At 43.4% G+C, this 138,922-nt stretch overlaps 2 protein-coding genes across 3 annotated transcripts; one reads left to right on the top strand and one right to left on the bottom strand.

Moving 5' to 3' along the window:
* Positions 1-448: 448 nt before the first annotated feature.
* On the top strand, positions 449-55,583 carry slc25a26 (solute carrier family 25 member 26). 2 transcript variants are annotated; one of them, XM_035152803.2, is made up of 10 exons: positions 449-603; positions 2,311-2,467; positions 3,402-3,520; positions 11,278-11,382; positions 12,238-12,285; positions 37,053-37,097; positions 40,639-40,708; positions 44,000-44,064; positions 46,817-46,890; positions 54,504-55,583. In XM_035152803.2, the coding sequence occupies exons 1-10, from the start codon at positions 571-573 to the stop codon at positions 54,598-54,600; spliced, it is 813 nt and encodes a 270-aa protein (XP_035008694.1). In that variant the 5' UTR covers positions 449-570; the 3' UTR covers positions 54,601-55,583. The 2 variants fall into 2 exon arrangements, with proteins under 2 accessions (XP_035008694.1, XP_035008695.1); XM_035152804.2 differs by lacking the exon at positions 37,053-37,097.
* Positions 55,584-56,656: 1,073 nt separating this feature from the next.
* On the bottom strand, positions 56,657-94,129 carry lrig1 (leucine-rich repeats and immunoglobulin-like domains 1). Its single transcript, XM_035152802.2, has 18 exons — positions 93,091-94,129; positions 82,375-82,446; positions 81,520-81,594; positions 74,923-75,060; positions 74,392-74,535; positions 73,027-73,170; positions 72,312-72,455; positions 70,415-70,558; positions 67,635-67,715; positions 65,262-65,333; positions 64,696-64,767; positions 64,287-64,450; positions 63,634-63,987; positions 62,535-62,816; positions 60,592-61,026; positions 59,997-60,131; positions 59,469-59,747; positions 56,657-58,747 (listed from the first exon to the last, which is right to left on the bottom strand). Exons 1-18 carry the CDS (start codon positions 93,291-93,293, stop codon positions 58,545-58,547), a joined length of 3,141 nt encoding a protein of 1,046 aa, XP_035008693.2. The 5' UTR covers positions 93,294-94,129; the 3' UTR covers positions 56,657-58,544.
* Between the last annotated feature and the right edge of the window lie 44,793 nt (positions 94,130-138,922).

The raw sequence follows: 138,922 nt of genomic DNA on the forward strand, positions 1-138,922 counted from the left end.
GTACTTTGTGTTGAAAAGTGCTCTTTAAGTAGTTATTATCATTATTATTATTAACATTCTGATATTCTACCAGTTTGACCAATTATTATTATTTGTAATATTATAATAATAATATATATATATATATATATATATATAATTATAATATTATATTAATAATATTAATGCTAACTGACTTCGTATTCTTTGTGTGTGGTGTGCACTCATACCCTCAACTCCTGCAGAGAGCCATTGGGAGCTAAGATCTTTTCTTTCTCTTTCAATATCTAATAGGATCTTATTTATTATTTTTTATGAAAATTACTTGTTTTGTTATTGGTATTTAAATTGAATTTTGTAATCCCCGGCACAGATAGTTTTGGTTTTGTGTATGATGTCAATGAAATATTGAGAAACAAAAATCCCCCCAAGGAGCTCAAAGTCACGTGAACAGCGTGCGTCATGACGTCAGGCGGACGCGTCGGGAAAGATGGCAGCGTCCTTGAGAGGCATGTTTATGCAGAAGCGGTGTTCAACATGCTGAGCAGCTGGAGATGTGAGGAGCTGAGCTGCTGACAGCGACACACGAACATGGAGAGGCAAGAGTTCGTCGCCTCGCTGGTGGTGAGGCGCTCATATTATACACAGTGTTAGTGTAGGTGTCCATGTTGCTAACAGCTAACTGCTATTGTAACCGGAAGTTATTCATTTAAGCTGCTTATCATTAACCAGTGTGTAAAAAACAGTGTCAGACAGAAACAATGACTGTGGCCATATGTTCTGTCGTTTGTGAAAACCCGCTCACACACAGTGCAGGTCATTGGAGCGGAAGACAACCTGAAGACAAACGATGAGAGTTTAATGACACTGACTATGGACCGTTGATTTGATTTCCACACAGATATTTCACCTCACTCCTGTTCATGGTCACCCCCACTGTCAGTATGTCAAGTCTCAGAAGATGTTACTGTAGAATGTCTGAGAAAATCAAAGGCAAAGTTTTCTACTTTTTCATTATGACACTCATAACGTGCTTATAGTAAATATTATTTAAAAGTGGTCCTTGAGAGGTGACACAGGTTTTTCGCCTCATTCTTCTTCATGGTGACCCCCACTGTCTGCATGACAAGTTCCTAAAACTTATACTGTAGAATTTCTAAGAAAATTAAAGGTAAAGGTAAAGTTGGCTACTTTTTCATTATGGCACTCATAACTTGCTCATATTCATATAGTTTTGAATCATTGAGAGGTGACACAGATATTTCCCCTCACTCCTTTTCATGGTGATCCCCACTGTCTGCTTGTTGAGTTTCAGAATATTTTGCTGTAGAATTAAAGGTAAAGTTGGCAACTTTTTCATTATGGTACTCATAACTTGCTCATATTAAATACTATTTTGAATAAACCCTGGAGAGGTGATGCAGATTTTTCACCATTTCACTATTTCTATACAGACATTTTTGTCTCAGGCTGTTGGAGGCGGCAACGCCCCGTATTGACCTGCAGGCACTGCTCCTAACGATGCACAATGTTGCCTCATTTCTATTGGATGTGTAATTTGTTAACGTTTTATTTAAAGGTTCAGTGTGTAGAATTTAGTGACATCTAGTGGTGAAGTTTTATGTTGCAGCTGAGTACCCCTCACCTCACCCTCCCCTTCTGAACATGGAAGAGAACCTGTGGTAACCTTCAGTTGTCGTAAAAACTCAAAAGGGTATAATTTGTCCAGTCTGGGCTACTGTAAATAACATGGCGGCCTCCATAGGGAGGACCCGCTTCCTATGTAAATATAGAGTGTTTGTTTGCGGCTATATTCTGATATGAAATATTTAATTTTACAGACTAAACAATGCAGAAAAGTTGTGCATTTGTGTTTTATATTGTATATAAAAAAACGTGTTTTATTAGTTTTCCATATTTAGTTGTTTGTGTGTTTTTCTTTCTTTTTTACTTATTGTTATTGGAATGAAACCCCTGATAAAACTGTAAGCATATCAATTAATTTCTTTGTCATAAGGGTTTGATAATGAAATCTTAGGAATAATAACAACATAATTTATTTCTTAATATATATTTATCGGCCAATATATCTGTATCCCACATTTTTTCTTACTCCTTCAGTACCTGCATCAGCTCCAAAAATCCATTTTGGTCAGGCTCTGCTTTTTACTATATCAACGATGATATGACAGTGTTGTTTATTGCTTTTTGTGCTGCCACCAAACAAACCACTGAATGCAGATTTAAATACACGATCTGAATACTTGTTCCGTCACTGGTGGAGTGTGCAGTGCAGCTCTGTGTCTGACATAGTGATTGAAATGTCCTCAGGCTGGAGGCTGTGCAGGGATGTGTGTGGATCTGACCCTCTTCCCTCTGGACACCATTAAGACCAGACTGCAGAGTCAGCAAGGTTTCTATAAGGCAGGGGGCTTCAGGGGCATCTACGCAGGGGTCCCATCTGCTGCGGTCGGCTCCTTCCCCAATGGTAAGACAATCACTGATAGCCGGAAATGTGTTCTGATGTGAAGGACGTTCTCCCAGAGGTGGAGACTGAACAACAAAGACTCTTCTTTGTGTGGGATCAGATTGAGGCTCAACCTCTGTGTTGATCGCAAAATGCAGAGTAACTGTTTGAGTTTGGTGTCAAGAGCTTGTTTTAGCTGTGACACATTCATTTACTTGGTTTACTCATCAGGCCTCAAGTCACAGCACAGTGATAATGACACAGTGATAATGACACAGTGCAACTCTGCAGACTTGTTTGTGTCGTTGCTCAGATAAGTGTAATAATCCACTTAAAAATGTGTTTTATTTCTTTGAGGTTGGATGCAAATACATAGTCAGTTTCAAACCATTATAGCAACTATAAATAAACCTTTTTCATCCATACGATTGCATTATGCACCATTAACACAGTAATTCCAAGCAGATCTCTGAATGAAGGAAATTCTAAATTTAATGAACGACATTGGATTCAGACAATTCTATTTAGTGTAGGGTACAAATACAAGCAGTGGTATTTGATTATCAATAGCTCATGTAATCAAAAAGTCGCACAAATCTGTTGATTATTATGGATCTGTATAAATAATCCTAAACTCAATTGTAAGCATAGTATCAAAGAAAAAATGGAAAAAGATGAGATGTTGGAATCCCATAATATGTGTATATATACATATGCTTATACTATATATGTGTATATGGAAATAGTTTGTTGTAGTTTGCAAATTAAAGTTTGAACTTTTTCCATATAGACACACTTTCTTAGCTTTACACACACACACACACACACACACACACACACACACACACACACACATACCTCAGTGTCTCCCCTGTCAGTGGTAGTGAGGGATATTAATTGCTGTATGGTGGATGACTAATGGGCCTTAAATGGCTGTGGTTCTGCTTGGTTTCAGCTGCTGCTTTCTTTGTCACCTACGAAGGCACAAAGTCCCTGCTCAGCGCTGGCGGAGCACTAGCAGCGCCACACATGGCACCTGTCACTCACATGCTGGCCGCCTCCCTTGGTGAAGTAGTAAGTCTGTCTGTCCATCACTGTCCCAACTTTTGTCTCCTCTTGTGGATTTGTACTCTTGTTTCACTGTACAATTTTAAATCATGTTAATATAAGTCTTGTTGTTTCTTTCCCACTACTCCCAAACGAACACCACGCCTTTCAGATTTCACAGACCACTATATAAGGGTGGGCAGCAGGGGAAGGGTGGGGGCGGGGGTATGTGGTTTTGGCTGTAGGCCCCAGAGTCCAGCTGGGTGAGTTAAGGGGGCTTCCTCTGGACAGTCCTAGCATTTCCCCTCCACCAGCTGGGTAAATAAGATCTCATTACTGCATACTGACTCATGCACTTTCCCAGCTCAGGCCCCCTGACTCTGCCAATTCAGACCGGGGAATTTGGACTTGAAAGCAACGAGGAGCAATTTCCTCAGTCCGTCCCCTCCCGATCACTCGCAGGGAACCGCAGTGAGTCTGAGCCATATGGGGTCCATGGGTAGTCTCAATGGCATGAAGTGGGGGGTGGCGTTGAGGGATTGGGTATATGGAAAGAGCGATGCCCCCCTAGTATACCAACACAGCTTCCTGTAAAATGCTAGCTTGTCAGTATTCATGGCTTTTGGATGGATGTAATTTAGCCAAGTTTTGCATGTTTATGAAATGGGATTATTCCACTCATACCCAGCCCTAGTATTTTCACTAGGGCCGGGTGCCAATCTGGTTCCTTCAAGTACCGTCCAGACTGAATCACAATGCAGATTTCGGTGCCTCATTTCGGTGCCCGAGCTCAGTACTGAAATAGTTGCCCTGCTCACAGGCAACATTAACATCACCCCACATGTCTAGTTGACATTACACTTGACTCTGGTGGCAAAACACTCTCTACATGGCTCTGACAGCTCGTGGCGTTAGCCTACACTTAGCTGTTAGCTAGCTCACACTTGTCGACCTGACAAAAAATGTCCCTAAAGCTAAACAATCAAAAGTGTGGCTGTATTTCACGTGAAAGGATTCCGACACTGGGACGTGCAGCAAATGTTTGAAAATGGTTCCGTGTAAAGGGAGGAACACGACAAACTTAATGAAGCACCTGGCAACACAGGACACATTTGAAAGCCGAGGGATGTTTCACTGCTTGTGCCAAGCACATCAGCCAACAGTGTGGGCGTCGCTGACCCCGGTGGTGGGGAGACAATTCTTGAGGAGTTTGGAGTATTCCACTGTACTGAGCGCTGAAACTGTTGTTTAGTGTTAAATTAGTGTGGTTGGATGAGGTTTTATTTGGTATGTGATTATTATGTGCACTTGTGTATATTTGTATTGTTAAATTTAGCAAACTTTAAACCGTTTACAGTTTAATTTTATTATTGATTTTCATTTTGGGCTTTCTTTAAATAAAAAAATGTAAGTTCTGGCATCGTTTAGGCAACAGAACCATTCTAAAATTATCTATTTAGATCCAGTATCAGAAAAAACAAACAATACCAAACCATGTTTTTCCTTGGACTTAAGTTGATCTTGGTGTGTCACAGTGTTGAAGAGGAAACCATGTTACTCTCAGATCAGCACAAATAATAAGCATAACACTTAGTTTATGTCCGGTACTTGTCACAAACAATATGCCAATTATTGCAGATACTGTATAAGTTTAACACAGATTGGCACAATTTTCAACTTTTTGTTTGTGGCCCAGCACTGATGAGAATGAAAGGTGAGGCTGAGGTTGCAGCTACGTTTAACCCCTGTTCCTCCTGTTCTGGATTTGAGCACATCAAATGCACAAATCCTCGGAGATGAGCTGAGCAGAGCAGGGGAGGGACCCCTCAGCATCCAGGCAACTGGATACGTCTTGTTCAAAGAGCGTAATCTCAGGGCTTAGCCATGAAAGGTTTACCCCAGTGCTGCCCCGAGTCTACGCAAGGCCTATATGTCTGCTCTCTGATGCAACTGCTGCCACATATGGTTCTGCATCTCCTTACTCATCGTTAATGAATTTTAATTAAAAATGATTGCACTTAGGGTCTAACAGGTGATGGCAGCCAGACTAGCTGGGGTGCAATAGATCTGTTATGTCTGGTGCTGCGGCAATCTGTCGATTAATCAATTAGCTGATAAGAGAAATGGAAGGTAATCAGTTGACTGATTGTTTTGGTTGTTTATCAAGTAAAATGGCAGGAGTTGTCAGGTTCTCGCCTCTTAGGTGTGGAAATTTGTGGCTTTTAAAAAACGTTATACCTTTTGGTTTCAGTAATTGTTTATTAGTTCAGTCTTGGTAAGCCTTATCAAAATCCTGGAAAACCTTTCAATGTTATGATGAAAATAAATGATAAAAACTAATTTGAATACACTACAGCATGTTTCTTCTGTTTTTGCTGGTGTGATTAGCAGGCAGATAAATATTTTTAACACTGGATCATTTCTTCTAAAAAAACGTTTTCCTTTGCGTTTGGGCCTCTCGTCCATAAGCAAACATTTTAAAGATTTATCCAAATGCCTTCCAAACAGATTTTCAAAAACTACTAATTATTATTATTAGGTTCTGTGTATCAGCGATTAAATATAAGACGGAGTGTTTCCATCACAGGAAACGATGGTGTCACAGCTCACTTTGCACATGCCCACTGTTTCTTTGTGTAATGAACTTGCACCAGAATCAACAACACAGTCATTTTTGTGTATTCTTCTGAACGGAGATAGTTTGTAAAATGAAGGGGTGTGATCAGATATATTTCTTTAAATGGAAGGGAAAAATCTGTCAAAAATAATCCATAGTCGTGTGGACAAGGTGTGAATCAAATAAATCTGGATGAATGTTCATCAATATATTATCGTAGAAAATGTTCTCTCCTCTCTGTCCTACCTCAGTTAGAATCTGAATTATTCAGCACAAATCACATTGATGCCAACATTAATGTAGACTCTTAACAGATTTTCATTAGCATTATGTTTCATCTTCCACTTTGCGTAATTGTTCTATTCTGCCAATGTTAGACAGCGCCACATGTTTCCAGTGTGTTTCTCTCTGGCTCTTCCTCCTGCTTGTCTTGCGCTAGGTGGGAGCAGCTGGTAGCTGGCAGCTTTTGACACACAGGAACTTAAAGAAGAAGAAGAAGCAACTTTTTATTCGGGTCTGAATTCACCAGTCAACCCCTTCATCAGCCCATGCTCCTTTCCCCAGGGGTCTATTTAGTTGTGTTTAACCAACTGTTTCCACTCAGCAACATTCACAGCAGAAGCTTTATGGGAGTTATTGCTTTGCTAATCCCATCCACAAGCCTCTCTGGAAGATGTGCTCGAGTTGGCACTAACTTACTAGATGGAGACTTCATTCAAAGCCTATAATGATTGTACCACAGGGAGTTGTAGCTCCAGATGAAGCCATACGCTCTGTGTTGGAGTTTGGTGCAGCCTGTAACCAAACATTTGTCCTGCGAAAACTGGCCTTTTGTGAGATAAAACAAACTTCCTGTTGCCCATATAAAACAAAGACTGTTGATAAAGATGGGCGATGCATCTCCACTTACTCCCACAATCCAGAAAGAAAGCCAAAACATCCCAAATATGAAAGCTGCCATCTTGTGCCGATGTTGTCATCTGGAGCCAGAGTCTATGCAGTAGTGATCGAGGGGAATCGAGCCACAGCAGCGAGGTCCTGCCGATATAAGCGCCTGACCACACTGAGCCATTCTCAACTGTCAAATGACATATAACCTAATTTTAAAAGAATCAGATAATTAATTTACAACCAAACTAACCAGAAACAAATGAGCACTTGAACATACAGTACATCAGCGTGATAAGAACAACCTACAATGACAGAAACCATGATGATCTATATGCAGCCAGCCAAGAGGGGGGGCGATCAAGACGCTCATGTTTGTTGAGCTGTCACCCCGTCCATCTTTATATATAGAGTTAATGATATAAGATGTGACCCTGGTAACAACTGCATCACAGGAGAACACAAATTAATAATAATGAAAATGATGATGATAATAACAATAATTTATTTCTATAGCACTAATCCAAACAAGGTTACAATGTGCTTAACAAAATACATGGTGATAAAACCACAGAGAACAAAATAGACAAATAAAATAAGAAGGATAATATAAAAGAAAATGATTAAAACAAACCACATCCATTAAACCAGTTAGAAAAAGGACATTTAAATGCTATCCCATTAAAAATAATTTAAACAATGATTTAAAAACTGGTAAAGTGCTGGTAAGTCAGGCTCAGGCTGATAACAGTTACTCTCAGACTCAGGTTTTACAGAATTATTGAGCTGCACTTGAGTAGATAATGTAGAAATTTGCTTAAGCTTTTGGGTGGCTCTCACAGGTCACTTTTATATGAACCTACCTAACTCCTGGTGTAACTTGTACCCAAAGGCAGGACACAGAGGAGGAAAGTCAAAAGTTGCAAAGAGAAACAACAAGAGGGTCAAGACAATGAGAGAAATCCTCTCCCTGGTGTTTGTGCGACTGCGGTGGCGCGATGCTCCCATAAAGAATGTGTAAGCTGATGGCGTCTGTCAGGCTCTAGCAGGCTGTTATCCAGCCATTAAATCAGATTTATCTTCATTCCCATTCGCTCGACGTCTGCCCTGAAAGCTCATTTGTCAAGGCACCCCCTCTCACCACCACCACCGCCACACGTCTGTGGGAGGATGTACTGGAAAATACAGTGTGACATGACAAGATAGGGGGACAGAGAGAAGGAGGAAGCATGTGGGGGGAGGTTTTTTTTGCGGGGGGGGGGGACTGGCAGCCACTTAACTTGGCACCGAGAAATAATCCATGCATCGCCTTTGAGCAGCGCCACGCTCTGTGATTTATTGGCTGTTGTTTCAAAGTTGGAGACACTCGGCGTCCTCATCTCTTCCCCTTTTCTTCATGACCTTTTTTTTCTTCCCTCTCCTCCTTGCTTTTCTCTTTGCCGTCCCATATTTCAGTCTCGGCGATGCTTTTCCACGAATGGGCTTAAGATCAAAAACCCAGAAAAGTCCTGGGACTTTGGTGCTGATGCAGTCTGTGGCACATGCTGTGTTTCATAGGGAGAAGTGCAGATTTTGTTGTCTATACAAGCTTTACTGTATTGCCACTGAGATTTATCTTTAATGCAGGGTTCTGGTTTTGAGCTAAGTAATTCTTAAACAAGTTAAGTAAGGGATTAAGCTGTTTAGCCTATTGGATCGTGCATTGCTCACAATGTATTGTATAATTGAGTGTATAAGGTGAAGATATTCTGACGCGCAATAATGTTCCGCTCTGTTTTTCTCAAAAGAAAATTGCAGTTTCTTTAAATGTGTGACTGCAGCACTTTCTCTTTAGCAAATCACTTGTGAGTGTAGTAAATTTTAATGACAAGGTCCAAAACAGTTGTCTGTTTTTCTTACCTTTTGTCTCCCTGCAGTGTTTAAACGGTAATCTCTCTCTCTCCACTACGTCCTGATGGCCATGGGCGGTAAAAGAGGGATGGTGGGGTGGACAGAGGGATGCAATGACTCAATCTGCAGATTGATCCGTTGGCTATACAGATAATGTGCTCTGAGTCCCTGCTTATTTCCCAATTCCTGCCGTGGTTTAGCCAGTGATTGAGCACCAGCATCGTACTTTGCTGTCTGGCGGGCAGCGCTGGAAATTGAAAACACGCTCTGTCATTTGGATTAACAGCAGCAGGCTGAAGGAAACTGAAAGGCTCCGATCAGAGGCAGACAGCCTCCTAATTAATGCTGCTTGGTGAATCCAACAGCTTGTAAATAAAGATGAATTGTAGCAGGAATTTAAAAGGCTGCCAATGGGTTTATAATAAGTTTACAAGCCAGAGGGAAGAATTGAGAACGAAGGGCGAGCGAAGTAGGTGAAGAAACAGACGTCTGTCTTCCTGACAGCCTTCCACCTGCAGCCCCTCTCAAAACGTGAGGTAACAAGACTGATTTCTAATGAGGGACATCTTCCTAAATCTTCTATTCTCAAAGAGGATGCAGCTCAGACGTTCCCCAGCCGTATATATTTTATCACGGCCTGATTCATCACCAGCAATTCCACCGTTTTGCTGAGATCTGAAATGGCCTCAGAGACTTCACACTTTTTCTTCTCTTCACTCAACATTCTCCTCCCCACCCCCTCGACGTGCAAATTACTCCCAAATAAACAATGTCCCTAATTTATTTGGTATAATCTCAGCCTCATTCTGCCTTCCCCTCTGTTGTGACAAGAGAGGAAAGGCTGTCTCCACTCCATGCCCTCCATCCAATTACGTCAGTAATTACTTGTCATAGCCACTTTCTTTCTGTTTAGCCGCCTTATTCTTAGCCCTTTGGAGAATTGGTTTGGGGAGAACATGATGTACAATGTATTATAAATGGTAACTTGACCAAAGGGAGGGCAAATGAGATCTCTGAGATGGATGCAGCCAGCTTGGTTATTGCAAGGGAGGTGATGCAGGTGTAGGTGTTGCCACTTGGTGGTGCTCTTGCACTGCAGTTTGGCTGCAGCTGGAAGTTGGGCACACTCACCTGAAATACCAATGAGAGGCGCAGTGAAATCTTCCCAGAAGCTCATGCAAGTCTTTTGTTTTTGCTCGTATGTAGAGAGACTGAGGTTTATCTGCTCACTGTGTTTTGAAAAGAGGGGTTGCGTTGGCCGGCAGCAAAAACACTACAGTGCTGGAAAAAATAAAGCTGTAAAATGGTACAAATAATCTATAGTGCACAGGGATTTTGGAGATGCAGAGCAAATACTTTTCCTTTTGATGTTCGAAGGTTATGTCAACTCAGTTTGAGATTTCGCTTGACTTAGCCTCTCTCCTGTGCACTCCACAAAACTTCTCGTTCTGGCTCGTGAGGCGTCCTTGGTGTCTGGCAGAGGAGCCGACAGAGAGGACAAGCAGCTGACAGAAATGAGCCCTTGAACAGCTGTCCAGGCAGCCTCCTCTCTGCTCCCCTCGCCATGGAGAGCGGAAGAGCCTTATCCTCTTGGGCCCCATCCCTTCTAAAACTTCTGCTGGGGGCCCAAATGCGATATCTGAATGGAGAAGGAACACAGCAGAAGAAAGAGCCATTTCATCTTTGTTACAGTGGCTCTATCACTCTCTCTCTCTCTCTCTCTTTCCTCCTCCCTGCTTCACTTTGGTGTGGCGAGGGTGGCACCAGCAGACTGGCAACTGTATGACCGAGGGGAGTCACAGCAGGGGGTGGCTCACCAATCGCTCTGTAAGATTGCTCGCTGTTAGCCGGTATTTCCGCTCTGATGCAGGATAAATGGGAAATCAAGTCGCCAGGTGGGCAGCTGTGCCTGCCTGTCTTTAGGGCGATGAGAGTTATGAAGCATAAATATTCACGTCTGTCTTCACTAGCTGTTGGCAGTCCATATTTTTGTTGACATATGGTGGATGGGTTGTAACTTGTGGCGGGGAATGTGGATCTATCAGTGTTTGATGGAAGTTGTTTGGACACAGTCAGCCTGATAAATCTTCTCAGTTTTCATGTTTGCAACTTGCTTCCTTCTTACTCATTTTGTTAATTGGCTCAATTGCACATTATCTAAAACCCTTGTTGTCATGGCCACCTGCCACAAAGCAAAAACACTATCATACACCAGCAGTGCACCTCGTGCAGTGGTGTGTAGGCCAGTGAGTGGTCCCCTTGTTCACAGGTTAGTGCAGTCAAATGCAATATGTCTACAATATTCAAAACCCTTAAGATGGACACTACTGTAGATTGAGATCATAAATATGTGCTTGTTTGTTTAACTCATGCTCTGTCCATTCTGTAGGTGGCGTGCCTTATCCGGGTTCCCACAGAGGTGATCAAACAAAGGGCCCAGGCCTCTCCCTCATCCACCACCCACAACATACTGCTGGGGACACTCAGACGAGAGGTACACAGCAGTCAATGTCCCTTTCTGAAGGGATTATTCTGGTTTAATGCAATTTTGTTCTATATTTTTGTGTTCTGGTAATAATAGCACTGTTGGGGCAAGAGGTCATCAGACGATCAAACAAATCTAACACAAAGGACTAAATTCTGTGATATCCACTAAAAGTTCAAGTTTATAGGACACGTGACCACATCTGAAAGCAAACGTATTTGTCGCTGTTCAGCAAGGCCGTGTTGTAAGGGTCTATTGTGGACACTGTTGCACAATCTCTCTATAGTATGCATTATACTATGTTCTCTAATTGGTCGTCTGCTTTGGAAAGTACTAGAAAATGTCCAATGTCAGAAAGGTGTTGGAACATGATTTTAGATGCTGGTCAACTATCGGACAAGTGCTCTGACTGGACCATATCAGCATCTTTCTTTTTTAAAGTTATTGTAGGGTATTTTACCTTTATTGATAGGAGAGTAAGCAGGAGTTGAGGGAGAGTGGGGAAGGCGAAAGGACGGGTCTGATATGCAGGTCGTCCTCTAGCTCACCTGGTAGCGTGGACGCCCATGCCTCAACTGTAATCCAGCTCGCAGCAGTTACTTAAAATATGTGTCATCATGAATAATATAAAATAGAATTATGAATATTAGAGGTTGTAATAATCCAGAATTATTCTGGAATCATATTTTGTTTTCACATATAATTTATACGATTTTTTGACTTGATTGGTTTGAAATTTTGTTATAAAATGAATATTTTTTATATGCTCTGCTTGCTTTTTTAACAATACAAATGTTTTGAATATTTTATGATATGAAATCAAATGCGTGTCTGTGTTTGTGAAACTTTGTTTTCTCTGAGCAGGGTGTTCGAGGCTTGTACAGAGGATTCGGGAGCACAGTTCTCAGAGAGGTAGGATTAATTCACATTATTTTTGTGGCTGTCATTCACTTGTGATAATGATCACAACCAATACTATCTGTTTTAAAGCTGATCGCACACATTAGTTCAGTTTCAGTCGTCTATGAGGGACATCTCACAAATTCTAATGAAATCAATTTAATGGGTTTATAGTAAAGACAACAACTTGACTGCTTGAGGTCTCTGTAGTGAATTATTACTGACAGAGCGGATGAATATTTCGTCTTTCCACTCTTCTGACAGAAGACATGTTAATTTCTCTTGCGCTTTATTGAAGTTGGAAATATTGATTTACAGGTTTTTTTTTCTACCACTTTCATTTCATTCAATTACTTGTTGGAGACACTCTCCCTCCTATTGGAAGCACATCTGATTAATTAATGCAATTAGTTGCGTTATAAATGCAAAACAAAACAAGGATAAATGAGCACTGCGCTGCACTCACCTTTTTGTAATGAGAACAACGCTGGACTTCTTTGATTCATGATCTTGTGTTTAATTGCACCTGCAGTGCATGATAACGCAAAATAATTGTAGTGAAAGCTGCATTGATCTCGCACTTTTGGCTCCTCCCCTCCATCCTGCTAAGATTCACTGGAAGTTGAAAAGACAGATGAAGAGGGAGAAAGGAGTATTTGAAGGTGACACCTGTCTTCCCATCCTTTTTTTGGGGGGAGGTGAGAGAAGGTGCAATCGAGTCCCCTCCGCTGTGCTGGCCTGTACTTATTTTCTGCCTCACTAAACTGATGTTATTCACGCAAATTCCATCTGGACAGCCAGGGAAAAAAAGGACAACAAGACACTGTGATTTCTCTGAGGGGCTCTGAATAAATGAATACATTTGGAGGCTGGCGCACGGCCTGTATGCATACTAACACTGGCAGATGAAACGTGGCGGCGGTGGCGGCAGGGATTTGGGGCGCAGGAACAGCAAAGGAGGCTCTGCAGTGACGCAGCGACGTGTGTCGAGAAGGTAATTCATTTTCTCTCGGCCTCCTTCACTATCCACATATCTCGCTCCTATTGGCAAATCGACCCTGTCAGGATAAGTTTGTTTATGTGTTATGGCGTGCCTCCCAAAGCCCCCCTTGTCTGGCCCACTAATTGGAGTGCTCTCTTCATTAGGCATTTCTGCTGTGCATGGTATCACATTCGTCACTGGTTTGGAGTTGTCAAATTTGGAGATTGCGTTCGCCCTGTAGCACCACCAATCGTGATTCATATCATCGCACCTACCATGTTGAATTTTACGCCGCACACCCCTGAGAGGCCCTAACTTTCATTTAAAATCTCCATCTGGACTATTGACTCATTTTTACTTTTGCCCCACATTAAGCTTGACTGCGGTCCACTATGTGAAGTTGTCGGGAAAGTCAGCACCTTTTAGGTTCCAGCTGAAAAGAGCATGAAATCAGTGAGATTCAGATTTTGGTGAATAAAGTTGTGTTGCTGTGAAAGAGTTTTATTCCGCAATGAAAGAATTAAGTACATAATCATCAACAACAGAGCCAGACTTTGTTCTGGTCTTTCTAAACCCCCAAAACCCTTAAGATATGAGCAGTTAATGTTTTGTGGGTATAAACCTCATTGTATTTATTGTACAACAATATGTCATCATCTAGTGATGTCTGTCATTTTGTCAAGATCTCTAAAGTTCACGCTCTCGTTGAATTCATATTTTTCCTCTCACCACTAGATGGCATGCTTAGATTAGCACTGCATCACATTTCTACACCTGACTTTTTCCTGTTTCCACTCCTCACCCCTCTCTTTACTGTATCCCCCCCCCCATCTCTCTCTCTGCTCCCCCACAACACCAATCCAGCTTTATGACATTTATGAGCTGCAGTCACGACAGTGAAAATAATGACTTTTTTTTAATGGCAAACGCTTTACTTTTCTGATCAAAAGCGCTGTGAGCTGATCTCAGATTTCATCTAAATTGCTCCAATTTGAGTTTGAGTAATGAGCCTGAGATGGGTTATTAGATAGTAATTTATTAAATGCAGTGTGGTACAAGGAGTGTAAGTGAAGCTGACAGGGTCTGACTCTTTTTGACTCAGGCACCTGGAACATCATCTGATTGACAAGCATACGGCCATGCTCAACGTCTCTCTCACTCTTTGCTCTTTCACCTACTAAGTGTAGAAGCCACTTTATATGAATCCTCCTTTTCACACATTGAGTTAGGAAGTGAGGAAGAGACGAAGGGGCCTAATTGAGCTGGGTGAGAGTGAGCGTGAACCGTTCACTGCATAGAGGAAAATGTGTTTCTGCTGATGCCTTTACCAGCGTTTAGTACAGGTAATTTTTATAAGGCAGCCTGAGAATCAGCTTCAGAGCCTCTCCCCCCCGACAGCTGGAACCTGGCAATCCGAGGCAGAGAATGTAGCGGCAGGGCTTATGAAACACCTCTCCATCCAGACTCCTCCCCACCACACCTCTGCTTCCTCTATTCTTCTCCCCTTCAATCCTCAGCTGATCCCTTCTCTGCTTCCTCCATCAAGGTTATGGCTGCAAGGAAAAACCTGCTCACTTAACTGGTACCAACAGGTGAAATTACATTGATCCAACTGGAGTCTGCAGTTGTGGCCTGTTTTAATACTAATTTTGAGATCATCAAAATGATCATTTGAGGGTTGCATGAGGAGCTGGAGCCATTCCCAGCTGAGAGGCTGGGTACACCCTGCTCAGGTCGCCAGTGTTTCACTATGACATACATAGACAGACATTCATTCACGCTCAACCTGTTGGTCTATTTAGAATCTCCAATTAACCTTACCCCAGTCTGCTTGACGTTGGACTGTTGGAGGAAACTGGAGAAATCCTGGATCAGCCCATTTTTCCAAATACACTGCAAAAGGTACTGGGTGCTTTCTTACATCATGACCCACTCCTTTAAATTTAATGGAAATAGTTTGAGTAGTTTTTGAATAATCCTGACTACTAAATAATAGTAGTAACTCAAGGTGATGTCCTTATGGTGTCTGTTGTTTCTGTAATACAAGTAGAAGCAGCTGCAGCAATAAAACATTACGTGTTATGCGTTTCATTATAATATGCATTCCTGCACTGAAAAAAGTGTAAAAATAGTCATAAAATAATTTTCTGTAGTTTTATTCATGCATAGATTTACTAATAATTTCAGCACACATCAGTGCCCACCAGCCCACTGACACTTTCTCTTCTCAGGGCCCTCGTCTATCCTCCTTCCAGTGTGTTTGAGTCCCCTTGTTTAACATCCTCACACTCAATCCAGTTTTAAAAGGTGGACTTCAGCATGCGATTCTGTGTGTTTGTGTGCACGGTATGTGAAATCACCGCCATGTACCGACAGCTCGGTTGTTGTGGTGTAGTCACTGAGTTATGATTGTCCATACAAAGCAGTGAGGGAGTTGTGCTGTCTCCGCTGGGATGCAGAGGTTGAAACCGTATCAACAAGCAAGCAGCTGAGCAGTGCTGACCCCTCTTTGGCCCTTTTCTCTTTTGGAAAGGAGCCACTTTTCACTGTCTGTGATACAGGTTCAAAAAGGGAGAGGTGAGGGGAATCTCTCATATCCTGCCTCTGCGAGCACTGATCCACGGAGGCTGATGTTTATACACCCTCATATGACTGAGACAGAGCAGAGGAGAGACAGAGCAGAATGAAGGAAGGGCGACGGGGCGAGGGAAGCAAAAGGTGTTTGTTTTCCTCTACATATGTAAAGGCAGGATTTGTGGGACACGTGTGAAGGAGGTTTCCTCTTGCTTTGTGTTTAGAGTTGGGCCCCGTCAGAGCAGCTGCTGTGAGTTTGTCAGAGCCAGACAGCAAACCCAGTCTTCTAAATTACACCTTCAAACAGTTTAACAAGGCTGGAATAAATAACATGGAAAATAACACAAGATTGCATTGGAAAAGGGAAAATATGAAACAGTGAGATCACTGCTCACTTAGATTTAGCCTTTTCTTGTTTCCTTTTGGACTGTTTGTAAGAGCCGTTTTCAATTTGTAGCTCTTTGCATTTACACAGTCATAGAATAAGATTTTGAAGATCAGCCTCTGAAAGCCAGTAGAATAACTGTCTAAGCTTGGCTCTATTGGTTTCCAGAGAAGAGGAATGTTTGAAGAATGTGAGCTACTGGTGCTACCTTATCTGTTTACACTGTGATCAATGAGTGGCCTAAGAAGACTGAAAAACCTGTTGACCTCGGCCCTTGTTGACCCTTGACATGACTTGACCTATAGAAGTGTGTGTCTGTGTGTGGGTTTGTGTGTGAATGGGCGTGTGTGAGATCTAGGTGTTCTTACTGTATTGACTGGTGTAGGACACGGTTAGATCTGCCATTCAATGTGGTTCATTTGAAGACTTCACTTTGAACTGGGGTTCGAGATTTGAGCCTGGGACATTTCCTCTGCTGACCACTAAGCTAGTTTACAAGGACAAGCAGTTGGCTCTTTTTTAAGACTGGGCTGTGGTCATTTCGTAGCATTAGAGTTCATGATCACCAAGGGGAGAACTAGAGAGGAGGATGGTAATAGCTTGTTTGAGGGCTTACATTGAGCCTCACTTTCAGCAGCTAGCTCAAACTGATCCCCATCGAGCGCCCAACCAAAATAGCGTGCGTTGTTGTTTTGTGGTTATGGTTGGTCCGAGGTTGAGCATCCTGGAGATGGGCGGCTTAGCAGCTCTCAACAAGAAAAGGAAGAAGGCAAACAGGTGCAGCAGCTGTACTGAGAGTCTCACCATGCCGCTATGCATGAGCCCTTTTAATACACCTGTTCCTTCAGTTATTTGATAAGATCTGCCAAGTGTCAGCCGGCCAAACTAAAGAGGGAAACTGATAATATCAATCTACCTTACACATTTTTTTGCTTCAAATGTTGTTCTATGCTCTTTTAATGTATTATTATTATTATTAAGCTCATTATCTCAGTGAAATACTTACATTGTAATATGTTGTAATTGTAATAACATACATTGTAATTTAAAAATGGCAATTTATTACTTTGGGTAAATTAGCCAGGCTGCCGAGTCAAAAAGTAAATTTCAAACCCCGACTATAGAGAGGATAGAGCCTGATGTGTCTATTCACATTTTGAGCAGTAACCGTTTTCACATCTGTGATGAATCTGTCTACCTGCTTGAGTAATGGGATATGGGTGTTGAACGCCATCCCTGTTTGAGTTGTTTGCAGGTCGAGCTGACCCCCCCCCCGTTAAAAGAGCGCTGGCTGCCTTCAGCCACAGAGAACAATTTCTCTTTGTCACTCGATGATCTCTATCACTTTACCACACGTGTCACTCCGGGGATTAATGGTTTACTCCCACCGTCACTGTGGATAATGGATGGAGGCCCTTCTAGTCACAGTGGCTGCAGGCTGCACCTGTCATTTACATTAGTGTAGTTGAAGTGAATACAATCGTATCTTCACATTTTTGTTTATCCGTGCTTGCCGATGCATCCCCCTCATATATCCAGTCCCATTGGGGTGCACGTTGGCGAGACTCAGGCTGCAAATCTGGCTAAACATCAATAACCTTCCTTAGATCAACATGTGGTCTTATTGATGAGTTCTACAGTTGGACAGGCTTAAGGAGCGAGCTGCCATGCTGTCAGACCCCCACGTGTGCTTCCTGCTCTTTGCATATTTGGCTGGGGGGACAGTGCTGGGCTCTGTGTTTCCCTGTAGAGGATGATGCATTGGAAGCCTGTGCCACTGAGACCCATGGATCACACACTTAAGTACGTTTGTCCCCACTGAGCTCTTCAATCCACTCAAAAATCCATCATTGTGGATATAATTCGTAATGCAGGGATTCTCTGTGAATTTCTGTGCGTATTATCAACTGCCAGACATTTCTTCGGGTAAAAGACAGCTGTTTTTGACAGCTATAATTGTTGTAATGCCTTTCCCTTCCACTTAATGGTGACTTTGTGTGTTTTTTCATCTTACATTACCGTTTACAAATTTCCGACTAAAAACTGTAAATTGAGGTGTCAAGTCCGGAGAATTGTCTACGGAGTGTACCGGTAGTTTGCCTTTCACACCTGCACAAAGCAGCGGGAGGTCTTCTCCACAGACACGTTAAAAACAAATCCTCCGCAGTATTCAGGCGAGAGGTGGAGCAGCCGGGTGCAGCAGGCAGAGGCAGGAAGTAACGAATTAACTCTGCTGCAGAGATCACGTGATACACATACACCAGTGTTGGCTCTTATCACCACAAACTCTCTTGACATCTTCGTCGGTGTCTTCTACGTGTGTTACCGCTTTTTCAGCAGGATAAATTAGTTTTCTCTTAGTTTATCTATTTTTGTGTTAAAAGCGTCATCAACACCCCCACTCGCTCGCAGTGAATCCAGCAGGGGATCCCCTGCTGTGTTCACACATCGGATTCTCCTGGATGTACTGACCATAGTGGGGGCCAGGCAGAGAAAGTCTGCAGAAACTGCGGAGCCTCTCACTCGGACATTTGCGTTCAGACATGCACCTCTGCCAGAAAAGAAAATGCAGAGGATCTGCTGAGTTCAGTGCATGTTGTAAAGTAGCTTTGGGGATAACAGCTGTGTCCCCAAGTGGGGAAAAAGCAGATTTTTGGGTTTGTGGTCAATGGGTTAGATTACTGTATGGTCAGGAAACTATATTCATGACTCGAAAAGGCATAAAATTGCTCTGGCTCTGGTCTTTATCGAGACGGTAGTTGTTCCCCTTTGCTTTGGTTGCAGTTAGGCATTTAGTGATTATGGTCAGGGTAAGTCTGTCCCGGAAATAAATGTAAATCAATGTTAAGTCCCCAAAAGTGATGGATGACAACGTGTATGTATGTATGTTTGTGTGTATGTGTGTGTGCGGTGTGCACAGTGGCCATGTTAATGTGTGTGTTTCTCAGGGACTCTGGGCTATGTTTGCTAGTTCCCACAACTTCATGCATGTTTGTCTCAACCCAAGCAGAAAACCTTTGGCACTCCACATGTGTTTCTAATCACACACAGTCCCGTCGGCCTGGCAAGGGACTGAGGGACTGAGGGAGGGGCGGTGAGAGTGGGTTTTAGTGATGGGGGAGTAGGTCTGGGAGGGAGAGGAAAGGGACAGCGGTAGTTTGGATGTCATGTGGAAGGAAATAAGTGTCAAGACTATGCTTCTGTATGCTGGAATGTGTCGTCAGCACAGCAGATTGAGAGTGATGCATTATTCCCCTGATGCAGTCCTCGCAATGCAGATTTGGTTTAAATTGGGCACCTGTTCCACTTGAGTTTAGCAGACATTAAAGTGACATAATACCTTAACTGCCCAATTACAAGACAACCCATCTTAGTCAGTCAGCCACTGAATGAAACCCTTGCATGAATTAATTCTTCTGTCGCAAGTACTAGAGCAATGTTCTTGTCATAGCAACCACTCAAAGTGCATTAAGGCTCATTTATGCTGCCTCTTCTGTACAAAAAGAGATATTTCAATTTTAAATGACGTAACCGTCGCTGTCCACACTCTTTCAATACATCCACTAGAAGGCAGCACAGAGTCGATAGTTTCTAAAAACAACAAACATGGGAACGGTGGAGAAGGTTGGGATAATGCATTGCTTAATCCGTGATTGTCATATTTACACATTCATACAGCACTTCTATGTTCTGTGCTTCTCTACATACGCTGGTACATCTGGTACGTCTTGCCCAAGGACACTTAAAAATGTGGGCTGGAGGAGCCAGAGATAGAACCGACAGTCCTGTTCTCCCACCTGAGCCACAGCCGCCCAATTTAAAGTAACTCTAACATCTTATTTACACTTTATCCTGGACTGACAGGAGACAGTGAGAGTTAAGGGAGTGGAAGGAGGATAAATCAGTGCTGTGCAATAGCCAGACACAGGGAAGCACCCAGTAATTAGAGGTTAACCTAACTCTTTTTACAGCACCACTGCACTTTCATGAGGCAGCAATGCACATCCTTCTCCCTCTCTACACGCCTCCTCTCCCAAACCAGCCTCTTGTGAGTTCAGATGACTTTCTGAATTGAAATTATTTTAGACTCAGACTCTGTGGTGGATTCTTCAATTGCATTATGATGTTACTGTTATTGTAGTCTGCAGGCTTTTCTGTTGCATAAGTTCCCTTTTTTTCTCCAGACAGTCAGCACCTGCCCCCAAACCCCTTACTCAGCCAGCTGTACGCCCGCCCCTGCTCTCCTCAGCCACAATCATCGTCTTGATGGTAGCAGCGCTCACGACTCAAAAGCATCTGGAGCAAACCACCTGAATGTCAAGGGTCAAGCTGTGATGTCACTGTTTAATGTTCAATGGAAAAAAATTAATATAAAGTGTCACGCTGCACCACAAGCATTTACCTCACTCATCCCAGCAGAGGTTAGGAGTTCAAACCAATCCATAATCAACACTCATCTGCATTCTTGGCAAACTGAAGCTCTTCTTTATGTGCGGAGGATCTGGTTTAATATTTGAGCCTAATATCCAACAATAATATTAACAATGTTTGATGGATCATATATATCAACAGAAAGAAGACAGTTGTTGGTGATTCCAGAACTTTTCATTAAGTTCCAACAGGAAGTCCAAAGTTTTATTTATTGGGTTAATAAACTTTAAAACATTAAATTTCTTATGAAATTTGGTTCAATATTAACGGTCCCCAGTTGAAGAATCCTAATAACATTGGTGAATGCCGCCAGGGCAACCAGCAGTTCAACATTTTCTTCAATGCAATGACCACACCAACGTACAAAATTGATTGGCAGGATATTTTTTTACAGACATTCGTTGTTTTCAGAGGATGTATCCTTCTGTGATTCCATTCCATTCCATATCATTTAGTTAACGCTTTTATCCAAAGCGACTTACAATAAGTGCATTCAACCCTGAAGTTACAAACCCAGTAAAGCAAGAATCATGCAAATACAATCAGTCTTCAAAAAAGCCAAACTACAAGTGCTACATGTAAGTGCCATATACAAGTGCAACCAAAGTTAATACTTGATGACAATGGTTTATTAGACATCATTAGACGGGCTTGGGTGTACGGTTTACCATGTCCTGGATGTAGACCAATCTGTTCGCAGCACAGTACGTAAGTACTAGTGTCTTGAAGCGGATGCGGCCAGCCACTGGTAACCAGTAAAAGGAGCAGAGGAGAGGTGTAGTGTAAGTGAACTTAGGTTGGTTGAAGACCAGTCGAGCTGCTGCATTCTGGATGAACTGCAGAGGTCGGATGGCACTAGCAGGTAAACCAGCCAGGAGGGTAGAGCGGGTTGTTACAGCAATGTTGGCGGTAAGGGAGAGTTGACTGTCCATTGTCACACCTGGGTTCCTTGTGGTCTGGGTGAGGGCTACCACAGAGTTGTCGATGGTGATAGTTCCCTCACTCCTTGTCTACTGGATCGAGAAGGTTTGCATTTGTGTCAGGGTGAAACCTCTATAGACTGTTTCCAATTTCTCGTTTACACAAAATTGAAGCCAGGTTTAAAAACACGTTTCCATCACTTCATTAGAGCTTATATACAAACAAATTAATTATTAATAAATTATTATTATTAAATAATAAGAGCTGTAAACCAGTAAAATAACTGTTGTGAGTTAAAAGTTTTTATCTCAAGTTCAGCGTTGTGCTTAATGGGGGCCTCTAACAAACTGATCAGCTCCATACATGGTTTTGTTTTGCAGAGTCATCTATTTGTGTGTGTGTGTGTTTTCAATCAGGTTGTGTCACTGCCAGTATACACTTCTCTCACTATGGAGATTTTGTTATGTCCAACTGTGCTGCTGCTGTGCTTATCTGATTAGCTGATAAGATATATGTGCGTGTGTTTTAGTAAGAAACGAGGAGAGAAACATTTGAGTTCGCTTTCAGGCAGTGATTGGTTCCCTGGAATAACTCTCGTCTGGGTTTTATTGCTATGGGCATCGCTCCCAGAGCCATATGTGTTTTCACAGATGTGTCTGTGCCATGCTGAAGATATCAATGCAAGCTGCCTTATTCTGGACCTTCCTGTCTGCTTTAGTCTCGTTTGCTCTATTTCCTTTAGAAGTTAAATCGATACTGTGGCTATTTAACAATGTTTTCATATATAACCTTGGAAAAATACATACAAAACATCCTCCTTTTAGCCAACATGGCTATTTTCAAATGTAGTATTCATTGCAAACACACTGCACTGATATGATGACATCTACTAAACCACTGCTAATGCTTTCCCTGACACACTGTAAGTACAACCACAGTTTTACATGATCAGATAAAATACAAAATAATACATCTGCTTTTTTTTGTGTGAGTGGGAATTTTCTGACCAAATAATGACTTTGTTCAATACTAAAGGATAGTTTCTAAATAATAATGCCTTCATTTCATGGCGCCTTACTAAAAACCCAAAGACACCTTATAAAACATCATATACAAACACAAGAATGGATAAAACTAAAACCGAATGTTTAAATCGATTCAGAAGCGCAAACATCTTAATATATTCTTAATATATCTTTAAATAAAAACTGCTTATAAATCATCTACAAACCTACATCTTCTATAAATTACAATTTGTTAAAGCAACAGTTGAAATTTGCGGTAGAAAACTCAGAGAGAGAAGGAAAGAGAGAGAGAGAAAGAGACGACCTCAGCGTCCAGCAGTGACAAAAAGGATCGGTAGAAAACAAACATCTATACAACAGCAAACTGATTTGATAAAATTTAGCCGAAACAAGAGACAGAAGACGGTTCCTGCTGCGTGACATCACATGGAAACACACGCACATTAGCAGCTAACCTCTGCTGACAAGGTGAGCAGCCACATAAGTTAAGAATCTGACAGAAATATACAGCCCATGGTTGAGTGTAGTCCACCGTAGTGCCCTTGTTTGGTTGGTTAGTGCTGGTTTGGTGTTGGTTATCCCAGCTACTTTGTTTGCGGCTGGCTATGTCAACATTTACCTTTCATGTAGAGCACTGTTGTTGATTTACAGTAGGCGAAGGCTTCATAATGTTTCCTCAGTGTCTATGTTCCTTTCAGTGTGTCTGTGCACTTGTATCCACACAATAAATCATCAACACTGAAACTCGTTCCACTCTCTTGGTTAGCATTGTTGGCATCATTCAGCTGATTGTTTTTTTACGAGAATCTTACTATAGGGAAGTATTTGTAAACACAATTGTAAAAGGCCAAGTCAACTAGAGATAATATTGAAAGTTGTGTGCATTTATAAGAAACCAAGAAGCGTCCTGCTCTGTAGCCTCTACGGTCCACATTCAGCTGTGTTGTTGGGCAAACTGCAGGATCACAGCCGTCGTCTCATACACAGTTCAGCATTAACACATTTTCTCTCAGTCCTCTCTCCCACGTCTGAATGGCAGCCTCAGCCACATCCTCAGGCAGCCATACATCTCACTTCCTGTCAGCAGCTAATTGGTTGACCCTCAGGGCATTCTGTGTCACACCACTCCACCATTCACTGGCTAATATGCACTCTGCCATTGATGTCATCCGCCAGTGGCTATGACAGATACAAACTGCCTTGTTTTTAACATCTGGGGGGAAAAATGGTTGGATTTCTTTTCTCATGCAATTAGCCACTGTTAGCATGTAGACAAATGGCATTTAGATGGGGTTTGATTTGCCTTTTTTCCCCATTTTTTTTCTCTTCACTTGAATCTTCCTGCTTCACTAGCAGTGGCCCACACTCAAAGGCTGGGGAGAAACCGAAGCATCAGGTGTCTGTTCATGACGGAGCTTGTGTGTTTTCCCTCTGTACGTCTGCCTGTTTCTGCCGTATCATGTTTTGAAGCAACAAGCTGCACACAGGTGGGAGGAAGAACAAATTACAAGCGCAACATAAATATTATTCAGAATTTCTGGGAAGCATATCTCTCATGTCCGTGGAATAGTTCTCTTGAATCTTTGCCATCATGCTGTTAGTCCACCCCCCTCCTTCTTTTCCTTTGCTTCCTCAACCCCCCCCAGCTCAGAACAAGTCTTAATTTGTCAGGAATATTACTGCCCTGTGCCGACATTAGCCGGCCTCTGCAGCTTATGGGAACCAGGGCCAGCGACAATTTGATTGGCTCTTACGAGAAGTGCCGGTGCTGAAACCTCTTGGCTTGTTTAAACACACACACACACACACACACACACACACACACACACACACACACACACTGTGCCGCCCTTGGCATTCAAAACTGTCAGGTGGAATTCTTCAGCAAGTGCAGTCACACTCATTCTCGTTTCTACAGCGCCAGTGAGTTGGAAAGGTTGGGATGAGTGATTGCTGGTCGCTTAAGGCTGAACACTCCTCATAGTTCCGCAGTATGCGCCTTAAAGGGACATGTGCACATGCTGGAGGATGCACACAACTGTGCGGCCTCCAACACACTCCCTAATCTGTGACAAATTTAGTTTTTGAGGAACTGCGCTGAGCACATGGGGGAGTTATGCTTTGTATGTGATATGGCTTTAGGTTTGGATGAGCATTTGATTTGTGTGAAGTCTGCCTCAGAGGTGTGTGTGTGTGTGTGTGTGTGTGTGTGTGTGTGTGTGTGTGTGTGTGTGTGTGTGTGTGTGTGTGTGTGTGTGTGTGTGTGTGTGTGTGTGTGTGTGTGTGTGTGTGTGTGTGTGTGTGTGTGTGTGAACTGAGATATGGGGATCTGTTTTTTGTAATAGCGAGAGCAGGCAGTAGCTTCAACTAACCATCTCTGTACAACCACCAAGAGAGAAGTAATCCAACCCTCTCTCTCTCTCTCTATCTCTCTCTATCTCTCTCTCTCTCAACCCCAGCCCTGGTTCTCTCAGTTTCCCCTCCCTCCCCTCCATCCTCCCTCTCGTTCTCCCCCAGGCCTCTCTTATGAAGTGAGAGGCCAAACACAGGCCCAGAGTGCCGGATCAGGCTCCTTCTATCGATTGACTTTATTTATGTGTTTGTTTATTTATTTAAAAGGCCCTGAACCCCTCTGTCCCTGAGGTGTACTTACAGCTGCCACACACTGGACTGTATTATACAAATTCCTCCTGTGCTCCCATGTTTATCCAGGGGTTTTGCAGCATCACTGTCAGGTGTAACGTGCGTCGTCACTGCAGTAACAAGGTGTGACATGAGTCCACATGCGCATGTACGCGTATTGGGTCTGGTGTTTATCAACATAACATGGGTAGAGCTGCCCATAATGAGGAAAAGTAATAAACAGTCCAAATGACGTTGAAACAGGGACCATATTGTATAATTCTATCGGCTAATACAACCTAATATAATGATAATATCTTCAATAGACTGCTTTAAGTTAAAGAGACGTAACAGTCCCAATTTCTCAGAAGAAGTTGTACAACTGACATCAACATTATAAATGTTTTATATGTGTATTATTTGTGATTGTTTACATATTTTATATCATTAATAACTAAGAAACAAAATACATTTCAGTAAACACCAGTTAGAAGTTTTGTTTTACATTTTATTATTAGCTCTGCTAAGAAGGTTGTTTTCATTTTGTTTGTCAGTTATTCAGTAGGGTAAAAAAAAAAGTCTTTTAGACAGATCACCATGAAACTTGGTGGAAGGATGTTGTATGGGTCAGGATTCAATTATGGCAGAGAGCTGAAAAAAGGGTGGATATAGGAATTTTCTTTTACGTTATCTGGAGGGAGCAGTGGTGCACGAACGTCACACACACAACATATTCAGAGTAACAGATCCACAGATAAAGAGTGAAACAGAAGTTCTTGCGTTAGATAGATAACTGCATTGCATGCCACTTTGGGGAACGTGCACAACTGCAGCTGAAACTAAGATGGTAAGAACTTTATGGACGATAGCAGAATCAAGCGAGCAAGTACGTGGCAAAGAGTGAAACAAATCTTTGAGTCATTAATGAAACTGTGGCAGAACAAATTATAATATGGCGGGGCGCCACAGTCTAGATAATTAATGGGAAGCACTGTTGTGACATGGTGAGATAGGGCATTACCCTTGGCGGAGGTATGCGCTCTCAGTGTGCCCTTCTAGTTTAGCATATGTTTGCCGTATCCTGACCCATATCAAAATAAAAAACATCTTAAAATGTGTGTTATTTCATCCCCTGGTCTGAATTTATATTCGTGACCAGCTGTTGTTATTTTGGGGAAATGAGTGCATCCCCCACTCAGCATTCACTCAGAGCTCAGGGTATTTCAACATGCATCCTTATCGCACATCTGTCATCCTTCATTAGAGTAGCACTAACCAGGAGAGAGAGAGAGAGAGAGAGAGAGAGAGAGAGAGAGAGAGAGAGAGAGAGAGAGAGAGAGAGAGAGAGAGAGAGAGAGAGAGAGAGAGAGAGAGAGAGAGAGAGCGCGCGTTTGCGTGTGTTGACTCACTTGCTGTGCAGTTTTTTTGGGATGCCTGTCCGTGCGTATGTTGTGTTAATACAGTATATTCGTCTGCATTGTCCCTCAGCTGACAAACAGGTCTGGTTTCTTCCTGCTCGGTGATTCTCTTAAGACTGCGGTTAAACACTTGGCAGAGTAACATATACACGTGTCCAACAGCACCTGCCTCTCTGACATGATTAATGACTTTATCAACTTTCAACTTATTAAAATCTGATCTCTATCTGTTTGTTATCAGTGTGTCACCACAGTCAGTTCCTCATCATTCTTCTGTGACACGCAGCATGAGGAATCTGGGTGTGTCCGAATGTTTGTGCGTGCGTTCGTGCGCGTGTGTGTGTGTTGGCCTTCATGTGGGCCATAGCGATTCCTCACTTTGAAAAAGGCTGCTGTTGATCAGTTCACCGTCTCACTTGCATCTGCTTTCTCTTAAAAGCCCCTTTCTTCTTCCTCTCGCTCTCCTCTCCCCTCGATCCGCTCCTCTCGCTCTCCTCTTCCTCCCCTCTTTCTCCTCTCCTCTCACTTTCCTCTTTCTCCTCGTGCTCCTCTCCTCTGTCTAACCAGGATGTGTATGAGAAACTGGTGAACTTCTCTGCTTTCATTCTCTACTCTTTTCATCCTCATCATCCAGGGCTCTGCTGCTTTCCAGTCATCCCTCTTGCTTCCATGAAAAATATGAATAAAATCTCAATTTTTTTATCTGACTATCAGAAGACTGAGTTGGACACTTTTGCAACAAGTATTCAGATGTCCAAGTCGTAGTTTTCTTTTATTCATTTTTATTGTCAGTGCTAGAAAATGCTGGGTTCTGATTGTGATGCAGTTTGAAAAGGCTGTGGACCAAAAAAACAACAGGACGGTAAATATATTGTTTTAATCTCAACCTAAAGTCTTTACTGAGTCACATTATTGAAAATAACTACTTAAACATTTGAAAGAAGCCATTTATTCTGGAAGAATTAAAATTGAGAGAGAACATATGGTCCCATTTGACATGGTACATTTGGTAAATTCCACATCCACAGGTTTCAGAGGTTTGGCCAAATGGATTTGGAATGGTCACTCGGTATCGAGTGCTAACAGAGGATCCAGCAGACTGCTCTGGCTCATGAATCATTTGCTGTTTTGCTCATTTGCTCCACATCTGGTGGCAAGAACGCAGCAGAACGAGTGTGTTGTTGGGTTCAAGATTGCACCACAGTTTCTTGACTGTCTTGAGTTAAAGTGTGAGTCGTTGTTTTCACAATACTGTTATTTGTATCTGGGATTTCATAAGGAAGCGGTACAAATGCGAGAGGCTGTACGTTACTGCTACTGTCACTTAACAGTCATCAGGCTTGTTTAAACATGTAATGTGTTTAACATACGGCATATATGTGAGTAATGTGAGTTCTGATAAGGTTTCTGTAACGTGGGAGCCTCCGCATGTGGGCCACTATGTGGAGGAAACAACTAATTGAAGTCCTGTTTAAACCAAGATAAGAATTATCAGCTTCAATGCAGTGTAAGCAAACTGATAACTTCTGAAACAGCCATTATGAAAAGTGACATGTTTGTTAAGAAATGCAAGAGAATTAAGTCAAGCTTTGAGATCATTTATTTTTTTTTAATTAACTTGCCCCAGTTAAAGGTAGGCTGTGTTCAGATCAACATATGCATGGCAGTAGAGATGTCGGTGTCAGTCGATCACGGCAGTAAAGTCTTTGGACCCTACTTTGACAACATAAGTGCATAGTCAGCAGCACATAGTGTCCATATCCACTTGAATCTTATTCAAGAGTCGGATGCATGTTTCAGGAAAGTTGTACATAGTCTACCAATTAATCACATGTTTGTTTTGGGCGTAACTCTCTCTTTCCCTTTAAAGACCTGACAGACTTGCACCTTGGCAGATTGTTGTTAGAATTCCCCAGGTATGAAAGAGTGCTTCTCTACAGAGGAAACCAGTCTGTTTAAATAACTGTGTGTATCCCCACACTTGGTCAAATCATAATCCATCATTGGCTGTCATCCTGTGTGTGTGTGTGTGTGTGTGTGTGTGTGTGTGTGTGTGTGTGTGTGTGTGTGTGTGTGTGTGTGTGTGTGTGTGTGTGTGTGTGTGTGTATGAGCATTATGCATCCATATATCACTGTCCTGATGACGTGGCCTTAAAGTAACTATGAACTGCTGCACCACTGACTTCGGATCGTTTTTTTGGCCTATTGTGCAATCCTGTCCTGCTGCCTCATGAGGACAATGTGTGAACAATGCGTCTGATCACACTGACAAACACACCCATGGGCACAAGTGCATTTGCTATTTAAACAACGTGGGCACTGGATGATACAATAACAACTGCGTTAGTCTGAAATTAGCTCAATGAAAACTTTCACAGAACAAGCAATGCAGAAAAGATGTTCATTAATTACACATTTCATTGTATTTGTTTAGTGGTTTGTTAGTTGGCAGGATTTCTCAATAACTACTTGACAGATTACCACGGAACTTGATGAAACAATGTTGTGTATGTCAGGAAATAACCTATTAAATGTCAGTGCGGATCTGGATCATGGGGCGGACCCAGGATTTCTTTCCCCCTTACTTCAAAATTCCGAGATGGGACATTTTGAACATTTTCGTGGATTTCTCAGACAATAATGAATTGGTCTTTATTTATTGAATTTAAATGTGGTTTCATAAGGCCGCTGTTGGGCCTTGGCAGAGGTACACGCTCTCTGAGTGCCATCCTAATTTATAGTAAGGTTTATGGTTGCGCTGTAAAATGTCAAGCCTCAATTACATTTCTTTGTGATAATTTGATAGGGGTCAGGGTTTGTATATCAACATCTTGCGTCGCACCTTTAGGGTATAGCTAATTAAAATAAGTCTAGTGGTGTAATAAGCTATTGGTTCAGCCTACGCCTCTATTTATTTTTTGTTACCTTTTGCTTTATTCGTGGAAATTAAATATGTGGAACAAACACAATGAATGAATGAAAAGATCTTTGATATTTATATCAGCTGATATCGGTATCAGACATTTTAACTCCCTTATATTGATATTGGCCTTGTCCCTAAAAATCCATATTGGTCGGGCTCTAGTCTGAAACTAGCAAAGCAACTTTGAGCTTTGTGTTGGGTGTAAGATGGAGCCCAGAGTCTTGTTTGTTAGTCATTGTTAGGTGTGTAATGTTGAAGCAAAGGTGCTGTTCATCAACAGTTTAGAGTTTACGCCAGAGGTGGACCAGTTGTTGTCCAGTCGTTGCTGATTTGAACAAACACCTGTCAGCCTCTACTGTGTTGCTGATACGTTAAAGGTAGAAAATAACATGTCATCCTAATGAAACTGTATTATGCTAAATATTTGACATACTGAGAAACATTATCACAATTTGTTGGAAAGAAATGTGAGTTCTGGTTTTGTGGAGTAATTTCACCGTAGCATTTGATAGATGTTTTAAAGTAGAGAAGCTCTGAACAGGGATGATTTTTTATTTATTTTTTTTGAAAAGGCACCTCTTGGAAAAGATGAGTAATGTTTCTCATCAGTTCCTTTGGCATCCATACATTTGTCTGCTTGTCTCCCCGTCTTAATATCCATCTCCCTTACTCTCCCTCTAAGTACTCATCAGTATGCAGAGGGTGCAGTCTGACCTATTAAAAGTCATTTGTCAAATTGCAGCCAACTGGCTTGCCTGCAATCAGGCTCAATGTGAATATATTTTGACATGTGTTTTTCCTGCCCTCCGCTGAGCGCCTAAGGACCTGTGACAGCTCGGAGCCTCTCTGAATACTAATAAAGTTAGTGCTAATACAGTTGGCAAAGATGCATGTACACACACACACGCACACAAACTTGAGTACTGTCAGCAGAATTACACAGCAGACGCAATCTCCATATTCTTAATATATTGTACCTGTCAGTCGCAGCAAGTGGGACTGTCACGTTTGATCATTTACGTGTCAACCAGCGAACATATAATGCTGCTCTTCAGAGACACACACACACACACACACACACACACACACACACACACACACACACACCCCAGTGGAAGCACACCAAAATTTACCAAAAATGTAACAAACACGCCTGCAGTGTAGCAGGTCCGTGTGAGAGCTGGTCATGAGTTTCCCAGCAGGGGGGTCCTGTCCCCAGAGGCTGGGTGGGTGACACAGATGTTTGTGAGCTGAGCAGATGCTGCAGAGCTCCTGGAACATGTTTTTTATGCTATTGCCAAGACGCATAGCTCTGCAGGATTTAAATAAATCTGTGCCTTTTAGCTGTAATCTTAGAGGTGACTAGTTGTTATGATCCTTACTGTTTATCTCGGTGTGCAGCAAGACATGGTCATGAGGGGAGAAAAGCTAGATAACTTTTGCATTCAGACATGCACTGAACTTCTGGAGGGGCTGTATGTGAGAATGTGATTTAAAAGAGGAGTTATACACGTAGATTACGGCGGCAAGATTCTAGAGCTTTTGATGATACGGGCTGGCGTCAGTGTCCATGTGCTATAGAAAAAAAACTTGATTTCAGCTGCATAATTTAGACGTCATATCCTGCCTCCTACAATCTCTGCTGCTTTCTTCATATGCGAAAGGCAAAATCCAGAAGAAGACCAGACTGTATTTTCCAGACATTTTCTTGGAGTTCATACTGAAACAGAGGGTCAAAAGATTTGTGTGAGTCTGATTTAATCATTTAAGATGAGCTGGAGCACTGGGCCGATAGTCTAATTGGGCAGATTATGTTTTTCTAACACAAAAAAATTATAATTCAGTCATAGTTGCATGAAAGTGGCAGGAAAAAAGTGAGGCTTCAATTAAAGATTACTTTGAATCATTAATGAATCTGGTGGTTATTCCTGATTGATGTCACCAATAGTTAAAGAGGTCCTGATATGTAGAGTTTTTGGAACCTTTCAGTCAAGGCCAAAGTAATTAACCAACTGATTTACCACTTAACCTTGCTAGACTCCCTCTTCCATAAATGTAGAAATGATTACTTAAGCATCTGTTGTACGGTCATGTTCGCAGCCCTCAACAGCATGTTAAATACACTGTGTGCAGTGTTCATCGCCCTGGTTGTCATTGCAATTCTTTTGCTGCTCATATGGCCATGGAAGTGTTCTGATTGGCATAAGCTGGAGCTGAGCGAGCTATTAAAGTTTTGGCAGGAGGAGGAAAACCTCAGTCGTTTTAAAAGGACATAAAAATCAGTGCTGCTCTGCTTTCGGGCCTGTGATTTCTCCTGTTAACGGATCCTCGAAATAACAGCCACACGTTTATTTTGTGTGATATTCAACACTGAAACAAGGTGAAAACAACATGCTCTTTTGTTTTTATTTGCCTTACCAGTGAACATTCTTATGATGTAATGTGGATTATATGTAAGATGCACAGATACATGCACGCGCATACATACAGGCACGCACATACTTATTGGGATTTTGCATTGACTCCCATTCATTGTGGACAGCTTAACCAAACATTATCCCTAACCTTAACCATAACTAATTATTGACTAACCTCAACCTAAACACACTTCACATTTTAGCCCTAACCTTAACCATCACAACTAAATGCCTAACCTTGTCCTAATGTTAACCCTGAGAGCAAGTTTTAACCCTCAAAAAGTGAGGACCGGCCAAAATGTCCTCACTGCATAAGGTCTATGCTCAAAATGGTCCTCACAAAGATATAAATATGCACCCGCACACATTGAAATTGGCTTGACTTCCTGGCTGTGAATTGGCCCTGGTAGCTGAGGCATTATACGAGTCAGGGGGATGAGACGCAGTCAGCAGTTAGCACCACAGAGCATTGTGGATTTTATGCTGCCTCGTTTCCTTCATGCCAGGCTGGTGTAGCAGGAGCCTGGCTGCCTGTGTGGCTGTGTGCCGTTCTACCATGACGTATAGCAGAAGTCTAAATATGCCCTTAACTCTTGTAGCAGACCTCTCTGTAACTCTAGAATATCAAAACCATGCAATTTGCCCACTGGCCCAGCAGTTAAAGGAAGTTTCCTTTCTTGACTTTAGGTTCAGCACCTGCAACCAGTTACAAGCAGGTGTCCTAAAGCCATACACCAGTCCCCTTAGCTCCACAGGGTAAATGTAAATCCCTAATGTAGACGCCAATGTAGGCGTGCAGCTAACAATACTTTTCTTGATTAAATTATTTATTGTTTCGCCGAACAAATGTCAGAAAATAGTGATAAATATCTATAACAGTTTCTCTGCATTCAACCAACTATATTTAGTTCACTGAGAGAACCAGCAACATGTGAACATTTGGAACTGAAACTGTGGCTTGTAAATTTCTTGCACTTTTACTCCCAACCTATAAATGAATGAATGAATTATTGTTTATGGATGACTGCTCAGTGATATTTGGCTCACTAGTATTTCATATTAAATCAGTTTTATAAAATGGTCACTGTGTAGGACATTTACAGTTGCTAAAGAAGCACACTTTACAATGTGTGATACTATAAAGTGTACAGTCCTATGTTTTATAAAACATTGAACTCTTTGTCCCATTGCAAAACAAAACAAAATTTCGATTGAAAAGTTAATAATCTATACGTGGAACACAGACAAAATCTTGAATCATGAAGAAAGTGTTGAATTCCACTTCACTGTCAGCACAAGTTTGATGAAAAGAGCTTTTGTCACGTGTCCAATTCACAGATGACAGCAATATCCTTTATACTCGAGCTTCAGTCAAACCACAAACATCCGGAATCATTTAATCAATAATTGATTAAAAAACATCCCTAAAACTTGTCAAAGGATTTATTGCATCTCAAAATTCATGAAAATAAGTGATAAACGAGGAATGAGGCAAGGGACTGTTGGTCTGTTTCAAAGTGGACTTTGATTTGAAATAAAACAACAAACAGTTTATGAAAACCAGGTTTATCACCAGTTTCAAAATATTTTGAGTCAATGATGAAATAATGTTAGTTATAGTTGATGCACAGTCGCTGCTTTCCCTGTGAGTCACACTTAATATATAACCTTTAAATGAGGTAATGTGATAATCGTCATGTATTTGTCATTATACATCTCTGTTGTGCCAGACAGTGAGTTTTTAATATATTTTGGAAGGAACGTGGGGATTTAGTGTTGAAAGATCTTATGAAAAACAACTCTTTGTGAAAAACACATTGCCCAATAACTGTCATATTAAATTCCTGAAGAACTGCATTTTAAGATCTCTGATGTTAGAGATCTGGTTGTCTAATGTCTTAACTATAATGTTTTTGAAATGGCTAATTGTAGATGTGGGGGTTTTCTTTATCATCTTTTATTTCTCCTCTTCTAAGTTCATGAAGGTTTAAACACACAAAGAATTTAGATTTTGAGATGGAACTTCAAAATAAAAGCACCTCTGAACATTATCGTTTGCATAGAACCCTTTCTTATCATCTCATCCTCGAATGGTAATATTTCATTTTATTTTTGAAACACACTTTCTTCACTCCTAGCTGTTGGGACAGGGAGGTTGTGAGTGACAGTGTCTTTAGCAGGTGCAAACATGTCACATGTGTTTGTCTCCATGGTTTCCTCACCTCGAAAACAAAAGCAAGGCTCGAAGAAACCTGCTCGTTCCCTTGGGCTGTTTTTAGAAATCTTGGTTCTGTTTTCATTGCAAGTCAGAGCAGTGACACAGGGCTTGCCGTTGTGGTCAAAGTTTCATTCCACTGAGAGGAACACATTGCAAGCATTTCTCAGCTCAGTACAAAATAAATACACCTGAGGTTACTTGTGATTGGGAGCGTCACAGTGTGAACTTGAAACTGGAACGTGAAGGAGGGAAAGATGGATCCTCTCTGTCTCTACCCATCGTCCTTTCTCTTTCACTGAGAGATTCAGTCTCATCATTAACTCTCGTCTCCTCCCAGCATCAGGTTTTGTGTTAAGTTGGTGAGTTGTCGCTTGTTAATGTGCGCTTGCACATCTGGTCAGGTTCATTCGTGTGTGTGTGTGTGTGTGTGTGTGTGTGTGTGTGTGTGTGCGTGTGCGTGTGTGTGTGTGTGGGGCTTTCTTCTCAGACTGAGCACTTTTGAGGATGCACGCACGCGCGTGCATCCTCAACCCTCTCAATAAATGGCTTATCAATTTTAATCAGACCACATCTGGTTTTCAGACGTTCAATCTCACACACACTCATATTGCAGTTTTATCAAACCAAGTCATAAATCACTGGTGGGTTAGTCTTTCCAGATCCTCTCCAGAACACATCTGTCTTTCTCTGTCTTGCTGCAGTGCCACGAAAAGTCCTCAGTTACTTTTGTAACTGTAACAGCAATACAGGCTGTTACCACAGCAACCTTCTCCCTCTCTCTCTCTCTCTCTCTCTCTCTCTCTCTCTCTCTCTCTCTCTCTCTCTCTCTCTCTCTCTCTCTTTCTCTTTCTCTTTCTCTTTGTGTCTGTGTCTCTGTCCGTCTCTCCCTGATCTGGGGAAAGCAGAACACATCATGGCCGTAATAAAAGACAGGTGCACTTTTGCACTTTTTTTTTAACGCTCACTCTCATCTCGCCCACAGTTGGAAAACAGAGGTGTACTCACTCTTCATCATGTAACACCCCATTTTTGTGGGCCTGGATAACAGATCTCCAGTCTGTCAGATAATAAAGATAATCTCTGAGGATTGAGAGAATTTGCTTGTGTCTGTCTGGATGGACCTGATGGATCGTTTTGTTCGCTCCGTGTGAAAGTCTGCGTTACAAAACAACATATTTTATATATTTCCAAAAACATACATTAAATTACATGTATGCATTTTATACTGTGGTCACTGTAAATTCCGTATTGTCATTGGCTGGAATGTGTGGGTTCACTTTTAGTAACTGGACAGTATAAGAGGGCACATAGGAGCTTCTCTCTTCATCCTCTGTCTCAAACACTTGGTTTGAGCTCCTGTCTCTTTAAGGCAAGAATGGGTCAATTGCTTCCAGCATGTGTAGGACATGTCAGCCTCGACTCTCCCTTTAGGGCCCGGTCACACATAAGAAAATATTTCAGAGGCAAACCTTCGCCTCCCGTTCACTACCAATCAGTGCAAGGCGATTGATATTTGCTTCCTGTTGCGAAGCAAATGGCAGCTTGTCCTCGTGTGGGGTTCAACTTTGGTGAAATTTGAAATTTTTTCGCTTTGCATTCGCGTATGTGTAACCCAGACATGTCAGACTAGCCATGGTGTATGTTATGCATGTCGCATGACATCACGATTTCCCGAAAGTATTGGCCGGACTAGTGACACGGTGTTTCAGAACTTCAGAACCAGTGTTTTCTATCGGGGCAGAGGAGCTCCCTCTACTGTGGACTACTGGTTCCAGATTACACTTTGCCTAATGCTCTACTTTATTATTACATGTGGTGTTTTTTCTTAATCCCTCCTCTTCCACTATATCAGGTTTAGTAATAAAGCTACATGTTTTGATTTGTAATTTGATTTGTTCCACTCAATTAAATTTACTTGTTTTGACAACTCATATCTTTCCTTTTGTTTTTAAATAGCTGGTGATAAAACTGTTAATAAAGATCCTAAAACAGTTTAATGTGTAGCTGTGTGGGAGCAGATGCAGCTGATACCCTTTGACTTAATCTACTACAGATTGAGTGTTTATATGAGGTCACTTCATTGGGACTAAGCGCTTAATAAGCTCATTAAGTGGCATAAACACAGTTTGTGTATTGTCTTTGTGCTGCGGCTGACTCACAGTTGGATGAGTGCAGTTTGTGCCCATGTGTTTAGCACAGTGTGATGGAACATGTAGGCGGCGGCGACGCAGATGGATGAATGATCCTGTTGTTGCTGTGATCAAAGACTGATGACACAACTCGCTGTCACTCGATTTATTTCTCTCTTTGCTTTTGTTTTCCTTTCCCTCGCTTCTTCCGTCCTGTCCCGCAGTGTAAGATGACAGGAAGTGTGAGTCTGTGCATGCATGTGTGTGTGTGTGTGTGTGTGTGTGTGTGTGTGTGTGTGTGTGTGTGTGTGTGTGTGTGTGTGTGTGTGTGTGTGTGTGTGTGTGTGTGTGTGTGTGTGTGTGTGTGTGTGTGTGTGTGTGTGTGTGCGTGTGTGCTTAGTCTGAATTAGTGCGTCTCTCTATATTTGTCTGTGTGTGTGTGTGTGCATGTGTGCGCGTGCACCCTGCCATTGATTTCCTCGACTGGAAACTTGCGATTCAAAGGCAATTTTGAGCGTTTTCAGTGGCCGCACTCACACTACAACCATCGCATCTTTCTATTTTCTCCATCCATTCATTAATAACCAGCAGTGACAACGAACAAGGGAGCAGTCTGACGAGTGCAAGGAAATGTATAGACAGGAGTGACAAGTTCAGGAGAAAGGAGGATAAGATAAAACGCGAAACTATATGAACCTGACAATTCAAACTTTATATCTTCTGGTTTTTTTCAGATCCCCTTCTCACTGGTGCAGTTTCCACTTTGGGAATATTTAAAGGTACGTATCAGATCTATCCATAAACTTTATTCTTTCTCCGTCTTTATTATCCATGTATTTATTCCTTCGCCATCGCTGCGCTCTCCACCTCTCCGCGGCACCGTCATTAACAGTAATTATTCTCAGCGGTAAATGAGTAGTAAAGTTAAAATAGTGTGCTTATGCTCTGACACATTCACAGCCGCCTCACCCACTGCATTCCCCTGTATCATCGTGGCAGGCGCGAATGGGACTTAACGCCCCGTTTTATTGGGTTGTTACGACTCCCATCAAACCGGCCTCCAGTTTATCATGAGTTTTCAGCATATCCACTCCTTTTTTTTGTCTCCCCCTCATCTCTCTCGTGACCTCTTCCTTAATGTCTTTTATTCTCACATGTCTCTCCACTCTCCTTGCCCCCTTTGCCGCTTCATTGTGGCCCTGAACACATAAAACGCCATCTCTTTTTGAAAAGACGTTTTGTTGGAGTGACATCATGTCTCAAGGGCAGGAGAGTCGGACAGTCAAGCATTTCATCAGTGGTCGGAGCTAACGGCCAAGCTAAGACGTGAACAATACACGACACAGCTGTGTGTGTGTTTTTACATTTGCGAGAGTTAGATTTTGTCCTTCACAAGTGTCTCTTTGTCCCTCAGTCAAAAGACCCTCTCTCTCCAGGCCATCTGGACACGTCCGTTGGCGGAGAGCTGAACTGTTGGAATCTGGACTTTCTCCTCTCCTCGCCGCTCGATATTCTCCTCTTCATCTGACTCTCCTCTCTTCCTCTCCTCTTGATTCTCTCCTCTCTCTCCTTTCCTCTCCTCCTCTTTCAAGCGAACAGGTTTTTTTTACTGCCATTCCTTCAGAGTGACCACCTCGATGTTCAGAGGCTTTCATATAATAGTGTGATTTAGTTCAAAAAATGCCTGAGTGAAGGAATTTGGGAAGTGAGTGTGTGTGGCATGATCTCCCAGCTGCTCTGCGGGATAGTAATGTGCTGCGTTATGACCTCTTTCTTTTTATTTCTCACCGAGCCAGCACAGCTGTCAGTGAGAGAAACAGAAAGACGGGAAAAGGGAAGAAAAACCAACTCACCCAACTTGCTGCAGGCCTGTTGGGAGAGGAGTCAGCAGACAAATCCTCTGCATTAACTTCATCTGGTCACTGAGTCTCCAGGATCACTGTTCCAGGCTGGGAAAAGTCAGAGAATTTGGTCAATTAATTGAGCAAGTCGCAGGATATGAAAGAATTTGACATATTAGTCACTACATAGATTTAAGGCCGTTTCACACCAGGCCCCAACATCCATCGGAGTCATTCTTTCTGATTTTCTCACACATTAATTTCACAGTATTGTGGTTTTTAACTGTGCAGTTTACTCCATCTGTTCTGAACTCTAAAACAACATGAGCAAAACAGGAGGGTGTAACACTGTTAGGTTATGATTGAACACCAAGAAAGAGCCACAAAAAATCCACGGAATTGAGCTTCGCAGGCATGATGGGAACGCGAATGAAACCAGCCACATATGTATCACAGGGACACAAGCGCGCAGACCCACCGCCTCTTCCTGTGGGAAGTCGTCCAGGTGCAAAGTGCGACCCTGACACAAGGGTTCACAGGTCAAAGAGTTTGTTTTCCCAGGTTTAGCCCTTATTATTTATTCATGAAACCGAGGGGAAGAGGGAGGGAGCGATTCAGAGAGACGGAGAGGAATCCCCCTGTGTGAGATCTTTGATGTGGAAAACAAAATCTCCTTTTTTAATCTGCCCTCTAATGGAATACACATGACGCCTCCTGAGCTCCAACTCACTCCTTCTTTCTTCTATGTGTTTACTTGTTTGCATTTGCATGCACGCACACATAGTCTTTCTCGTGTGTGAGGTAGTAGGAGAATGAGATAAGATGCTGCAGATTAAATGTGCAGGGGGGAGGCAGCCGGGGATGAACAAAGAAAATATTAGTAATCGCTCCATGCTGTTTCTCTATTGCTCTCCCTGAGAAGTAATCATACCTTGCAGTGCCCGAGGCAGCCCAGCTGCGCATTTATACAAAGACTAACCTTGCGTAGTCTGTCTCCTCTTTGCCTCGCTGAAACTGGTGGTGGGAGAAAAAGAGACAGGCCGCCTCCCCATCCTGAGTTTATTCTCAAAACAAAAACATCAGGTGGTTCCACTCAGTGGCCACTTGAATATGGGGAAAGCAGTCCTGTGACCTGAGGTTTTTCAAACACAGATAATCACTACTGTTTGACTCACATTTAATATTACATTTTCATTTTTCAATAATCGACTAAATGCTGTCGGTTAGTTTAGTTTTCAGGTAAAGCCTCTAAAGCTCTGCAGTCAATACATAAAGAAGTTCATTTTGAAAACTGATGTGATGAATAGTTTGGACAAATTGCACATAAACTGAATTGTCAAATGTCAGTCATTCATAATATGCATGTCAAAATGTGCAACATGATGCTTGATGTACTACATCAGCAAAAAAACACATAGTATTTAGTCTGATACATCAGCATGATTATTTGCCCAAATTAACTGTTTGTTGTGATTTGCACAGATCATTCATTCCAGCTAAAACAACAGTTTCCAAATGTGTGGGATTTATTTTTAAAAAGACATAAAAAAGTAGTACATTTGTTGGGCACTAATTTCACCTGCAGATTAATACATGGTTTCTTACTGTTCATGCATTTTAATGAAGGAATATGGCGTGTGTGTGTGTGTGTGTGTGTGTGTGTGTGTGTGTGTGTGTGTGTGTGTGTGTGTGTGTGTGTGTGTGTGTGTGTGTGTGTGTGTGTGTGTGTGTGTGTGTGTGTGTGTGTGTGTGTGTGTGTGATGGTAAATGTCGTACTGGACGCATTTACTGTTGTGGGAACTCTACTTATGTGTTTATGTTGTAATGAGAATCATGTTGACGAGCATCACTGTTGGTGGGATCCTATCACAAGCTGCTCTTTCTGTTTTGGAACAACAGTGGAGCTCTGTGGCTCACAGCAATAACATTTATCAGCCTTTGGCTACACACACACACAATACGTGTCAATAGGATCAGTTCATTGTGGCTTTTGACCTTGACACAGAGCTTATGATAGTATTGTAACAATAGAAAATGACCAAGATTACTTGATTTATTTTATTTCACGACATCAATCAATATCTGTAAAAATGGTGGGACTTGATGCATTAGGATGACGGAGTGGGAGCGGTGCAGCCTGGTCTCCTGCCTCCCTCTTGTCCAGTCACAGTTCTTGGGAAACAAGTATCATGACATCATTGGGGAGAAAAGGCAACAGGAAAATAGCAGAACAAGCATTTTCCCAGCCGTGGGTCTGGACCCCAGACCAGACCAAGGTTCACAATGTGTTTTCACTGTGTCTGTTATCTCCACTAACTACAGCCTCCTCTCTCCCTCTCTTTGTCTCCCACCCACTTTCTCTCCTTTTTTCTTGCTCTTTCATCATCCTCCTCTATCGACAACCCTCTCTCTCTCTCTCTCTCTCTCTCTCTCTCTCTCTCTCTCTCTCTCTCTCAACATTTCTCTCTCTTTCTCCCAGACTCTGTGGTCGCGGAGGCAAGGTCACACACTCTACTCTTGGCAGGCTGCAGTGTGCGGAGCTTTTGCAGGTGCAGGGGATTATATGGTGCTTTGGGAGACAGGGGGAGTGGGGGGAAAAGGGGGGCAGGGGATAGATGGATGGATGGATGGATGGATGGGTGGTTGGATAGGTAAAATCATGGCCACAAGACAACAGGACAAGTTTATCCAAAGTCATATTCTTGTACAATTCCACAAAGGTGCAGAGCTCAGCTGGTGAAATCCCATCCTCACCCTCTGCAGCAGGTCTGTAGAAGAAAAGACGACAGAGGAGAAAAGTCATTCCAGCCTTTTTCTTAGACTCTTAGACTCAAAATGACAATCCTCAATACTGTGACTGCATCACTGATGAGATTATTAGAGTTCTCATGTCCGTCGGCCAAAGGCAATCACACTATACCATGATTTTTATTCGTCTGTCTCAGCCCGGAAGAGCATCAGGGGAAAGAGGAGGGTTGGGGAACGGGAACGAGCCCTGCAGCTGTGCGACCTCCTGAGTACTGGGGCTTGAAGTGGTTTAAGAGAGAGGACGAGAGGAAGGCACAAAAAAAAAGAGGGAGAGAGGGGAAAGGGAGCAGACTAATATAACAATGAATAAGGGAAAGTGTTTAAGGATTTTTTTTTCTCTTATTTAAAGAGTTCCATCTGAAGACCAACATCTCCAAAAACATCTCAGACCTTTTGGATTTTTAAATTATTATTTTGTTATTGTTATTATTGACAATTTAGTGGCACTTATCCATTGAGAGGAATGAGAGATGGTTATGAAATGCAACAAAGCTCCCCCGGTTGGATCAAACCTCAGATTCATGTTCTCATGTCAAAAAACCTCCTATCTCACAATGTTAAAGAAAGTGAAAAGAAATTCATGCATCCCCTGATCTGGATCCGCACAAAAATGTGATGGCTTCTTCCCTGAACCATACCACACCTATCCTCCACATTTGGTGGTAATCCGTCCAGATTTTTTTGCGTAATCTTACTAACAAACATTATATCATTATATTTCATTTAAAGATATAATATGTACGATTTTTTTCACTGTTCTAAAAGCCACTAGATCTATGTTATATATTTTATCGACTTGTGTATTTACATCATCCAAAAATGTTTCTAACGAGAAAACTATAAACCCAGAGAAATCCCCAATATTATTCAAGGTCACGTGACGTTTCATTTTGGTCACCTTTTAATTGCGTCATATCTGCTTTACCCGAGGCTTTTATAACTGTTATACCTTCTTGGGCAAAAAAGTTGCTGCTTGTCAGTTAGCCAGTCAGCTGTTTCTGTCTGTGGTGCATTTGCAAAACACTGTGATAGATATTTGGCTTATACAGTGTCAGTATAGGAGGTACAGAATGATATATATTCAGGACTGTGCCCCTCCAGTGTTTGCATAACAAATCTGTCACATCACCTATCTTTTTACACAGTCTTCACTTTAGCAATGAGAAAGCAGAACCACAATCAAAACACATATTTCAGAAGAAGAACTTTTCCGCACTGGAATCAGCCCGTGGAGCTGTTATTAGACGGTTGTAGCTTTCAGTCCATAACTCCTGCAACACTGCGGCGCACCAGACAGGGCAGGACAGGAAGATGGAGGCTCGGTGCTCTGGGTGCGTGGCGAGATGGAGAAATGGAGTTGATGGAGACAGCACCCCGAGGAGCTGAGACGAGGCTCTGTGCCTCCCCACCAGGACTTAATCCACCCTGGGAAGAAGAGAGTAGAGAGGGAGAGGAAGAGAAAGAGAAAGAGGAGACAGGAGATGTGCATGAGTAGGTGTCAGACTGAGGCGTGCAGAGAAAGAAAATGTAAAAGAGAAAAGAAGTTTCCAGACGGCGCTTTGACCATTTGCAAGGCTCGCAGAGATTAAAATCTTAATGACATTGTCCTAACTTGTTATCTTTATGGATATATATGTGTAGTATTTGAGTATTTAGACTAAAGTAATCTGATGGCCTTTATATCCACTGTAACGACAGAATTGTTAATTGTGATATAAAGGAAAATGATTAAGAAGTTGACATATGCGAGAAGGTAAAACGGTGGGAGCCAAAAGCAGGAGAAGGGAGGTATAACATGGGGGCAGGGGTCCTGGCTTGGTTATGGGGGAGTATGGGGGTGTGGGTTTAGGGTTAGGAGTCAAGTTCACGTCCCTCTGCTTTCCAAGAGGGATCCTCAAGTTTCAGCCACATCCCCTTTTACTTTGCACTTCACACTCTCTTTGGCTCGTCCATAATCTGCCTGACACTGGAAATGCTCACACAGGCGCGTTTAATCACCGCAAACATCTCCACTAGTGCGCCGCGCTGACTTACGACTGACTTGACCCCGTTTGAACCACCCGGAGAAGACGGCCTAGCCCGAGACGGGGGGATTACATCACCGTCTCGTCTAACCTTCATCACATCACATGGCATTTCCAGCCAAATTTAGATCCTCCAATTCAGCGCCCCCACGTGTAAGATTTATCGGGATAATGCCTCCTTTTTATTGCTCTCCAAGAATATTACAGAGCAGGCCGCTCTGCGAGGCCTGTGTCTTTTCTATTTCTGCTGAAGTCTGAGTTTCCTCCACCTAAGTAGGAGGGAAAAAATAAATAATTTAACCCCCCTCTTAAAATCGAGCAGCATTAACTAGTAAAACATAACAGTGTGTTTACACCACACTGATCCTAATGTTTTCCTGTGTCCTCAACTCGCCTGCGTCACATTGCTCCTTGGTGGCCCATATGGATATGTTTACCCTAGAACAGTTGCTATGTTTGCGGCAGAGGACACACACACACAGTTTCTTACTCCGACACACTGCGGCCCAGTGGGGACACCTCTGGAGCACGCCGCCAGTCTAGCTTCCAACTTGGAGCGCTGGAGGGAAGTTGGGGTGTAACTGTTCCAATAAAACTCTTCTGAGGGAGTGGGTGTGTGTTTGTGTGCTCATTTGCGTCTGAACATTTCTAAATAAGCTTATGCAGGTGTGTGTGTTTGTGTGCGTGTGTTTGCGTGCCTGTGCTTGTGTGCCTGTGCTTGTGTGTGTAATAGGAGGGAGTGTGTGGTTTGGATAAGGCGGTGTAGGAGAGGGGTGGCGGTGGGAATAGAAGTGTGTCTGTCTGGTTTTTGTGGTCTAATAATGGGGATGGTTCTGGTTTGGAAATACCCTTTTTATGAACTCAGTGGAGACGAGGGCCAAGAGTTCTGCTGCTTACTGCAGAATTAGAACATTACTGTAACTGTGGTTAAGTAATTGAACTCTTTTGGGTTTATTTTTAGTATTCAAAGAGAGCACTTTGTTAAACGTGTGTATTTGTCTTTTGCAGGGGCGATAGCGGCATTTGTTACCACTCCACTTGACGTGGCGAAGACCAGGATCATGCTTGCGAAGGTACACACACACACACACACACACACACACACACACACACACACACACACACACACACACCACTGGCAGCGACTTTTAAACACTGCTGTCAGGTGATGCCTCGCAGGCAGAGAGCAGAGCACACGGCACGGAGCAGGCCGATGTAGCACTGGGACAGTAGTGACACACACACACACACACACATTTATCATCTGATCTGGACCATGGACAGTGTTGGGAAGACGTGTTTGTATTCATGGTTAGTGTTAGAGTGAGGACTTGCTGCTGCTCCAGAGGAATTTCCATCTCAAGGCTGCTTGTCACTGAGAGGTGAAGCAGAGGGCCAGTGTGTCTCTCTCCTGTTAACTCATCTACGCTGTGTAAAGTCGTCGTCCCCACACACACACACACATCCCCACCCTATTTGTGCTGTGTGGTGTCCCTCCTCTTCCTCCACATCTCCACCTCCTCTCTTACTTCTGGCTCACACTAACTGTAAGTCTGGCTTCCCTCACTAAGTCCTGTGTGTGTGTGTGTGTGTGTGTTTGTGTGTAAAGGGTAGTGAGTTCAGAGTTACCCCAACCAGCCTCCCTCCACAAACACACACGCACACACCAACACACCAACTGTCCTTGGAGAAGACACAGTGTTCCTCCTCCTCCTCACCTCCCTCCATCCTAACTAATGAGATACTGGAATTAACAAAACACTGTCTGGCTTGATCTCTTGCGAGAAGCCGTTGGCTGTAGGTGGACGAGCTCGGTACAAACGCTTCCTGTAAACATTATCTGAAATGCAGCTGCTGTAATTTACCACCAGCAAAGGACTCGGCCTGTGCTGCCTCAAAGCTGCTCGGTTATAACTTTATAAGGCCAAGTTTTTTGATTCACTAACGGCTCCACAGGTTCGCAGTAAAAATAAAGGATTCATTTGATTCAGTGGGAATAAAACATCTGTATTAAAGAAAATAAAAGCCAGATGAGAATGCTGCTAAACAGTTTAAACTGCTTCCACTGTCAGAACAGAGGTGTCCTCTATCTAAAATGTTTTTATTATTAGGATTTTTAATATGTTAACATTGTTGTACATTCAAAATGTATAATTGCACTTTTACAGAGTTTCACCTGCCAACCCCTTATTAAAAGTCCGAACGAGCCGATGTGAGAACACAGCATATGAACATAATTCCATCAATCAATATAAGCCAGACACACAAAGTAAGATCTAGTTCCAATACAACAACAAGACAGTCAGTGATGCCAAATACATTCTACTAGATCGAAGACATAATGCAAATATGCTAATAGGATTAAAATGTGTGTTGTATAAGTTATGAGGCAACATAAGACTTTAAAGTAAAATATGACCCAACCTGACCTAAGCTGGTTAAAACCTGTAAAGTCACATGTTATTTATTTTAAAAACTAAGTCAGACATTTCAGACTTAGGTTTTGTCCCACAGCAGCAGAGGATGACAAGTCCAGGCAGAGAGACAGGCAGAGGGAGCAGGGCTGGCGTTGATGGCTATGGATGGTTTAGATTGGACGGAGGGGAGGAATTGTGGGTGTTGGAGCTTGTCACATTAGTTTCCTTCCCACTGCAGCCGAGGAGAGGGTTCTTTCTTCTCTGCAGCGGGCGGAATGAAAGAGCCGTGTTGTACAGTAGTTGCAGTCTGGCGCAGACGAGGCTCACCAGGGCCGGCGTCCAGGGCACAGCTGGACGTGTAAAGCCCCTCCAGCGCAGGACTACTGCCACACCACCACCCTGCCTGCAGCAGCGGCATCAAGCCTGGCACACCACGCTGCCACTGCACGCCTCCTACGCTGCTACTGTACAACACTGCTCTTCTGCTCAGGCTGCTATAATTGTCATATTCACCATCATCTACACATAGTCAGGGTGGCTCGATGAACCCCTTCATGTCACTGTATGAAACAGTATAGATGCGAGAAAGTTTAGTATGAAGCCTCTTTTCAAATCTGTCATGATTTTTAGGACCTCAACGTGAGCCAATGAAATATGAATATATTTTTGTGTGTCAGCGTAAGCTACACAGGGACCGTGTGTGTGTCTGCCTGTGTGTTTTGGACACCCTGCTCCTCCATTCCTTCCTTCCACCATTCCGCAGCGGTAAAGGAAAAGAAAACTTGTTAGACGAGAAGAGGGGAGACTCATTTCTCAGCCACCTGTCTCCAACAGAAACATACAGAATAGGGGTATTTTTTCTCTCCAGCTCACATGAAAAAAGAGTGTGAATCTTCAGCTTGTTTCTGCAGATCTGGGAGTCACAATGCATAGCGGACGTTTTTTCCTACACACTCAGTGAGCTGTGGCGTGGATTGGCGTGTGCACCTACACACACTCCTTCTACCCTCTTCTTATTCATCCTTATTTCGGTCTGCCCTCCATTGCCCCCTTGCTTTTTTCCCCCTCTCTTCCCTTCTGCCACCACCCACTCTCTCTTGACCCCGGCTGGGCCTTATCCTGCAGCTCTGCCACTCCGCAGTGATGGATTAAAAACTCTCCGGCCAGCTAAGCCGTATTGTGTAAATACAAGTGCCAGACAGACGGGTGTGGAGGAAGACAGGGAGAACTTGTTGAGTGTGTTTTTTTGGGTGGGCAAATGGCTGGGTGTGTTTCCAAGCTGGTGCGTGATGTAGGTGTCACCTGCGCTGACACAGCTGTCCGTGAGGAGAAGCAGGAAGCGAAGGAGACAATCCATCCATCATCACACCTCTGTTTGCTCTCTCTCCCCCTCTCTCTCCCTCTCTAGGCTGGGTCGACCACAGCGAGAGGCAACATCCCGACGGTGCTCTACGACGTGTGGAAGAGCCGAGGCCTCACAGGGTGAGCGTGTGTGCGTCTTCATTTTGGGGAAACGTTTAAAAGGCCAGTTGTGATTGTTTAAAACCAAATGGCCTCTTTACACAAACACTTTCATCCCAGCACATTTAAAAACCTCTTATTTTACATGATTTGATTTAAGTTGGCCTGATCCCGCATTTAATCAAGTTTGGTGTTAGAGCGCTCCTCTCGGGAGGCTGAATTTACAGCTGCGGCTTAAAAAATGAGACGTGTAAAAGCTTTTCCTGCCGTCTCGCTGCACCATCCTATTGATTAAGGTTCTACAGGGGCCAAGGGGAAGGGTTTATTTGAGTGTTTTGATGCGTTTATGATGCACAGCAGACAAAAGGGCCGCTCTAATGGGGCCACAGAGGGCTGCCAGCACTAAAACAAATCCTCAGCCACAGGGAATGATTGGCCAAGCTGCTGTCATTTAGTTAGGATGCACCTCGGCTTAATGCTCGGAGGGGAGCAGGCCAAACACCAGTGGAACGTCTCCCCCCCTCTCTGTTCCTAACCACTGTATCAGTGTTTGTTTGTGTAGCTGCAGAGCTGGAATCTAATCAGAGAGAAATTACGTTTCTGAATTGTGTTTTAATAAAAGCCGAGGGTGATTCTCGTCAGTCTCTTCATTAACAGGCTGCACCTCATTTTGATATAATATCACGTTTAAGACACAATCTCAGCGAGGTGAGAGCAGGCGAGCCCTGACTACAAATCCCTCTCTCCTCTCACTGCAACAGCAACTGAGTTCAGGAGAACTCTTTGATGCCAGTTGCCACCTGTGCACCACACGTTTGATGGGTTTGTTTTCTCCCTCATTCTTTCCTCCTTTTTCTCCACTAACTAACTCCTCCTGGTGTCTCTATTATAACGCAGAGTCCAGAGAGTACGTGCCCAAAGTTCTGCAGCACGATGAGCTCCTGTTAATCTGTCTCTCCCCTGATAATGATGGAGGAGAGAGGGCAAAGGGAAAGAGGAGAGAATGAAATGCATAGACAATGGAGAGTGTGTTGAAAGTGAAAGGAGGAAGGAGGGAGGGGGAGCTGTTGTTCCGCAGGGCCAAAGGCCTGGTGGTTGCGCTGGTGCATGCCTGATACAAATTGCTGGAGCTTTAAAGCTGTAATTATGGTAATAGGCCCAATTGCAGTGTAGTGAAGCTCTAAAGTGCTTCCATGTGTGTGCCATGCCCCAGAGACCCCGGGTGAGCGCAGAGCGGTGCAGCCTCCCCCCAGTAACCTGCAAAACAACCACACTGCACCAGGAGTCATGTCAAAACAGAGACCAGAGACAGAGCGGCCTCCAGGCTGCGTCTGCTCTGGGCCTCCTGTAAACCATAATGGAAGAACAGTAAACATGTTAGCCGCATACGCACAACACAAGCAGCGTCTGGAAGTTCGTGGTAATTGTTCTTTTATGGCTGCTGCAATCTTTGTTTTACAGCTGAGGAAATGAAGCTGAGGAAAGTGAACACTTTTCACCTTCTTAACACAGGATGTATTAAGACTGTATAACTGGTTCTGTATAGTGATGGCACTGTGATGAGCAACTGTCCCATCAACTGAAACAAAGTATAATGTACCTGTGCAGATCCTTGTGGTTAGTGAGTTCTCCTCAAACACTCAAACAATATACTCTCTCTTTTTATTGTTTTATGTGCAGAGCTTTTTATAAACAGTCTATGGTGCAGTCAAGTTAGAAAACTTTGTGTTCATCCTACCTGGTTTATCTGCAGTGTAGATTTTATTCTCAAAGTTTTTCATAAAATGAAAAGAAATCAAGTTGATTTGAAGAATGATTTACTGAACTGCTGTTATTTTGTCAAACAATTCATGTTGTCTATTTCAGAGGTCGACACAATCCTTAGACCCAAGTTGACCCTGTTCTTCAGCTTGATGTGCAGTAACAAAACAAATGTTGTGCTTTTACTTTAAAGACAAATTGGTAACGAGTAGGTGATTCTATGAATGTTGCTGCCAAAGCAGAGATCAGCCCCTGCTCAACCAGTGAATGTCTCTTCCAGTCCCATATGGTAAAATATGAATAATGAAGTTATTAAAATAATCTGACAGGTCAGATGATTAATAACTTCATTATTAATAACTTCCGCAAGCCAAGAGGACATAGAAGACAGACTATTTTCATGCTGTTGGCCGATAAGATAAATGGCTCTCGATATACCTTATACACAGATAAACTGTTGAGGAGTTAGGAGGTAGATTACCCAGATTTTAAACTAAAGATGGAAATTAACTCCTAATGTTTTTAGAAAGGATTTGATGCAGCTGTTCAAATGAAGCAGGAACAACTTCAAACTCTAAAGATGTCTCCATCCTCCGAAAAAAGAACACAACAACTTCTGTTTTAACAGAAACCTAAAGCAGATTTACAAAATTAGAAAATACAGGTAAGAAATAAGGCTTGTGGTGTTAACCCAAAGATAATTTCTTTACATCTGGCAAAGACAGTCACTTAGGATGATCTGATGAGAATTTAATCAAAGGTGAAAGATCAAAGTCACTGTCGCCTCACTAGACCATTTTTTGCCTTGTGAACATGTTATCTTAAGGATGCGTCAAGACAATCCTTTTAAATTTGGCACAAATGTTCACTTAGACTCACCGTTTAAATGATAAGATTTGGATGGCGAAAGGCGAACGGTCAAGGTAACAGGGGCCTCACTAAGGTTTTGAGTTTCACCTCTGGACCATATCTCAAATCTGCCTTTCGGGAATATCTTCAAATTTTGACCAGTTGTCACTTGGACACAAAGGTTTCAGTGTCCAAAGGTGAGGATGACCTAATATGAGTCTGGAAACTAAAATAGTTTTTCAGTTTAGTAGCAGACATTATTCAGAGAATAGGGAATGGACGTGAAACAGAATATTATGATGAATATTATGAACTTTCTTCATTGTGTGTGGTGTTTGGATTCAAATTTTTTTTAATGTTAAAGTGCTTTAACATCTGTGTTTTTAACTTGACTTTTGTTATTATCATTCACCTTTTTCTCCATGAAATTCAAGTAAAGCCCCCCCCCCACTGCAGGAATGTTTAAAACATCAAACTGTCTCCGTTTTGATTAAAAGCCACACAGGTTAGAACTGGTCTGCTTCTCTTAAACGTATCCAATGAAAGAGACGTATAACTAATAAAGGTAGTTTATTGTTACCTCAGCATTGTTCCTAGACACGAGCCAGAAATTTGTCTAAAGTGAAGCCATGACAGTTTTCTTTGAGCTCATCACTGTTCTTCCATATGCTGCTGTCGAGCCCGGGAACTATATTTAGTCTCATTCCTCAGCGGAGGTGATTGGTGGACAACGGGGAGGGGGTGACGGCTCTCAGTGGCCGGCCAGGCTGTGATGTCAGAGTGAGTCAGGAAGCCGGGGGGGATATCGGAGCTGGCTCTGCTGAGTCCACAGGTGGGTCTGATCCCGCACAGGAAACGTAACGCCGCTCGAGAGCTGAGACAAAACAAGAGGTTAAAATTAGTTCATTTCTCACTCTGCTGGCGATCACATGAGGAGACGAGGGGGATGTGTCAGGACGTGTTGTGTCTACCGTAACGTCCTTTAGCTCGTCCAGCTGCCCAGTGGACACATTCTCCTCTCTTCACTTTTTCATTTGGATGAGTTTTGGATCATATTTAATGTTACTGTGCGAGTAATGCTAAGTGGAGCAGGCCCGCAGCTCAGGTTTCAGCAGATGGCGATTGCAGTGTGGAGATGGAAAGAGCTTGCGACAACAACCTCTGACTCATGTCTCCACATTTATTTGGAGCTTTTACACCTGCCCATTCTCTCACACGCACACACACACTTCTAAAACCACCTGATCTGGGTCAGGACCCTCTGAAACGTGGAGTCGTGTGAATGGTCGGGATGTGTGGGAGATCGCTGACATACTTGGTACCAGTTGACAGAAGTGACGTACAGGCAGTTAATTAATTTGTGACCCAAACCTTAAATTTCCAGTGAAGGAGCTGCACATGTGCGCAGCCAGAACTATTAGTAATGTAGGTCAGTATGAAGAAGAAGCAGAGACACCATGTGCTCAGAGATTATTGAAGGAAAAATTCCCTCTATGTGGGGAAAAAAAAAGGCGTGCACATGTTGGCTTAAAGGCTGCTAACGTTTGCACAATTTTGACCATGTGCACCATCTTGTTTTAGCTATATCTTGCATGAAGCTCCAAGCAGCACCAGAAGCGACAAGTGTTCTTGTGGGTTTGAAGAAGTGATAGTGCTCCATGATACACGCAACACCCTCAGCTTTGCAAATGGTGGGTTTGTGTCCATTTCGCTGTCAGCTACAGCTACAACTCAGTCCTTTCAGCACCTCTCAGAGAAATACATGTTTTGATGTTATTCTAAATTGACCATATACTGTATGTGATTGTGAGTGTGAATGGTTGTGATACATTGGTGACCTGTCCAGGGCGAACCCCTTCTCTCTCCCAATGTCAGCTGGGACTAGTTCCAGTGCCCCTGCGACCCTCAAAAGGAAACACGGTGTAGATAATGATCGAATATGAGAAACATTTCAGACAATTAAGAAACAAATCTGAAGTGAGAATCACACTGTCTCCTGAAGTGTAGAAAGGCAAACTTCCAACAGTAAAACTTTCCTCAGACACCAACCATGTTCTTTGTATCATAAGGAAACAAGAGAAAAAGCTGGATCAACTCATCATACACGCACAAATATTCATCCAAACTCAGGTTTTTGTGTTCAAAAAGGCTCCATATATCAAGTTAGCGAAATACAAATAAGAACCCAGATTGTGAAATAAAGTCTGGTCGACAAAAAAAAAAACACAAGAACATATGAATCCTTCTGCTGTAGCTCCACAGGAAACTACAAAACTTATTTTAACATTGGAACAAATTTAAAGTCAAATGTGGCACAGGAGGAAAAAGTCTGGGATCTCATGTCATTGGGATATATTGTTTGGGGCCCATGAATGTTTCTACATTTATCTTCTCTTCTCCATCCAGAATACGCTGAGATATTTCACTGAATATGTGAAAGGTGTGACCTGCTGGTGGCGCTAGAGGAAGAGCAGTGGTCACCACAGTCAGTAGGATTCATTATCGAAGTCTCCTGACAGTGGATTCAAGTTTGTAGTGTTTGAGATATTTCAGCCTGGTCCAACATGGTGGACCAGTATGATATTTACAGTGTTGTCCTGTAAAATATTCAAATGGACAGAAAGTAATAACACACAAACCCACACAGATGATGAAGGCAGACAGACCTTCTCTGTGTGGAGACAGTTTCACATACTTTCTCCTCACAGAGGCACACACATCCATAAACACACAATCCTCTTCATCGTCACATCTGGCTTGGATGAGTCCAGACCATGTGAGCGTGGGGGCGTCTTGGCAGACAGGAGGTGTTGGTAGGCAAGTACACGGTGAGAGAGAGAGGGATGGAGAGAAATGGGAAAATAAAGGGAGAGAGAGAGAGAGGTGAAATGGCAGATGAACAGACTGGACAAAGCGTGCACGTGTCGGAGAAGGATGACACAGCAAGAAAAGGAGACGGAGGAGAAATCCCCGAACAACTGAGCCAGCTGAGGGGGCCGTTGCTGGACGTGGAGAGGAATGGATGGATGGACAGTGGAGGTACATGTGTGGATGTCATCTGGACATCCGTCATGCTCCAAGAGAGGGGGAAAAAGAGAGAGAGAGAGGGGAGGGGGCTCCAGGGAGGCCCCGCAGTGGGGGCTTGAAGCTTAATCCCAGAAACAGCTGTTTGTAGCGGGGCGGGTGGGGGAAATGGTGGGAGTGGGGTGTTCTTGGGAGATGGGTGCTCTCTCGTGTCCCATCACATCCTCTGACCCAGCTTCTTGTCTTGTCGGGGGCACCAGTCGCCGTAGTTCGGAGGGGGGGGCCCTCGCACTCGTCATGAAGTGGCTCCACCGAAGAGGCCTCATGTGGGACTCGCTCTCATGGAACCTTTGTGCCTTAGGCGGTCCCACAGTAAATCACTCACAGATACTGTCGATCAGCCGAGTGATACCTGATACAGTCTGCTCACAGCGTTCAGGCTCAGACTTAAAGCTGCAGCAGACAAACGTTAGGAAAATGTCCAAGAAATACAAAAAACTTCTACTTTGAAGTTTGGGTGTGTGCATGTTGTGAAAAATGAAATGCGCTGAATGTAACGGATACAGTGCGATCACTTCACTGGGGAAGGGAGATTCAGGTTTATTCCGGTTGTGCCTTTCCATTTCTTTCATGTCAAGTCGTCTGTGGACGTATTTGTTTTCTCTTGGTGCGAAGTACGGACGACGCAGAGTCATGTTTGATTGGAATTAGCACTCATCCTTGCACTGAGCTTTCCTGCTTGTTTTTACACCACCAGTGAAAATAAACTCGGTTAATGTCCTCGGCTTTAGACTGTTAATGTTGAGGGTCTTTTGCTACTTTTCTCAATTGTGGACTTTGACAGTGATTGCCAGCATCAGTGTTGCCTGATGTCGGTTTTAAAACCATCCCAACTTCTTAAACTACGAGAATCTGCTCTGTTATTTTATGCAAACAGTTCTGAAGTCAATAAAAACATAAAATCACTCTCAAGTGGATGTTTTTTTCCCACTATTTCTGGGGTTGCCTTTATTTTAGCTGTGGATCGTTGACAGAGTGGAGTGAGAGGGCAAATGACAGCAAAGGTTGCAATGACTCGGTATTTCCACCTTAACTCTGCCGTGAACAAATGCCAGTCTGAAAAAAATGAATTCAGACAGCCAGGGTCTGTGATGTCACAAATCTAAGTAGCCAATCCTGTCAAATTGTGGGTGGAGCTCAGTAGCTGGAAAAGGCTCCTCAGCTGTAGGTGGCGCTGTGAGGGTGGGGACACCATATCAACATAGTAATAGATCCCAGTCATGAAATGAGGAGTTATATTTAACTTACTTTAAGGCAATGAGGTGACATTTTTCATGTCCACCCTCTTGAATATAAATTCTTTTTTTGTGTTTCCTTCTACATCTCCATTTCATAATCTTCACCTGAGTTGCCAAAGTTCAGAGTGGGAGAAATCTTTCAAAAGCATCTTCATGCTTTGCTCAAGGGGAAAAGTAAGTGCATAGAAAAGTCAAAAGACTTTTCTATGCACTTACTTTGGAGAATTGATCATGATGATCAAGAATCTTGTCTTTTAAAACATCAGATTTGTGTATGAATGATGAGGAGATGGTGAAAAATGAAAATGAACACATGAAACAAAAGAAATTCCATGATCATGTTTTTCAGTTTTCCTCTGTTTGAGCTTTGAGTGGAGCTCTGTTCATTTTATCTGTTCATTTTAACCAGTCAGGTGGCACCTGACTGGTTTCAGTGGCACCTGACTGGAAAAAACAGCAGCACAAACTGTTTTTCTCAACAAACGAACTCATTATATTCACATAACAGTCGTGGAAAGGAAACGCACATAAATTCACAAACATTTAGATGGAAATGTTTATTAATAGCATGTAAAAAACCTTGATGCGATAAAGCTTAAATGATTCTCCTTTATCGAAATGGTTGGTCATTCATTTTTCCTAAATCTAACTCTGATTACAACACAAATCAAATGCTTTCCTCTTCTCCTTCTTCTTCTGCAGTCTGTTTGCGGGCACCATGCCGAGGATGGCCTTCATCAGCGTGGGTGGGTTCATCTTCCTGGGAGCCTATGAGAAGTTCCGTCGCACTTTGCTCTGACCGTCAGTCCAGAGTTCCGGTGAAAGCATCGCTAGAAGTAGCACCCTCGTCTCCTGGAGGGGCCCTACCCCCCCACCCCACTGTGCCTCCATGGTGCTGGGCCCCCCTCCACCTGAGAAGCAAGGAACACCCGGTGCTCGGGGCAAGAGTCGGCCACGAGCGCGATCGCGTTACCCAGCATTCCTGCTCATCAGTGCCCTGCAGATTGAGCTTGACAGCTTCAGTCCTTCTTGTTTAACAGCAGCAGTGGTTTGGTGAAACGAGGCCACACCCTGAGCACTGAGGGATCTCTACTGTTTAATGAGTGTGTGAATGAATGAGTTATGTTTTTAAAGATCTGATGATTCCTTTAGTTCCCTGTGGGCGGCTCGCTGTACTTTCTACGTTGTTTCAAGCTTATTTTAGTGTTTTATCCATATTTTCTCTTCTGCATGAAGTCAAACCTCCTGTTAAATACACACCTGGGAGAGACAGTGATGTCTCACCATTGTTACATTCCCACTGGAGCAAGACTGAGCTCATCCATCTGCAGCAGCTCTCAGTTTATACTGAAGATGCCTCCAACAATAGACCACTTTGTTAAATTAACAAGGCTCTGGTTTTATTAGGAGTCTCAGGTGTCCTATGCCAGCCTGTGTATTACAGTCTGAGATATATTTATCTTATTTATTGAGAAATATTATCAGGCGACTGGAAAGAATTGTCTACTTGTTTGTTTTTATGATACTTTTGATTTGTAGAGCTAATTTCTATAAAATAAATGGTGACTGATTCTTCATATGTAAAAAAAACACATGTCTCCATACTGCTCCTGTGGTGTCATCCAAGTGTCCCTAAGCCCCGACATTCAAATTCAACCAGAAACGGTGTCATTAACACTGTGTTTTGGCCTAAATGTCCTCAATCAATTTCAGTCAATTACACAACTATTTCATATACAGATTACTTGTCAGATTTAATAAAATAAAAATATTATTCACTAACTGTAATTTGTGTCATTTTTAAGTCAGATTTACTCTTTCCAGGGAACAGCTCATAAAAGAGCAGGTAAATAAAGTATCAATTCAGTCAAATGACGAAATACATACTATCCCACTTTCTCATGATGGTGTGGAGCCGTACACAGAACATGTATGTGTGTGTCCAGACAGCATCTGTGTCTGAGGCCCATCTGTGGGTGTGGAAATCTGAGTTAAACGACCATTTAAGTATCAGTAGCTACGATGATAAAACATAAACTACAGATGTAATTACAGCTGACTTTAACCAGGAAATTATACGTTTCTGTTAAATGTGTCATTGAGCCGTGAATGAGTGGGTTTCTCAGGGATTCATTTAACGTGATGGTGCTGATGTGAAAAAATACCAGAGGACCATTGAAGATAAGTTCTCGCATGATGAAGAAAGTCCTCCGGTGTGTCGGATTGAAGGAGAAAGCTCTAAATGACATGTGCAGGAACATTCAGCCTCAGTCAGTGAGTTTCCAGAGAATGGGCTCAGTGTCGGCCTTCAGCAGTCGGCACGGAGGCCAACTGAAGACCTGCTAAATCCTGCTGGGGGCCGAGGGAGACTGATGGCCGCACAGGTGGGAGTGTTTGTCATGCTGCCTGTCACTGGGCCCGTGGACAACAATGGTCGGCGTGTGATTGGTGGAGGCCACAGCCGGGGGGCATGCCAATCACGTGGTGACAAATATCCATCTGGAATGCACATTCTGGCCATTCGCTAACCCTCGGAGTCCATGGCCAATATTTTAGACAGCGCACAGAAAGACAAAATACGCCTGCTGTCTTCGGAGCTTCAGGGAGCCTCCTGGTCAGAACATTAGTGTGTGTGTGTGTGTGTGTGTGTATAGCTACTTGGCTGCTTTGAAGATCAAGGTCTCATGTCTTCACTCCATTTGAATTAATGGCTTCTCCATATTCACTGTGACATGTGTTCAGCGCTAAATGCTAACTCAGCTGTTTGTGATACAGTCAGCGTCACGAAACCCCTCCCCCCGGCAGGAACACACACACACACATACACATACACACACAAGAGAAAACACTTGTGATAATAGCAAAATGTGATTTTTTTATTAGACTCTTCAATGCCATGTTAGACTTCACCGTTTCAGCTTCGACGCCATTAGAACGGTTTCAGACAAGTTTTGTTTCAAATAAATTACTCAAACTGCACAACCATCGCTCCGTCTCGTCCCTTTTACCTGCTGCGAACGGAGATTGTTTTTTCCCCACCAGGGTTCTCTTGATTGGTCGTCCCGGTAAAAAAATCTAAATCTAAATCAAAATCACCCGTGACAGGTGTTGTCAGGTGTAACCAGAGGAACGTGTCCTCTAGTTCACCTTGATAAGGCCACTGCTAACAGAATACAATTCAAACAAGGGCACACAGAGGGGAAACAGGATGCAGCTCCTCTTACTGGTGTCAGACCCTGTGTGTGTCGGGGTCGTGTAAGTTTGTGGTTTCAGGTTTGGTTCGAGCACATTTCACAAGATTTTCCACTGTTCACAGCATCAAGCCGCACCTTTATTTCACCTGGGGCACAAAGCGTGATTCACCTGTAGCCTCACTGAGACAGAGGTGGAATACTAGCAATGTGCTCCTGGATGCACGACGGTGGATCATGAGCAACATTACAGCAGTAACATAACGACACAATACATCACTCTCCCTGATTCGCCATCTTTTTTTTCATTTAGCTTCAGAGTTTGGCCAATTACACGTCAGTGCTCCGAGGCCCATAGCTGTAGCTCTCCTGACAGGTGTCCTGTGTCCACACACAGATCATTACTGGCTTTATTAAAGACACAGCTCCACGTTACAGCTGCCAGCTGATGTTCGGCCACATTTGGTTACAAACTGGTGCCAAAGTGACTTTTCCTGGAAAAATAAAAATAAAGAACCTGACTGGAGTAAGAGAAGAATCTTTCCCCAGAGAGAGCTCATAGCAGCTTAGCAGTAACATGTAGTGATGTGAAACAGCTGGAAGAGCCTTAACGTTACAGAGTGGACCTGTCGACTTGAACGTGTCACATGTGGAATGTCTCCTCGTGCAGAGGAGGCTCCTGTTTTCCTATTGGCAGATGTCGTGAATCTGCTTGTTTATGAAGTGAGTATAAAAAGTGCTTTTCACCACCCGCTCCACAAATCATCGCACCATGAACCGTCTAACGTACCAAAACATAATTGACAATCAAAGCTCCTCCTTCATACAATAACGGCTGTGAACTGTGTTTTTTTCCGTAAGGCCGTGATTGGCAGCATTTGTCACAAAAAGAAACATTCAAGTGCAATCAAGTGTTTTGTTTTCTACATCAAGAGTGAACCAGTATCTCTCACAAACAGTCTGTTGATATATGTTATTACAGGTTGACTTTTCTTTGATCATGCAATAAGGCACCGCAGCTGGATGTTGGTAAAAGCTGAAAAAGGCTGTTTTTGTCTTGTTTTTTTGTTTTTTGAAGAAAAATAAAAATACCATCACTCCTTTCTTTGTCATGCACATAAATTCAAATACTCTTTTTGTAAAAGCTATATAATATATAATATAAGAAAACTCTTATGTACAGTCCAATGTCCAAAGGTATATTTCTCTTTTTTGCCCCTGCACATACGTACACTGTACAAGATTCCCTACATTTACATGCTTCAAATGCAAGTCACATTTTTTTGGAGCTAGAATTTTTATTAGTCACCTCCCAGGGGAAGGTTATAACTATGTACAGCTGATACGCTCAGATGGGACGCCACCCACACAAGCTCCGCCTTCAAACTCCGGATGCCGCCTGCGTTTGATTTTCCCCCCCCGGCGCTTCATGTCAGTCTTTATCCAGGAGGCGCAGGATCAATCGCCTCGATATGAGGTAGCAGTTTATTTCCCAGTGCAAAAAAAATTAAAAATAAGTCCATCTCCTGCGAGTTCGTGTTTGGGTTTGACGCTAGTCGCTGGCTCTCCTCAGGGGGGTGCTCTCATTCTGAGACGCTCTGAGGGCGTGTCCGTTGGACAGCAGAGTCTGTCTGAGCTCAGGCTCACAGTCCGTGTCGGAGCGACCGTTGCTCGTCACGCCGGCCAGCTTCACCGGTTTATGGAAGGACTCCTCCTGCGATGGCGAGCACGCCGGCGTCTGTCCCGCTCTGCTCCCTGATGAACACAGAGGGGGAGGAGGTGGAATTAGAAACAGGCAGAGTCAATGACGTGTGTGAAGATGAATGTGCGATGTTCAGCTTTAGGATACAGTGGCTGTGGAATGTGTGTATAGGGCTGCGTGGACCTGTGGAGGTGAGAATTGGTATTCGGAGGCCAATTCCTCTGGTAATACTATAAAAAGAAGCTGAGTCCCAGAACAGGCCCCGACGTGCAGCAGCAGAGAGAACTCAGTGCTACTTTTTACTGTTTTCACAGAGATATCCCGAGGGGCTCTGGGAACGCAACTATGATACACTGTCAAATGGGAGGAGCCAATCTATCAACAATCATGTACTCAAGAATTTGTCTGTTTTAAAGGTTTCCTCTTCCTCATGGTATCACCTGATACGAGTGATACTCCTAGAAGAACTGGGGCTGTAGACGTCTACTGGATTAACCATTACCTCCACCAAGAACTATATATTTCACCCCTGTCTGTTAGTTTGAAGGATGGGACACAGGCAAAGAAATAATTAAATACATTTTGGCGATGATCCGGATCAGGAGGCGTTTTTCACATTGACATTTTAACCAGGGAATAATCAGGCGTGTTTAGAGGACTAATATCTTTAAGACTAATTTTCATTGAATCACAGTGGCCATTTGAGCTTCTGGAGAGGTGTGTGCTCTACTGAGTGCGATTCTAGTTTTGTTGGTGTATCTCTGATCGTCTCACCTTTTTTATCATGATGGTTCACTTGTAACGTATTGTGGTTTTCTCGAAACGTGGATTCCTGACTGTTCCGGATCCCGTTGGGCGTCCCGTTGCAGAGTGGCGTCGACCCTGTGTCATGATGCTCCGCTGGGTAAAAGTGAGAGTAAGGCGGGGGGACAGGGTGCTGCTGGTACTCCATGCCTCCAGCAGGGCCGAAACCGTGCGTCAGGTAATCGGGATCTTTGGAGTAGCAGTTACTGTTCTCCATACAATCTGTGCACACAACTGCACCGTCGAAACCTGCAGCCAGGGAGGGAGGGGGGGATAAGAGGGGGGGAATTAGTGATTCACAGGCAAATAATAAACAACTGTGTGTCAACACAGTGGTTTGGGCGACTGCTGTAATTATTTCTGATGCTGAGCAGGCCTTCACGGACAGCAAGCCTTTTATCGTTATGCAACACAGCAACTCTGCTCATGGGAAGTGGGAGAAACTGCCGGCGAGCGCAAACATTTGGGAGACTGAGCAGAGAGTTGAACGTCGGCTACCTGCGGTGTCTACGATGTGTCCGTTGGGCTGAGGTCCACCGCTGGCCTCCACACGGATACACACATCCTGCCGCTCGGACAGAGTGCCCTGAGAGGAGAGGTAACTGGGCACGTCTGGAGGAACGTTCGTCTCATCTGGGAAAGAGACGATAAGATCCGAACATGAGACAACAACACCAGGGCTGCGGACACTGAGATCAGAGCTGCAGGATTCATTGTCGGTTTTATTATTCATTTAACTACTTTGATTCTACAACATAATCTGTGTCATTTAGCAAGTAAAGAATCACCGATTCACTTCTCAAATATATATTTTGGAGTTTTGAGGGTTTTTTTGTGATTTCTGTGAGACCTTTTGACTATTTTCTGACATTTTAAGAACTGAAAGTAATTATTTATTTGTAGTTCTAGTTTTGATAATCTGTCAACTTTCAGTCAAAATTGAGTAAAAATAGCAAATAATTGTTAGTTAAATGTGAATCGCTCTTTTTGAAATATGCTCACAGAACTGTGCAGCCGGACAAATATTTACAGACACATTACCTAAAAAACAACTATTTTGACTCTTTATATGTTTATAGTGAACGCAGCTCACCTGTGTTGGTGACGCTGCACTCCTCGCTCTTCTTCCTGGTCTGGTAGATGATGCACACCCACACCAGCGACGTCACCACAATGCTCGTCACCACGGCGATGACGATGATCCCAATAGTGACCGTGCTGGGGCCCGGCGCGGTGGTGCAGGGCCCTCGGCGCTGCGTCACCACTAGCTGGCTGTGGGCGCGCTCTGTGCCCAGCGTGTTGGACATGAGGCAGGTGTAGCGACCGGCATCCTCGAGCGAGGCCGAGCCGATGACCAGCAGCTGGTTCCCCGGGGTAAAGTGGTGTCTGTCGGAGGGGCGCAGGGGCAGGTCATTGCGTAGCCAGGTGATGCGGGGGGGCGGGCTGCCCAGGGCCTTGCACTGCAGGGCCACCGTGTCCCCGACCACCACGTTGCGATCCCCCAGGTCCTGGGCCAGGTGGGGGGTTTCTGTAGGGGACAGGAGAGATAGGGTTCAAATCGAGAGCAGGACTCCTGAGGTCAGTGTTTTCTATTATTCTGATGTTATTCTGTAGCATCAGAGTTTTAGATTTCTGGTCTCAGGTTTCTGCTTCGTCCTCAGTCTCGGCTGCAGACTGTGGGATCATGGTGATTCAGCTGGACAGAGTGAGACCAGTGAGAGTTTGATATCCAACCACTGAAAGTCATCTCATGATGACGATCACATTTATACATCTGAGCTCACATCTGGTACCATAACAAACTCTGTGAGAATTTAACTTGAACTTTAACTAACACATTTTAATTATGACAAGACACAATCCTCTCCACCTTTTCACAGTTTCCCCCGGCAACTTCACTTTCTGCTGAATGGAGCCCATAGTGTGTGTGTGTGTGTGTGTGTGTGTGTGTGTGTGTGTGTGTGTGTGTGTGTGTAGGCCTTTCCTCTCAGACTGAGCACTTCCCATCACAGTGGGACGTACGCAGATTAAGAGATCTCACTTAACCCACTTCAGTCGCCTCTCACTCTTCTATCAATACTTTCTCCCTCTTCATCAATCCACATTTCTCTCCCTTCCACCCTCCTCCCACCTTTCTTCTCTCTAAATCCCACTCCCCTACCTTCCCCCACACAAACACTCCAACCATTCCACTTCTTCTTTGGCTCCCATTTTTCTCCCCCCGCCACTCTTTTCCAGACAGGGGCCCCTCGACTGCAGCCCCTCCACCACCGCCGCCGCCTTCTCTCAACCCAAACATCAGAGTCGGTGCGAAGGCACAGTCGCTCGCTTCAATATTCCACATTGTTGAGTGGATTAGCACTGGACTTGAACTGTTGTGCAGTCGAACGAGTCGCACAACATGCAAATGTGTTGCTAAAATACCAACAGCACCAGTCATGTTAAATACAGACAGTGTTGTTTATCAGCTCTATAGGGGGAATTTCAGGCTGGTAACAAAGCAAGGAAAACCCCCCAAACTTTTTTAAAAAACTCTGTCCAACAAGGGGCTGCTTTGCTGAGTTCAAACACAGAGGACAAAGATGATCTATGTGCCGAGATGGTTATAGGAGAGCAGTTCCGTTTTGTTTGATTTAACAGTGTAAAACAGCCAATAAACTGGGAGCACTGAGGCCTGCAGTGAAGCAGCCATGACTGTCCCTCCCACCAAGACAGGGGGCGGGGGTGGGAATGCCTAACAAACACCCCTCTATGAGTCCCTCTCACTCCCCCACCATCCCCCTTTGACCTCCAACTGTGACCTCTGGCCCCTGACCCGCAGCAAGGCCACAGCTGCCGAGAAAAGAAAAATATAAAGCCTCTCATTCTGCGGCCTCGGACTCTTCAATTCCCAACTGAGCACAGAGCTATGTACAAGTGCTCATTTTTAGGGGGGTTGTGGGAATATAATCAGTGCGGAAAGCAAGTCGAAAGTGGGACAATATTAGATCTACAAAATAACAGGATCAAAATATCACAGAAACACACCACTCTTACCCAGAACAGTGAGGGTGGCGTTGGCAGACATGGTGCCTGCTGTGTTTTTAGCGGTGCAGCTGTACACGCCCATGTCTTCCGGCTTGACGTCCATGATGAAGAACACGTCGTCGTCAGGCATGACGTGCATTCGCCGCTCGCGGGCGGCAGGGAAGTCCGTGCCGCCGTCCTTCTGCCAGGCGATCTGGGGAGACGGGTGGCCCTCAGCGGCGCACTCCAACCTGGCTGTGTGGCCTGTCCTGATGGTGCTGTCCTTAGGAGTCTTCATAAAGGACGGAAGAACTGTGGACGAAAAATACACAAATTCCATTAGTATGTGTTAACCATGGCAGGACATTCAGAGGAAGTCAACTGTCCACTTTTTCCTTATAGATATTCGTACAGTTCTAAACTTTCACACCTGCGAGAAAGTAATAGCTCCACTGGAGGACTCATGGGTAAAGAACCTCGACAGCAGTTGTTGGGGATTACAAAACATTACTCATTCATGTCTTCCGACCACATTTTTCCAGATGGTGCTGACATTCAAACCAGGAAACTTCCGGTCAGAAACCACAGTCACCAGCCTCTATAGGAAACTTTGGCAATTTCTGCTTCTTAACATCCATATGAACAAACCAAACCACAGACAGAAAAATGACTCTGTCAGAAGTGTGAGTGAAGAAGAAGAGACTTGGGCAAAATACCAAGCTCTAGATAAAGAATCTCCGTTTGTAAGAAAGCAGAATGACAGAGTGGAGACGAGATGGCCTCTGTTAGCGCCGACATGCAGCTAAATCAATTTGTTCCGAATACCATCCTGGAGGAGATGGAGGAGGCCAAGCAAGAGAGACGACTTTATTCAAGTGAACGAAAAGAACTCAGCATGGGCATTTATCTCGCTCTTCTGTCAAACTGGACAATTAAAAATGATCAGTTTAACATATGCAGGTGTTTTATTTCATGGAAATGATGTAATCACACACATCAACAGCTTGAGCTACACTTATTTTTCTGTTCATCTTGTCTTGACACATTTTAGTTGCCATTACTCCTTTTATAACCACATTGACTTAACTCTCCTTTTAAGACATTTTTACAGGATTCAGTTTCTACCTACCATTGACAATGAGGCGGGCCTTGCTGGAGTAGGTGGAGCCAAAGTGGTTGGTGATGATGCACTGGTAACGGCCCTCATGTGCAAAGGTGACGTGTCGCAGGTGCAGGATGGTGGTGTACTCCATCACGCCTCCGCCTGCACCAGGCACATCCTGTGTGGAGCCTTGATGGTGAGCTTGCACATGGGCGTAGTTCTCCGTCTCGGCGTGTTGAAGCAGCTCCTGGTCCTTTCGCCACGCAAAGGTCATGGGGGACGAGCTGCTGCTTGCAGCCGTGCAGGTGAGACGCACGTTGCTACCGAGGACCGTCACCGTGGTTTCTGGCTGCACCGTGATCTGGGGCTTTGGAAGGTCATCTGACAGTGGAGAGCGATACGAAAAAGCAGGAGTGGAAGAAGGTAGAAGATGGTGAGGGAAAAGGAAGAAAAGCGTGGAGGGAGGGAAGACATAAAAAAAACAGAAAGCGACCATAAGGATCCATTAGCAAATGCAAAGCTAAACAAAAACACCACACACACACAAACAAATATGTGTGAGTATCTAAATAACAAGAGCGCCAAGCTGTCAGTGTGGCCCATCTGTGTCTCCTCTTGCTCAACACAGCCACCCACATAAACACAGATTATGCATGCACACAGAAACACACACAACTCACCACACACAAAGCTGCTGGCCGGGGCCTGGAAGATGCTGGTGCCCTTCAGGCTCTCTGGGTGGGCACAGGTGGCATTGACTCCAGCCTGCAGACCACGTGTCACCAACCAGTCGGGCAGCCAGTTGAGCTGGCAGTCGCACAGGAAGCTGTCGCTCTCAATGAGACTGAGGAGGAGGAGGAGGAGAGAGGCGCGGTAAGTAAGTGCATGTGGTATATATCACAACTGTTGCAGCTGTAACTGAATATGTGTTTCTGAAAAGTGCGTGGGTGCCAAGAACACAGTGGGAGTGTGTTTCACTCTGAGCTGAGGCGTGCGTGTGGGTGTATATGCGCTGCTGGCTGTTCCTGTGTGTGTGGGTTTGTGCACATAAATTATGCGCGGTTGTGTAAATGCACCAGTGTAACTCACAGGGATTTGAGATTCTTCATCTTGCTGAAGACGTCGGGCTGGATGGAACGAATAGCGTTCTCTCCCAGGTTCCTGTTGGGACATTACATTGCCTTATTCATCAACTGTATACACTTCACAGCCATACCTGCATCCTGGCTCTCATTAGCAAGGATCAACCTTGTTAACCAAGGTGAAAATATATCTAGGTCTGTATCTCTGACCATACATTCGGTATTTTCCGTCTCTCACTGCCCTCATTTGACAAAGGCCTGTGAAAGTGCTTATAGGAATTCCATTTCTTCTACGGAGCTCGCCATATGCTCAATAACTCTGTTCCTGCGTGGAGGCAGGAAAAAAAGGCCAAAGTTGAGATTGTGCTACGCTAACGAGAAAGAAGCAGCTGGGCGCTTGCAAAAGCCCCTGTCTTCTCCTTTTACAAAGACGCTATTAAATTGCTAGCAGCCTCCTCTCTGCCAGCTACTTTTGGCAACACCCCCCAAAAACACACACATACACGCCGCTCTCTCTCCCTCACACTCACTCCGGCTGGGAGGAGGGGCAGCCAAGCATTGTGGGATACTCACAGGTGTTCCAGGGTCTCCAGGCCAGCGAAGGCTTTCTTGGCCACCGACTTGATCTTGTTTCCAAACAGAGTCCTGCCGTTTCCAAACATGAAGGGTGTCGATGGATGAAGAGAGAGTGAGCGAGAGGGAGAGGGGGAGAAGGGGGTGAGAAGAGGGGTTTAAAAGAGAGTGCAAGAGAGGGAGAGAGGCACAATTAGCGAGGCTGAATCTGATAAGATTGAGGGGATTGAGGTATTGGAAATCTGAACTGCATGGAGATTAGCCAGGAGGAAGGGTGATTGAGACTGGATGGGGTTGAGATGGGGGGTGGGGGCACCTGGGCTCGGCGCCGCTCTTCAAAGACCACTTTTATCTTTATTAGAATGTAATAGAATGACCAGGCGCTGTGTGAGTGTGTGTGTGTTGTTCTCCCTGCAGAGCTAGTAAGGACATGCGGTGAGTATGTGTGTGTATCTGTCCATGTCAAGCCTTGTTTGAGCCAAGAAGTGAGTTGCTGTTCCCTCTGATTCAGGGTCCTAATCCCTTCTTCCGCCCTCTACCCTCCCTCCTCTACCTCGCTCGCTCCTCTCCTGTTGTAGCCTCTGCTTCACAGGAAGGGGAGACACGGCTGGCTGGTTCACAATGAAGACCCCAGTGTTCAAACTCATCCACATGTTCACACAAACAAACTGCTGTCTTGTCACAGAAATGACAAGAAGGCTACTTTGTCATTTTTGTAACTTTTATTTGGAATTATAGAAGCCAATGAAAACAAATAGAGACTGAATTAAATCTAATTATTTCCCTTGGCTTAGGACTGTAAGAGTTACTTCCCTTCACAGTGTGTGATGGACACTTGTCACTGTTGAGATCTCGTACTAACATCTGTCTCGGGCGTTCTGCTCACTAGTGGACAGATTTAAGTTCAATTCAACTTAAATCCAATTCCAACATGGCATTGAAACACATCTGTTTTAAATATGTTTGTGTGTGTAGGTAAATGCATCACTGTGAGGCCAAGGAGTGGGCTGAGCAAATCAATGCACCACATGTAGCTCTAAAAAATAAAATGTTCCTTATTTGAAGGAGTTGAAAGAAAATAGAAAATCAATGTATTGGAAAGAATGAGAGGTGTAAAAATACTTTGGGTTCATTGTGAAACTGTAGCGGGTCAGAGGACGTTATCTGAGTAGGAGGTCCTTCAATGTGGCCCAGGACACATTTGCGTTCACGCTGCTCAAAGAATGTGTCCACATGTGTCCCAGTCGACCTCTTGATGAAGTCTGACTGATCCGATCACAAATGCGTCCTCAATGTGTGTGTTCACACTTTTACTTGGACAGACGGATGTTAACGCTAGGTCTAAACAGGCCCTTTGATCACTCGCTCCTTCTTTCTCTTTTCTGTATCTCTTTTTTCCCAGGCATAGCTTCGCCAGCGTTGGGATGCAGTGGGCCGCTTCCGCCAACGTCCTGACAAAAGGGGCAGGGTCAGAGGGTGGGGCGTGTGAGGCGTTTGATGTTGATGACTGAATGCAGCCCTCAATTTCACCCTCTCGCAGTTCCTAACAACGGGGACTGGGAAGGGGACAAGAGGAGCGGAGGCATGGAGAAGAAATAGAAATAAGCCTATTGGAGAGCGAACCCCTGCCAGCTCGAAGAAAAGCCCTTTCTCCCGTTCTTTCTCTTTCAGCCCTGCTCATACTGGGAACCATCTTGGCTGGACACCATCTTTTCATGCTGCAGGTTGTTGATTGCCGCTCAATGCCAGCAACTCCATGTCCGCTGTAATTCTTCACTTGTCAGGTTTTGACATTGAACTTTTTTCTATGAGTATTCATGAAAAACAGATAAAAAAGAATTCACTGCATGTCCTTCTTGAGCAATTACCAACACAGAGAACCCGGTTTGGCCATAAAACTACAGTGAAACAATGAAATCACAAGATGAAAGCCAGACTGAACTGGAGATAAAAAACTATCCTGGACTTCTACAGGATGAAGAGAGGAAAAAAACGTATTTTATATTATTACCTTCTATGTTTCATGAACTAGCTTTGTTAAAAAGTAAGGGGGTCCTATAAATCATCCTACACCATGAATACTTCCTCTCCAAGAGAAGTGTGGGGTCTTGATATCTCGACCTCTGTGGCCTTCAACTGGACTGGTTAAATTTAGCTGGCAATGAAGTGTGAGTGGGGGATTTGGAGGGAAGATTTTGAATGTGAGAAAAATGAGAACGCTCACTCCTCTGGTTCTCTGATCGTCTGTCTTTGAAAAACAGCAGCAAGAATCCCAGTAACAGTGACAGGCCAGGACAGAGAGATGAAAAGGAGGGGTTGTTAGAGAAGGAAAGGCAGAGGGAGTAGAAGAAAGAACGATGGGGAGACACTCACAGCTTGTTGAGGCTGTCCAATCCAGAGAAGGCCCCATTGGTGTCCTCTATTGTGCCCGAGATGTCGTTATGGTCCAGCTCCCTGTGGAGAATGGGAGAAAAAAGAGGGATAAGAGAGATGGAAGGAGGGAGGGAGGGAAGGAGGAGAGCAGGGACAGAGTCTGCCCGCGCTGAAGCGTTTCACAGCCCTGGCAGAGGCTGGTCTGGAAGTCACGGGTTACCCACTCTCTCTATCACCCTCCCCCCACTGCACCTGGCCTTTCGTGGCCCTCTGCTCTGCCAACCAAGCGCATTCTTTCCTTAGAAGGGTGGAGAAGGAGTGTGCATGTGAGTGTGTGTGTTGGTGTGTTGAGAAAAGCTCCAGCACAGGGAAACACATGTATAATTCATGGCGACATGGAGGGATTGGCACGAACACAATGCCGTGTGACAGTCCAGACAGTTGGGTTTGTTGGTCCGATGGTGGCAGGTACAGTCAAAGCCAAGAGTGACAACAAGGTTAAGGACCAAGCTTAGCCGTGGCCAGGCAAAGACAGAATGGATCCAGTGAAAGAAGGAAAAGAGAAACCTGTTTTTTTTTTCTTCAGTTTTTGGAGATTTACAAATGCTTGTTGAATGAATATTATTCCTCCCTCACTACCTCTTAAGAAATACCTCTGTAGGTGAAGTCATAGTTGCGGAGGAACCACCACTCCTCACTTTAGCATGATAATTGAAAAGAAAAACGACAGGATCAGAGGTCTCCTCTGAACAATTAAAAGACTTGAGAAGGGCCTTTGAGGTTATTGGTCAGCCACACCCTCCACCACCTCCACAATAGCACCCTCCGCTCCACCTCCTCCCTTTGCTTTCCAAGCATCTCTTATCCCCCTTTGGTTCTATTCAGTCTCTATTGGCCGCTGTCTTAGTTGTACTGGACTGGGGCTGCCAATTTCCTACTCTTTCTGGCTGGCTGGATGTGAATGGCTGCTGTCTTGTTAAAGCAAAGCCAGTGGTGGGGGCTGTGGAGCAGGGAGAGTGGGCACAGAGAAGTGGGCTCTGATGAGCCAAGGCATCCCCCTCCCCACCATGGACGAATTAGAGGGCAGGATGGCTTGTTTGGAGCTTTCACACCCCGATGCAGGCTCCAGCCCCATGCCAGCACAGCCAGCAGCGGACCCAATTAAAGCTCCCCCGGCTCCTTTTCAGGGCCCAGCCTATGCCTGTCCTCCCGACCACTGATTAGATTAGGCCTGCCTCAAAGACACACAGCGCAGGAGTGATACAAGGAGTGAAAAGATTATGTAGAATCAAGACAAAGAGTGCATTGGGGATGAAATGAGGAGATGCTAGAATACGCTAAGGATATCAGAGGGAAGAAATGGGCCTTTAATGTGTCAACAAAAAAGCCTAAAGTAAGCAATTAGAGTCAAGAAAGAAAAACACGAGAGATGTGAGAGAAGCAGCGATATGGCAGACACAAGCTCAGCTCCCTGTCCCAGCCTCTACTTCCCTCTGTAGCTAGTTATCTAACACCCAGTGAGCCAGCAGAGAGAGGCCTTATGTGCCTTGGCTTGTCACCTCGCTGAGAGATGGAGCTTGTCTAGCAAGCTCTGGCACAACTCTCCTCTCTGGCTTTCTCACTGGGAAGAGGCACAGCCAAGGGGACCTTGGTTCGAAAGCAAGACCCCCAAGTCGGTCGCCGGAATTTATCCCCTGACTTTCTCCCTTTCATTACCTCCTTTTCTTTCTTCAGCCCTGTTTGTGCTGTTTGTGCAAAAAGTGGATCAGTTGGAAGAGAGATCCCTGTCTTTATTCATGGCCTAAAAGCAGGGAAGAATCTCTCCAGGGAGGTGAGTGACACAGAACTCTTTCAGAGCCAAGTTTGTTGGGAAACAGTGTTTGAGACAAAACAGAAAACCACAAACAAAACCAGACAAAAGGAACAAAGCGAGAAAAGACACGAAAAATAAGGCTGCTAATAAATAGGTTGCTACAGAAACCAAGACAATAGTGATGCATCAGCACCTTGTAAAAGTTACAAAGAACTTGTGAATTGACACAAACGGGGCTGTCCAGTATGATGATTGTGTAGCGATAGGAAAAAAAATGTTTTCTTTGTTGGTGTTCCACATGATCCACATTTTTATCAAAGTCACGCAAACATGGAGGATAATGAACGTGATACAAAACATGGTACTTCCAACCAGGACTCCAACCAGCCAAGACAAAATAAGAAGGTCAAGGAAGGGCTACTTCTGTCTCATGGGCGTGGTCTGGATATGAGCAAATCACTGCTGACCTGTTTTTACCTTCTACACAAAAGTCATGTGAAACAGGACAGAGAGAGTCGGCGAAGGAGAGCCACAAAGTAAAGCCGACTGCTCAAAACAAAAACAAAACTCAGATGCAGCTAGAGGCGTTTGCCTGCAGGAGGTAACAACTGTGTTACAACTCACGTCTACAGAAAAAGGTATGAGTACCAAGATTTATCTGGATATGAAAATACTTGTATCAGATTGTGAGGTTTTGGTCATATCTCAGAGCGTTAAAGGCAAATGAGATCAGACCTAGCTTGAAAAGTAAACAACCCCCACTTTCTAAAGTCAACTGAAGGTACTTTGTGAGCCAATATATCAAATATCACACAGGCAACACCAATATTAAAGATCTCAGCTTTCACAGCTCCCGAGTGGCACATTTTAGCCCTTATCGCCAGCAGGTGCAAAACCATAATGAGTTGGTTGTTGGGGATTATTCTGGGCTCGGTAATAGCGGGCGGGTGCAGGGGAGTGTACTTACAGGATGCGTACGGCCTTGAGGCCTCTGAAGGCTCCCTCTGTGATGTGGCTGATGGAGTTGTGGCCCAGACGGAGGGTGTGGAGATCCCCCAGCACAGCCAGGCTGCCTTCATCCAGACGAGTCAAGTTGTTGTATGACAGATTGCTGGAGAGAGAAACGTAGCATGAGACGGAGAAAAGACAACACAGGCAGACACAGAGACGGAAAGAGGGAGAGGGAAAAAAGGGGGGAAAGAAAGAGACGTGTTCTGTGTGAGGTCTGGAAGGAGATGACAGGTTGGCAGAATGCTGAGGCAGCTCGCGACATCATTATACTTTAATTTCATGGCTGATTCAATGTCTATTTGCCACGCTGTGGCGTGTTTTTCCATTGTGCCTTTTTTCCGTCAAAAGATGTTAACAGAGAATGGGCTCTGCAGAACTTGGAGCTCAGCTGAGGACCTAACCATTGACAGGGAAGAAGAGAAATTCTTGGTCTGAACTTTATGTGTCTACAACCTCCATTTATAAGCCCACTTAAGTATGTGGTAAACCCCAGGGGAATATACTGCCACTCAGGTTTTCTGCAGCCATCAAAATATTATTCATTTTCACATCCAGCTCCCAGCGGGATGAGAACACCACAAGGATTAAAATGCAGTTTTACTCCCTTTTTGGGATTTGGAAAGAAATAATAATCTGGTTTGTTGGCACAAGTTAAGAATCAAGTGACAATGAAGTGAAAGATTGTTTAAATGACTTGAAAGGATGTTTCTTCATAGTATGCATATAATACGTCTTCTTAAATCCTGATCGTAAACGATGATCCCATAAGGCTATCTTTCAAACAGTGGTCAAAGGCAGTATTGTGTATTTTCCCTCTCTATGGGCCTCGCTGTCTGTCTCTGTGGCCAGACCTTAGGTCTGCTTGACCAGTCATGTGTGCAGAGATTCTCCCTGCTGACCAGCTCAGCCTGGCCCACTGGGAATGCAATAACAGGCTCCTCATAAAGACAAGTCACTCTCCTCTATCAGCCATGGGGTTTATCATAACTCTAGATAATAAAATCAGAACCACTGGTGCAGTTCAGGCAAGATGACTCAAGGATGGCACTGGGAGCAATCTGTCATTAATAATACCTGCGCACAGGAAATGGCATTGACATACACAGAGCATACTAGCATGAACGCCATCTATCACTTTATTCCTACTGACTGTTACACACAAACAAACAGAGGCGCCACACATTCCCAAGGCTACCTCGCAGTTAGCAACGCCTCAGCTGAGCAGAGCACTTTACAGGAGCAATATGACAGTCATGTCAACAGAACAGGAAAGACTCTCTGATAATAACTCCTCATTTGGTAGACAAAGGCCATGGAGGCGATCCCTTTGTGTAATTACCACAACACAACTGGAAGAGGATTACACGCCAGTTTGCCAAACCCCTACGCTTCAGAACTTAGCACAAAAACTCTTGTCGAAGTGCTTGAGTGCTGTTGAGCCCAGCTCTAATTATGGGATAAACAGGCTTATCCTGAGAATAGCTTAGCATATTGAGTGTTAAAGCACAATGTCATTTAACCCTGGGGAAGGTAGATGGATGATATGGGTGGGGGTGGCGAGTGTTGGGTTCTCAGGATACAAGACAAGAGGTTTAGATACCCTAAGATAGACCAAAAAGGTTTAAGAATTTGCATATAAATACCATAATACAGTTTTGAATATACAACTTTTATGTTTTATTAAAAGTATACTTAAAGTGCTGTAGTTCTGTTTGTTGCCTCCAACTCTCCCTGATAACCGTTATCATTCCAGTTTTAGGAGTTTTAACCACAGCCTGCTGGAAGTCGTTTGCAAGAGGACATCTGGAAGGAGGAGTTTGGGAGTTCAGGCCAATTTAAATGCTGGTACTCACAGTTCCCTCAGCTTCTGGCAGAACTTCCATCCATCAGGATTGATGCGGGCTATAGAGTTGTTACTGAGGAATAGCTGCTGAAGGGAAGACAGGCCGTACAGGGAGCCACTGTTCACCTCCGTCAGACTGTTATAGTCCAGGTGACTACATGGGACAAAAGAATTGAGAAATGTGGGTATTAGTTTAGTGAGATTCAAGGGAACTTTGTAAAGACGTTTGCAGGCAACAGGATGTCAGGTGGCATTTATTAAAACCCTGAAATAAAATCGGCAGCAGCAATGAAATCTTACAATGTAATTAATGGCAATTACTGTGTCATAAATTGTGCATGTAATAGTGGCAATATGTACAAGTTGCATGCTGGCTAGAAAATATGTGATTGTTGTGATTGTGCCCAAGTTCCAGTAAGTGTACAAAATAGTTATTATTCTGTGGTTTGTTGGTGAATGTTTCTGTAATAGTCACTAACTGAGACAAATAGGATTAGCCTATCAGTGCTTGATTCAAGCAATGGCTTACAACCAAATTCAATAAATCAGGAGATTAGTTTGAGAAATTAGCTTAGAGATTAGATGTCTTATGATAGGGCGGCTAAATGTTTTGCACAGATGAAGTTAGTTGCAGAAAAGTGATATGTCAGATGAGAAATGTATTTTCTTATTTTGTCTGATTGTGTAAATGCATCAATAATTTTTCAGTGTTTTCTTTCACATACAGGACTTTCATCTTTGCCAGATCCCAGAAGGCACCGTCAGTAAGCTTGCTGATGCTGTTCCTTTGCAGTTTGAGCACCTCCAGGCTGGACAGACCCTGGAAGGTCAGACCCTCCACCTGGCGAATACGGTTCCTGTTCAGCTCACTGAGACAAACATACAAGACAAATTAAAATAGTCATGGGAGAAAGGCAGAAAGGCACTTAATCATACTTTATAAACATTTAAAATCAGGGGAACCATTTCCCCTCATTTCTTTTCTTTTTGAATGTTTTGCCCTCATTCTTCTGTGTATGAGCATCCATCAAACTTAAGTCAAAACAAAAGAATCAAGTAGCCTCTGTGCTTCAGCTGACGCATGTTGTCGTTAACAAACCCCCAGCTTAACAGGCATTCCTCAGAGTGGTAAAGAGCCACACCTGCAGACTTAAGCTTACAAACAAGGGTTACAGCTATGAACCTTCAAATTAAACCTGGTATAAGATCTGCCGTCATTCTCTCTTCTGTGTATACTACATTACATTTTTACGTTACATTTCATTTAGCTGACGCTTTTATCCAAAGCGACTTACAATAAGTGCATTCAACCATGAGGGTACAAATCCAGAACAACCTGAATCAAGTAAGTACAATTTGCTTCAAGAAAGCCAAACTACAAAGTGCTACATGTAAGTGCAACAAAATGTTTTGTATTTTTTTTTTATCCAAGATATGTGTGTGTGTGTGTGTGTGTGTGTGTGTGTGTGTGTGTGTGTGTGTGTGTGTGTGTGTGTGTGTGTGTGTGTGTGTGTGTGTGTGTGTGTGTATAGGCTGTAAAAGCCCCCAGGTTGGCAAAGATAAACATCCACACAGGTTCTTTTGTGTCTAATGTGCATCACCACTGGTATGAGCAGATACAGTGACACCGGGGCCACCTGGCCGACAAAAGGCACTTTGGGAAACCACAATGTGGGAGACTACCATTGCGTGAGTCCCTTCACTCCCCAGAATGGAGGCGTTGATCTACAAATGGGTCGACGTCACTGTTTCGCTGGAGGGAAGTTTGACAAAGATAATGGAGCACAGTGTGGGGAATAAAGTGAACAAACCACTTCAGGGATATGGAATAAGGCTATAAATCAGCAATAATATTGCTCTGGTATTTACCTTGTCAGACCACATCCATCCCTAGAGTAAGAGCTCACCCTAATAGCATTTAAAATGTTGAGCACACAGAGCTCAATCAACAGACACTACAAACTCCCCCTGGTTCAAACTCTTAATTCATTCCAGTTCTACAATGTCTCCAGGGGCTAAAAGGGGAAACCCATTCATTTTCAGACCTAACACAAATGTCTAAAATGTATTGTTTTTCCAGTGGTACTCACAGCTGGGTGAGCCTTGGGAGCTGGAAGGCTCTCACGGGGATCTGGCTGATGCGGTTTCTGCTCAGTCTCAGGACCTGTAGTGTTGAGCCCAGGTGGTCCAGAGCTCCGAGCTCTAAAGTGCTAATCTTGTTGTTGCTCAGGTACCTGGAAACGGACGCAGCACATTGTGACATCAGAGATTTATGACAAACCTCAAATGTTTGATTATGAATGCCTCAGTTTTTGTCTCACTTAAGTTTCTTTACCTACATGTTTTATAATTGAATCTGTTAAACCCGGTACATTTTCATGAATACACTCTATGAAGCTTTGGTGTTGACATTTTGGATTGAAATACTAAGAACATCAACTTGCAACACTATTGTGTGCACTGTTTTTGCTTTTATTTAACTTTTCTATCAATATTGACTGTTGCTACCTTGTTTCTTTACAGGCACTGTTAAAGGTTTCACCTTATTTACTTTCATTTCAGTTAATAAGTTTTTAAAGATTAGCTTGTTATGTGCCACAGTTATAATCCATCACACTTACAGGTCTCGGATTTGAAGGCCTGCAGGAAAGCTGTGCCCTCGTAGCTCGTTGATGTCATTATTGCTCAGGTCCAGAGATTCCACAGACACCAGCTCTCTGGTCCGCCTGCCGTCAATACTGCGGATTTTGTTGTGATGTCTGGAAAAAAAACATGAAAAGGCATTAGTTGTTGTTGACAACCCCTCTCACAGACTTGCATCTTTTCCCTACAAGATGTCCACCTTGCTATCTCAAAAAATATTACCCTGCTCAACTTCAGTGTCCTTTTCCCATCACTCAAGGAGGGAAGACACTCCAAATCCCCCAACTTCTCTAAGCCCACTCAGGCACAAAGAAAGAAAGGTACACAGAACAAAGTGGTCTACATCCACCACAAAATGTGTACTCTGAGAGCTTCCAAACAGAGGCTGGCCTTCTTTAAACAATTCCAAGGACACCTGTGCTTCTCCGCAGAGCTCACTCTTAAAATCCACTAGATAGACGGGGCCTCCATGATCAACCAGAGCCACTTGAAGAGGTACTGGAGTACTTCAGTGTGTTATGGAATGGAGCAGTGGCTGTGTGATTCTCAAGAAGGAGCAAAGCTTCTATCTACTATCAAAGTCCTAATCTGCACAGGACACAGGAGCAGAAATAACTGACTGGGAAAAAAATCTAACCACTTCACCACAAAAAACATTCAAACAAAACAAAGAATTCTAACTCAGAGAGGAGAAAAGACACCTTTCTACACTCACTACAAGAAATGCTATCCCTTGTGAGTCTTTACGCAAGGAAATCTTGTATCCAAATGCCATCACTTTTGTGAGGTCACATTGATATGACCTTTGACCAACAAAATCACTTCATTCTTCAGTCCCAGGGAATGTTTGTGCGAAACAATTGAATTAAAGAAATTCCCTTGAGGAGATGAGATATTGCGTTCCTGCAAACAAGCAGACCACCCGAAAATATAATGCCTCTGGCCATGGCAGTCGCTGGCACTAATGCATAAAAAAGATGCTGTCCCTGACATATCCTACAATTTGAAGGAGATGATGCCTGTAGGAAACACTGGTGACAGTGACACCCAAACACAGAACCACGTGTCAGCAGAGCTCCAGGAAGGCCACGGGACACACAAGAAACCCAAATGAGGAATGAATACAGTAGGTATAAAATATGCAAAGCACAGAGATGGGAAAACACAAAGTACACATTCACCTCTAAGTCAAACATCTGATTTTAAATGAACAGTTTTTAATCAAATTTGATGACTGCACTTACATGATGACTCAATTAAAATGTTCTATCTGTAGCATAATCCTATCCCTAGCTTATTTGCTTTCTCATCAGGTGATAGATGATACTAGATCGATATTACTAGTTGTAAATAGTAACTTTTAGGAATCTTTGCTGGTTGCCTGGCAACCTCACAGTAGCGTCTACACTCCAGGAGGTCACTGTGGACAAGGCACCTAACCCCTTGTAAAACAGGTCACTACTACATATAGTTTTCTGTACAGGTTAAACAAATGAGATGTAAAGTCTAGACTAACTGCTTCCTGTTTCCAACTTTTATGCTACGCTAATCTCCGAGAGTTAGAGTGGAATCAGCTCATCTAACTCATGGCAGGAAAATAAATTAGTGTTTTCCCCCAAAATTACAAACTATTCATTCAACAGCATTCTCCTTAAACTCAAGCTAATGCTATTAAATCTGTCACACTCCCTCTCACACACACACTCCCTGTTATATTATCTATTACAACAATGACTTGTGTTTTAGTGAACAAAATTTAGGTGACCTGCTTCACATTATTTCACTCCAAATCTGATGACCCACAGCCCAATTACACAGGATGCCACCAGTAGGCAAATCAGGCAGTGCATTGTCTTTTCAGAGGTTGGCCAGCTATGTACAATACTGACCTCTTATTACACACGTTACAAGAAATCTGAACTATTTCACTTAAGAGTAATTCACATGATTCATGGAAAGCTAATTAAATGTTGTTGTTTTTTTCAGCAAAGCTCAAAGTATAATTCTGACTGACATTCACACACAGCAACTACCTATGTTGGTGTGTGTGTGTGGCTGATACAAGGTAGGTGTTCTGCCAGTCAAACTTGTCAAAACAAGGTCTGTCCCTCCTTTGTAGCCTTTAGCCAGCAGATGGACACACACACACACACACACACACACACACACACACACACACACACACACACACACACACACACACACACACACACACACACACACACACACACACACACACACACACACACACACACACACACACAGAGTCATTTATTGGTGTCTGAGAGGAGGAGGGGTCTCACCACAGTGGCCCACCTGAATAAACAGTGGCAGTAAGGATGAGCCATGCAAGCACGCCTGCGCAAACACAAACACACACACACACACACACACACACACACACACACACACACACACACACACACACACACACACACACACACGGTCCAGAGACAGTGGCTACAGTGAGCATGAGCAAAGGGGGAGGGGAAGAATTGGGGAAGAAGGAGGGGGAAAAAAGGAGAGGGGAGTGAAGGGGTGAGGTGGGGTCAACAGCTGGTGACCTTTGCTGGGAAAAACAGATCAGTCTCAAACTGGTGGGAGAGGTTGACCTCTCTCACTCGTTCTCTCACCCCCCCCCCCCCCCCCCCACCCGCTCTTCTTCCACTGCTCTAACCAAATTCCCTCTCCTCTCTCCCGCCCACAGCCCAGAGCCCAGCTGTGTGTAAGAGACAGATAAAGCCTCAGCGCTCAGTGTGTTTGAAGTCCCTACACACAGAGTAGTAGCGTTTATAAAAACTGATTATCATACGGGCAGTGACATTTCTGATAAAGCGGAGCTCGGTCCGCTCTTGTTCTCTTTCATGTCTTGGGGTCTTATTCCCTCTTGATTCCATTTAATTCCAAGTCTCATTACACTGCCCCATTGACCGTCAGATCATAGAGAGCCCGGCTCGTTTTGACACTTCTTTTTGATGTATGGAAAGCAGACACTGGCTATTTCCAGTGTCTGCTTTGGGGGGTGATTGTTTGGCCTGTTCCTTCCTGTTTGAAGCTGGTGGTCAGGACAAAAGAAGAATTATTTCAAAATCAGATGATCCAGTGGGCCAGATGATTTCCAACCCAAAGCTGTTTTAACACACCCCTTTGATGCTGACTGGAGTGGCGATGCGCACAATGGGAAAGTTTGTGCTGCTCTGCTGACACTGTGTTTTTAAACATTTTTGTTGCTTCTTTTTTTGCCATCCTGCTGTGGCATTTTGGGAGTCTGTGGGATGTCAGTGGGCTTGCCAATGTGCATTGTCAGACTGTGGGAGCCTGGCATATGGGCTCTGGTGGGTCACATGCATCTGTTTTTAACGTTAATGCATTTCCTGATAAACGATTCTCAAAGCTCTGTCGCGATTGGTTGATGTATGTAAAGATGACAGTGACTGGCTAAAGAAAAATGAAAACTGCAGCAATACAACCCCATATGGTCGGGCTTATCTGTGCCTTATGAATTCCATGACAGCTGCAGCGATTGAAAAGAGCTGCCAGACATGTGAGTATGAGGAGGGTGGGGGGCTGGGGGGGTAAAGGAAGCTGGAGGTAGGGAAAAGAAGAAGACTGATAGAGGGAAAAAAAAGGAAATCAAGTCCACTCAACTATCCCTTCTTAGTCCACCTACTTCTTCTTTTTATTTAAACACGATTGCTAATCTTCTTAATACATTTGTACACCGAGAACACCCACGGTGACAAGTCATCCTGTTCTTTGTAAGTACAAACTGTCACAGATTCTGAATCAGATACTCAGAATAGCATTTGGCTTAAAAAGATAATAATCTGATGATTATCTTGGTAACACTTAGTCATCCGTAATCTTGATATTTGCACTGAATATTGAAATGTGTAAAGTTTCTTTATAAATCTTTTTATTGTATTTTGAATTGTCTTTACAAAAGAAAATTGCAATTGTGTATCTTTGCCTAGTAATTACTGACAAAACTGTATCTAGGAAGACAACAACAGTAGTAAAATGGCCATCACTTCTAGTACCTTGTTTTCCCCACACTGCAGAAATATAAGAATAATTGAACATTTTACAGGCCTTAAATCCTGGAAACCTGTCAAGTACTTCAGCTATTGCATAAATTAAATTCTAGTTACTTTAATAACTTCATTAATTTCCTTCAGACAGAGCAAACCTTGTCAGCAATTGGCTGCCTGACACTCAAGACTCAGACAGTCAGACAGTCAGACGGTAGAAACCACATTTAATGGGCGCTGAGCCTTTTGGAGCGTTTACTATTGGCTGAGGGGCTGCCGACAGATTCTGTGTCCATTTGCTTAAACAAGTGTGTGTGTGTGTGTGTATGTGTGTGTGTGTGTGTGTGTGTGTGTGTGTGTGTGTGTGTGTGTGTGTGTGTGTGTGTGTAAGCCGCTCTCTCACAAACTTGTAGTCAGACAACATTCCAGACTATCTCCAACTAATGGCACAGGAACACTTTCCTGCATTCTATCCAGCTGCCTCTACTGGGGCACACACGCGCTATCACACTCCAGGGGGCTTGGTGGCAGTCAGCAATTGGATTTACATATAATATCCCTGAAACTGAGTTCTTACTTCTCTTTTTCTTTCCTTACGAAATTCTCTCAAACTATTCCTCTTTAACATGATGTGATGTCACCCTGATCTGACATATTCACATCTCCCGTCCCTCACTCCCTCCCTATTTTCTCATTCTTCCTCCCCCTTGCTCACTGTCACCCATTTTACTGTAAGCCATGTGACTGACAGCTGCAGCTGCAAGTGCTTCAGCGGGCCTTCGCTTCAGCTGCATGGCTTTGTAAAGATCCGACCCTCCCTCCAGCCTCCACTCCCATCAGGCCAACAGGCCTCCCCCTAGCAACAGGCCTCAAGTCAGGCCAAAAAAAGACACCCCAATCATTTGGAGGGGCTGTGACTTGGCACAGTTTGTGCAAGTAAAGGTTAACTTGCTTCAATCCCTTCTGCACCAAAAGTGAGTAGGACGTTTGTGCTGCCTACAGTTTGTGAAGCCTACAGGTCCAGGCAGATAGATATAACATGATACAATAATAAATCAAACCTGTGGGAAACATGACACACTTTTAACAGACAGCTGTCAGAGTTGCTTACTCAAACCTCAAATGTCCCCTCTTACTAACTGCCCACAGCCTACAGACATACTCTGCCCACATCGGTGCATCATGATAATTCTGAGAAGCAGGCAGATGACACACGGAGAGAGGCAAAGGTACGACTCCCACAGTGCTCACCACAGAAAGTGATGACGGCGATACAAACAGCAGCTGAGTGCTTTACTACCAGGAAGTCTGTTGGCACGCTGGCAAGGTGGGAAAGATAAAACAGAATTAACTTTCTTGTGTAAGGTTGAGCGATATGTAAGAATGTTCTCTGGTCAAACGAGGGGGGAAAACTGCAGCCTGGTCGAAAACAACAGTCCACCCAACAGATGATTTGGGTGGAAAACTGTGTGTGTGTGTGTGTGTGTGTGTGTGTGTGTGTGTGTGTGTGTGTGTGTGTGTGTGTGTGTGTGTGTGTGTGTGTGTGTGTGTGTGTGTGTGTGTGTGTGTGTGTGTGTGTGTGTATTTATCTTGTATCAGAAACATAAGCATTGCCAATTATCCAGTTAAAGGATTTTTAACAAGTCTTCCTATCAGCTCCAGCCTTTTGGTTTTCATCTTACACTTATTTTGGGCTAACCTTAGAAAGCCTTTCATGGTACCGTGTTTGTTTTGTTGCCCTACATTCCTTTAAACATTCTTGAGCATCATACCTAACAGAAAATTGTCTGTACTGAGGGAACACTCAAGACTAAAATAAAAAGTGTGGATAATGAGGTGTGTAAGCATTTCGTAAAGTACCAGTTCCTCAATTATCATCAACTTCTATCCAAAAAAGATCATGAACTCCACCTGTATTATAATCAAATTTTTTAACATGAAACATTCCTGTGCATTTACCACAAATGCTGCATTCACTGGCTTTCAAAGTTTAGCTTGATTTAAATGCCCAAACTAGCACTTTCTTGCCATGAGCGTCCTTCAGTGGTGTTAAAACCAGAGATTTGACGGACTACCGAGCTCACGTTTGTGACATGCACAAGCGCACACATGTCCTTCCCAAATAGGGCAGTAAATCCCCAGTGAGATGCCAGTGCGGGCAGTCCCCACAGGCACAGTTTCACAACTGGGAGCAACCAAGCTGGAATTATACACAAGCTGACACTGAGCAGCGAGCGCTGCTCGAGCACCGCCAGCTAACAAGACTAGTCAGTTACCTGACCACATGCTAATGGCTCATGACAGAGCTCCATATTTACGCCAGGAAAGGGGGATTTTTTTGTAGTAGTTTTACATAATAAAGTCACCCTCATTGGTAACTTTTACGCAGTGTTACCTCTGAGACGTACAGGCATGTGCATCCTCGACAGATGTCAAGAGACTATTTCGAGGGGCATTTCAAAGAGGCCACTGACCTAAGAATATGGTAACAGAGAGCCAGATAATTCTGGTACTATGTCAGGCCGTAAATGGGGTGATACTCACAGGTAGAGCGATACAATCTTGGAAGCAGCCGGTCCTAAATGTGGTATGGAGGTCAGCTCATTGTGGTCCAGCCGCCTGAAAGTGACAAACACGCACAATGTAGCAGGTTAGAGAGAACATAACTGTGTTCTGAAAGGAAAACACAAAGAAATACACAAGAATGATGTTGTTTGGGGGTCAAAGGCAGTATAAAAAACTGCTGCTAAAGACAGAAAAACAAACAGAGATTATGTCAACTGAAGCCCACTTGAGATGTGACAACATTTGAGGCTAAATTCAATCAACTCTTATATAAATCAAAGGGTTTCAAACACAACTTGTCACTTCTGCCGCAGAGCAAGTAGCAAATCATCCTTTAAAAAAAAATCTAAAATAGCATGGGACTAAAACAGATGTCGAGGAGTGTATGACTGGCTGGCCAGCCTGCCAAAGATGTCACCAGGGTGTGTATCACCAGTTAGCTTGTCTATGTGTGTGTATGTGTCTTGTGTACCGGTGCTGAGTGACACAGAGCCAAGCCCTCTCCTCACCATATAAAATATTTACAAGGCCAGCGTTGGCCACAGTATCGGGTGGTGTAGGGGAGCCTTAATATAGAAAACCACCACTTTATTCTCAATTGGACTTAGTTCAAGGCAACACATACGAGGATGCTGGTAGGAAGTGGAGCGGCAACCATGGACGGCAGTCAGAATAAAGTCATTGATAAAAACTCATCACAACTCACAATCGTGGTTTGGATTTAAATCTAAACCTGAGTTTAAGATTTAGTGGGGTTAGGTTCGTCCATCAGAATGTGTTCAGTTGTTTGCCTAATTGATAAATCATGTGAGTACTGTGTGAATGATTACTTACAGCTCTCTCAAGTTGGGCAGGTTGGAGAAGGCTTCAGCGTTGATGGCCATCAACTTGTTGTGGCCAAGATTTCTATGAAAAAGAAAATAGGAAATAGTCAAAATCCTTGATTTATAATATCAGACATTGCAGAATAACCAACAATCAAAATATCAGCAGTGCAACAATTGTTATAATTCAGAAGTTCAAATAAGGAGCCTGATCAATAGCAAGAATTATTTCACCCATTTGACAAACAGCCTCATCCGTCCACATTAAGTACAGTATGCCTGAAAACACTGCAGTACATCAATTCAGCCGGCCTTCAAGAGGGCCGGGTCGATACTATTGATACAGAGCGTGTCTCTCTCCTGGCTCACTTTCCAAACATAACCCACAGGCCATTCATCTGCAGCAGTCAATTTGCACTTTAGGCTAACAGCGTATTTAATAGCTGGCACTTGACTCGTACAGAGGCTTATTAGAGAGTGATTTTTCCAGTGATATAGCGTTACTGCTGTCAGTTAGGGGGCAGAGGGGGGTATGTGTGCGCTCCTCACACACATCTGCATTTCAGATTGAGCTTCCCACGCTTTGTGAATCAAATCCATTTCACACATAAACAAGTCCTATCTCTGACACACACACACACACACACACACACACACACACACACACACACACACACACACACACACACACACACACACACACACACACACACACACACACACACACACACACACACACACACACACACACACACACACACACACACACACACACACACACCCTGCTTGACTGGCATGCAGCCTGCCTTTTGGCAGAGAGGAGGCTGCAGTGAGAGCGGTGTTTGTGTTTGTGTACTGGGGTTAGGCTGGGCCAGACAAAGGGAGCCCACAGCTCCAGGGCCGCCTGCCTCCCATCCCTCCGTCCCTCCGTCCCACTGTCCAGACGTGAGAGACGCACCAGGAATGTTTCACAGGCCTGCAGAGAGATGGCTGCTTGTTCCCAGAAGCTGGGGACACTTTTACCTGATGAACACATTCCTCATGCTCTTGTCCCATTGCCATAAAAAACCATGACAGAAGCGGAATAATGTTGCTTCATGTTGCCGATTCCTAATTTTAATAGACATAATTTGAGGAGATTGGTCAATACTATAACAAAAGACTCGTTAAGCCCTTACATCATACACACTTCAGTTTTTTAATACTATTTATGCCTATCAATCTTAATCTGTGTCTCACTTTACAATTTCCCTTTCTTGTCTTCTCTGCTTGATTGCAGATAATGACAGTCTCCCTCCCCAGTTATTTCGCTCTACTTGTGTGTGTGTGACAAGATAATAGCAGAGCCTGTGTCTGCCCTCTAGGCACAGGCCTGACGAGGAGGTGTGCATATGTGCCTATGTTATGATCATTTACCAGGGCACCTCCCATTGTTGCCCTGATCACTAAACTGTCGTCCCCTGCAAGAGAAGGCAATTACCTCGTTATGGTGAAGTTAAGTGAAAAATCACCCAGCTTTTCTATGGGCCGCCTCTGCCTGCAGGTACGCATCATCAGCCCACACAGACATAAACACACAGCATAGACAGGATGAACTTGCGAGAGTGCTGTCATGCTTTTGGACTAAATTTGGCTCAAATGTTCAAGGAATTTTACTAGTGAACTTTGAATTATGAGCATATAAAATGTTATTTAAGAACATTGCCTCCTAACAGCTTTTTTAAAATGACTTTAATGTGAGGGAAATTGTCTGCGCATATTTACAGGCATGAATGTCAAAGCTTAAAATAAAGAACAAGGACTAAGGAAAAAAAAGTCACGCTTGAGAGCCAAACCTGTCGTACTGGTGCTAAAGGCCACAGCAGCAAACAAAACTGGTCCTTTGTGTGCATACGCAGACGCACATGTGCCTCTTTCTCAGTCCCCTATGGTGTTTACATAACTTTTTCTCTACATCTCATTCAGCCAGATTGATTTTCTTTCCTATCAGATGAGATAAGTTTCATAGTGTTTTAACACCTACTGTCTGAGGGGACGGTGATAACGCTGCTTCTCCCTCCCTCTCTTGCTTCCTCCCCTTCTCTCCCTGTTGAAGAGGGGGTGGGGTGGTGGCGGGGAGAGACGCCAGTGCTATGCGTGGTTAATGCTTTCCAGAAAGTGACCTTACAATCGTGCCGTTTCTGCAAGAATTTGCCGAGCTGGGATCAGAAGCCTAGAAGTCATTAAGAGTTTCTGACTTCTTTACTGGGGGGAGGGCGAGACGTACACACCAAGAAACAAACATACTGAGAAAAAATAAGAACCATCCAAATAACCTGCCAAACTCTACACTACATGCAAAGAACAAGTTAATGAAATATAATTCTACCAATCAGGAGGCATAGTTGAAATGGGAACTGGCGCCGTGATTAAAAACATGGCAAATACTACAAAGCAATTTAGTTCTGAAAGCCCTGAAAGTTTCAAACACTGCATTCCACTGTATGGTACAACTAGTTTATACAAAGGGGCAGCACTGTTTGACATTAGTCAGCGGGATCAAAATCAAAAGCACTCTCTGCCAGGTACTAAATCATAGAAAGTGAGTGATAATAAGCCTGCATCTTTAGCCCAGTACTACATTTCCCCCACTGAATTCAAGCTCATGTGACTGCTGCAACAATGACTGATTTTCTACATTCATTTCATTAAATTATTACTAAAATAAATGTATTAATTGCACATTTAATGCTCATGTTTTCCAAGCACAATGGCCATCAACTTTTCATACGATATATAAACATGAACTCGATCATTTTGCTGACTTCGATAAATTGCACATTGTGTTTACATGCGTGTTCAAGTAAACAATCACTGAGCATAGAGGTCGACATGACCTTCTATCTGTCAGCAGAACTGCAGAGACACAAAAAAACAAGGGCAACTGGAGTGAGGGCTGGTCTGAAAAACACTGCCACCCTCTAACCCCATAGAGCCAGCACAACCCAACCACCAGCACCAGCCCACACACACACATCATTAACAATAACAACAAACACTGAGACTGAGTGACTTATCAGGAGGAAGAAGGTTCTCTATTAAACACAACAGAAATGAAACAACTAGCTTCCAACATATAAAAATCACAAAGACATACAAATAATCAACCACCTGTTGCTATGAAGACATGTCACTATACTAGTCATGAAACTAAAGGTTAGTTAACTAATTAGTAAATCTTTTTTGATGACTACTTAGATCATTGATTGAGTAATCTTTCAAATATGAAAACAAAGTTTGCTTGTTACAACTTCTAAGATAAGAGGTTCTTTGCTTTTCTCTCGAGAAGGGCATTTATCATCATTATTATTATAGGCTGAACAAAATTAGTTGCTGGATCAACTGATCATCAGTCAACTACTGGAAGGAAACATTGGCTTCAATCTTAACTCAGCCTGGAAGATAAATCGAGAAAAATAGGGCAGGGAGGCTGCAGTAGATGGTCACTGCTGGACCATGCAGCTGATTTGACATATAAATCTCATTAAACAGCTTTACGAAAAAGTTGTCATATTGGTGCTGTGGGAGTAGAGGAAAGGTGGGAGTGCAGGGTGATGTCATAGCATATGACACTATGCTTGTAAGTCAGCATTAAGTCTGCGTGTGGGAGAGAGGAGATGCGGGGCAGGAGGATGGGAGAGGGAACTTACACACAAGGAGATATATCATCATTATCTTTCCTTGTTTCTAATGTAGATAAATGCAGCGTGAACTTTGCTCACTGGAAGTGTGAAGTGATGAGCCTTCTGCAGCCCAGCTGGGAGACAAAGGCCCTTTAATGTGGTCGATTTCAGAGCATCATAAAACTGGGCAAATAATAACCTGTGTCAGGGAGGAACACACACACACACACACACACACACACACACACACACACACACACACACACACACACACACACACACACACACACACACACACACACACACACACACACACACACACACCACTCTTCCTGTCATTAAAGACCAGTTTATAGCCAGGCAACTGCAGTGAGAGTGTACACAAGGCTTCAGCCCACCATTTTTATACACCAGCCAAACAGAGGAAGGAAACTGCCAGAGAAAAAGACAGACCATGTCTTACCACATGTGACAAGGTTAAAAGCTTGAGCCGATGAACAAGACGAGCCATTTTAATGATAAATGTGATTCTTTAAAATCAGAGAAGAAGAATAAGTAAATGTAAGATTGGGGGGGTGAAGTATCTAAGTATAAAGATCAAAGATGTGTAGTGCTGAAGGGGTCAGCATATTTTAACATTTGCATTAGAGACCCCCCACACACACACACAACACAACAAAGGAGCTGCTCGAGCCCTTGAAATCAGCGTAGGAGCGTGACTCAGTTTCTGAAGTTTTCCGAGGCAGGAAGGCGAGCCACATCTTGGGGCCATGTGCACTGCAGCTCTCTTCTGCTTGGTTGGTTTTGGGTCTGAAGCAGGAGATGGAAGTGGAGCACTCAAAACAAACAGGGACAAGGTTGGGAAAGGGGTCTGCACTAGCCCCAGGCACTGTATGAACCGATGGCCAGGCCTTGCGATGCCAGCCTGGACACTCCAGATGAAAACCACAATAACGCTCATGCTGTCCACACTGCATGTCCTTCAGAGTGTTTGCACACACTGTCCACACACAAGATCATGCTCATGCATTAAACACTGGATTCTGGTGCGATAACACTGTAATTTGCAACGACCAGCGCCAGACTACTCATTAAGAGAAAAAGGAAATGAGTGTCCACAATTAATCTGAAAAAATAACATAAACACTGTATGTCTCTATAGTGGGACTGTTTTAGTACTGTGCAGACAGCTGACCTTATGCTCGCAACTTCAAAGTGAAGAAAGAAAGACGGATTGTTCGACATTTTTTCCCCCTACTTATTGTTTATTATACTAGCAGAGAAATAACTACACTCCAGACAGTGGAGAAAGAAGTGTCTAAATAGTGGACCATGCTATCTTTACAATCTAATTGCATGCAAATGTGTGGCTGTCTAGACAGTGAGATGCTCCTTTCTGCAGAATCAGAAAGTACAAAGGCATATTTTGGGGGGAGGGCTACAAGAGAAAAAAATTGGCCTGATTCAGGCCTCACAGCTTCACTCACTTCTCGAAGGACTGCCTGTTTTCTGGGGTTTAGAAGCTGCTTCGCTTGCACAGTACCTCTCACTCGCTGTCTAAGTCACGCTTTTTTTCTAACCCCTTCTCCAGATTTCCAAACTCTTACCAGATGTAGAGAATTCACAGATGATTCATCGATCAAGCCCACTTTGTAGACACCGACTTCAGGGGAGAGGGAAAGGTGGAAAAAAAACTTGGCACACTGAAGTGTCTTCACAAAAGGGCCCATCCATTTCAGTGACTGGATTCCTGCAGGATGACTTGTGGCAGCAGCTGTTTGATTGTCATTAAAGCCAGTGCAAGGCCATGAGCTCATTCCATATCTTCATGTTAATGTCAGACTTTATCTGTTGTTATAAGAGCAGGAGCTCAACCTTAGTGCTTCCTTTGTAATTTGTTCATAACTTATGTTTTGCATGAACCATCTCAGCTGGTTAAAAGAGGATCACATACAAATCTCCATCTGGGAAAATCACTGTACGCAACTTAACACAAATAGCCAATAAAAAACTGTGGCAATTAGAATATCACCCAAAACCCTTTCAAACGCTTGAGTTGTGACTTTTAAAACATCTGCGAGAGAACGTGCAAGTCATGAGGCCGGGGAAACTATGACAATAAACAAAGTTGGTAAAAAATCACTTGCAATACCACAAAATTACAAGGCTGCGTAGTGAGAAATGCCCTCAAAACCACAAGGGGCACAGCCCTACTGAGTGCTGCTGCTGCTGCTGCTCTGCAGCAACTGCTGAAAGGTTCATCTACAGAGGAAGTATTTATGAAGATTATTCTTCATGTATTAATCAGTCCTTGTTCAAACTTATAAACAACAGAACTGCTCGTGAAAGAAAGCCAACCTATCATAGTCCTATTGTAAAAGATTAGTTAACATGCTTATTATCAATAAGTAAGATTAAGAGAAAAGATTTAAAAATAATATTAATAGTGACAAACAAGTAGACAGAACTGTAATGTTTAATTTCTTCTGGGTTTCTTCACTGTGTTTAAACACATGTGACAGTGGATGAGGTTTCTGACCAGCGACAAGACTTTCACAAACTAGTGGAACCAGTCTGAAGACAGAGGCAGCAGCAGCAGACCGTGACATTGACAAAACACCTCCTTTCAGTGAGCGGAAAAAGCCCCCCTCCCTTCTCCCTCAACTTTTCCTTCAGTTCCCCCAGGCCAGGTGATGTGCATCTCCACCCTCTTCCGACCAGTCCGCAACCAGCCAGCTAAGCTCCCAGCCTCTCTCCGGAAACCACCAACACAAACCCATTTCCTGTGGGCAGAAGCCAAAACCAACTTTTGGGGGTAGTGTTTACCAATAAGGCTGTACTGTGAGGTTTAAGGCTATGGCTTGGGGTTGAGTCACAGAAAAACTTTTTGGTGTATATCATGCATTATGGCCAGTACATTGGAAAACCTTGGAAACCGCTTGGGAAATGCTAGGTTACGAGGGTGATCAATCAAGATCAGGCTTCCTCTTGCTTCTCACCAGAGTGGCCGCAGGTCGGTTACCATTCTGGTGAAGGACACAACATTGACAAATGATAATAAAAGACAAACCTCATAAAAATCTGTGGCTTTTCTGTAACAGTAAAAAGGATTTTACACTCTCACATGAGAAAAACTCTGAAGCTAACAGGAAACATGTATCTGCTTTATCTCTAGCCAACCACAGAGATCGCAGGCAAAGTCAGTAATGCTCATGCTTTTATTTAATTGCAAAATCCCATTACGCCAGTGGCACTGTGGGCAAAAATGCTTTTTATACACATTACCCAGCTCACAAATAAGATAAGGCACCACTCCTGAGAGGCTATATGTGACTGTGTGAGAGCAAACTTGCTTTGAATGTTATTAGCCTATTCATCAATCAGAAACAAGGGAAAAACATCTGAGGCTGGTGGTCAGTTTATTAAATGTTACACGCACTGATGTAAGACAGCACAGGATGTGTCCGAAAAAGAAATTTAGGACTGCAGAGGCTTTAAAGAAGCTGTTAGCCCTTTAACCTCAAGTGTTTGCACCATGCTGGTGAATACAGTGGCGGAACAAATGTGAAGCAATAGAATATGGTTAATGTTCCTGCAATAATTATCAGTGGAGTTAGCATTCCTTTACGTGGTTAATATGCTCTCTTCTCAAGGGTATGTTTCATTCTAATTCAAGCACACGTCTTAACCACAACCCTTCACCATCTATCCTTTTTAACTCCGTCTGCACAGCCAGGATGTGCCAACATGATTGTTTCCCCGATCCTCATCAAGGCCACGCTCTCACAGGGGACCAATAAAATCAGGGTCCTGAAGGCAGATTATTTTGACAAGTGGAAAGCATTAGGTTTATTTCCTTCACCTAAAGCCACAGGACAGCTTGTGATGGATAAACTACCCCAATGTACCCTCTAACCATCTATCTTCTTGGGACAAACATTCATTCAGGGTTTAAGAATAACTCCTAAAAAAAACACCAACAACATCAGAGCCCAAATGCTGACATACCACTGCCTATTATGGGTTAGCCAAAACAATTCTTTAATTGCATGCATTAATGTAAAAGTAGATTCTCTGTCAAAGCAATACATCCACTAGACAGTGTGAGTATGTTGCCCGTATTCGTTACTACCTGCTGAAATCCACAAAAAGTCTGCAACTTCCCTACAGCCTGGAGGAGAGAGGATGACTCTCCTTAACAAATGTTCCTCTCTGATAGTATTAATGCAAGTCCTGAGGCACCATTGCAGTGTTCATAACTGTAATACCAATTTTAAGCCTGTAAAGATGTAACTGCAAAAAGCTACCTGACAGTGCAATCATTCTTCACCCACAAAAGGGTGGGAAATGTCCTTTCGTTTTTTAAGCTGGATTGGTCCGCTCTGCTTGAGTAATCTTAATTTTACAGAGAGCAGAGCAGAACGCAGAGCACTTTTCAAGTCTGCAAGTGGTTGTACAAACCACATGTATATGTATAACTAATTGGCAGGATTCTTACTGATTAACAACTGCAATAACATGTTTTAGCCTTGTACTACTACTTATTTAACTGCCAAAACCTACAGGTGTTTCAGGTTATTGAGATTCTCCTCCAAGTCTTACATCTGCATTATGTAGAACAGAAAGCCACCCAATACTGTCCTCCCTAGTCCCTACCACTGCTGCTGCTTCTACTGCTGCTGCTCCCTCCCTGGGGTAAATATAACAGAGACAGTTGACTCCACGCTGATTTCACTTGGCTCAGATGCCGGGAGGTAGAGGAGAATAAACACGCTTTTTTTTTTTTCAAACTAAGGCACTGTGCACACTAACACTGAAAGAATACAGTTATTACCGTTACCCCATTGTCCTATAATCCTTTGTATATTATTTGCAATAGTATCACACTTGTATCCACAACCAGCTCATATGTACTTCTGTGCACAGGCAGAACTCAAAAACTAAAATAACTTTAAATCCACAACACAAAGTCATTCCATCCATGTGGACAGGACTTGGCGTGAGTAAACATATAGGATCGCATTAGGCCACAAGTGAAATTGTTCAAAATGTTGTCTTTTGGGTTCACAGTAATCATCTACTGATCAAGCTCGTTTGGAAACCTCAGGGGAATAGAAACAGGTTCCCTTTGAGTTACCTGCCAACATAATGTGACAATCACAAGTGGTGTGGAAATATGCAACCTAGGTGTTTTAAAAGATAATTTAAAGCCATGAAGCCATTCCCTTTGAGAACAACAAGATTGCGGGACCTTAAATCTCGGCCGATAAGGTTTGGCCGAGATAAAAAGAAGTCGGCATGGAGTGAGACTGGACTCACAAACCAGAAGGTTTAGAGCAGCTGTTTCAGCTGGGACAGCCGTCCAACAATAGTTGTCCTCTCTCCAGGAGGACAGGAAGAGCAGTGTGTCTGTGTACGTGCGTGATAAACAGCGTCTGCACTTGAACTTGGCTAAGTGGTGCTTCGGGGCAATGAGGCTACCTGGACACAAGTGCAGTTATTCATGTGTTTTGAGAACTTTTTTAAAAGTTGCATTCCTCCCTTCCCAGGAGAAGAAAAACTGCCTAACACTGGAACCTGGGAGCCAGAAGAGTCTTTGCACCACGTTCCCAGAAACACATACAAACAGATGTCTGAAATGTCAGTGAGGATTCACAACTGCCACTGGTCGTAGTGTTTGCAATACAGTGCCGTGAGAGCAGGAGGACAGAGGGTAGTGTTGTCTGTAAATAAATTGTTGATAAGTGCTTAAGTTTCCTAAGCACCGGAGGATGTTTCATAAAAATGCCTCAAATTGGCTCATTTTCGAAACGAGTCAGCAAACAATGTTTCAACTGTTGTCAGCCCTGGTTGACCAATCCTTCATTTATAAGAAATGTGATTTGTGAACTATGGCTAGAAACACTGACACAAGAATTAGGATAATACCCATCATAAATCTGACTGAACAAAGCAGACCTTTATTTGTTATGACACGTTTGGGCCCATTTGTTTACGCACCCTGAGAGGACAGTTTGTTCGTCTGATACTGTAAACATGAATTCATTTTTAGATAGCTATATTAGAATGCACACATCTGGTATCCATGTGTCAGAAACCATGAAAGATATCAAAATTCACTGAGTGCACAGGACAATGATAAGGGACGGTCTTTAACATTAAGTTAGACTTCTAGTACTTGGTTACGTTTGAATGAAAGTTGACTTTAAATTAAGGTATATTATATCAGATAAATACAAGCCAATCTGTTAAGAAGTTATGGGCTGAAAAAGAATGTAGACGGATTTCTCAAATGAGCAGACACAATCATTTTCTATGCTCTTGGGCAAGGCATTTCACCAGTAAAGAGTATTCTGATGTGCACCATCCTGCTATATATGAAAGGTTTGTGCACTTCATCCTTCTTGCAAGTTATAAAACAACTGTATGACTGACAGTCAGCAAGTCCAATTTAGTAAACACCAAATACAAAAAAATGCTTCTAGACAACATTGAAAAACACAATAAATCCTAAAATACTACAGGTGGTTTGCTCGCAAATAAGTTTCCACTTTGCCTGTTGATGTGAATTTTGAATAAACGTTAATCCTAATCAAAACACAGTGTGTAACAACTGCCCCAGCAAAGACAAATGCTGGTAGTGGAGTTGTTCCACTGGTTTCCAGAGTGGGGTGCAGGGACCTCTGATGGGACTTCGTGGGGGTAACAGGGGGTCCCCGAATAAAAGGGGATCAGTTTCATTTTACTCACGTCAAAGTTTTTATAATGACGAAGGAATTGACATAACTTTTGTGACTGGTGTTCTGCCTCTCCCTGCTGAAGATGAGGGACAATTATGCCTCACCACATTACCACAAAAATCTAATTAGACTAGATTCCTGGAGAGAAACGCTGCAGCAGCTTGGGTCCGTTTATAATTGCGAATTAGTTGTGTCGTTGACTTGAAAAAGTTTTTACAGTCTCTATGCTATCTTGCACTTTCTCTTTTCTTAATAAGCAGTGGTGGTACCCCGTTATGGGGCTGGTCAATAAATAGTTGCGGGGCCACTGAGCGCTTTACTTACAAGGAGACGGTCCGAGCAGGAAGGTCCACGGGCGTCTCCGTCAGCTCCAGGCCGCTGCAGTCCACTGAATCCCCGCTGCAGGTACAGTTCTGGGCACAGGGCAGGTCTGAGCCCAGTCCACAAGTACCGAACAGTCCGACCGTCAGGATTAAATAAAAAACACACGCACAAACACATCCAAATCGTCCCAGGGAAGCCGCCATTTTGTATCCAGCTTTAATAGCGCGGCCGCCGAGCTCTCTCCTCGCAACCCCACGAACCGGGATATTAATGAAGCTTCGTTGGGGCTGAATGGCGTTTACAGCACATTAAATGATCTCCTCCAGCTTCCACTGGCCAATACACGACATAGCTCAGGAAATGAAACCTTTTCCATCCCAGTCAGTGTAGGACACAAGTTCCCAGTCCAACTTTCTCCTCCGCTCCCCGACGCAGGCTAAAAAAAAAGTCAGAGGTGGTTCACAGCGGGCAGCTTTAATGTCGCCTCACTTCAATTCCACTTGGAAAGAGTTCGTTCATACAAATGTTAGAAGTCTACTCTCTCCACAGCTCGGGGTGCCATGTTTGGGAACACGCACCAGCGGGAGAGGACACCGGGCAGCGCTGAAACTGTGGATCCGCGGAGCAGCAGCGGAACTGTTGTAAGAAACTTCACTGAAGCTGGAGCCCGGTGGAAGAACCGCGGTGCCGTGGTGTCCACCATGAAGTGGAGCCGGTCGTTAATAAGTGAAGTCCCTCGGGAGCCGTGCCGAAACCTCCCGAGTCCCTGAAGCCGAGCGCTGCTTCCAGTCCAAATCTGCGCTGCGCTCCTCCGCTGCCGCCGCCGCCGCAGTAAATCCAAGTTTGAGATAAGAGAGGGAGTCCGCCAGCCGCTTATCAGGTGCGATGTGTGGCCGCCAAATCCCGACGATCCGGTTAATAGTAGAGCCCAGTCCGCCTCCTTCTGTCCGTGCACCTCCACCATGAGTTTCTCCCTGTCTACGGTTACTTTTCCTTTCTCCTGCTCGATCCTCCGGAGTCCCACGTTGGATGCACAACAGCGATCCCAGTGAGCCCTCCCCCCCGGCTCGCAGCGATTGGCCAGTGGGATTTGACGGGCGGATCAAGCTCCGCTCCCATTGGTCGTGGCGGGCCGCCGGCGCCTCGCGGAGTCGGGGAGCCCTTTGAGCGGCTGTCACTCAGCGGTTTGTGTCCCCGCCCCCGTTTCCCACCCCGGGGTGTGAAACCGCACCCCTCCCCCCCTCCTCCTCCCGCCCCCCTCACTCTCACTGCTTCTTAAAGAGACCGTCACCCAGATCAGGCGCTGTAATCGCATTATAACAAGCCATAATAACATAATTAGTTTGTGCCGCCGCAACAGTTCCGTGTAAAGTGTTTGTCTTCAAATGTGTAAAAAAAGAAACAAGTCAGAGAGGAGGGTGTGTGTCATGTTTTTCTCCTGATTTTACACAAGGGATTTGCAAAGCAACTAGTGTTTGTTTATAGCCCAGATATCCTGATAGATAGATAGATAGATAGATAGATAGATATTGACAATACAATATTTTAAGTATTAGGTGATTGAAAGACACAAGTAACTGAGGCAGAGTATTGAACCCAAGTGATATGAAGTGGCCTTAAAGTGCTATAATCTGAGAGTGTGATTTATCGAGAAAATGTGAAGAGACGGTGAGGTGCATGGAGAAATAACTGCAACTGAATCAAACTGCGTTGGGTGTGTGTGCCTAAACTCATTTCTAAATGTACTGCACAGTCCGACAAAACTGGATGCGTGTGTTCAGTTGACAATGTGAATTTTCTTGTGCACTGTTTGTTTGTTTTGAGTGTGCAGCTGCAGCAGTGGAAAGCAGCATAGGCTGCATTTACTGAAATATGGTACTTAACTCCGTTCTTCTTCTAAGGCCTGACTGGTAGCATTGTGCTGTTCAATGCACTTGCTACAGCTACTTGCTTTGCAAATAAAGTTGCAAATAACAGTTTTTAATGTCATTAATTATGTGAATTTTATAGTAGCAAAAATAGTAATAGGAGTATATGTGTAGTAGTATATAGAAGCGTACTTCATAGTTATTTATAGTTATTTGCTTTCTAAGGTTTTTAACCTAAGTGCCTATGAGTGTTATATATAGCAAAATTATTATTATTATCAACACTGGGCCCATTGTAATACAATAATAAGCAACACATTCTACTCTTTAGCTGGAGTGGCGAAAAAAGTATTAAGATCGTTAAATTAAGTTAAAGCAACAAAATCACAAACGTGCATCAAAATATACTTAAAAGTACCAAAAGCAAAAGTTATCATTATGTCAAATGGTCCATTTCACAATAATACATATTAAGGGATTGTAACTATTGATGCATTCATGTGTAATCATCACTAATGCTGTGGCTGGGAAAGGTGAGGCTCACATCACTTACTTTACATTGTCTACTTCCACATTGTTTGATCTATAACCAATAAATAATGATTCATTAGTTAATTAAAACTGTTAAAATGTTGCTTATAAGTTATTATACATGAATAACACTTTTCATTTTTAATACTTACATTTTACTAGTATAGTTTAATTTTGGTTAAATTTTGACTGCAAATGTTACTTGTTTTTTGGTATATTTAAATAGGATTGATGTAATTTTATGTAAGGAGCTGAACACCTCCTCCACCACTGGAGTATCCGAGCATCTTGCGTTCCTGATTGGGTGCTAACAAGGTGTGTATACTTTTCTGTGCAGGCACACCCATGTACATGTGTGTTTTATGCATCTGCTTGTTCCTTTCACCATCTCAGTATATGCCACGTAATGGCAACATGATAGCACAAAAGTCCTCCCAAAGGCTGAAGTCAAGCTTAGACGTTTTCTTAAAAAATACACATCTACAGTAAATCAGTGGTCTTGTCAGCCTCATGGCCGCATGAACACTTTTTTTCTCATCACATTTTTTATTTTTCCTCCCACTGACGGATGGTATTGATCTTTGTCAGAGCCATTGTGATCACTTCACACTGGGAGAAGTCCCCAGATTTCATTGCAATTAATCACAGTAGGCGAGGAGACAGATATTCACACCTGTAGCACTGCAGGCAGTTCAGTGGCACGGTTCCCTGTTCCTTTTTCAGTTAGGTCTCACATTGCATCATGCATGTGTGAGTGAGCACAGTAGCCTACAGGTGAGGCCTCCGACTCTTGGTAGCAAAGGAAGAAAAATATCTGAGCAATGAGACGCTGTTAAAACATGAATTCACTGGTGATGGAAAAAAAGAGCAATGGAGGACGACTAATTTCTAGGGCTCGTCCGGAAATCGTAATACTCGGAGAGTTGGAGCTTGTTTGTAAAACGCCTTTGGAAAGAATACATGATTAATGGATCCCAAGATTAAAAAAGTAATTTTAGACTCTGAAATGTGAATTTAATGATAAATTGTTCATTGATATGAGTACCTTTGAAAAGTAGAGAAAGTATATTATGGCAACTTATAATAGCGCAATAATTGAAATTATGCATTGAGTTTTAATTAATCAAGACAAGAACTAAACATTTTCGAGTGTGTCTTTCAGAACTAAGATCGACCATCTACCCACTTTGCATCTATGAATAATAGAATTACTGAATTCAAAAGTTTTTTTCACAAGATTTTGATGATCAGACTGATTTGCACTTACATTTTCTTTATTTCAGGTCTGTCGCAGTATTTCAGGCGTTCTGTGCACATTTTGGTCCCAAGTGTCAGGATGCAGACAATTTCAGCCATCCCAAGTATGCTCAACCCTGCATTTTGATTCCATTCCTTCAACAGTTGGGACATGTGGACCAGGTATTTTGGGGGGGTCTATTTCGAGGGGACTGTTGACACGTCTTTTAATGTGATTTATTTGCTGGATGACCCGCTCAGGATGACTTGGCACACAAATAACTTTACTAATACGCGCGCTAAGCTCAGGTTCAAGGGTCCTTCGCGAGAAATGTTTGTGCATTAATATAAAAGTTTGGGACTTGTTGTATTTGTAAATCCAGCCTGATAAAGGTCAACCAATTTCTACATGATGAATTAAATATCTTATTTCTTCTCACTGATAAAGCACATGCTGCAATGTTCTGCATTACACAGTAACTCACATTTTTCATGTGTTGTGTTTTCGCTGCAAAAACAAATTTTTAGGGGACTTAATTCATATTATATCTTAATGAGCATGGATATTTTGCTCATGTGTGCACTGTACTCATTTTATACGGTATTTGTCATAGGTTAATGGCAGCGAACATGTGCGCCCCTTTTTTACACCCACGAGTGTCTTTCCCTGGCCTCAGACATTTCACATGGCACCAGCCTGAGGTGATATTTCTCTCCGGGTATTGATTGATTTATTGCATGATCTGAGAAACAGAGGGCCCGACAAAGAATTCACACTGTAAGGAAAGCATTAGCAGCTTTTGCTACCATAACTGCCCGGCTTATTCCGTGTGCTGCTGTGTGAAGTTGTGACTGATGAGAAGAGTGCATGTCATAAGCGTGCATTGTAAAGAAGATAATGGCTGCACCAGATGAGCCCTTGTCTCTTTTTGCTGCATTTTGTTTTTAAACCAACCATATTAGTGTTTACACATCTGGATTAGAATGAAGGTGTCAGTGCGGACTAAAGATTTTGAGGCTGGTATAAGAGAAGAGAAAGCAGTAGCTCTTTAGGTGCGTCTGATGAGTCAACTACATATTGTTCGCATTTCACTTTTTCTGATGCTGGAGGGGTAACGTGAGGGTGGTGGTGGTGAGACGGGGGATGACTGTGTAAGGCCTGGAGCAATTCATCACGCTCGTCTTGCTGGAATCTTCAAAGATAACAAACCATCTGCTGCAGCTATTCATCAACTATAAAATGGAGAGGCGTGAAACCCGGCCAACTCATCATACTCTTACTGCGTGGCTAACGGGTGTTGCAGGGAGCACGGAGATGCCTGGCTAATAGGAAGCAGAAAGAGCATGGTCATTTCTGTCGATAGCAGGCTGACTGCTAAGTGGCGTGATGCGTGGCCGACAAGGGGGAGAACATGAGTGAAGCGGGGGAAGAGAAAAGCCAGACAGATGTAGAGAAAAGGAAAAATGTAAAGGGACAAAACGCAGAGTGATGAGACTCATGGGGAACTGACCAAATCTCTTATCCAACACAATCTGAACTAAAGGCTCTGTTTTACCTCTCCTGTTTGGCTGCAACACAAAAGTCACTGATTACTTGATTAGCAGTTCATTACCATTAATAACTTAAACTACATATGTATATAGGTCACTTGATTTTTTTGTAGGGGCTGTATGTGAGAGCACAAATTTCAAAGTCAGAGGCTTTTGACATTATCCCAAACTTTTCCTGCCAGCCCCCTATAGAGCTCAACAGTGTAGTTCTGCAGGTAAAATTCCCATTGATTTTCTGAATATAGATCTTCATTACTGGCCATAATATTGTAACCATCCAAGGTAGACTTATCACAAGCTAAGAGATTGTGAAACAATGTTATTTGCTCCTGTAGTAGCCACAAGTTCATAATATCAATTGAGCTGGAAAAGGGAAAGGAAAAGGAAAGGGTGTTTTATTCGCAATGTCAATGAGAAGTACTAAACTACCCACAATTCTCAGCTGTAATAGTGTCATCTGGGATTGTTGGAGCTTGCTGTAACCATGGAAATGTTAACTACAACCGCAGAAATAAAGTCGGCTGTCGATTTGGAGAGACAAAGAGATTCAAGAACTTTTGTTTATAATAGGAGGTTGGTGTTGATGTGCTCCAAACAAAACACTTCCCACATTAAATTGAAGTGTTGTCGTTGACCGCAATCAGTCCAGTGAGCTGCTTCTACATCTGCTTCTTCTTCTATTGTTTAAAGCTTTCTCAACTTCCTGCAGATGTTCCAAAACTCCGATTGATCCCAAAAAGAGTTTTCAAGCTTCAAATGAACTGAACCATGGTTCCCAGACCATCGCTTTTGGTTTGGACTGAAATGAAAGGTCTGAATGTCCGGACCTAACAAGGTAGGTGTGAAAGCGCTCTAAAAAGAAAAAACTAAGAAGTAGATGTTGTCTAAAACCGTTGTAAATACATTGTTATTGTATTACACTACTACCCTATAGTATATTTTTTACAAATCCAAGAATTGGTCAAATAAATGAATTGTTGTTGTGACCAATTAGACCAGCCATATGAAGGACTTCTGTTTCAACCAGGTCATGAACTAAACAACTGTTAAAAGAAGCTTATCTGAATAAAGGAGACTCAACTGTGGTTTGGCTGTTTGTCTTCAACACAACCACATGGTGTGCAGGTGTCTAAACAACACAGCTCTGGCTATTCTTCTCCCTGTAATATTTTCTTTATCTATATTGAAAGTGTGTGCTAACATTTACATTTCTCATCACTGTTTGTCTAATGAGGAGAGTGAATCAGCCTGTGCCGTGCCAAGTTCCTGTCAGTAGGTAAGGCTCGCGGCTCGGCATCCCAACGGCAAGCGTTGAGAGACAAACCATACCAGCTCCCCAACCTGTTCCATCATGAGGTGGGCGTGGCCTGGAGGTGCTCGCCCAGTCTGTTTTGCTTACACTTCAAGCTGCAAGTGTCAGCCACGATGAAGGTATGCATTGTTGAATGTAGGGGCAAAATGGAAGTTTGTTTCCATGTCCTTTCAGCAGGTGTTTACTTGTGTCCACATTGCTCACATCCTCACCCTGCGAAGACCAAAATCAAAGCCGTGCCTTGTTGGTTTACTGCTTCTTTTGACAGGCAGTGTGGGGAAGGGCCACTCTCTTGTGGATTTGGCTATGGTTGTTTTAATAGGCCTTGTCAGTTGAATATTTCATAAAAGAAGCAATGGCCTGGAACAGTTTTTGTTCGGTGCAAGGAGAGGAATGTGCTCGTTTCACTCTTTGAAAGGTGACTTCTGTGTTGCACGGCTGCGGCAGCCAAACAGCTTCATGTCTGCCAGCACTCTTTGTTTTTGTGTTTTTAGTGTGAGTGCATTTGCACCAAGAAGCGATCCCATTCTCTCTTTTCTCTATACAGTGGTTTAAACATAGCTTTTGTCATGTCATGGAATATACTGTAATTATCACTGTTGGAATTGTTAAGCTCTGTGCCCTTTCTGCATATTTCACTACAAAAACCTAGATTTGAAATTGCAGTACGACACAGTATTAGGGCCATATTGAAGAAAAGAAAATTCTTGAGATTTTGAGAATAATGTTGTTATATAAAGTAGTAACGAGGATGAAAAGTTGTAGTGTTATGACAATGTGGTTGTACTTTAATGAAGACAAATGATATAATATTACTTCAGGAGTTGGACAACATAGGCAGCTGGACTTGCTTCTGTTTCTTGAAGACGTTTCACCTCCTGAAGATTCCATGACAGGGATGTCTGAGAAGCGTCACAGATATTTGATAATATTACAAGAATAAAGTTTCAATTTTCACAGAAAAAATAGATGAAGTATTACGACAATGAAGACAAAAATATTATTAGGAATAAGCAGCGAGGAGAACCCATTATTTCCACTCTTTCTGGATCCAAAATCTCATTGTTTCTTGAGAAACTACGAAACCCCAGATGTGACTAACAACAGCCTTACAGTCGACCACGACCAGACATTTCCTCCACAAAAGAGGCAACATCCTCCAAGTCTGTGTTCTTTCTTAAGAATAGACTAAGTTTCCTGCACAATCTTTTCAAAGTCATACATATGATAATGTGGTACTGATGTGTGAAAAGATTGTGTTATTTGTGAAACTTTTACTAAAGTATAACTTAACAAGATGCTCCCGATTCCTCATTTTAATCCTGATCTTCTGATATTCCCCCTGTCAAATAACAATTAGGCTAAAATTATGACTTCATTCTTGTTTTATTAAGACTAAAATTACAACTATTTTTCTAGTACAATTATGACTCCTCTTGAAATCTCTGAATTTCTTTCCCTTTAATTGGCCCTAATACGCCGTAAGAAAAGCCATTTTCTTATCTGGTGTTTCATATTGAACTTTACTATATTTAAACCAATGCAGAATAAAATTGGCAGATCTGCCTTTGATCTGTCACATTTCACGGTTGGTTACATATTGCCCCGGCGTGCAGATATCTACTGAGTGGTCTAATTAGCCAGCTAAATCAGTATGGTCCGCCAGTCTAAATTCAATTAGGCCTTCAAACACACTCAATGGCACCACAGGCCATAGGTGGAAAATTCAATTTATTTGAAGTAACTGGATACCCATTTACTGCACGGCTGACCATATGGCCTCTCCCTTGGTGTGCGATGTGTATGTTTATGAGCAATTCATTCAGCATCATTACATTATCTTGAGTGTATCATTAACTGTGGGGAAATGGCAATTAGATGGTATGTTAACTGATGCCAAAGAGAGAGAGAGACACACACACACACACACACACACACACACACACACACACACACACACACACACACACAGACACACACACACACACACACACAAACACACACACACACACACACAAATTACAGTGATTCCATAAAAAAACGCAGTTAACTGCATTTGCACTTGTGCATTTTAATAAAACATATAATTGCCAAGTTCTCCATCTGAAAACTTTAAAGCAGGTGTACACAGACGCACTTAAAAAGCAAAACCACCAAGTTGGCTAATGAACAGAAGACTGACATTCCATCAGTGAGGAGAATGAACCCATATCAATCAAACCTTTTCTCTTTACACAAACCTGCTTCGCTCTCCACTCACAACACCGCGGAGGCCAACTCATTAGCAGAGGCTTTGGGAAGGCTTGCATGGCTATGCAGAGTACAAAGAGAGAAAAGGGTGATCCCTCCTTTTTCTCTGCACTCCCTCGTTCCTGACAAAGTAGGGCCCCGGTGAATAGCGGAGGCAAAATAGCGGAGCTGAATGGAGCTGGAGGAGTGGGGCTCACTCATGCAGAGAACTCCCAGCCCCTCTATACCTGCCCTGGTGAAAAGAGTGGCCAGCTGCTGCTGCTGAGCCTTTTTCCCTGGCTTCAATAGAGACCCTGTGAAAGGAGCCTGGACAGGGTGGCTGAATACGGGGAGAGAGAGTGAGGAATGGAAGTCAGGGAAGGAAGGAAGGAAGAAAGAAAAAGCGAGGAGGGCTGAGTGTGTGCGTGTATTTGTGTGTGTGTGGGGGGTAATTGGGAGTAGAGAGGGTACAGAGTTTGCATAAGTCCGTCATTATGCCCCTGCAGTGCACAGAGCTCTTGGGGTTGGTCTGTGACAGAGAGGAAGAGCAGTTTAGTTTAATCAATCATAATGGAAATTAGCATGTTATAATGAAGCGGTTGGAGAAGTCCATTATTTGGGCAGTTCAAAGGGGAGATTGACTTTGGAGCGGGGATCTGCGGATGCCGGCCAAATCAAGCTTGGCAGAGCCTCTGCTGAAGCTCAAAGAGAAAATAAGTATTTTAAAGAGCTTTCAAATGCATGAGTGGTACAGTACAAACGATATTCACGCAGCAGCTCCCCTGGTTCGTTCTCATAAGGACATTTGGACATTTCTGTGGGTATATCCTGGTTATAGTAACTATTTTTGCTTTAATTTTAGAGCTCAATGTTCTTCACGCCATCTCTGTCTCATTTCTCCTCCATTTTCCCTCTATCCTATATGAATCTGTGTCTTTGTCATTACAGTTTCTGCTTTTACTGTTGCACGGCCGTAGCCACAGCTGCTGAGCTCATGTCAGCTTGTTTTCCTCCCCCGAGCACTTCTCATTCCTTCTTCTCTACCTCCCTCATCAATATCTGCCTCCCTCCCTCCCTCCCTCTTTTCGGCCAGGCCGCTGCTTCATCACCTTCCGTTGACTGTACCTCCTCTTTTTTTAGTGCCAGTTTCCTCACTCCTTTCTTCACTCCTTCCCCCGTGCCTGCCCCCAGGGCGCTGCTGCTGCTAATAGGATAATGGCTGCCATGTTATGCACACTTAAGACCCACAGAGCAGTGCTCAGGGCTGTGTGTAGGTGTATGTGTGTGTGTGCCTTCCTGCTCCATCGGGCTGACGGGGAACGCAGGACGTGTTTAAAAGCATTTGCAGGGATTGCACAGGGGTGCGGGGGGTGAATTTCTACATCTCCTTTAAAAGTCTAATTTAACAAACTGACACACGTAGGATTCCACAAGCGATTAAACATCGTAACCACAGTTACGAAGTTTTCACCATTCTCTTCTCAGGCTTTATTAGAAGCCCAGTTAAGAGCGTTTAATCCCTCAGCCATTTACCATGGCTCCTCAGCCCTGGGGCTGTGTGCTGTAACTCATACTCTGTAATTAGGAGCTTGTTAATTTCTTGTCAACTGTATATACATTCTGAATAGAGTTTATTTAAACGTTTAGATAATGTTATCAACAGCTTTTTATGAAAATGTATCCAGAGGTTGGCTTTTAATTTGTGGAACTGGTTGGTCGGAGTCTTAAAAGCTAAGTAAGAGGTTGGAGGATAAATTGCGGACACTTTTATAGACTGTATATCATAGGAATTTAACAGTGAAGCAGGTGAGATAGAGCCTGATTTACAGTGTATTGAAAATATATTACATTTAGCTGCATCTGTTTATTCGGAAACATGCAGACAATAATGTTTCCTGAGTTTTTGGCCAGATTCGGCAGTTGCTGTTTAAACTGCACAGCAGATGTTCTCTGCTCCTGGTGCATGTCCAAGTCCTCTGCAGCCCAGCAGACATCCTGCCACACATCTGAGCTCTGATGCTGGCAAGTTCTCCCTGAAACAATGTCTGAGTCTACCACTATGGCAGGCGTCTATAAGAGACCCGGGGAATGAGTGAAAAGGAAAAGGTAAAGTGAGATTTCCCTCTGCTAATGTTTTCTCCCCCGTAAAGGAGCAAACACTGGAGATAAAGTGGAGCAAAGGCAAAGCCAGAAACTGTCAGGTCTGTGCATCCAGCTGGAAAAGTTCTCGATCGATGCTCATAACATTTGAGCATGAACCTCTACTTTATTCTTTGGAGCTGGAAGAATGCTGGTCTCACAGTGAGAGCTTCACATGTAGAGCCAAAATACTAATATGTGAATGCACACACTTTTTTATTGACATGTGCATTAAAGAACGTGGTCTCTGTCTTACACACACACACTCAAGCACCGTTATAGCTCCATGGCTTCAGAGGACTTCACATTGGCTTATTGGTTTATTTCCTCGGGACTCTCTTAGTAAGACAGTCTCGAGGAATAAGCCACTAAGTCAACCCTAACCTAAACCTGAACCTAACTTTAACCTAACCTTAAATCATGTCTTCACCTTAAAATGTAATGATTATGTTATAGGGACTTGATTTTTGTCTCCATAAGGAAAACAAGTCCCTAAAATGCAACTATATGTAAACAGGTTTAGGTCCACACAACATGAGTAATACCACACACACACACACACACACAAACACACACAATTAAATTCAGGGATAGGAAACATCATTAGGGTGAAACATAAAACTATCATCATCTTAAAGTAAAAAATAGGAATCAACCATATGGTGTAAATAGACATTCCTCTGCACCTTGACAAATTTGAAATGCTGCTCAAAACAAGTTTGCAAAATCAAATTTTCCACGCCATGAAATGTGATAATTGAACATCTAGCATTACACACACTCACTCTTGACAATTTCTTCCATATGCCAGACTGCAAAACTCAGTCCTCAGAACACCCATGAATAAGACGTTTCTCAGTGATTTTGTGTTGCTCAATATGTTCTGTAACTATGAATAAGCAGCAGATGTCTGGAAGAGGCGAGGCATTAAATTCAAGTTCAGAATGAGATTTTGACATCTGAGACCCATATTGTGAGCATCACTGTATTTCACTGCTGAAGTCATTCAACAGGTTGCATTTATTCCCCATTAGCTCATTACAGCTTCTGACGGGAATGAATTGTCATTCACACTCGTCTGGATCTTTTCCATCTCGACTTAACTCCTGCAGATCAGTTTAACCTCTTGCACTGCAGACATGACGTGGTGATTAGTTTTGAGGTGCTGCTGCTACTTGTCAAGCCTGGCTGATGTTCCCATTCCTGTCGCACACACACACACGCGCGCACGCACACACACACACACACACACACACACACACACACACACACACACACACACACACACCCTCCTGTGATGAATTTGTTATGCTTATTTAGCGTTGGCACCTCAGGCTGTCCGAGTGTGACGAGGCAGATGCAGCACAGTTCAGCTCTCACAACCTTTCTCTGTCTCTGTATATCCTGCTCTCCTGTATGCACAGCCTGAAAGCAGAGGCCTAAAATACACTATAATATCACAAACAACTTTATTTTAATAATCAAATTGTGGAAAAATTATTAAACATTTTTTTAAAATCCATTACAGTAGAACAAACACTCGGCACCCCTGTATTTTATTCTTATAAAACAGCATTCCTGTGATAGTAAGAGCATATTTTGAGCATGCCGGCCTCTGCTGGATACTTCATCTCGTGCAGGGGGGAAGTCAAACGTTGTGTCCTAAGAATAATCTCATTTCTTGACACCTGTGAGGAGCCTCCAAGTCAAACACGGCGAGGCTGATTAAAACATGACCATAACAGGAAATTTGCAGTGGAAATCAAATCGGGGTGTGGGTGAGACGGGGAGTGCTGAAGTGTGGCAGTCATCGAGGGGAGAAGACTAATTGTCTTGGATTAAAACACACTCATCTCAGATTTCCTACTGGACTGGTCTGGACCAGGACCTGTCATATTTATTCTGCATGAATTAGATGGAGTTCTAATTCATTAATCAAGACGTACAGTTATTTGTGAACTCATTATTTCGTTTAAACATATTTATTCCACAGTGAGTGTGCAGTTTGTTTACTTTTGCTGTCTGTCAGGTTTCTATGGACATGCATGCTTGCCATATTGTGTTTCTCTACACGCCCTGCGCATTATGTGTGTGCATATGTCAACATGCATGAATGCATACATGCAGGCATGTGAGCCAACATTTGGTCTGAGTGTTACTGACCCATATGCAGGTGTGAATGTGGGTGTGCGTGCCTGCAGACATGCACAGTCTGCCGCAGTAATGACACCAATGTTTCCTGCATGATTTCTCCCCATCTCTCTCCATTATTGACCCTTTCATCTTCCTCCCCTCTCCTCTTTCCTCTCCTCTCTTTCTGACTGTAGTTCGGACAGGAAATTCCTGCCTGATTGGACAGATTAACGAAGCATCTTCAAGCTGCTGAAGAAATGTGTGAAGATGTGAGAAGGTAAGGGGACAAACTCCCCCGCTGTGCTGCCAATGTATGTCCTCTGCAAAAAAAAATGCTTCAGGTTTCTCCTTGTGCCTGTCGGGTAATAAAATCGTTAAGGCCCTTTCACATAGAATGCACGAGCGGCACCGCTACCCTCTGACACCCAGTCTTTTCAATGGCGAGTGCACGGATGGTTTTTCATTGCACTGAGCAAAGCGCAAGCACAGTGCAACTTCAGCATTGTTGAACTTTCACCATGACGCACTTTTATGAACACTTCTGCGTCCAATAGAAATCAAACATCCAGCAAGGTATGGTATGTGCAATAGAGGAAAAGCTGATATTGTGCAATAGTTTACAAAAACAAGACAAGAAGAATTCATGGAAATTCATCCTATCTCAATTGAGATTTTTCCCTTTAAAACACAAATGTTAACCTGATGGGGTCACTAGAGGGAAAGTCAAAGGATCACCATCATGTCATTTGGATTCATCCTCTGGGGACTATGAGGCTCTGCACAAAATTCGAGAGCAATCCACCCAGTTGTACAGTGCAAATGAGACCAGGGAACCTTACTGGTATGGCTGAAAATGTCTTACACTCATCAGGTGCTTTTGGTTTTATTCCCTCAAGTATTGAGATAAACTGTACGTACACGATTACTGTCATCAACCCTTCAACGCTGGATTAAAATTACAGTATATGTCAAAGGTAATTGGTCAATTAAGACACAGACAAAGTTGTTTAACCTGCAAATTTATGGAAATGATTACCCTCTCATACTTTACAGTGCCACTTTGTCATCATAACTCTACAGAGTTTAATGAACACTGCATCTGGTGACAGTTATATGGGCTTCTGCTCTGCCACATGGGAGTCAGTGTGTCTCTGACAAGCTTACGTCCCCAATGTAATTCCTCTTTACAAGATTATCAATCAGACTGTGGTCAGGCTCAGCAGACTGTGCGTCATGATTTGTTCCGCAAAGTTAAGCACATATTTCACCCAATTTGACCAAACACTTATTCTATCTGCTTTCAGTTTGCATTACAAGGTTTTAATCTGGCGGAACTCGTGCCAGAAACAGTGGACGAGATTCTACTGGAACTGAACTGACTTGAGAAAATGTAAGTAACTGTTTTTCATTCTTTCCCAAACACATTTTACAGCCAGCTTAACCTTGTCGAGACATCTCTGAAGTCTCCGTATCATATGACATAAACAGCAGATGTATCGAATGTGCAAACTCAGCCGCTCAGTTCCTGCCTTTTCAAACAATTAGAACCAAACAGAAGATTAATAATGTATTGGAATGTGGAAACGCTACGCAGCATTTGTCATAGCAGAAACATTTGATCTGCACCTGGGATAAGCTGCTTACACAACCTTCACACCTGCATGCCCCGGACTTGTTTGGCGTCTGTGCGTGTGCGTGCGGGACAAGTTGAGAAAGTAGGAGGAAGAGAAAAAAGCACGTCAGAAAAACAAGAAAGAGAGAAGGAGGGAAACATGTTTAGGGGAAACAGACATTAAAAGAGATGAATCTAAGACAAACAAAAGCAGAGTAACGTATCGACACAGGTGGCTGAGGCTCCAGCCGGCCATTTTCCCCCTCGCTCTCTCTGGGAGAAGCTGTAAAGTTTCTGTTGAAGTGTGTGCAGGATGTTTTCTGGGGCCTCTGCTCCTCACGCAGTCTGGGACCGTCGTTTTTATTTTCCCTCTGCACAGTTGCTTTTTCAATCAGCCCAACAACCTTCTCCTACATGTCAGTGGCCTGGTTCCAATCAACCTGCAAAGCATTAAGTCCTGCCTGAACGCTCTTGTCTCTCTTGTCTGGTTTACAATTTCAGAACCAGGCAGACTGTTGTGGTAACAAAGAACAACAAGTCCATCCTTCAACCGGTTTTCATTCGTGTTCGCTCCACATGGAAAATTGCAACTATATCTTTCTCCTTCTAGGTGTGACTTTCTCTAACAATCGTTTCGTGCGTGCTATCCGTTCTCTGAGCTGCTGCTGCACGCTTGATGTCACGCGCTTATGACTGGTGAGAAAAATTGTGGCTCTGAAGTAGTTTCTGTGCTTCGAGAACACTGACGCTCATTCACGAGGCTCAGCTGCCGAGCGATGCACAGACAGATGGGAAATAAGCCGGCATTACTTACTATTGCTCATTTATCTTTAAACGGCTGCATTTAAACATAATTATCTCTATCGCAGAGGCCATCAGGACGGGACGACACAGGACATCTGTGTGTGTGTGTATGTGTGAGTGTTCACTTGCACATTTGCTGTTGAGCCTGTTGACTGCCCGAAAATTGAGATAATGATGTTCCATATATTTTTCTTGGTGTGTAATTGCTGTATTTCTCTCTCTTTGTCTTTCATTCTCTCTCTCGCTCTCTCTCTCTCTCTCTCTCTCTCTCTCTCTCTCTCTCTCTCTCTCTCTCTCTCTCTCTCACACACACACACACACACACACACAACAGATGTTTTCACGTGCACCGCCTTGTTTTTACAGCTTTAAAATAGTCATGGCCCCTTCTGATAATTCATCTAATGCGCTGTCGTGTTCAGCTCCGGACCCTAACTTCATGCTTGTTAGCAGACCGCTCCGCTGTCTGAAAAACAGGCTGTGCATTAAGAAGCCTGTAAGATGTCTATTCTTCTACACATGCAGCTGGTGGAAGAATTATTCTGACCCTTTAGTAGCAATTGTACAATACTATCATTAAAATACAAATAGTTTGTTATATATGATTACTGCAGCTTTAATAATCATTAGATATCTTCAATGATGCATTGACATGAAAGCTGCTATTATTGAAGTTAATTTTTAAATGAATTTAATATTATGACATTTCATCATATTCAGGTTTTTTTTATATTGTGAGTAAACTCCTGATAGTTTGAGTTCAGTTTCTAGCTGTGTATTTCGTAATGTTCCATTATTCATGATAATTACGAAAATCATAACATTTGCTTCCCACTGTGCATTTCATGCCCCCTCCCCTTTTTCATCCTATAACTTGGACATTGCAACCGTCCACAGAAAATCATTTACCCATAAATGTAGGACATAATTTGAAAATTAGCTTTAAATGACTTGTGGCCAACAAGCAATCAGGTCTCATTGTGAAGAAATGGAAGTCACCCAAAAGCTGTATAAATGAGCTGTGCAGCTTCTATAGAAAATGCTTCACTGGCCACACAGTTCGTACAATGGGCTGATGGGAGGAGGAATGTGTGCAGCAACATGTTCAATGTGATGATTAGTCTGCTGTAGCCCGAACCCAGAGGGTCCATCCTTTTCAAAACAACCCAGTTGGACGTTGGAGCTCCCAATCCGGAGGCACTTGTAGCACAGGTGCAGCTCTGGTGGCTCCCTCTGAAAAACAGACAAAAAAGACAAACGGCCCTATGTCATTCAAACAAAAACAAACACTGAGCCGTGCACCAATGGTGGCCGTGGTTTTCTTTGCATTTTTTTTCTTTTTCTCCCTGCATCTTTTGGGGGCAGCCTCCGCTCACAGGGCTACAAAGCAAACACAGTGGTGTGAACAGTGGGTGGAATAAGGGTAAACACGGGTTGTTGTGACGTGTGTGGTGAGTGAGTGACCGTGTGTGGTGGACATTCCTGATACTGAGCCTCTGGTGCTATTTTTCTTCCTCTGGCCGGGGGTGAGATGTTTTGAGAAGCCTGCTCCCTCCACCCAGGGCTCACCTGTTGAGCCATGACAACCAAACAAATGGCTTCCATTGCTGCTCACCTGACCCTTGACCCCTGGGCTTTGGGTTGCCCTGCAGAGAGGGGCTGTTTTAGAAGCCTTTTCTGGTTCAATAACATTTTTTCCCCCGGAGCAGCTAAAGTGCTTAGCTGTTTAACACCTGTGGCTCCAACACCCTGAGCTCCAGCACAACTGCTCGTATCTTCCATAGATCCTCAGACAATGCCCAGTCGTTTGTCACAGCTTGTTCTCTGAATACTTTAATGCCCCGACAATTTGTCAGAATTTTGTGAGCGACAAAAGCTGCATGAGCGCCATGTATATACTCAGACAAAAGGGTAAAAACATTCAGTATGTGCATAAATACTACTTATCCAAATATTCTATTTGCATATCTCCTACATGTACCAACCATTTCTTTATTAATAATAATAATAATAATAATAATAATAATAATTTATTTTTAGAGCATTATCAACATAAAAGTACAAAGAAAACAGTTGATTAAAATACAGAAGGAGGTACATAAAGTACCCCCTTAGTTTTCAGCCTATGAATTCAAGAAGTGACCGCAGACCCTTTCCTGAAGATTGCAAGCTGCGCAGTGGTAAATAGGGAGTTACAAGATTAGAATTATACTCTGGGGCCAGGCCATGAAGAGCGTAAAAATAATCAATAGAATGTTTAAATCAATCTTAAAACAAACTGGGAGCCAATGTTAAAACAATAAAAACAGTATATCTAGTAGTCCTAGTTAATAGCTTAGCGATTGAGTTTAGTTTATTTTATAAATCATTTTGTTTGTCTGATGTCAGGTGAATTTATCAAGAGAATGAGAAGCCGTGGCGTCTCGAGCTGGATGCCAAGTAGGACATCACACTTATTATTATGACAAAGTCACAGTGATGCAAATTACATGGCCTGGATATAAAATGACAGCACATTAAATCACACTGTACCACATAAGTTACCTCAACCTATGCACCCAGACGTGTAGAACTAATTTATAACATTGCTTTAAAAATATCAAAATGAAAAGTTTGGATAGAGCCGTGTTTGCTGATATTAATTTGTGGGATAACAAACCAGTTCTTTCTCCCCCCCACTCGAAACCACTCCCACTCTCTGGCACCACAAGTGTGTCGCTGCGGACACATTGTGCACGCCTCTAGTCAAACATGCCCAACTCATCAGCCTCTATACAGGTGAAAATTACTCACACATGAGTAAACTCAATCTGAGGCACATATTCACTCACCTACCGCATGATAACCAATCCCTGTCTTATCTCATGAATAAAATAAATGATCAACTCTGTAATTTACAATGGAAACTTCTCTCCAGCAGAGTTAATTGCTTGAGAGACGCACGTACCGCCACACACTCTTACTGGAGTCACACACCTATATGTGTGTTGATATTCTCTGCGTGCCCTGACACCCTCAGTTTGGTTTGTTGAATTCAGAATTTATAACCAGCAGCAGCAGGGGCCCCCATTATTTTGCTGCATGGCTCGTTCTCAGAAACCTGGAGGAAACACACACTGTTTTCCTTCACACCTCCGTGCTGTATAAGAACGTGAACAACCACACCCACTGTGCGTACACTCACATTTACACATGCACATGCAAGTTCATACAAAGTCATTGAATATACGTAGTTAGATAGTTAGTTGGACTCTCCTTTCGGACTGAGAGACCTTGTTGCTAGAACAGCGAGGCCCTGCGAGTGGGGTCTGCGGCATACCACTCGGAACACGTAACCGCTCATATCAAACTGATACAGATGCACCGAAATGCTGCAATCCAAGACTGTGCTGCCAAACACTCGGACAAACAGCAGCACCTGCCTGAAATCTGGGATTGAGTGGAGCGTAATGCCTTGGCTTCAGAGAGAGGGTGTGTATTTCGGTGTGTGTGTGCCTGAGTGTGTGTGTGTGTGTGTGTGTGTGTGTGTGTGTGTGTGTGTGTGTGTGTGTGTGTGTGTGTGTGTGTGTGTTCCTTCAGGAGTGATCGTGATGAAGCAGGACTAGCATTAGGTCATCAGTTCTGCTGGCGTCTCCACAGCTGCTGGGAGACTGGTGGAGACATGTCCACATATGGAGGTTCTTGCTGCTCTCAAAATATTTCATATGAGCAGCACTTTGCTATGAATTGAAACCAGAAATGTGACTTTCTGGGGTATAATGGGTCAAATGATTGGTTACAGATTTTCAGAGGCCTATTATTGCCTCAGTAACAAACACTGAATGGCATAATGATGTACATGGAATTACAAATGTGTTTCATTACAGGGAGGTTCAGTATTTGTCAAATTATTATTTTATTTTGGTCAATTATGACCTGAGTCATAATAAATACTGTTTATAGAGCTGAATGGTGTTAGCAAGAAGAACATTGATCAGGATAGGAAGCATACACCTCCTACAGCTTTCAGTAAAAATGACTTTTTTGCAGAAATCATCTCAAACTCTTGCAATTGAAAGTAAACCATGTGTCCAGGGGCGTTGCGACAGAGAAGGCAAAGTAGGCAAATGCCTGCAAAGGAGGCCCCCCTGACCGGCTGATTATATTAGTTCACTTGTGCAGGGCCCCCTGGGTCCCTTGTAACGCCCCTGCCTCTTACACATGCCACACTATGATAGCAGAGCATGGCTGCATGTCAATGGATACAAAGTAGAGTGTGGGGTTAGTGAGGTAGTTGACCAGTGATATGTATGTTCACTAAAACCTACAAGCATTGTCATGGATCTGAGATGGTAAATGCTCTGTATTAATGCACCACTTTCTGGTCTTATCTACCACTCAAAGCACTTTACAGTACATGTCATATTCACCCATTCACCCACACATTCATACTATTCATTCTATATGCTACACTTTTTCTATCACACACCATTTATACACTTAACAAAACTATCGGGGGCGATTTGTGGATCAGTATCTTGCCCAAGGACACTTCGGAATGCAAACTGGAGGAGCATGAGATTGAACCACTGACCTTCTGGTTAGTGGACGACCAACTCTACTTCCTGAGCCACAGCTGCTTCTAACATGATGTCTGTTACACACAAGTTTTTTTGAAAAGCTGGCGGAGGCTCGCAGTCCTTATCCCCAGTGTTGCCATGTTTTCTCTGGAGTTCATCTTTCCCACATCTTTCCACATATTAGGCAGCGAGTAAACAATTTATGACCGATGGTGACAATGGACAGAAATATCATAATTATAATGAATTTATCAGACTTTCTCATTCAGTACATGCAATTTTCACCCTAAAGCCAAAGAAAATACTGGATTATTATCAGCATTGCAATGTGTGAGTGTCGGTGCATTCAAAGCTATTTTCCATCTGGCTGTACAATTGAAACAGGATAGCACATTGGCTCTCTCATATCCACATTGCGTTGCACCCCACCTCTGCAGGCAGCCAGCCTCCCGCCCGGCCAAACAGTATCTGTAGCTGTTGCCATTCCGCCGAAGCTGCTGGGTGCGAATCTGTGCTGTGTTTAGCGAAGGAGATTGTGTATTTTGAGCGTGTGCTGGGAGTACAGAGGGTCAATAAATATTTGATGACAGTGCCACCTCTCCTCAGCGCCCAAGCCTCAAGCAGATGATCTCCTGACCTTCAGACACCCAGGGCCAGATGAATTATTGAGAGCAGAGCTGTCAGTCACGAGCGCCGGGCCAACTCCAGGTGGAATAGAGAGGGAGGGCTATCTGTGATCACATCTCGCTCTGATGTCAATCTCCAGACCACCTGCTGAATGGACACTTCAGCCTGAGAGGGAAAGGAGTTTGTCAAAGCTCAGCATAGTTATCTTTGTAGTGAAAGCACAATATAAGAGCTAAAGCTGATCCTGCATGGATAGATGGATGACAGAGAGATAGATCTATAGATAGAATAGAAAGTGTTGTTTTTATCTCTGTCATGAGGATGGATGCACACTTGACCTGACATTTAAGATAAATGGTTTTCTTTTATCCTCGTTGCATTAGAAGTAATTCATGCATCATGACGAAAGTCTGGCTTTTGATATGCCAAATGTTCCCATCGTCTGCTGCAATACTTCTGTTTTGTATTATCCTATTACTTACTGCTTACATACTTGCATCACTTGAATGTAATGTCTATTTTGATGTGATTATAAGTGATTGTTCGGGAGTTGCCGTGGTGCTGAGGCTCTGTGAGGGACAGCAGACTACTGAACTCAGTGTGACCTGTTAAGCTTTGTTTGGGTGGAGCCCTTCGATTTCACCACTCAGCTGTTAGAAACTGGTGTGTTTGTGCTCGCCCGTATGGATTAATCAATGAGTGTGTGCGCTGGCAAACAGCTGAGAAAGTGATTCAGTGACTGCCTTCATCTTTGAGTATGTGTGAATGTGAGCAGTGTGTGTGTGTGTTTGTCTGTGTGCACTTGTGTTTCCGTAAGCATTTCCTGAGGCCTGTGGTCCAGGAGGCTGCCTCAGCCTGGAATAACCTTCTCTCATGATGGTGTCGCATATGATACTTCCTCAGGTCTTGGCCAAACACCACCCGATCCCTCACCCAACACTTCAGCCTGATGCCTAACCCATCACCTGTATTCCTTTTGCTGCACTCCCACCGCTATCACCACCTTACTACCACCTCTTCCCTTTTCCCTGTGCTGCACATTTTAAGTCGCCGCCCCACCCTTCTCTCTGCTCCCCGTCTCCCAGCCCCAGCAACAACTGGGCTCAACTTGCAGCTCATCAGAACTTTTGCCCTGGTTTGGCTGTGGTTGCTGTAGCTGACATGGGGCCGTGGTCAGTGCCTATATAAGGCTACAGCCATACTACTACATCCATACCATGGACATCCATTTCTATGGTTCTAGTTTCAAACTAAAACAATCTCTGTCCGCATGAGCTATTTGGTTCAACATCAATTTTATGTCCATACTATCGCACTTGAAAACGCATGTGACATCACTCACGGACAGTGGACATGCGCATGCCAGTGTAAACAGGAAGGAATTTGCTTGCTGATATGCAGGAATTGCTCCAGTAAAGTTCCGAATTTAACTGCACAACAGCTGTTAGCAAAGACAACAATGGTCAGCAACTCTTGTAATTGAATATCCATGTTATGTTCTACAATGGCGAGGCTAATGCCATTTGTTTTCTTCCGGAAGGGAGTCATGTGATAAGAACCTGACAAATCAGCGAAGGCTACATTATGACTGAAAAGAGCCAATAAGCAAGTGGTTGTGAGTGTCTACGTCATTGTTTTCAAACGTATTGCTGTAGATGTTGATGCATTTTTATACGAAAACATAGTGGTGTGGATGTAGCTTAAGACTGAGACGTGACACAGTTAAAGTCCATCCATCCATCCATGCTGCCTATCCTTTTGAGGTTCATGGAGGGAGCTGAAGCCAATCAGCTGACACTGGAGAGCCGGGGTAAACCCTGGACAGGTCGCCAGTCCAACGCAGACAGTTAAAGTGCTGATTTTCTAAGACATATTTTAGTAAAACGATTAAAAAGCTTATATTGAGTACTTGAGTGAGTTCAAAGTTCATGGTCAGTGACAGCGTAGCCTGGAAGCTGGGAGCCATTCAAAAACTTACTGAGATAAAAAATCTCCGCAGCATTCAGGTGAGCTGTGGTGCAGCAGGTAGAGGCAGGACATAATGTATAAATTCCACTGCAGGGATCACGTGCTTTTATTTTAAGCACAACAAGACCGGCGTCAGCTCTTGTCACGACAAACTCTCTTGATATCTTCATCAGTGTCTTCTACGTGTAAGGCACCGCCTTTTCATCCTGAGATATTTGTTTCTTGTTTTTTTTTCATCTGTCCTGTGATTGAAACGTGCCTTCTCGCCCACAGTGGATAATAATAGCAATAATATTAAAATTCACTTCATGATGCATTTCCAAACACCTAAGGGGATTTTACAATACATCATATATAAACACAAGAATAAAGATAATCTGTATAGATAATAGATGGATGGATCCTTCTTGAGGACAGATTACACAATTTAACTAAACCACTGACACCTTGGTATTAATCTGTGCATCCATGAAACATTTCAATCAGACCACATCTCTACACAAGACTCCCCATCCATCTTATGCTTCTGGCCAACCTCTGTGTGCTGTTGACAGTGGGTTTCAACCATGATAAGTGGGGCTGGCAGTCCCACTTAATCAGATCTCCCATTTAGTATAATGGCGCTCATGAGTGACAGGTGACATTGTCGTTTCTCAAAGGCAGATGCTCGTGAGAAGAAGTGGGCTCTGCGTGGATGATACTCAGCAGATTGCCCCCCCAGCTGTCATTGTGCAGCTGGAAACGAAAGGCTAAGGATGTTCGTCTGCTCTGATCTGACAAACCATATTACGGGGAAGTGTGGTGATCCATATGGATTGGACTTCAAAAGAGGCAGATTGGTATGACAATCAAAAGAAATGATGGGCAGATTCTTAATTTTTTGGCATTGATGCAACCAGAAGGTTGTAGGAAGGGTATCATGTTAATGTGATGAGTCCTTGAACAAGGATGCATCTGCAAATTCTGCACTTTGACCCTTCATGAAATGTCAGATATTTCTTGATGCATGCTATTATTGCTCCTGCACTCTCACTTGTTTGAAACACACAGAGAGTATTGTCTCTTTGCCATGAGAGTGATTAAGCCAGCATCAGTCTTACTGTCCCCAGTGGACACAGGCTTTGTGTTTATTTCAAACACAGTGGCCCTGCTGCTGTCTTTGCTATCTCAGCTATGGGCGTCAGGGGAGGCATTCTGCTCAAGGCTTGGATTCTTATGGGTTTCCTAAGTGAAAAGACAGGCCCTGTCAGGATTACTCCTCCGCTTTATTGCGATGGCTTTTCCATCGACACTTGGACACTTGCAGGCTGCAAAGCTCGTTCGCGCTGACCACAGTCTAACTTTTCAGTGTGACTTATGTCTCGAGCAGCGCGTCGCTTTATGTGCAAGATCAGCAAAAAACAATCTGCCTTATCGTTTTACCTCCATCAACACTCAGCCGGGGAAATATTATCAAGTTATAACACAGGTGCCGAATATGACTGATATTCAGAATCCGACGTGTGTCCAGTTTCACAACCTGCGAGGGAGACATTTGGCTGGTATCAGTCTCTTCGGCAAATAATCACTCCTACTCCCATTTCTTGCATGAATTTCAATTTCATATCTCTCACTCTCTTAGTGTCTCTTTAACACATATTCCCATTCGTCACTTTCCCCCCGTCACCTTTACCATTTCTCATTTTCTCACGATGCTTTGCTTTTTCTTACTCTTCCTCCTCTTCATCATGACATCTTCTCTCTTTTGGTGTGTGTCTAGTAGTCGCTCCTATGGGTTTCCAGATTTCTGTTGTCTGAATAGACAATCCAACCAGACCTATCCTCTTTTTTAAAAATACATGTATAATAAGAATTTCACCTCACTTGCATCGAGCTCATTTCCTCAGCCAATCACCAGTACTCACTCAGTTCTTTAGATCCCCTAAAGTCTATTTTCTATCAGGATAATTATGAGAATACCAGAGAATTACAATAGACGAATCCAAGGAACATACTTCGTCTTGTATTTCCGTGGGAGAGGCTATAAGAGAGAAACAGAGACGGAGTGAGAGAGTGAGTGTAACAGAGTTTGGCGGCTGTGATGGTGAACTTTTCCCCAGTTCCACCTGGCTGCAGCGGAGTGCTTTTCAGCCACGACGGGCCCCTGGGATCTGGTGCTCAGTGGAGCGGACTGTGCATATGGACTGTGATCCTGTGTGTGTGTGTGTGTGTTTATACGTGTGTGTCTGGAGAGACAGCTGTCCAGCTCATCTTCCCCCCTTGCGGCCTGCCTCATTTATAATTAACCCAGATGACCAGGTGGCTATGTCCCTCTGTCCCTGCCAAGGCATGCTTCGTTCTGACCTCTGAACTTCTATCAGACATTCCTCAGCTCATGTTTAGCGCTCATGTATGCTGCTTGGTTGACTAGACATCTCAGCCCTGGTTTTGGAACAGCACGCTGCAGATACACAATGAAAAATTGGACAAGGCAGCTGTAAGCTTCCACCAAAGTGCTTGTGTCTGACATCTCGTCTCCTGACAACAATCAAACATCGAAACTGAGGGGAGGTTGCCTGCATTAACAGCAATTGGCCTCATATCTGAAATGACCTCTCTCATTTTGGATATTTGTTAAAATGATCGCAACAATGTGAATGTTTTTCAGGAAATCATGTAGAAAACTGGCGATTATTACATCTGGCTGTCTGAGTGTGGCTGTCTCAAACGGCTATGAACACTTGCACCTTCACGTGTGGTCAGCTGTGTTGTGTGGAGGCACAGAGAATGGCAGCTTTAATGAGGACTGATGAGAGAGTCAGACGAGCATGTAGAGGAAAAAGATAGAAAAAGGTTAAAACAACAGAGAAGGAGTTGCATTGAGTTTGACTGGAGGCTCCCTGAGGTGCGTGGCTCACTCAAGGCCAGCAACTGGAAGTTATACTGCCACCTGCTACTCTCATTCCCGGTTCCCCATGTGATGACGGACCTGACAACGGTGCTCATCTAGAAGAGAACACATTGTATTTGGGCAGTTGTGATCAGGTTATTTCTTCCATCTACTTCGAAAGTGCCCACTCTCGAAAGCACACACCACCACCCAGACTAACAGTTGTATAAGCCCCTCGTACTGCCTGATCAAATCATCCTGCAGGGTAACCTTTGCTTCGTCTAATGCTCTCCTCACATCCATCCCTTACCCAACACTCCACCCCCTTGCATGTCATCGCTATGGAAACCTTACAGACTTTTCCAGATGTGTCTCAGACTTTTAGTTAGCAATGCACAACCTCTATAGAACCTTTTGTCCGCACACACACACAAACACACACACACACACGCACGCACGCATGCACGCACACACACACACACACACACACACACACACACACACACACACACACACACACACACACACACACACACACACACACACACACACACACACAGTTTGTCCGTATAGCCTGCGGAGCTGCCCACCAGTGGAGGGTCCAGAATAGGTTCAAGCTCACACATTCTCTGTGCTCTTCTTTCGTCGCCCTCATAATGGTGTGAGGGGGGCCGAGGGCAGGACAGGGACCCAAAGTTAGCGAACAAGGCGTATCCAGTTTCTGTTGTGTAACAGCAATACCTCCAGGCTTCCTGTGCACATGTTCTGTGTAATGCTCATGTCCTGGTGATTGGGTGGGCCATTAGAGGACATGAGGCAAGTGAAACTCTACCTGATTCATACTTCCTGTCACTGCTGCCGGTGCTGCAAGTTGCAGCTGGACTTCAAAGTTGTCTTAAGAGTAGATGGAGAGATAATTGCCAATCCAAAACTGCCTCTTTACTTGGCCGAGAAATTAAAGCTTACTGAGGCACTCCTCATTTTCTCCCTTACATTATTTCATACTGCACTCTCCTCTGAAGTCAGTTGTTCAGCAACTTGCTCAAAAACCCAGAGGCGTGATGCAGCAGAATGTGACCCTATGTCCTGACACCTCTCTTTTGCACTCCCCGCACACCCTCCCTCCCCTTCCCCTCGCTTTAAAGGGCAGGGCCATAGCACACTAATCTCCCATACCCACTTTACCCTTCTGACTGCCCCACCCTGACCCCACCTCGCCTCCCTGTGTTTGCTTTGGCACTCCACAGGACATCCGTCACAGCACCTGCCACTGCGGCCCGCAGCCTGCCTTCACCCACAGCCCCTCGAGCATGCTAAAGGGTGAGCCACGTGTCCCCGGCACCCTCTAAATAGGTGACAATACCACTGTCCTCGCCCGTTCGGATTAAGCACCGGTACAGTCCACTCTCCATGCCCCAGAAGCTGCTCCACAAGGGGAAGGAAGGGGTGGGGAAGGCATTAAAAGGGATGAAACAGGTGTGTGTTGCTTTTTCTTAGCTGTCCCCGAGGCCCCCACACAAACCATTTCTCTCTGTCCCATCAAGGTAGCACTGAGGTTATTGGGAGGAGGACAAAACAGGGGCTGGTTAAAGTCAAGGCTGAACTAAATTTGATTGTTGGAGTACTTTTTATGGCTGTGGCATATGCATCCCAGCGGCTACAACAAAGTCTGAATCAGGAGCTTAATTTTAATATGTCCTTACATTTAGGGTGGTCTTTATATAATGGTCTTTCTTTTGAATGACCAAGGCAAGAGGCCTCTTTGGGAATTTGTTGCTTTGTCCCTCTGCAGAGTAACCTAAAACAAGCGTTGAACTCAGCACACAGACCAGTCAAAATGAATGGCACCTCTTGACACCTGGATCAAGGCGTCTTTGTCCAGGTACCCATATGTGAAGCGCAGGGAAGTGGTCCTGCATTGGCCACAACTAGGCCACACTGAAAGGGAGAGAAGCTGCTTTTGTCCTCGTTGGTCTGTAATGGACTGATAGCATCGTGCTGATCTCCCTATACTTCCCCACCTGCTTCTTTCCCTCTCCTTAGTCTGCTGTCTTCGAAAGGCCACATTCAAGGTGGCTGATACTCTCAACCCAGGGATATCAGCATGTGAGGGCCAGAGTGAGGTGCAGATTGTGTGTTGTGATATTAACAGGCATTATACATCATGCAATATCATTGACAAAATGAAATGACAATCTGGAGGTGATATCTGAAGGTTGCACCAAACTAAAAGCTCCTATTCGATTTGTCGACGCCTATCAGCGCTAATTATTTTACAATCCTTATGGACTTCATAACATCACCACCTTAAAACCTGACCTCTTCCCTAAACATGCAGAGGAATGACAGAGGCCTGGGTCACCCAAGTGATAGACCTCCCACAGGGGTGATTAGGTCCCCCGACTATAGTCTGACAGCCAACATCATATCGTAATTCTTCCACTGTGTGAGAAGACCTCTGTCGTAGCAACCCAGAATGAAAGGGACCATTTTTTCTTCCCTCACTGGGAACATCTGACAATCCAATCTACCAGGGCCAGCAGTAACACAATATCCCTCCTCTGATAGGGTCTCTCTCCCACTTTCTTTACCTCGCTCGCTTTTCTCCCGGCCGCTTTTCTTCCCTGTCTCTTTCTCCTGGTTGTTGTGGCAGGGATTTGCAGAGAGGGACGAAGGTTGGCAGGGCAGGTGTCTGATTTTCATTAGAATTGCAAATAGGAGAGAGTGGATGCCCGATCAGATAAGAAGGAGAGGTGAGAACAATGGGGTTAGAGGAGATGAGAAAGGAGGAGACGAGGGGAGGGGGGGAGAGTGCAGAGGACGGTGTTTGGGTCTGACAGTGCTGCGTCTGATCCCTGTGGGGAACGGTCGAGGCACATCCAGCCCTGCAGCACACCCAGGGGACGTGACAGCTTACCTCACTCATCCTTCCTTCCCTCCCTCCCTCCCTCTATCCATCCACTGGAGACCCACAGCTAGGAGCAAGTGGAGATAGTGTTGATGACATAGAAAAGATTGTATCAGTCTTCAGGATTGAATTGGGTGAATCAAATATTCATAATTACATTGTTACTATTATATTCTGCAAAGTGCTAGTCCAAGCCAGAGGTGCTTAAATAATGATGGATTTCATAGTCATTTATACCTTAATTTCACACCTGATAATTTCTCTTTCTTGTCTTTCTTAATCTTGCATGCATCACTTCTCAGGTACAATGAATTGGTGAACATTATATTTCATCACAGCAGCTTTTAAGAACTTACTCAAATTGTAGTAAATGGTATTAATGGATATGAGCCACTGTGTAAGTACTGCACTCGCATCCACGCACATGGACGCACACACAGACACACACACACACACACACACACACACACACACACACACACACACACACACACACACACACACACACACACACACACACACACACACACACCCGAGACCAGCTGTGGCCTAAAACTGTCAAACCCCAACAGCTGGACTTTACAATTTCTCCCCTTTAAGTGAAATATCACACCACATTTCTGGCAGCAATATCCCAAAATTAACAAAAAAGATTGGCTCATCACGCCTGAATACCAAGTTTCAGAGGAACATGCAATCATCTGTGTGAAAATCACTTGCTGAATTCAAGAGGATTTGATATTTTTGTGGGTAGTAGTCTCTTCTTTGACATAGACACACCTTGACGTCCCTATAGGCAGCGATCTATACACACACTCCCTGAGGGTGAAGTGTTGAAAATCTTCAATTCCACTGGGCTTGTTGCCGTGGTGAAGGCTTGCAGCGACAAGGTTGGCTGGCTGCTGCGCTCCCAACATGCACCTGGGTGTGTTTGTGAAAGGACAGGACAGGCCGGAACGAAAGAACAGCTATGTCAATACCGCCAAAATGTGAAAAACAAACATTTCTGGGTGAAGTGTTGTTTCAGTTATTTTTTTTCTTCTGAATAGTTTTCCCTCTGTAAATTTCCCCCTAGTATGCAGACTATGCAGCTAGACAAAACTATTCTCCTGCAAATATTTCAGTATTTTTCCTCTGCATGTTCCACATTTCCTATAAAAATTGGACATTAGTCTTCCCCTCGCTTGCTTTGCATCAGCAGAGGTGGTTGTGACAGGGATCTGCAGGAGTTTGAAGATGCTCGATGAGTAATGCTGCTCCTCTCTGTGCAGGGGCACATGTGGCAACGTTGGCCTGCGTGGGCGAGCTGGCCCCGTGTTAAACCCTGCTCTGTCCTGGATCAAGTTTACAGTTCTGCTTGGTTTAATAAAGCGGATTCCCCTCGCAGATGAACATGGCTCTGGAGCACCTGGCCTTGCCCTGCTCCCAGCGGGCTCTGTGTTCTCACGACACTGTGCCGCTCCGCAGCACCTGTTGGTCAGGCCTCAGGCAGCAGATGTTCCAGCTACATTCCATCCCAAAGAGCATGACTATTGATTTGGAGGAAATCCCTGCTAGAATCCATCATGCTGTTGCTTTGAATTGCGAAAGTGTCCCGCTCCCATATGTCCTGCACTTAAACGGCGGTAAGCTGGCACACTTTTTGCACTTTTCCCTAGTTCTCTTTTGAGCACACATACATTTTTTTCTGCCCTGCCCTATAATGTGTTTCTGTCTTTTTCATACAATTTACTCCTTATATTTGACTCAGGACATAAATCACATCATCTTGTCTCTAACGTTCCCTGTGCAGGTTTTCCTGCCACTCTGCTGATACAATATGGTCCTACTGAGCAAATCGGCTGTGCAGGGCGGTTATCTCCTCACATGCAGAGGTACCTGACAGAGGGAGAGAGTGAGTGAAAAAAACACAAGGGGACTGAATGACAGAAGAGTGAGTGAAAGGAGTAAAGAGGGCATTTGACAGAGCTGGTCAAAAAGTGAAGGATGAGGTTGTAAAGTGAGTGAATGGCAGAAACAAGCCATTGAAATGAGAGAGTAGGTGCAGAGACAGAAGAGAGCATGAAGGAGGGGAAAACTTGATAAAGGGCACACACACACACACACACACACACACACACACACACACACACACACTTGTACTAGCTTAGTGAGGACACTCATTGGCACAATGCATTCCCTAGACCCTTACCCTAATCCTAAACATCACAACTAAATTCCTCACCCTAACCAAAACCTAACTCTAACCCTCAAACGTACCTATGAGAGTGGGTCAGAAAGTGAGGACCAACCTTTTATTTGAAATCTCCTCAATACATAAGTTCTAGGTTTAAAATGTTCTTAACAAAGATATCTGTACAAGCACACACACACACACACACACACACACACACACACACACACACACACACACACACACACACACACACACACACACACACACACACACACACACACACACACACACACACACACACACACACACACACACTCCTCCACCACCATTATTGTCAATGGCCAAAACAGGGCTCTTTCACAGAAGAGCCTCTGCAGCTGCAAGCTCTAAAGTCCTAACACACAATTACAGGCTCTGGTTGCCGTGGCAATATGCTTCTTTCTTCCAAGCCATGCTACTTAGGACAATGTTCAATAATGTGAACAAAGACAAGGAAAGACCCAACAATGGTTCTTTAGCCACAGCCTTTCTCTCTCCCCCCTTTTCCCAAAAATGATGCAGTCTCCCTCAATGACTTCAAATGTCGCAGTTACAAAAACATTATTGAACGTTCTGTGCATTTCAGAGCCGCTGATTCAGGGGTGCACGGCCTCCTCGCAGGGGCTGAGAGCTCCTCAAACCCCTTCTCTTGTTATTTTGCTGCATTTTTTCTATAAAATGGGGCATGAGAAGGGTCTGGCGTGGGTGTGTGACATGTCCTGTGGACCAACGCATGGTGTATGTGCGTGCATGTGTTTGTGTGTGTGCCCTGTGCATACAGACCCCATCTGTTTTGGTGGCCGGACACAGTCTGGGAAAGTGTGTGCAGGCGAAGAATTCACACACAGCACAAAGGTCCAATTATGAGCCCCCACTCGGAGAAGGAGAAGGGAGGGTGAATGAGGGGATAATAGGGGCTTGTCCATCTCGGAAGGGGGTATGATGGTTTCCTCTCACCTCGCCCTCCTCTCTCCTCCCTGCCTCCACCACAAACAAATGTGTGTCAACAAGTACAGAGCGTGGAGGAAATTCCCGATAGGAGAGGCCCAGCATTATGTGCTGTGACTCAATTGCTATAGTACATATCCTCTACAAATAGTTTTAGTTTTAATCTCATTTGTGTGCAATGAAAGGGCCACTTTCCCTCTCTATAGTCTCTTGATTCATTCACATAGACTGTTTCCTGTCTCGTCTGAGGTGAGTTTAATCTCTGGAGTGTTGGACTTCTGGCGTCTGTGCAGTGTCACCTCCAGTCTGTCTTTACTGTAATACAGCTGATTAGATTAGCCTGCGCTGGGAGAAAGTGATAGTAACTCTGCTAGCGTCACCTTCCAAGCCCCAACGGTGGCTCAACTGGTGCCCGCTCAACTTTGATTCCTTATCTCCAACTTCAGCCACACACTTTTGGCAAATTGCTGCTTCATTCAGGATCATGACGTGTCAGTTTTTTATCTCGACAAAATGTCAGGCGACTCGGCGCTCCACTCTGACTGCACAGTACCGCCGCGGTTATGAGTCTAGACAGTCTTTTGATCTTGCGTGTCTTGTTTGCGTTAGCGGTCAGGACAATGTGTGAATTCCCTTACCGTGCTATCAGTGCAGAGCCGTGCGTATAAGGGAACAAACCTCTACACATGTGACTTGGAACTTGGCCGAGACAAAGTAAACAGCCAGAAGAACATGACCGAGTTAAGAATCACAAAGGCTGAGCTTTGGATAATTTACAATGTCACAGACCCAGTTAAAGTGTACCTGCCTACTGTTTAACGAGCATTATTCATTAATAACAAACAAATAAAAGCAAGACCAAAAGTGACATTTTTATTTGAATAAAAATTGGAGGAGGTTATTACATGAAAGATAATGGAGCACCTTTTTCTACCAGGGAATTTAACAGGAAATTACTTACTTATATTAAAAGTAGTGGTTCCACTTTGTTTGGAAATAAGTTTATTCACATTTTTTCAATAGCTGGATGAGAACAACCACTCTCATATATGTTCTTTAAATATGAAGGGTTTATAATGTTTTAATTAATGAGCATTGGAGGTTTGGATAAGCAGATTTTCCCCTGCTTCTAGTTCTTATGCTAAGCTAAGCTAACTGAGAGCTGGCTGCAGATTGAATGGACTCTCAAGAATAGTAACCAGTCAAATCTTGTCAATCTATCAATAAGAAAGTGAATGTCATGATGATGTTGATTTCAGAATGATATTAAAGTAAGGTGTAAAATGTGTTTATGTGTAGGTTGCCTATACACTACATATATGCACAGTAGGCAATGACTATGGGCCCGAATCCCCCCCATGTGACCCAGAACAGATTGTTTAATGATACACATATAACATGAAAAGTGATCTTTTCAAATCAGATTTGGTCCACTTTCAAATGTGGTTCTAAATCAGATACAGATCTGATTCTTTGAAGTGCGACCTCAGTCTGAACAGCCATGTGACCGTATCCGAATTCAATGCAACCTTTACGTCACTGTACATCAACATTCCTCATAATTGTGCGCAGGCGAAGGGCAGGCGGAAGTCGCCCAGCGCAAACAAACATTGGAAGACAGCTGCAACAGAGGTAGTCAGTCGAGGGACAGTAAGGTTTTAGACTTCGTAATTATTTGGGGTGAAATGTTTAAAAGCATATCAAGAGAAAAATCTAACTCTAAACGCTCACATCTGTGGCCTCCATGTTTATTATCGACTTCTTCTTGTTTACTTCCTTACACAGCGTCCTGCGTGTGACGTGTTGTTCTTCTGCGCATGCGGGTCACATCAGGGCCATGACCAGAGTGTGAACCAGCCCACTTTTTAAAAGATAATGTGAACAGCTACATAAAAAATCGGATTTTGAAAAACCATCTTTGACCATCTTTTCAAATTGTGAATAACTTTACAACACATTTAAAGGTGCTATATATAAGTTTTCACTCAAAATGGTTTGTTGCTGAGAGCAGGTGGTGATGGTCACCATTTGCTATTGGTTTCTTTTCAAACAATCATTACTCACACACTTATGTCTATGTCCCTGCGGTAAAGGTATGTCTTTGTTAAATTTTTATGTTGTGGCCAAAGAAGTGTTTGCAATTGAGAGCGTAATCAGGCATTACAACAATACTTAGTTTGTTTCTCATGTGTATATGTGTTTCTTAGCCTATGTGTAATATCCGTGTTTATATTTAGAAGCTAGACTGTAATTAACATGATTTATGTATGGTTTATTATAAGAATTAAGAAATTATCTTTTTACATTTATCCTCCTGACCCTGCATTATTAAAATTTTTTACTATTGGCGTTGCTTCCCACATCTGGAGACAGCTGTTGGGAAGTAACAGAATGAAGACTGATGCTGAACTCACAAAGTAAATGGTAAATAAACACCTGTTAATGCTAATGTTGACTTTTTAGCAAAAACATATTCCCTTGATAAATAATATGGAGACCACTTTTAAGATACATACATACATTTGTATGTATGTATCTTAGTGTTCTTTGTGTCGTTCTTTGTTTCATTTGTGAATTTAGAAATATGCATTCATGCATTACAGACCGTGCATGACACGAAAGACCATATGTCAGTGCAATGATCACATGTGCAAGGAATGGAATGAACAAATATACAGTTGTGTGGATATGGTATGAATGTGTGTTTGTGTGCGCATGTGTGTGTGTGTGTCTGTGAGTGTGTATGCATCTGACACTCAAGCATCAGCAGCTGGTGAACTGCTCTCACACACCAGGTGCAACCTGTAGCTCTAGGCGCTGTGTCAGCACATACTGTGGCAATATGACACTGTGAAGCAGGAACACACACACACACACCCACACACACACACACACCCACACCACACACACACACACACACACACACACACACACACACACACACACACACACACACACACACACACACACACACACACACACACACACACACGCGCGCACACACGCGCACACACGCACACACACGCACACACGCACACACGCACACACACAAACACACGCAAACACTTGCAGCATGTGCACAGAAATACACATTCAAGATGTACACTGACACGCATGCAGTATGCAGCAGGTTTGAATATGAAAAGCATAAATCACTGATTGTATCACAGAATTCATTTTGATCTGATGGGCTGAAGGCCGAGGGAACTTTGTAGATTGGGAGAGAGAGAGAGACAGAGAGAGAGAGAGAGAGAGAGAGAGAGAGAGAGCTTCATGTCATGGCGTCCCTGCAGTGCTCATGACTGATGTGATCGGGACGCACAAGTGCTAAAGGCAGGCAATAAAAGGCATTTGGTTGCCATCTGTCTCTGTGGCCTCAGTGTCAAACAGTTGGCTGTCAGACTCATGCCATCGACACACAACCAGGATAACCATTAGTCCATAAACAGGCGCCCTCCTATAGACAAATGGTTAGGGATTTCTATGGTCATGTCTGTGGTGAGATAACAGCCATAACACTATGATATACAGTACAGCTGCCTGTTTGAAATACAGGCTGAATAGAACTGAATCCAAGTGAAAAGGGTTAGTCAATGTGTCAAAGAATAACTGGGTGACAAATTGAAGAATAATGTGATGTGGGGAGTTCTGTCAGCACGAGGGTAAGTCCTATGGATAAGAATCAGAAACCATACGAATATTCCTACTGCAAGAATCAGTAAATCATATTTATTGTTTTTCCTATCATAAAATTGTGGTATGTTTTTAACATTCCTACTATAGACCCAGAGGATCATAACATTTTGTCGATTATTTGTAGGAATTTCTCCTTGACATGATCCGAAGAATTAAAACTTTCATAGTTTTGAAATTTCACTATAGCTACACAAGCTATAGTGCTTTTATGAAGTGACCAGAAATCTAATTCCCCCTCATTTTATTTTCCTCATCAGATGTTTCATAGTTCTCTCCACCGAGGAGGTTACGTTTTCAACCCTTCACCCCTGTCTGTTTTTCTGTTGGTTGGTTTGTATTTTTGTTAGTAATCAAGATTATACAAAAAATTACTGAACTGATTTCCACAACTTTGTAGATGGATACAGTATGAGTCAGGGAAGAATCCATTATATTTTGATCCGCATCAAAATATAATGGATTCTTTAGGAAAAAAGGCATATTTAGGTGCAGCGTGGACTTGACGGAGGTATGCAGCAAGAACTGTCAAACTATAAACTGCATGGCCCAACATCAGAAACCTCCCATGGTGCCACTTGCAGCTATTTGCACCAACTTCTGAACTTGACATTTATGGATACATTCCTTCCTCTGGTCTGCTGGTCACTCCATTTGTCTCAGTCCATCTGGTTTTCTGGTCCTATAGTGTTAAAGAATATACGTTGCCGTGTTAACAGGTAAATCTCAGGTGTATTGTCGTCTGCAGTGTCCTTTACCTCAGGTTGACTGGTCTTGTCTGGACAAGGCATCAGCTTCTCCCAATTACTGGTTAACAGTAAGTACTTTATTGAGGCTTGATAATCTGCAGAATTAATCTTTTTCTTATGAGGAAAACATAGTGGGCGATAGCAGCGGTGCTGACAGACACGCCGAGGACACAGACACACGTCTAACCCTCTCCGCAGCAGACTTCCCCATCGTCTCCGGCTTCACATAAGCCACTCGTTGGGATTTAGAGGTTATTACTTTGTGTTCCCCTCTTTGTCCGAGGGGTCATCTATCTGAGTCGAGGTGAGATCGGGGTGAGCGCGAGAGAAATGCAGCACCACTGGGTAATGTAGTATTGATGTTAAACACGCAATCCCGAACGCCCATCGACTTTGACGACTAATCTTGGATGACAAACGTGGGAGTGTGGGGTTACCGAATATTTGTCGGTGAGAAGGACAAACGATGAGAAGAGAAATGGTGAAAAGGAGCTTGTGAAGACATTCCCCCCCCTCCCTCATTGTGAGGCCTGTATGCGTTTGAGCTCTGAAGGTCATGGGTGACACCTGTTTCCCGTCTCTTCTCCCAACATCAAGTTGAGTTAGTGGGAGGGGTGGTGGTGGTGGGGGGGGTCTCAGGCCCAACCACAGCTGAGCACAAAACCTCCTGTGTTTGCTTCCTGCCCGGAGAAAGAAAAAAAAAATCAAAAGGGGATAAAATGGCCATGTTTGTGTATGAGGGTAGGAAACTAATTTCCAAGGTGAAAATAATTGCATGCATGCCTCTGAAGAAAAAAAGGGGAGAAACCCATGAACAACAGACTCTACTAGAGGCCGGCAGTAACATAAAGTTACGAGACAAATGTGTGGTTGGAGTAACTGCAGTGCACTTTATTCATGACTCCAGCCACAGCAGGTCCACATGGACCCACATGCAAATACTGGAGGGAGTTTGCCCCCTTGTGGAGGAAGATAGAACCTCTTTAAATGTCTGAGTCTGATGAGTGAGCCAAGCCTGAAAAGGCTGCACAAATCCGACAGAATTAAAATCACTCGTGCGATGTAAAATCTACTTAACATGACGTGAATTTCCTCCGATTATGTCAAAACAGTCACGCCTCGTAACGTTTGCCAAAGGCAGTGTAGTTTTAATGGAGGAGTCGTACCTGTTTGTGCCGTGCGGCTGGCTGACAGAGAGCCATCTGTTTTCAGTTCTCGTGGTCAGGATCAGGGCCTTGTCTTTTTCCATATGGTGCTGTATATAAAATACTGTGACAAATAAAGGAGGCAGACACACGAAGAATGCACACGATATATCTACAGATTCACACAGTACATACAAATGAGAGTCTAGCACCTTTAAACCAGACTCGTGTTGTGGATACGCTCGGGGACAAAGCAGAAACACATCTCCTCCCAGTCTCTTTATCAGCCCCATGTTTCCCAGCTGACCTCTCTGCAACTGAGGCGTGAAACTGCTCCATGTTTAGGCCTGGCCTAGCTTAAGCCTCCATACACGCCACTGCACTCACAGCTGTATCCTGACTCGTTTCATACGACCACAGCTGGTTCTTCTCTTCTAGCCCTGCTCCTTCCTCCTACTCCTCCTCTTCCACTATTTATCTTCCATCGCCTCTCCCTCCATCCACGTGCCCAACCACATCTATTTTCATAGTTTAGTAGCCTCTCTTGCACTTGCCCTCTCAACCACCACATGATTATTTGGTTTTCAGAGCCATACGCACGCCACGCTCACTGAGAGAGCAGTTTAACCAACACGTCCAATGACTTACAAATGGAAAACAGGAACTTCAAAGCTTCCAAATCAATAAAACTAAAATATCTTAAAATCTGGTTTTGGGGAAACAGACAGCAGATGGCATCAAGGTGTCTGATCTCAATGTTTTCAGCTGAGCTCTGACCAGCTTGATTCTTTGCAGAGAAGAACAGTGGAAGCTGAATTTATAACCAGCAGTGACCTCTCTCTACCTTCTGTTGGAATTAAACCTTAACACTCATCATAATGAATATGTTAATTAGCATGAGACAAGTGAATCAGAGCACTGTCAGTGAAAAAACCCTCCCATGAGTTTAGTTCATAATTTATGTTTTAGGTGTATATTTTATCTTATTATATTTTATTCTATTACTTTATATTATATTTCATATTCTATCTTCTATTTTTTATCTTGTGTGGTTTTCTTTCTAAATATTTTTGAGCATGGCTCGACGCAGCCCGTAACCCAAGAATTTCATTGCCAGCGACTGCTGTATGTAATCGTCTTGAAGTCTTGAAGTCTTGATACACTCCAGGGAATCGGGAGTCATACACACTTAATATTTTAACTCCCACATTAACAGCACTAATCAAAAATGATCACCGTACAAGCACTATAACCCAATTTCTTTTTTTAAATCTTGCGATAACAACATCAGCATCTTCACTTCTCCTCCCAGTGTATCCAGGTGTTGTCATGGGAACACGCTGGAGATGGGAGCTGACAGCTGTTTGCGTCCAGTGAAATTATTCAACCAATCTGGCAACCCCGCCCCGAGCACAGATGGAGAGGTTGGCAAGGTAGTGATCACATTTAGCAACGTCCCACTTCTCTCCGGATTTGTTATCATCCAAACTCATTCCCTTCCAGAGAGTGGGAAAATGAAGAGAGGAAGGGATTCAGTTGAAAACCTTCTATTATTGTAAAAAATATTGATCCAGCTGTAAAAAGTGGTTACTTCACTGTGAGAGGCATTGGTACAGTAGGCGCTGAACCAAGTGAGCTTTCTCTCACTTCCCTAATCCAAATGTTATGCATCTCGCAGTCAGAAAAGCCAACTCAGGAAGTTCTGTGGAAAAGTCTGTCAAAGGGGTGTTGGTGGTTTTCTTCTTCCTCTAAATTTGGCTCATCAGAGGAACTTATCGATTTGGCCAAAGACCTTGTTTGTCTCCCACTTGGTGAAGTCTCAAATGACAGAGCGCTTGCATTTTACCCCCTGCGAGTGGCAGCCAACCTTAGACAGAGAGACAGAGTATTAATCAGTCCCGCTCTGCCCCCGCCGCCACCCCTCTTCCACCCTCACCCCTCTGGATGCTCCCACGGAATGGACATCTGGGGGCAACGCTGGAAATGAGCCTTGAAAGTGTAATTAATGAGTGCAATGGTGAGATAATTACAGAGAACAAAATTATTGATCAGGCCGGCAAAACTCCAGAGTCTTAAAAATGTCTGACTTGAGAAGTCTTACCTCATACTGGTGTCAGGAAATATGGTGAGTGAGGTAATGCAATTCAGTCGGCTGTATTTGTGCTTTTTTCATCACTCACTTACCGAGATTTTAAAAAAGTCTTGATGTGAAAAGGGTTCATGAACTCTGACCCGATTTCATCAGGAGTGGATATCTGTCCGAGGTAGAATTACAGAAAATACCAAAGGTTAAGAATTTATTTGTGTTTTAAATTAATGAGCTGACTGAAGAGGGATTTCTGTTGCATTTCAACACAAGTCTATCTAATATGTGCACGCTGTAAAGAGTAAAGAGATAAATGATGAAACACGATCCTATGTCCCTGACATCTGTTCTAACACATATAACAGCCTCTGAGGGCCTCAGCTTACAAATAGTTATTGTTGCTTGTAAGTTGTAATAAGTGTGTATGTAAACTTACATGGTGTCATTAGGCCGGTTTAGAGTGGTGTCTTGAAGTTCTGGTTGTGGTTCTGAACTTTGCATTGGTGAACAAATCTGTATATTATCGGCATAACAAACATCACAAAATATTCCAAGCTTCCACGTGGCTACTTTAAAGGAATTGTTCAACACATTTGGAAACATGCTTTTTAGCTTTCTTGTAGACACTTGGACGAGAGTATTAAGCTGGCTCCATAGATTAGTTTCGCATAAAGACTGGAAACAGATAACAGATTATATCCACTAACGGCTAAAGCTCTCTCCTGAGCTTTTAAACCCTAAATCCCAAACTTATTATAACACCATAGTTTTTATGAAGATTGAAGCTGTTTGGGTCTAGTAGATAGAAAAACTGTTTCACAGCTGACAGAGTTATGTTTGAAGCTTTTGTCTATAACATCATATTTTACTTAGTGTGTTAGCTCATGCAAATATGAAATTAAGGATGTTACCTGACAAAGATAATGTTAAATATCAGCCTTCATTTTCACCCTTATATTAAATAATCATCATATGCGTGGATCTGTATATTGATTTGTTTTAGAAAGTTATTTAATTTAAGTGGAATTAAAGTCTTATGGTTCCATGAAGTATGTACGTAATGGGCAGACTACATAGTCCAGTGCACAGACTTACTGACAAATACTGGTGAGGGTGTCATATTTATTCAAAAGAGCCCTTTTTGATATTTCTATGATGTTTCACAGTGGACTGTTTATGATTATGACTATGACTATGATTATACTAACATGCATCATTTTCCAGGGCGACAGTGGAACCTGTAATACAGTGATTGTAACCACCTCAAGACAGTTATTCCATTTTGTCAAAGCTGATATTAGTACTAAATTAACGACAAAACAGTTTTCACTGTATTACAAACCTTCTGTAATGTATTATGACCTCATTTTGAAAGTGGGAGCAAAGAAAATGTAACTGAAATATGAAAAAGAGGAAAGATGATGATATTGCCTGAAATGAGATTGTCCGTCACAGTGCGTCAGACCTGTTAAATAGTGTAAGGGAGAGAGAGTGGGGGAGATTGAGCGAAGGGATGTGTTGCCTTTTCCTTTCTGTTCCTTTCATTTCTGTTCCTTTCCTTTGCGTTCCTTTCCTTTTCTTTCTTGTCGATTCTTTTCCTTGTCTTTCCTTTCTGTCCCTTCCTCTCCTCTCCTCTCCTCTCCTCTCCTCTCCTCTCCTCTCCTCTCCTCTCCTCTCCTCCTCTCACCTGTGCCGTGGAGCTAATGATGCTGCACGCTGGATGGCCAGATGAAAGATGGACGGGCCGAGTGACAGGTTTATTTTTGGTCTTGTGAAACAGCAGCGAGCATGAAAAATGACGTGCCAGCATTGAATAATTAAACAGCTTCAGAGCTCCACTGATCCACCTGTCTGCAGATCAATACGGAACATTGGGAGGGAGCGTGCCATGTGTTCTAAAGTGACCCACAGCAACACCAACCACAGAGAGTGTTGAGTGACCAGATTTTCTTTATGCTTTGAGGCCTGTTATGGTTTCATGTTGTTTGACCAGCAGAGGTCATGAATACCTCGCTCTCAACACAGCATCACTTCTAATAATAATTCCACAACATCCTTCCTCCTTGTTCACACCTAATGAACGCTCTCACTGTCGCCGCTCTGTTCTCAGGGCTCAGTTTTCTATTCTTTTTCTTCGTATCGAACATCAAATGCTGCGCTGGGCCCTCGTGTGGGATTAGAGGGCTTGTTCCTTCCTAATGGGCCCTTGACCTTCGCAGCTTCCTGACGGGGCTCTGGCATTAGCCCTTTGCGGCAGCGTCTGCTGCCAGGACTCCCATGATGCAAATTTTATGTCACAACATCAAACAGAGGTGTGATCAAAGGTCAGCCCTTCTTTGTGTAGGTGTTTGATATCAAAATTTCTATTTCATCTCCAGCTGTCAAGGGCTGTTAGAGCTGAAGAGCAAAGGATAGAGGGAGGGAAAGGAGAGCAGGAGAGGTAGTCAAAGCTGGAATAAAAAGAAAGTCTGTGGACTAAGCTTGGAAAAAAGGCAACAAAGCCCACTGGAACTTGTGTGCTTGAGATGTAGCTCACATTTACATACACCCAGTTGCATGTGTTCTGAGTTTTCAAATAAGTTTTGCCATATCTGAAAAATATATCTTTTTTTGCAGATTTATAGCACGACAGAGATGATAGTGTCATCTGAGACAGCCGTAGTCTCTGGGAAGTGTCTCTGCTTCGATTGTGCTTCTACATGCATGTTTGTCATCATATCATGACGTCATGACTTGCGGAGGTGTCTGCAGGAATAAACCAATCTGAATGTAGAATTAGGATTCAGGGGGAGAAGAGTTGAGCAGTGCAGCTTCCAGATCTCTGACATTATGGATGAAATTATGTTTAAGACAGAGGCCGTCCCTCCCATCAATCCTGATATGGCATTCACTGAGTGTGTTCCTGTGTGTGGAGGTAAGCACTTCATATGTTTGCATGCATTTAGAGAAATAAAGGTCACGCATACCATGATGTCACTGCTGCTATTCCAGCAAACACCGATCCGCCACATGTTTAACCACCAGCTTCACTCGTAATCTCGAACACACGCAGGCAGGCCACTCAATAAGCTACACACTCTTCATTAAATTAGCCTGGAGAAATGGCATCACACCCGCAAAAGGCACCGCTGGGATTTTTAGGAGTGGCTGCAAAAGCAGGATTATCATTCGACAGCCTGGCAGCATCGCCGCATCCCATGCAAATATCTTACCTGAGTGCAGGCCTGAGGAATAAATCTGCAGGCTCACGGTCGAGAGACAATTCCCATCCAAGGCAAAGCTGGCAGCATCATATGCATGAGGAGTGTCAGTCAGTGGAGCATCAGCATGTCAATCAATGGTTGGGAGGGAGAGATGTTTGGTTTAGTGGATCAACTTTTTGTCACTTTATTTTTGAGGGGATAGTCAAGTGTTAACCTGTTTAACCTGTTTAATTTACTCACATTGGCCAAAGAGTGGCAATTACAAAAACATTTTTTGCACACATACACAAGCACTAGAAGATGGTTTCTTGCAATAAATGTTTTCTGATTATGTGATAGACTTTAAAAAAATACAATTGAATCCATCAGCTCGGCTTCAGTCATTTTTTTTTCTGCATTTTCTCCTCCAGATGCTAGGTGGCAATGTTGCTCTTTCACAGAAAACCACTTAGCTTCACTTGATGGCTTGGGCATTCGTATTTTTTTATTTCTACATTTTACTCAGTAATTGTTCAATTTAAACCCATCAGTACACACTTTTGGCAAATATACGGTTATATGGAAACACAAATGAAGGAAAATCTTGAAATTACGAGGGTAGAAAACATGTATAATGAGCAAGCACGACTATGAGATGGAAGAAAGGGATGCAGTAACTCTCAGTGACAAGATTCAAAATTTGTTCTGATTTTATTCATTCTTTTTATTCTTTATTTCTTGGAATATGATCCCTCACAGTAGTTACTTCTCCAAAGGAGAAAAAGAGGTGTCACTCAACTTGACAACCAATGTATATTCCCACATATTAAAAAAATTATACAAAATAAAAACATGTTAAAATGAGAAAAAGAAATAAGATAAAACATTTAAAATGCATAAAAACAGAAAAGAAAAAAAGTGATAAAAAAATATATAAGAGCATAGGTGTGTGTATACACACACACACACACACACACACACCAACACACACACACATACATTTATAGCGCTTTTCTTGGTGACCACTCAAAGCTCTTTACAATACAGTATTGTCATTCCCCTGTTCACACACATTCATATAATGCATCTATGTGCAGCACTTCCTCTATCATTCATCACTCATTCACTGCTATCACAGCGTTCAGGGGTAATTTAAGATTAAGTGTCTTGCCCAAGGACACTTCGGCACATGGAATGGAGAAGTTTGGGACCAAACCACCAACCTCCCAATTAGTGGACGACCTGCCGACCCACAGACCAAGGCCTGAGCCACAGCCGACACGAAACAAAATGAAAATAAAAATAAACTATCAGTTGTTATTATTAGACATCTGATGGAGAAATAAGTTAACAAGAGAATATTAAAATAAATTCACAACAATTCAGATCAAAATGAAACAAGCAGAGAGATGGCAAAGAAAGATTTTACACTTGAGCAGTCATATTTAAAGTAGGAATATAGAATAGAAAACAAAACCAAGTCATATGCTACATGTATGATACATAATTCTCATTCTTTCAATTAATGGATGTAAACTATTTAGTTTAAAAAGTTAAATGTTTTTTGATATTTCTTTCCACATTTCTTTATCCAATCACTCTCATCCATAATAATAATAATTTCATGATAAATTATGTTTTAAAGAATATTTATTCTTCAACCCCTGCACATACAGTACCTGCATTTAACCTAAGTGGTTGTGCTGTAGCTCAGATTAGAGAAAAGACTTCCAGTGGGAGAGTGATAGAAATCCACATCTACTGTAATCCATAATGATCAGTTTTAATGTGAATGAAGGAATGGTGAAAATGGGAGGATGCCTCGCTAAACAGATTGCAGGCTGCAGGGATAGATCACTTGCATGGGGGGGTGATCATTCTCCCCCTGATACAAATGCAGAAGTGGGGGTTATCTCCCAGCTCATGAATAGGCTTTGTTTATAATGGAGAGCCTCCTCATGGCCACAAGCAGCAACATTAATTACCTGGCAAAACATAACCCTCAACATGTTCACGGATAAGCATGAGATTGTTTCCTTTCCTATATTTCTCTCTGTAGTTTTTTCTTGCCTCCCCACCTGTGGAGAGACGGGGAGAGAGAGGGAGGTGGAACAGAATAAAAATGAAGTTGGAAAAGTTGAGAGACAGATAGGCAGAGGGAGAGGGAGATACAGGCTAACAGAAACATAATCACTGGCAAAATGAAAGGAAAACACAAGAGAGAAGAGGGCAAGTGAAGCGAGAGACGAGCAAAGACAGAGAGAAGTGGAGAGAGAGAGAGAGAGAGAGAGAGAAGAGAGACATCACTTTCACAGGCTGCTCAAATCCTCGCTTCTCCACCGACGCTCGTCCCTGATGTGGCATGTGGACCAGGGCTTCTTCTGCGGTTCAACAGCTAATTATCACACACACACACACACACACACACACACACACACACACACACACACACACACACACACACACACACACACACACACACACACACACACACAGCCCTGTCTCTATGACATTACATAGATTGCCTGACACTACTCTAATCTTACTTGCCTAAAAAACCTAAACCATATCCATAAAATGTGATGATTTACATTATGGGGACTTGTTTTTGGCCCCACAACACATGTGAAGCATGGACCACACACACACACACACACACAGGTGACACAGGTAAAATGACCCTAACCCTAACCCTTAGAAACGACAGTATGTCTTTTTAAAAAGTTTTTAAAAGGACATGTCTCTAATTGGTAAGACAAACATCTCACTTTCACTACAGTGGTTGTAATGTGACAATATCTCTGGTTCCTTCCACTCAACCCCCCAAAAACAGAAAATCCCCATAATAGGACAAATGAGGCATGAGTTTGGTTTACCATCAGTCACAACCTGCGGAGAGCGAGCCAGGCCGGAGGTATTAACTCTGACATTTCCAGTCCTACTGTGGCAAACGGTGTCTGGCTGCACTCAACCCCACCACTCCTTGGTCTGTGCTCTATCTCGACACCTCAGGTCAGTAACTTTGACTGGCTAACCGCCCTCATTAGTATTCTAGAAAGCTCTGTGGCAGACATCCAGTTTCTCCCTCTCTCTCTCTCTCTCTCTCTCTCTCTCTCTCTCTCTCTCTCTCTCTCTCTGTGTGTGTGTGTGTGTGTGTGAGTGAAAAACAAAGGCCAGTTGGTGTAGCTGCACTGTATAGGATTCTGCTTCTTCCAAATTGCTATGGTATGACGGAGACGAAGCGGACGGGAGAACGGAGGGGAAGGAGAAATCGTTTCTGTAAAACAAGGTGTAGTCTTCATAAAACAACAAAAAAAAACAACTCCTGCAGAAAGGTGCATTGTGATCTAGCTAAGTTAGTTTTTTAATTGGATCAGGCTAATGCCTCAAAGGGAGCTACAACCTATGGAAATGCAAGTGGCTTATTCAAGTTTTGTAAAGTCATATACTACAAATTAAATTGTGCTT

The sequence above is a fragment of the Hippoglossus stenolepis genome, chromosome 3 (genome assembly GCF_022539355.2).
Source record: "Hippoglossus stenolepis isolate QCI-W04-F060 chromosome 3, HSTE1.2, whole genome shotgun sequence".
Classification (NCBI taxonomy): domain Eukaryota; kingdom Metazoa; phylum Chordata; class Actinopteri; order Pleuronectiformes; family Pleuronectidae; genus Hippoglossus; species Hippoglossus stenolepis.

Coding starts and splice junctions, on each gene's coding strand:
- slc25a26 (XM_035152803.2), top strand. CDS start 571: ATGGAGAGGCAAGAGTTCGTCGCCTCGCTGGTG. Junction 12,286..37,052: donor GGAGCACAGTTCTCAGAGAG/GTAGGATTAATT, acceptor GGTTTTTTTCAG/ATCCCCTTCTCACTGGTGCA. Junction 44,065..46,816: donor CCAGGATCATGCTTGCGAAG/GTACACACACAC, acceptor CTCCCTCTCTAG/GCTGGGTCGACCACAGCGAG.
- lrig1 (XM_035152802.2), bottom strand. CDS start 93,293: ATGGCGGCTTCCCTGGGACGATTTGGATGTGTTTGTGCGTGTGTTTTT. Junction 72,456..73,026: donor CTGGCAAAGATGAAAGTCCT/GTATGTGAAAGA, acceptor TGTCCCATGTAG/TCACCTGGACTATAACAGTC. Junction 63,988..64,286: donor GGCCAGCAGCTTTGTGTGTG/GTGAGTTGTGTG, acceptor CTCCACTGTCAG/ATGACCTTCCAAAGCCCCAG.